This window comes from Haliotis cracherodii, unplaced genomic scaffold (genome assembly GCF_022045235.1).
Source record: "Haliotis cracherodii isolate W230 unplaced genomic scaffold, xgHalCrac1.p SCAF_23, whole genome shotgun sequence".
Taxonomy (NCBI): Eukaryota; Metazoa; Mollusca; class Gastropoda; order Lepetellida; family Haliotidae; genus Haliotis; species Haliotis cracherodii.
The window spans coordinates 12390112-12534290 of record NW_027266279.1 but is presented as its reverse complement, the minus strand read 5'-3'; the positions used below and the strand labels follow the sequence as shown (position 1 = coordinate 12534290).

Genomic DNA, 144179 nt, shown 5'->3' with positions numbered 1-144179 from the left:
GGGGTGACTTTCTGTCTTCCAACATTGGGTGAACAGGTCTTTAAGCCTGTGGGGTGACTTTCTGTCTTCCAACATTGGGTGAACAGTCCTTTAAGCCTGTGAAGTGACCTTCTATCTTCCAACATTGGGTGAACAGTTCTTTAAGCCTGTGAAGTGACCTTCTATCTTCCAACATTGGGTGAACAGTTCTTTAAGCCTGTTGAGTGACCTTCTATCTTCCAACATTGGGTGAACAGTTCTCTAAGCCTGAGGTGTGACCTTCTATCTTCCAACATTGGGTGAACAGTTCTTTAAGCCTGTGAAGTGACTTTCTACCTTCCAACATTGGGTGAACAGTTCTTTAAGCCTGTGAAGTGACTTTCTATCTTCCAACATTGGGTGAACAGTTCTCTAAGCCTGAGGTGTGACCTTCTATCTTCCAACATTGGGTGAACAGTTCTTTAAGCCTGTGAAGTGACCTTCTATCTTCCAACATTGGGTGAACAGTTCTTTAAGCCTGTGAAGTGACCTTCTATCTTCCAACATTGGGTGAACAGTTCTCTAAGCCTGAGGTGTGACCTTCTATCTTCCAACATTGGGTGAACAGTTCTTTAAGCCTGTGAAGTGACCTTCTATCTTCCAACATTGGGTGAACAGTTCTTTAAGCCTGTTGAGTGACCTTCTATCTTCCAACATTGGGTGAACAGTTCTTTAAGCCCGTGAAGTGACTTTCTATCTTCCAACATTGGGTGAACAGGTCTTTAAGCCTGTGGAGTGACTTTCTACGTTCCAACATTGGGTGATCTCTAATCTACTGAACCCTGCACTGCACCTCGGGGGAATCGTCATCACCTGTCAAAAGAAGCCAAACTAGGATTGTACTTTATACAAGGCATGAGTGAGTTGGGTTTGACGTTGCAGGAACAGCACTTCAGTTATATGACGACGTGTCAGCTTCATGTGGTTGAGAAGCTCCAAATGATGCCCGTCCCACACTTTTCCTCCCGTGCGGATTTCTGGGTAGAAAAGGTCCCCAGTTGCCTAGCTTGTGATTAGAGGGGTCTTCATGAAACCAGGGGTGGGGTTCGATGCAATCTCATTAAAATCAGATCCTAGTTCTCGCTATCTCTAAACAAAGATCTGAGGACATCCCATTACGGGTCACGTCAGGACGACCTTTCATCCGACCAATCAGGGCGTCGCTTACCAGATCATGTGATACCACAATACTGTGATCTGATACCACAATACTGTGATATGATACCACAATACCATGATGTGATACCACAATACTGTGATGTGATACCACAATACTGTTATATGGTACCGAAATACTGTGATGTGATACCGCAATACCGTGATGTGATACCGCAATACTGTGATGTGATACCACAATACCGTGATGTGATACCGCAATACCGTGATGTGATACCACAATACTGTGATATGATACCGCAATACTGTGATATGATACCGCAATACTGTGATGTGATACCACAATACCGTGATGTGATACCACAATACTGTGATATGAAACCGCAATACTGTGATGTGATACAGCAATACTGTGATATGGTATGATACTGCAGTGCTCTTTGTTCCACATGCACTTCTTATATACCACAACACTGATATATGATGTCAGTTTGCTGTGGTATAATATGATACTGCAAAACTGTTCTATCATATGATATCAAAGTATTGTGATATGATACGATAATGCTATGCTTTGATATATCAAACCACAATACTGTGATATGTACCAAAATTATGAGATATTATACCACAATACTGTTATATGAAGCCCCAATACTGTGATAGCATATGGTACCAGAAAATGACTTCATACTAAAATACTGAGATATGATGCCAAAATATTTAACGCTATACTGTGACATGATATTATGCAACAATATAAAATGATGTCATGTACAATACTGTGATATCTGATACCGCAATACTGTGATATATGATACTACAATACTGTGATATGATACTACAATACTGTGATATGATACTACAATACTGTGATATGATACTACAATACTGTGATATATGATACAATACTGTGATATGATACTACAATACTGTGATATGATACTCCAATACTGTGATATATGATACCACAATACTGTGATATGATACTACAATACTGTGATATGATACTACAATACTGTGATATGATACTATAATACTGTCGTATCATACAGTTCCATCAAGAATACTTTGACCTAAAGCAGAAGAATCCTACAATTCCAAGACATTTGTATTCGTCTGAATATGTCTGACGCATAATTCCGAACACAATTCTTCAAAATTACAATCATAGCAAAACATCCAACGAACTAGGAAACAGAGTACACACGACAAGCATCGAATTGAAACGCTGGAGAAGAGATGAATACAAAATTAATAAATTTAGTGTTGTTCCCTGTGTTGGAGCACCCACCTTGTGCGACTCTCTCTGCACTCTGTACCGGTGTGTCACATACAGGACACTTCGTGCAGCTGTCAGCGCACGACTGGCACATGACTTTGTGTCCGCATGGGGCGAACTTGGCATCTGACGGCTGCCCAAAGCACCTGCTGCACGGCGTGGGGAAGTCGAACAGATTCAGCCCACCTAAGCCCTGTGGTAAGCTGCGAGTTGAGCTGGGGGCTTCAGTGTTCAATGATTCTTGACTGAAATCAATGGACGTAAGTATGATACACTACATAGGACACACAGTGGACAGATATAAGTGTACACACAGCTAACTTTCAGTCATATGATCGATTCTGGACCACGCAAATCGGGGTTGACAGTGTCAGCAAATATCCACGCACACAATCACCCGCATTGCAACTACACCATCTGGGATGAAGAGCATCAGCATCGATCTATGCAGTCAGGGTATGATGACACACAATCATCCAGGCCACACATCGTGATGTAACTCGCCGATCCTCACAAGTCGGATCTTGCAACGCGCAAGGCCTACTGAGGACCGTTCTGCCCTGGAACCCACACAGTGCTTTGGGAGATGTTCGGCACCTAGGGAAGGGTGTGTGATTTTTACGAAAATGATACATGTATTTTCACGGACAATAATATTGTAATCACATCCATGGCAAATCATTAATCAAATAAAAAAAGAAAAAGGCCTTGTCTGGCCATGTTAATTAACATTGGACCCGTGAAGATCCGGGGTAGATGCCGTAAAAGGCGACTTTTCTTGTCGTGAGAGGCCACTAACGGGATCGGGTGGTCAGGCTCGCTGACTTGGTTGATGCATGTCATCGATCCCAATTGCGTAGATCGAGGCTCATGCTGTCAATCACTGGATTGTCTGTCCAGACTCAATTATTTGCAGACTGTAGTTATGTAGCTGGAATAGTGCCGAGTGCGGCGTTAAACAACAAACTAACAAATAAACAATAATTAACATTTGATTGTGGTTTTGTGAAGACGAGAGTGGGCCGTGGAGATTGTGCGCTGGAATAGACTGTGCTTGTACCAGGAGACTAAATGGGTGATCAACTCGCTGATTTGTTTCATTGTCTGTCATCATACCCCCGATGACGTGAGACGTTGCTCATTATGCCAAGTGTCTCTTCTTCAGACTTAAAATAATTACAGGCAGTCGTCATATTTTTGGAATATAGATGGCTGCAGTGGTAAACAATTGCAACAAATATACCAAAGGATCATTTGTCGTGCTCAGGTCATCCTACTGCCAAACGTTTTTATCCGGACAAAGATTCTCCATAGGCCAAATGTAAATGTTCAAAAGCAATCCTCAGCCTTATCATCTATCATGGCGAACCATTGTCAGTTTTACGTATAGTCTTTCCAAGAAAGAAACTGAACATACTTCTGATCGATGTATTTCTGGATTGCTGTTTTGACACCAGTGTTATTACACAGGCTGAGGGCCGTCATGCCGAGTCTGTTTCTGGCCTTGTACGCTGCGCCATTCTGAAGAAGCAGCCGCCCAACTCTGAAGAACCTCTCTGCCTCACTTGACGACATGGTTCCCTAGAAAATAAGTTGTTCATTTGAAACACGAGGGCTAAAAGATTCGAATGCCCATAGCACAATGGTGTTTAATTTATTTAAATATTTAAAATGAATTGTAGACAGTAAATAAAAGCGACAAAATCCTTTCCTTTTTGATAAGACATTGACCATTGTACGATCCGGACAATATCATGAGCATGTGTTTATGAATCACTATCAAATACTGATGATACCAGGTGCAACCCTCAACTGAGCTAAGTCATACAACTTATATCTTTATCTACCTTCTGGGAGCAATGAACACACATCACGTGGAGCGGCCTGTCACCAATAGCATTTTCAAAATTGGGATCTGCACCTGATGCGAAACCGAATTAATAACATGAATGATGATGTTATTGATAAGTCTTTGAAAGGCATTAAGAAGTGATACACATAAGGAAGAGAATTTATGGATGTCAACTTCTTTATTATGAGGAACACAAAGTTTCGGAGTATATCCTTACTCATTCATCCGTAAGCATATACTCCGAAACGCTGTGTTCCTTATAATAGATGAGATGAGATGACATCGCTCTACCACTAGACCACGGAGGCGGTCGTTCCTTATAATAAAGAAGTTGACATCCATAAATTCTCTTCCTTATGTTATTGATTGACACACATTCATTCAAGTATATGGAAAAACAGAACAATGAATGAAAAGAAAACTTGAATTAATCCGGCTTGATATTTGGCTTTAAAAGTACATTAAAAATGTATACTCCAACCTTTCTGGAGAAGGAGTTCCGCTGCTCTGTAGTACGGGTGGCTGACGGCGATGTGAAGAGGACTCAGTCCTTGATGACCCTTCCGGTTAACATCGGCCTTGCCCTGATATGAGTGAGTGAGTAAGTGAGTTTGTTTTAACGCCGCTTTTTACAATATTCCAGTTATATCGCGGCGTGTGAGCTTATTGTGGGAGGAAAGCCCGAAGTGATGCAGGTCTCGGACTTTTACCACTTCGGTAAAACCCACGCGCCCTGATGAGAACCAATAAAAGATTTGGTTGCTTTTTTTGTTGTATAACGTCGCACCCAGCAATATTCAAGCTATATGACTGCGGTCTGTAAATAATCGAGTGATTAACAATCCAGTGATTGACATCATGAGCATCGATCTACGCAGTTGGGATACGATAACATACATCAACCAAAGCAGCGAACCTGAACACCCGACCCCGTTAGTCGCCTCTTACCACAAGAATTCCCAGCGCAAAATAATTCTGATGTTTCCCGCAGTGATATTGCTGGAATATTGATGGAAGGGGCTCCCACTCAGTTGATGGACACAGCCAGGCCTCAAAGTTTAAATGTTTACCAAGTAGCCATATGGCTACAAGTATTTTTTTCCAGGTAGCCAGGGATAAAATCAAGAAGTCAAGCCAATATTGTAGGTAGCCAAAAGCATTTGAAATTATATTTATCCAATAACTATTATAATATGTACAAGTTACAGCTCTAGTCTTGAAATTGTATCTAAATGGAAACTCTACTTTAATTTTGTTACTTGTGACTTGAACAATGATGCAATTTATGTTACTAGATTATATAGGTATATCCGCGCTTATCCAATGAGCATTCTCAACTAAAATAAAATACTAATTACATTTATTTTTATGTATTTTGGATCATTGTCGACTTTAGAAGGAATTATTTGCGAGTACAATTATTAGCAGACATGTTTTCCAATATCAGCTGTTATTTATTTTTGTGTCTACAGATGTGTAGCAATAGAATTTAGTCGCCACAAGATATTTTTTCTAGATAGTCATTTGGCTACCTCTGAATTTTAGACAGTAGACAAACTGAAATTTAGGTCGCATTGGCTACCAGTTTAGTCGCAAATTTGAGTTGATAAAGGAGTAGACGACAGTGGCGTTACCTTGTCAAGGAGCAGTCTGCCACATTCCACGTGGTCGTTGGCGGCTGCGATGTGGAGAGCGGCGTAGGTTTCGTCGGACATCAGCACATTTACAAATGACGTGTCTCTCTCAAGAATTTTTTCTACGGAACTGAAAGCGGAAAGTCATATTCGAGACAATACCGATAAATTTGCAACAATACATGACAGCTGTACTATTTAATTCCTAGGTCAAATAAGTGTATTCAAATGTTAACGTTCTGAATGAATAGGTCAATGTTCTCCTTGTTTATTCATTATAGGGCGGACGGGTAGCCCAGTGGTAAAAGCGTTCGCTCGTCACACCGAAGCCCGGGTTCGATTCCCGACATGGGTACAATGTGTGAAGCCCAGTTCTGGTGTCCCCCGCCGTGATATTGCTGGAATATTGCAAAAAGCGGCGTAACACCAAACTCACTCACTTATTGATTATAGATAATAAATTTACCATGCATCTTATGACCCGAAGAGATTAATATGTGATTTAGAGATACAGAGAGAATCACACCCGAGTGCCTTGTGATATAAACAAAAACGACACTAGTGGTGTTGATATATTTAATATCAAAAGGCACTCACACGAGATTCCGTTCTTCCAACCTTTTTATATTGTAAAGAGTCATAACCAGTGGGGCTTGAGTTAAAAAGTACACTTAACCAACTGTTGTCGCAGGGAGACTATTGATGTCATTTCATTGTGACGTCATGGTAACGATGTATCTCATGGGAACTATCGCTTGATTTCACCCAAACGAAATATCCCGTGGAAGCATGTTTTAGATGATAAATGTACATTTTCAACTCAAAACTGGTCTTTGCGTTGGTAAAGGAATTAGTACCTGTATTGAAACGCCGCAATAAAAGAATAAGAAGCTAGAATCATACGTCAACTGTCTTCTATGCCATGATACAGGCTTATTTCTTACCATCTTCCCGAGGCAAGGTAGTCTACAGACTACAAAAGTCCAGTTTCCACGCTTGCCGAACTAGGCTGGAATTATCTGTGCATAGTCCAATCAAAATCGCACAACGAAATCGACATCCGATTCGTCAACTGCCGTGCAGATTTCGGTCGATTGCAGGATTTCCAAAGCATGTGTACCGACAACTTAGCGTCAACAGATATTTTCCAAATCTGTTCATGTTTTGATGATTTGATGCACTTCGTGAAGTAAGACCCGTTTTATTACCAAAAAGATCTTGATTTTATTTACAGCAAATGCAAGTGGTATGACCCGTGGAATCTGTTTGGTCAACAGGAGGGACAGAGAAGGCACATAACTCGTGATAGCCACTGGTGGCGCTACGATCGCGCCCAAACATTCCAGCCTAGTTCGGCAAGGGTGGAAACTGGACTTTAAAAGTCAGTTAACTCCCTTGCCTCGGGAACATGCTTTCTTACTTACGGCACATTGTCTTTAAGACATGCCCATTGCAGGGTGTTGAAGTTTCTATTGTTACAGTGTCGCAGATTGGTGCGTGGACATTCGATCAGTACCTCTGTACATTCTTGGTTCTTAATAAATATCGCGTCATGGAGTGGGGTATCGCCGGCGTTGTCCTGAAAAGATTTTTTTATTCACATATTATAATGTTGTCTTTGATTTTGATTTTAGTTGTTTAACGCCGCAATAGTCCAGCTATATGACGGCGGTCTGTAAATAATCGAGTTTTGACCAGACAATCCAGTGAATGGCCATGAGCCTCGATCCACGCCATTGGGATCGAAGACATGCATCTACCAAGTCAGCGAGCCTGATCACCCGATCCCTTTAGTCGCCTCTTACGACAAGCATAGTCGCCTTTCATGACAAGCATGGGTTGCTGAAGAACTATTTTACCCCGGATCTTCACGGGTCTGTTGTCTTTGAGCTTCAGTCTATTCCCCAATGAGGGGCGGTCGGGGAGTCTAGTGGTTAAAGCGTTCGCTCGTCACGCCGAAGACCCTGGTTCGATTGCCGACCCTATCTCACCCATTTTTGGACGCGATCGTTGGGCCTTTGCGTTTATCTGCGTTGCCCAGCTACATTAAACAGTCTACCCTCTCAAAGACAGCATCGTCCAATTTACGACGTCATCAATTTGCGAGCGTATGTTCGAATCTCCAGAAATGACGTCATGATAGAAAAATGTTTATACCTATACGTATTAAAGACACCAGATACACCCCTAACTCAAATGTTGTCATTAACTATTTGAGGGTAAATCAATTGTCAAAGATAAGTTTTATTAAATTAATATAAAACGTCAACGCCAGAGAATAACCAGTCCTGATTTTTCGCTGAAACAGATTCCATTGGGCGTAAAAAGGCAAAATAGCCTTGAAAGCTGTATGGATGGATCACTGGAAATGGGTAAGAATGTCCTGCCCTACCGGTAGCACCCGCAACTACACAATTTGCATAAAAACGTCAAGACAATCCATTGCTTGTATATTGATAAGGGACATGCCAACCCAGTGTTTTTCACATCGTCTGATTTCCTCAAACCTATAAGCCAGGGTGTTAGCTTGATAATTAAACTTTTTTTTGTTCATATAGCAATCCTATTGCCGAGTGAGTACAGATAAGTAATTCACAAAGTCTGAAATTAGTATGCCTTTTATGCTTGAATCAGAATGCAATCACTTTCTGAAAGACCCTAAAAGCTGAATTATTGGGTAGAAAGCCTGGTGGCTGATGAGAGCTGCTGGTGTTACGAAGTGAACGGCTTCTGCTTTTATGTCACACTGTTCGCTCATTCGTGACCAACTCGCGTTATTCCGGGACAAGCCGAACAGCGACTCGTGCCCCTCTCATGGCCATTTTTGCGACTGGGTTCCGTCTTAGCGCAAACGGGCATACCTAAAACAATTGTCAACTCGTTGCGTAATGGTTCACATATATTTCCCCATAACATATATGTATTTCAGATGCAATTTAAAGAACTTCGCGACGTGCGGAATTATAATGTTTGACTGAACACATTTAACTGTGTCTTGGGAAAATTTTTAGATGCAAGACATGTAAAATAAAAAATTATATCTGAGGGATTCTTTGACGAGGAACTTGAAATCATACGCGCATTCTGATTGGTTTGTCGTATTTTCTCACATCACACTAATCGATAGGGGGACGAGTCTTCTTGTAGGTTACGGAATGACGAATGACTGTTCACTGCTTTTATTCAAGGATAGCTACCGTAGCATTGACGTCCACGCCCTTCTTCACCAGCACTTTGAGGACGTGCGGGAGATTGTTGTGTACGGCAAGATGAAGAGTTGTCTGCCCGTTGTGGTGCCTGTGATGGATGTCGGCGCCCTTCTGTATTAGCATGGTCGTAATGACCTCCTTCTTGCTATGAAAGATAAAGGAGAATATTGTACAGGTACAAGAATGAACGTAGGGATCTGTCTGAACATTCGCGGTTACAATGCAAGAAACATTAGCCGTTCAAAACGGGAAGGGAGACACGTAAAGAAGTTGATGAGAGGCCATTGTATTGGGTGATTGAGTTGGGTTAAACGCCGCTTTTAACAGTATTCCAGTTATATCGGGGGCGGTCGGGTAGAGGTTAAAGCGTTCGGTCGTCACGCGGAAGACCCGGGTTCGATTCCCGACATGGGTACAATGTGTGAAGCCCATTTCTGGTGTCCCTCGCCGTGATATTGCTGGAATATTGCTAAAAGCGGCGTAAAACCATATTCACTCACTCACTCACTCCAGTTATATCACGGCGTGTCAGCTTAATGTGGGAGGAAAGCCCGAAGTGATGCAGGTCTTAGACGTTTACCACTTCGGTGAAACCCACGAGCACGGGTATGGTGCTGACAAACCTAGAAATATAATCGGGGCGAACCGGGATTCGAATCCACAATCATAAGTTTTCTGGGGTGCCCAAGGGACGCAACTCTGCACAGCAAATTGCGGCGCCTTAGACGACTGGGCCACCCGTGCCCCCAGGGAGTACCTGAAATGGTTGCTTATAGTTGGTGATGTATGAGATCAGTTGAAACCGGGCACTACCTGTTCACGTTTTCAATTTCCATTAATCATTTTTATGGTTTCATCTTATTTAAATTTAGTTTTTGAACGCCTCACCCGGCTATAGCTGCAGAAAGAGCTGTGATTCCCATTTGACCTTTAGCCTCAAGATCAGCTCCACTCTCCAACAGGAAGCGGGCTATCTGCATCTGACCCTCGTGGCATGCTATCATCAATGGCGTCAGCCTCTGGCTTCCAGATGGACCTGATAGCTGAACACAATTGACATGATTGGATTTGGATATGACTTAACATGAAGATAACGTAACTAGTGCAACTACCACTTAATCCACTTGCATGTTATATGGATGCATTCCAGTTATATCGCGGCGTGTCAGCTAAATCCGAGAGGGAAGCCCGAAGTGAGGCAGGTCTCTGACGTTTACCACTTCGGTGAAACCCACGAGCACGGGTATGGTGCTGACAAACCTAGAAACATAATCGGGGCGAACCAGGATCCAAACCCACAATCATTGGTTTCTGGCGTGCCCAAGGGACGCAACTCTGCACAGCGAATCACGACGCCTTAGACGACTTGGCCACCCGTGCCCCCACCTCCACCTCCAATGTGATACTCATTGGGATTTCAGATTAGAATATTGGTCCCCAGCAACCTATGCTTGTCGAAAGAGGCGAATAAATGGCTAGATGGCAAGGCTCGGTGACTTCACCGTGTCATCGTATCTCAATTGTATCGATGCTCATGATGTCAGTCACTGGATTGACTGCTCAAACTTCGGTTAATAAAAGAACGATTTCATATAGCCGAAATATTGCGTATGGCATTTTGAAAGAAACAAACAACAAACATTATTTAATGATATATTCGTGATATTTATTCCCCTAATCTTTTGTTGTTCACGTTTTTAACGAACGTATCTTTAGTTCTCGTTGCTTTATGGCTGATAGTGATGCGACGTTAAATTTCTTTTCTCTCGTACACCTTCTCAATAAGCAACACTTACCAGCTCCGGTGTGGACTGGACCATGGCTTTAACAGCATCGAGGTCCCCCTTCACAATGGCCCCAGTCATACCCCCCATCGCCATTACTGAAGCGTCCCCTCCTACAAGGCTCCTCAGATTTTCCAGCAATCCATCCAGCATCTGGCCCAGGACTGGGACTGCATCTATTCATCAGTACATATTGGGTGAAATGGTAATGCATAAACACTCTGCCTCTGTGGTCTAGTGGTAGAGCGTCCGCCCGGAGAGCGGAATGTCCGGGGTTCGATCCCCAGCCGCGTCATACCAAAATGCGTTAAAAGATGGTACTTGTTGTTACCCTGTCTGGCGCTCGGCATTAAGGGGCTAAAACAAGGACTGGTCGGCTCGGAGTCAGTATACTGTGTCTGAGTGGGGTATTCATGTTAAACTGCGGCATGGTATCTCAGTGAGCTAGCACTGTAAATCGGCATCAGTCCGGACTATTACAAGCAGCCACACACACATACACGTGCATGCACGTCGCTATATAAGTGCAATAATCTTGGACGCGACGTTTAACCCCATGTCACCTCACCTCACACTCATGTGTGATCTATTTTTCATATTCCGAAAAAAGAAATCTCGTTGTTCTTACCGACAATGTCATCCCCTGCACCACCGTCGTCGGCGTCCACCTTCTCCCCCGGGGCAGGTACACAGCAGGCAGGGTTGAAGATCCACTTCCTTAACCCAAACACAACCACCACATCTCCATCGCTGTCAACTCTCTTCACCCGACCTACTTTACCCAAGGACTGCAAATACAATAGTATCACGACATACAACATCAGTCGGAACCGTTGGATGAAAATAACGGCATCTTGTATCTCTGTAACTGCATGATATTTAAAAATAATGCAGTTTTCAGAGCTTTCTTAGAACAGCTGGAAGAGGAGGATTTATATCAAATGTTACATCATACCCCTTCCATTTTGGCGTTCCATTCTCCATGTCCTTCTTGAAGCATCCGTACCTTCTTCATGTCACTGAGGACACGGACCACGTCATTCAGGTGATGGTCATAGACCTACTCCCCAGAGAACAAGAGAGACATCGTATGAGAGAATATACATCTGGAAGCTGACAACCAAATATGATAACATTTTCATGACATCTCAAATAAAGTTTCTGGCGTCTGCATAAAATTGAAGCAAATGTCACGTTTCTATTTTTCCGAGACCTAAAAATGATGAAAAGCAAGCTAAGTGAGTGAGTGAGTGAGTATAGTTTTACGCCGCTTTTAGCAATATTCCAGCAATATCACGGCGGGGGACACCAGAAATGGGCTTCACACATTGTACCCATGTCGGGAATCGAACCCGGGTCTTTGGCGTGACGAGCGAACGCTTTAACCACTAGGCTACCCGACCGCCCCTGAAAAGCAATCTAAGAACAAATGAAGAGTGTGATTAATTGATCCAGAAGTAATATCGACTAAGTGTACACATGTATAAGTGTAACAAATAACCTCCTAGAATGAAAATAGTTGTTGACATTTAAGTAACAAAGATATATATTTTGATATTCATTGATATGCATCAATATGGATCACAATTGCGCAGATCGATGCTCATGATATTAATCACTGGATTGTCTGGTCCAGACTCGATTATTTACAGACCGCCGTCATATAGCTGGAATATTGCGGAGAGCAGCGTTAAATAACAAACAAACAAACAAAACAATATGGATCACTTTGAGCAACGGTTGCTTTGGCCGAAGAGCTGCCTACTTAATTCATATGTCCGTTCGTCTCGCCACAAGGGCCTATATGCTAACTTGTTCATACGACAATGGAAGAAGGGTGACGGATACTATGTGCACTGTCAAACGACCATCCTCTGTCCTTGGTGTAAAATACATAACGCATATTTCTTTTCACCCCTTGTTCGTGGTGATTTCGACCGCCTCCGTGGTGTAGTGGTAGAGCGTCCGCCCGGAGAGCGGAAGGTCCGGGGTTTGATCCCCGGCCGCGTCATACCAAAAGACGTTGAAAGATGGTACTTGTTGTTATCCTGTCTGGCGCTCGGCATTAAGGGGCTCAAACAAGGACTGGTCGGCTCGGAGTCAGTATACTGTGTCTGAGTGGGGCATTCATGTTAAACTGCGGCATGGTATCTCAGTGAGCTAGCACTATAAATCGGCATTAGTCCGGACTAGTACAAGCAGCCACACAAACACACACGCGTGCATGCACGTCGCTATTTAAGTGCAATAATCTTGGACGCGACGTTAAACCCCATTTCACCTCACCTCGTGGTGATTTCAACTCAAACATGGTACATACCTTTGTGATGGCTTCAGTTGCCAGTCTGTATCTACTGTTTTCAAACTCAACAGAAACAACACCATCACATGGTATTTCTCTGACTGTGCCGACTTTTCCAACACACTGCAAAACAACAACAACAAACTATACTGAGACAACTCAATTGAAACCTGACGAATTTTATTTTATGTTTTAAGCAAGAGGACAGACATAACAAATATGAAGTTAAGTGCAGTTACATCATGTCTCGTTGATATAAAATGTCGTTATACTTTATTCATTGTTTGATGTATCTAGTACCACCGGTGGTGCAGGATACGCTCACCTCTTCGCGAACACCTGGTGTCATCAGTATTTGATCCTGATTCAGAAACACATGCTCATGAGTAAGAGGGGCGGTCGGGTAGCCTAGTGGTTAAAGCGTTCGCTCGTCACGCCGAAGACCCGGGTTCGATTCCCGATATGGGTACAATGTGTGAAGCCCATTTCTGGTGTCCCCCGCCGTGATATTGCTGGAATATTGCTAAAAGCGGCGTAAAACCATCCTCACTCACTCATGAGTAGGAATCGTACAATCGACTCTGCTTTAAACAGATTTATCTTATGAATATGGAAAGGATTGTGTCGTTTTTATTTATTAATAGATCAGAAATTCCCCGATGTTGTCATAAATACTATTGTACCAATGACACTGCGGTTGGTATTATCGTAAGAACGTATTGTCCATCAGACTGAACGTATTGGTTGGAAGCGCCACTGAAACTGCTTGAAGTTTGTTTCCCTGTGTGTGAATTCAAATGCTGGCCTACCGCTGCCATGCTTGCTGTACAACCGCCTTTGTCAGCCTGCACTCGTTTCATCCCATCTTTGTCCAACTGTATGCACACTTTACACCCAACGTCGATCTCCGTGCTGACAGCAGGTTGTGGACTGTGCACGCTCGTTACATCTGGATTGTGTCATGAACGTTCTTAAATTTACAAGCACTGTACATCCATCAATATAATTGTCACCGCTATAATACCCTTTACGCTAAATAGAATTGTTTCTGCGGATAATCGAGACTGGTTTTTCTCTTCCGTTGACGTTGTATATTCACTATACCAGGAAGGTAGTCAAATGAATACTGGGATTCTTGATGGTAATGGTTAAAATAGTGTACGTTTAGGACCAAATATTACTCAGATGCTGCTATAACAATATTCCGAAAAACAAGAGGGCACATAAACAGCAATAAAAGTGTGAAACTACTGAAACAAATACATGTAGGTACCAGGGTCTATCTGATCCAACAATCCATATCCACTCTTGATGTTTTGTGGATCAGCAAATTTTTACTTTGAGCAAATACATTCAATTTTCACCACTTTTTTTGCCAGTTACGCCCTCTGGAATCTGTTCCGGCAGATAATCGTGACTGAAGAAATATAATGTTTTCAAGCATTTTCGAACGATATATTTTTTCGATAAAATCCAGTTTCACCCCACAACCCCGAAGGCCAAGGCCGATATTACGTTACATTACGATCTCACCTAAGACAGGCAAGTTATCCCTGTAGTAGAACATCCCCGGGGCCTCCTCCACGTACTTGAGGTCCACCTTGCCCTCGTGCCCCACCCGGTACAGATTGGAGGGACCCACATCCCACTTCACCCTCACTGTGTCTCGTGTTGTCCCTGCCTTGGGCTCGTGGAGTATCTCAGTGATCGTTCCCTTTCTTCCGCTGCCACCTGTAATTACAAGAGTGAATGAGTGAGTATGGTTTTACGCCGCTTTTAGCAACATTCCAGCAATATCAAGGCGGGGGACACCAGAAATGGGCTTCACACAATGTACCCATGTCGGAAATCGAACCCCAGGTCTTCGGCGTGACGAGCGAACGCTTTAACCACTAGGCTACCCGACCGTCCCAGGGGACATCAGCAATGGGCTTCACACATTGTACCCATGTCGGGAATCGAACCTGGGTCTTCGGCGTGACGAGCAAAGCTTTAACCACGAGGCTACCCGACTATCCCTGTAATTACAAGACTAGGATAGCCACAATACTGTGTTTATACATAATGTGTTTTCGATTCTGATGTGTTCCTTGACATCAATTGTGACCCACGAGGAGAAACGTGACCTTGTGGGTGCTGGGATACAATTGTGCTATGGCCTCATAAAGACGTTTGATGTCGACTTATTTCAGTGAAGATGTATGTGTGATGTCATGTATCTCTATAATAAATATGAATTGAAGCTTGTGAATTGTATTTTTGCGTTCCGAAGATGCTGTTATTTTAAAATTAAAAGTCCAAATGTGACTTTTTACCCATAAGGTCCCTTATTTCATGGTTGGTCACAATTAATACAACAGATTTCAGCCCTTGGGTCTAAATAACGATGACTGTCGTACAATGTTTAAAAGGATTAGTTGGTTGGTTGGTTTGTTGTTTAACGCCACACTCAGCAATATTCCAGCTATATGACGGCGGTCTGTAAATAATCGAGTCTGGACCAGACAATCCAGTGATTTATATCATGAGCATCGATCTACGCAATTGGGATCGATGACATGCATCAACCAAGTCAGCGAGCCTGACAACCCGATCCCGTTAGTCGCCTTTTACGACAAGCGTAGTCGCCTTATACGGCAAGCATGGGTTGCTGCAGACCTATTCTACTCCGGATCTTCGCGGGTTAAAAGGGTTAGCCTATATGGATGTATTAAATAAGTCGAGCAAGAGGGGGCCATCGTACATTAACCTCGACACATACCATCTTGAGTCCCCCATTTCCAGTCCTCTCCCCTCACGACCCGTGCCCCGGAGAAGAGCCCGAGGGAGCGTATCTTCAGACAGGTAGTCCTTTTCTTTACTTTTACACTATAATTATAATATATACAGTAAACTACGGTTATAACGAACACGCTTATAACGAACTGACGGATATAACGAGCTGACGTTTTTGGTCCCGACTATAAGCTGTAGTTATGCTGTATATATGCTTATAACGAACTACGGTTATAACGAACTAAAATTAGTTGTCCCTTTGAGTTCGTTATAACCGTACTTTACTGTACTGTATTAGGAAGAAGATTTGGCAAAATGCAATAAACATGAAGTTGTTATCCATAAAGTTGTATGATTTCATATTTACTCAGCAACTTCTAGAATGCCAATCAAACGGTTAATTTGAAAACTGCTTCATATGTTCAGCTCCTACATTTGTCGGGTAGATGGTTCCTGTTATTTAATGGTCAGTTTCAGAACATGTTTACGTGTATGATATAGTCATCCTTACTCCCTTAAACGAATTACAGAATCACAATACACAGTGGCAAAAGACACACACACATTGTCAGTCCATGCGATAAGTATTTTTCAACTATTTCAAAACATAAAATACAAATCTTATCCTTCAATGTTTAAGGTGCTAACGCTAAAGCCCATTGTACGATTCCAACTACATTGTCGGCCATAGGGTCCATGTAATTATGACTCACTATCAAATAGGGATGATATCGGGTGTTTGCGAAAAGGTGTGGTTTGGTAACGTCATCGATATATATTGTTACGCTTTAACAATATTTGACAGTGGGTATCTGGAAGTTTGTTAATAGAAATATCACCGTATATGCTTTCTAATGTTTTCGATCATGCAAAGCAAATTCAGGTAATTCAACTTACCCCGCATCCTCGGGCATATCGTGACGTAGGAACACGTGACTAGGGTCATGTTTATCCGCGGAGTAACACGGAAGACATAAAGTGTCACTCTTGCACTGACTACACGTCCATCTCGTCCCGAGAAAATCTTCGGTGTCACAGCCAACACACGTGAATCCCCTGTGACGTATTCCTGAAATATATATAACTTTTAGGGCCGGGCAAGACTAAAAGATGTGTACCGTTCCACAAAATAGTTAGTACATGCTCGGTGTCCTGCAATATGAATTGTCAATTCAAGATTAGATTATTTACGAAACAGATTCCTTTGGATGTGAAAGGGAAAACAGCTTTGAAAATTATATGAATGGACAACCGAAAATCATGCAGTGTTGACACCAGGTATTGCGAAAAATAATGTGTTGTGTACATTTATAAATGTTCAGCTCTCCTTGTCACAAAAAGAAATGCCCTAATCATTGTCTTAGCGATGATTGCTTTGTGAAACAGCTATCTGTGCCTATTTGAACATGGCGATCTCATTACCTTATTGTGTAACAGCAGTGCGCATGTGCGCACGATTAACACCATCATACGTCATTGGGTATTGCTACATCTTAGCACAGTAAAGCATCTTTTTTGTTCTTTATTGTTTGTTTGTTGTTTAATGTCGCACTCAGCAATATTCCACCTATATGACGGCGGTCTGTAAAGAATCGAGTCTGGACCACACAATCCAGTGATTGGCATCAGGAACATCTATCCACGCAATGGGATGCATTGACATGTATCAACCAAGTCAGCGAGCCTGACCACCCATTCCCGTTAGTCGCCTCTAACGACAAGCATAATCGCCTTTTACGGCAAGCATGGGTTTCTGAAGACCTATTCTACCCCGGATCTTCACGGGTCCATCTAACATGTAAACCATCTAAGCAGTTTTCGTGTTTTTCTATACATTATATGGAGAGTTTTTTAGTTAAAATAGTATGAAAACATGTTCACATGTGCATTTGTTAACAGTTATAATTATAAGAACATTGTGAATATTCTGACAAACAGTGTGTCTATAACATCATGGTGATTTGAGCTCGTTACACTCAGCTGATAATTCGTACATAATGTATCATGAGCTGAGCTGTTCGGATGATTAAAGTCAATGTGAACAAATGTTCCTGATATGGTTTCCCACCTATGGTGCCAGTGTCGAGGATTCTCAGGTCATGTTTGCCGTCTTTCCCTGCTTTACACGTCGTTCTCTGACCACCGTCCCAAATGACGTCAACACGACCTGCGCCCTCTAGTGCCACAACAGTACCCACGTGACCTTCACCTCCATCACTCTCTGCGCTGGACCAATCAGGACCTCGCACAACTCGAAGACCCTCGTACATTGTGCTGTCATTCGCCTTCCCTCCTGTTTGAAATACGAAAAATATCCCAGAAAATATAGGTAAGAGCCGCAAGAACATTTCCAACTGTCTACAAAAAGCAGAGTCTACTGTACTATTTCGCTTTTAGCGTCAGGTGTTTATGAATGCGTCAAAACGTCAAATGTTAACATTAACTAATGTTAATGTCAGGAGGTGAGGTGAGGTGAAATGGGTCGCGTCCAAGATTATTGCACTTATATAGCGACGTGCATGTACGTTTGTGTGTTTGTGTGGCTGCTTGTACTAGTCCGGACTGATGCCGATTTATAGTGCTAGCTCACTGAGATACCATGTCGCAGTTTAACATGAATACTCCACTCAGACACAGTATACTGACTCCGAGCCGACCAGTCCTTGTTTTAGCCCCTTAATGTCGAGCGCCAGACAGGGTAACAACAAGTGCCATCTTTTAACGTCTTTTGGTATGACGCGGTCGGGGATCGAACCCCGGACCTTCCGCTCTCCGGGCGGACGCTCTACCACTAAACCACGGAGGCTGTCTGTTAATGTCAGGAATATTCAATATGAACTGCCAACCACGGAGAATAGCTAATCTCGATTATCTGCCAAAACAGATTCCATTGGGGACACTGAAAATACCAGTGGAAATATTATCATGAGTGAGTGAGTTGGGTTTAACGCCGTTTTGAACAGTATTCCAGTTACATCGCGGCGTGCCAGCTTGATGTCGGAGGAAAGTGATTCAGTATTGAGAAGTTTACCACTTCAGTGAAACCCACGTGCATGGGTATGGGTCTAACAAACCTCGAAACATAATTTAGGCGAACTTGAATACGAATCATAGTTTCCCAAGGGACGCAACTCCCGAAAATTATATGAATGGAAAATCAACGACGTCACCAGGTGGTCGCAAAAAGGGGGTGCATGTCCTTCTCTACTGGAAGCACCCGCCACTCACACAATTTGCGTTTAAAAAGTAAGTGTCTGTTGCCTGACGCCGCACGTCTGTGCTCCTGCACAGCGGCGACGGAAAAGCATAACCAGCTTTACAAAAAAGACAGGCTTAATATGTATTGTGAATGGTTTTCAAGTAGGTTGTTACGTAGGTTATTCCATATACATTTAATGTATTCCAGACTGGTATGCAGTTGCATTCGTGGTTATATTAATTTCATTATCATTACGCGTTTGTTGAGATTGATCTGGACGTTTTAACCCTTTAAACCTTAACCCATTACGCCGGGATGACATGTCTTATTCTGAGTCTGAAAGAATATATCATATCCACAGCGCACTAAGGCAGGCATTAATGCGAAGGCTTTAAATATCTGCTTCATTCACTATACAATACGTTTCAGGTGACAAAAAATGAGATGGAGCATTTTGTACGGCCAACCAACGAGATTTGACTGTGTAACCTTTGAAGGTAATTCGATATTACATTACACACACGCGCACACACACGAGAGAGAGAGAGAGATAAACAATTGCTTTCCACACTCCTTCAAACCCCACCCCCCCCCCTCATAGGCGTCTTTGCAACACATCTCACACACCAACGTCTTGGCAACACATCTGACACCCCAACGTCCTGGCAAACTAGTCAAATGAGTCAGTTTTTATTGGACACACAATACACCATGCTTGATATTTACAGAGGTATTATTTGGTGGATATAATCAAATATTGCTATTAAATATGGTATCATGGAGACAGTAAAACGCGGATGTTATTTGTCTCTTCATCCGCTGCTACTATCATAATGTACCCACCTGCTCCGAATCCAGCTTCCTCCATCAAGTTGATTAAGAGAAAACTGACTACAAGTAAGGAGAAAAATGAACATTTCCTTCTTCGCGATTACAAGCAGGTGACGCCATTTTCGATCTTTTGAATGTAGTGACGTGCGTCTATTAATAGTTCACAAGGAAATATCTACTTTCAGTTTGAGTTATTTATAGATTTGAATGCCTGACGCGTGATAATGCAGTGTGCGAGCTAGGTCACCTGACATTGTGCATAATTCGCGGTTCAAAGCTTGCATATTGATCTGTGAACACAATCTTCCTTCGTGTTATGTCAGAGCTTACTCATATTAAATTTATAGCACTGCAGACAACTGCATATTCTCGGCTTTTCATGCTAGATTATTCTTCAGGCCATTAAAAGATACCAAATTTGTACAGTTGTCATCAAGCGAAACAATTGACTGTAAAACAGAATTGGACTAAGACAAAAGATTTTGAAAATATTTTCCTCTGTTTATTTGGCTGGATTACCTTTTCAATGTATTTCACGTCTGTATTTCGACTGTGCGGAACTATTAATTTAGTAGTGAGTGAGTGAGTGAGTGAGTGAGTATGGTTTTACGCCGCTTTTAGCAATATTCCAGCAATATCACGGCGGGGGACACCAGAAATGAGCTTCACACATGGTACCAATATCGGGAATCGAACCCGGGTATTCGGCGTGACGAGCGAACGCTTTAACCACTAGGCTACCCGACCGCCCCTATTAATTTAGTAAAGCGCAAATATCTTAAAGATGCACACAATTAAAAAACATACTGCGTTACATGCAAGACTCGTATACGCAATGTCGCTATAATACCAAAGCTTGTAGATGCATATCATACACTGAAGAGGGCTTGGATCACTGTTGTGTTATCTCTAGATCTGCAACGTAACACCGACACTGGTACAAACTCGCTCGATCGCCTCAAGCAAGGTCACCGTGAACCTTCAACGCCTAAATATAGTAAGATGATTATCCGTATGCTTCATCTAACTGGTCTCTCGTTGTTATCAAGCTTGAACGAACGAGTGGGTTAGTGAATGAGTTGGGTTTAACGCCGCTTTTAACAGTATTCCAGTTATGTCACAGCGTGTCAGCTTAATGTGGGAGGAAAGGCCGAAGTGATGCAGGTCTTAGACGTTTACCACTTTGGTGAAACCCACGGGCACGGATTTGGTGCTGACAAACCTAGAAACAACATCGGGGCGAACCGGGATTCGAACCCACGATCAATTGGTTTCTGGCGTGCCCAAGGGACGCAACTCTGCACAGCGAATCGCGGCGCCTCAGACGACTGGGCCACCGGTGCTTTTTATGTACCAATTGTAGACAACACGTGTTATTCGTGTATTCACGTCAACTTGCACAGGTGAACCAAGGGCGAACTACAATGCCTCACAATGTAGCACTGGACCCTTCCTCACTGCATATAGAACAGTTGTCTTCTGTAGAGAAGATACCGAGCCCCCATCCCCGGCGGGAATCGAACAGCACAGCCAACCTTTTAATCCGAAGCTCAAGGCACTAACCACTGCGCTATCCTACCCCCTTTGATAATGGAGTTTACCAAAGTGTTTACAGTTCATAACAGGTTTTGTTTGTTTGTTTGCTGTTTAACGCCGCACTCAGCAATATATTCAAGCAAAATGACAGCGGTCTTAAAATAATCGAGTCTGGACCAGACAATACAGTCATTAATATCATGAGGATCGATCCACGCAATTGGGATCGATGACATGCATCAACAAAGTCAGCTAGCCTGACCACCCGATCCCGTTAGTCGCCTCCTACAACAGGCATAGTCGTCTTTCGGGGCAAGCATGTGTTGCTGAAGACCTATTCTACCCCGGATTTTCAAGGGTCCAATAGGGGTAAGAGGCTACTAACGGGATAGGAAGGTTATGCTCGCTGACTTGGTATGATGCTTGTCATCGTATCCCAAATGCGTAGATCGACGCTCATGGTGTCAATCACTGGATTGTCTGGTCCAGACTCGATTATTTACAGACCGCCGTCATATAGCTGGAATATGCGGCGTAAACAACAAACAATAGGGGCATGATTCGAATGTGTTCCTGTTTGTGTATGAATAATATTCGTGTCTTCTGTAATTAAATGAACGTATTCATATTCTATAGCCTCATCGTCTCAACCAAAGACAAAGGAAGCCAAACTATCTATTTGAGAATAACGTTATTTTATACAAAATATAAAATAAAATACATAGAAAACAGCCCGGAAAGCTGGGGCAACAAACATCTGATTTTGATAGAAAACGTGTGAGTGGCTGATGGTCCAGATAAAGCAGGACAAGCTTACCCATTCCGCCAACACCTGGGCCAACTTGCACAAAGCGATCTTAGCGCTACAACTATTGTAAGCCAACGTTAAAGAATGGGAGTTACGACCATCTTAGCGCTAAGATCGCTTTGTGCATGGGGGCCCTGGTGTCATCACATTTTTTCAATGATTAATTCATATAATAATCATACGCGAAAAGGTGAGCGAATCCTGTCCCACCGTTGGCACCCGTCTCCTTAAAAAACATCGGAACATTTCGTAGTAAATATAGTTATAACATATCATGACATGATAACAAACATTTGAAAGTAGACAATAGCATAGTGTTAGATTCGAGCAAGATAGAAGCTTAAACAACATAAATATTCTATATTAAATACCACGAAAACAAGAGTTTGCCACTAACGTGGTTATATCCCCCGCCCCTGTTGCAGAATTTATGACATAATTAAATCTAAACAAACCCTAACGAACCTTTTTTAATCGAGGTGGAACTTGTCAAGGAAATTGTAAAAAAAGAAGAGTTTGGAACTTAGTCCATCTTGTTGCATGAAGGCGTAAAAAATAAAAATTTCTAAAACTTCTAAATAGCAAAAGGCACTAGTTCAGCATGTACTTGACAGACCTTAAAGTTTCATGAAAAAATATTGAACGGTTTATGAGTTATGCTCCGGAAACGAACCCTACCCTCACATAACATAAGTCCATCTTGTTGCCTTGGAGGCGTAAAACATAAAAATGTCTAAAATTTCAAAAAATCAAAAGGCACCAGTTCAGCATGTACCTGACAAACCTGCAAAGTTTCATGAAAAAATATTGAATGGTTTATGAGTTATGCTCCGGAAACGAACCATACCCTAACAGAACCTAAATCCATCTTGTTGCCATGGAAACGTAAAAAATAAAATTTTATAAAATTTCTAAATAGCAAAAGGCACCAGTTCAGCATGTACCTGACAATCCTGCAAAGTTTCATGAAAAAAATATTTAATGGATTTTGAGATACGCTCCGGAAACGAACAGCACCCTTATAGAACCTAAGTCCAACTTGTTGCCATGGAAACGTAAAAAAATATAAATTCATGAAATTCCTAAATAGCAAAAGGGACCAGTTCAGTATGTGCCTAGTAGACATGCAAAGTTTTGTAAGAAAGTATTTAATGGTTTTTGAGTTACGCTCCGGAAACGAACAGCACAGCACCCTTATAGAACTAAGTCCAACTTAGTACCCCCTTATAACGTCTTTCGGAGCCAACAAATGAGAACTTTATGGATAGCAACTTTTGGTTTAAGGCATACTTCTTCTCCAGTCGGTTGAGGTTGTTGATGGTATTGACTGCCACGTCTTGATGTAGACGTCTTACTAACTGTTTGCTTGGCATTCTGGAAGTTGGTTAGTAATATAAATAAGAGAACGTACAACTCTGCAATAAACTAGAAGCTGTTGTCCATAATGTTGTATATAATACTGTAATAGATCCCAAATATCTACATGTATTTGTTTGTAGATTCACAAAAGAATTCCAACATTCAAGCTGTAGGAACAGCAATTGTAACCAGAGAACAAAAGTGGAAACTCAACAAGAGAAGCCAACAGTTAATCAAAGTTCCACATTTGGTACCCTATTACTTTTGTTGTTCTTACATGTTCATATATATGTTATCTGCTTCATGGCATTCACTCACCTGATGAAGGAGTAAGCTTATACACTACTGCCTAGAAGTTCATTCCCCTTACACGCATGGGCAACGCGTTACGCAACCAGTGTGCATCGGGTTGGTCACGCGTGTGATACCCGTGTGCAACGCGTTGCACACGGGTGTGCACCCCGTCCGCCACTCGTGTGCAACGCGTGACACACTCATTAGAGGGGGAACAAACTTTTGACCAAAGGAGGACCCGTCTTAAGCTGAACCTGGAGGTGGTAACAAGGAGAGAAAATTTTGTTATCCTGACGAAAAATGATAATGCACATGTATTTCCTAATGTCTCCTTTCTTTATGTGATTTTGTGGGAATAACATGAATACTGTTGTGATCAAATAGATGTGTTTTGTTTTATACGACCATTGCTTCTAAATCCGATGGTGTTAAGAGAATACATGGTCCTGGAACATGTTATTGCAATTGAAATGCTTTTATTGTGATTTGACATTAACCGTCTGTAGTACGACTTTCAGTGATAATATGTATGAGGTTTGGCGGCGCATTGTTTTTATTGGACCCTAATTACTTTATGATGACTTGGACTCTTTATCACAGCTCCATAGCCGTGAGGCTGGAAAAGAGCAGCATGTAATTAATGAGGGTGGGTTATATCATTGAGGATACACTTGAGGTAGAGAATACTAATTACCGTACTACAGGAAGAGACCTGTAGACGTAAGCGCGGGGTTGTGTTTTAGCTGGCCGTTCGATAATGGCCGCCGGGAGAAGTGAGCTTTGACTGCGTCATCTAAAATAAATAATAAGATACAGCAGTGTTATTTTCACGGTCTGTTGAATAAACTCCCAGTGCAACGGTCAATGTATCTTCTACTTGATCCTTGATACATCATTTTGGCGTTCACAATATATAGTATTTCAACGTACAAAAGAGCACTGATCTAAAGCAATTCCGCGGGAGTAGTTGTTACCTGTGCATTACTGTATTTTCTCAGTGAGTACCCGGATGATATAGCAGAAATCTAGACTTGTTCGCGACCTGTGCTCGCCATTCGTAAGCGCATTTCTATTGAAAGTAGAAGGACATATGGTCACACTGATCAACAAAAATGAAATACAGTTTTTGAAATGTAGGTATATTTGTGGGGAGCATCGGTAATGGTGATGCAGTTTTGATAAGTCACTTGCTTGGTAATTGTGCGATCTTCGTGTACACTATTTTGACTTGCAACACAAAGTAAATATTTCATCTGCACATTGCTTATTTTACCGTGTGTATATGTTTACATTCAAAATGTAAACAGACTTCACTAAGGAAATGTATTAAACTCCTAAATATTCAGTTTATTTTACAAATTAACTGAAAAATATGTCCATCTTTATTAATATGATAACGAATTCCAAATATTTGTTTATGTTTAATATCATCACCAAGTACAGTTCTGTATTGTTTGGCTTCTTTTCTTAGCATAATTAATATATTGTGATGTGTTTAAGCTCTTTTGGTCGTCTTTATCATTTTTAGTCAGTCGGTTAAATAAATGAATGGATTATTCAGTCAATTTGTAAAATGACTGAAATATTTAGATATTTAATAAATTGCCTGAGTGAATCATATTTTACACATTGACTGTAACATATACACGCTTACAAAAGAAAATACTTGTGAAAACAACGTCTATCGCGCATCGAAAAACTTCCCAACCAAACGGAAAGGAACAAGAATGATTCTGTTCAAAGCTGCAGCGAATGAATGAAAACAAAATGCAAATATCATTATTACAACCTACCAAAGTTATAATGTATCCGGGAATATCAACATAAAGGAACAATATCCATTGCGTCTGCAGCTGTACAAAAATACTTATTCGATGTCAAATGTCTATGTGAGAATCAAATACTTTAATAATAATTATTTGGAAACAATATTTGGAATATATATGAAATATATCGTTTTTAAACGTTATTTAAATGTATCGAATATTATAACCCGTGTCTGTTTCTTAACTGATCACTTAGTTTGTTTCAATTGTTTCACATAGGTGCCAAGTTAGCTGAGAAAGCCCACGTGACAACTATTTTTATAATGTCCACGGTTCTTAAAAACATACATTGAGTTAGATAACAATGAACATCCAGTCAGTGTATTATCGGTTACCCTTTGAACAAAGTATGTTGTTTTTACATCTGTACTTCACGCCATGATATGAGTGTATTCCCTAGGTTTAGTAACCTTACCTTCACATGTAAACACTTACTTTTGACATATCCACTGTGCAAGATAACAGTAATTAATCAATCAACGTATTTCCTGTTGATCCTTTGATGTCTGGGAATGATCAGTTGATTTACAAAAAAAGTAAATCAACTGATCATACATCTCTTGCTGGGCTGCCACGTGCATAATTCACATTCCACCTCACTTCAAACCTGGATTTAGATTAAATAATTACCCCAGGTACAAGAAAGACCAAATTTGAACCTTTATCCGGTAATCTGAGTGGTGCTACAACTGAGTATACATAATATAAATTCATTAACTGAGCAGCATGTGAATTACGACAAATACAGAAGTGTAGGGTTATACCAGAAAATGTGGATGACAACAAGGGAGTAGTAATTGTATCATCCACGCAATCCGAAATCCGCAAATGCTTTCACTCAGGGATACTTTTTTTATTATCAAACTGTAACAATCAGGGGTATTTCCAAATAACGACATCCGATGAGCTTTCGCTGTTATTTGTCTGTTTGTTTAGGCTGAAGAAATTAATTACCATCCGCCCTTTGTTGAAATCTTCATAGATCACGGGTAACCAATCAGTTTTCAAAAATGCGTAAGTTTATTTAGCTGTCCTTGCAGACTGGTAGCCCAGTCTCTTGTCACGCTCGGTTGCGTTAACGAGCAAATTGACTCACGGCAGCTAGTAAGCCCAAGCGGAAATCCAAAGGTCGTATTACCTGAAGAATCAACCTTCATTTGCGAAATATCTACTGCTCTTAAAATCAATATTTCTCCCAATACTAAAATTCAGAACTTTCTAACCAAGGATTACCAGTTGAAACTGGTCGATGGCTGAACATTCCCAGGGAAGACAGCCAGTGTCCACTCTGTGATTCTATCGCTGTGGGAGATGAATTGCATTATTCATTCCGATGTGAAGCTTTACACCAACGGCGATATGAACTCTTAAATAAGCAATATCTTAAGTTTCCAAACATTTAAGAAAATTATGACCACTAACAGTGTAAGAAATCTAAAAGGCCTATCTAAATTCCTTAACAATGTGTACAATACAATTGGTAAATTGTATTAGTATCCACGTATCCTATTTTTATTATTTTTGTTAAATTGTACATAATAAAAATTGTAGATAGTTGTATGTCATGTTATTCTAAGAATAAATGAGTTTGAGTTTGAGTTCGACACCCGAGAAAGAAGCCAGAGATTAGTGCTCCTTTTTGAATAGTTTACAATCATGTGTTTTAGGGTTAGCTGTGTTGGCTTAAACGTATTTTTATTTCAAAAGAAATCTGGATCGGTAAACAAGCAAAACTTGCTTATGTAATACCTCTCCAGGTAACAACTTAACAACAGCTGGATATATATATATATAAGAGAGTGATGAACATAAACATACAAAATGCACAAATGAAATACACGAAGCCAGTACACTGGAGCAAGTGGTGTCTGTGAAATAAGGTAATGCAGTTTTCCTTTACTACATGCATAAAATTAAGCTACTCAAACCTTTTGCTTTTGACAATGATGTCATGAACTGATTTAAGAAGAGTCATGTTTGTAGAACTGCTTAACTACTGCCATGTAATATCATGTTTAGACCATACCCATGTGTGTAGAAATACACAGTGTTTCTGATATTATCGTATTTTTTAACAGTTATAGAAAAAGTGAATTGCATCTTCAAGGTGATATCCACAAGTGCAGTCTGGTATGTCTGATACATGTCGTCTAAACTTATCAGCGTTTAAGTCACTGCAGCCGAGCCTAAGGCGACAGTGGACAATTTGGCATGATCTATGAAAATATTTGAAGTCAAAATTATTAATAATTGCATCAGAACGATTAATTAAGGATTTGATTTCTGTTAATGAGCGAGCATTAGTTACTTCATCGGATAGAGGGTTCCGCAGGTTGATCATATCCAGAAGAAATGATAATAAGCATAGGTCTGTGTTCTACATTTGATTGTTTGTATGTTGAATCTTTTTCTAAGGTTATATTTGCTGTTATCAGAGAATTGAATATACACTTTTCAAATATTTTGGCTAAGCAACTTGTGAGTGCTACAGGTCTATAATTTGAACATTCATGTTCATCACTGACACTAACACCGCATCAGCCCGGCAGTGGACTTGACACAGTTATTTGCGCACTGATTATATAACTCCTACAGACAGGTGGGGTGGTTGTTCAAAGCGAAACGGATGACCCCGTCTGTTATCTAATAAATGCTGTGCGGCGCCTTTGATCTTGCCTCCAACCATACACCTTATAGTAGTAAACGACGATCAGGATGGCCTGGAAATAAACACAATTCTATCTGCCCAGTGTATCCACAATTAACTAGAATGCTTCATATCTACAAATATATATAGAGAAAATTGCATCAGTGTGGTTTATCATGTACAATGCTTTCTTACGCTTGGTGAGGCAGACTGAAATTGAACATTAGGATAACGTCAGCAGGGATAAAAGAGGTCATACCAAAGAACTTTATTTACTAGTGGAAAAATCAGACATTCCGATCAACCACTACAAGCCCCGGCCGGATCTCAAGGTTGACCAGATCAACACCCCAAAGGAATATCTCTACGCCAAACAAGGAGTCCCTTTCGTCATGGTGCACAAGAAGGGGGGACAGGACATCGAGTAAGACATCACAAACTACACAGACTTGTACCACTTCTTCCAGAGTAGTGGCGTACCGACCTCAAACCACTTCGTCGCCAATACCGCCGCCCTCCTTGCCAAGAGTCTCTACCAGAATCCCGACCCCCAGGATGAGAAGCTGACCAAGAGACTACTACAAGGACTAAACTTAATTTATTTATTTTTTTACTTATTTTTTTTTTTTTGGGGGGGGGGGGGTGGGTGGGGGTGTTTGCACTTCTTTATTTAATCATTACGCTTTTTTACCCTAATAGTATAAGTGCTTCCCCGTGTGCGAGATAGGCTAAAGTCGGAAAGCGCACGTTAAATCTCCGAGGTACCTATCTACCAGAACTTTATTTGCTGTTCTGGTCATACATAAATATATGTAAGTTACGTACATGGGGAGGCTAGATTAGTTACAGCTTACAGCAATATAGTGCAAATATTATGTTCAATAAAAGAAAACGTTGATAGATCTATAACACACTTTTTGTACTTTTAAACAAACTGTGGACTTTTAAGACATTTTCGCTTATTGTGATAACATCTAGCTAACCAATCGTGTCTATCTATGAAATCTACAAGTATAGTTGCTGTCAAACCTAAAAAACATATACAGGGAGGTAAGTTTTGACTTGCCAAGCACCTTAAGGTGAGTTTACCTTTAAACTGTCAAAAGCTATTGTCCCTTCAATACTAGTATAAGTCTGGAAGCTGTCTCTCGGACTGTTATGAGTTATGATGTATTTTATGATATAACTGGGGAATGTTCAAATTAGTTACTGTCATTTAATCCAACGTTCTAACTGTCAACTGTCTCAACAGGATCATAGGTTTGGTTATATATCTCCTCCCTGTCTCTATGTCTTAAGTTGTTAATCGGTAACTGCGGTCCAAATGTATCAACTTATTCATCTATTGTTGCAAACTTGACTGATTTAAACATATCTTATTGATCATGAACTACTCAGTCAGTCAAGCACCTGTATCAGAAATGTAAAACCAGCCATGTTTCATGTAGTCCCAATATCACTGAAAAATGCCGATGTAACTTGACATATAAATTTACTCACAGACAATATATTTTTCGTGAGAGTGAAGCACAATTTTATTAAAGTTTTATTAACAATTTCATAAACTATAATAATATTAATATTAAAATTCATCATCACTTGCCAAGTTTATGAAAATGTCCCCATTTGGGAGATGTCACATATAAACAAGGATTCGAACTAAATTTGATCGTCTTTGACACTGAGGTTTATCCCCACTTTGCCAGCAAACTGCAGAAGATTAACAGTGAGTGAGGGAGCATCGTTTCTATGTTTATACAAGAAAAGATGTCTTGCCAAAAACGTTCACAGTAGTTAGTGAGTAAACTCACGACCTGTCATGACCTGGTTGAGTGACTTCCTCCAATCAACATGAAAGGATTACCCACAGAGAAAGAAAGGATTAAAGTCACCCATAAATCTTCTCCTAACGTAGTACTCCAACTTCTAAATGCCTCTAAAAGAAGGATTAAAATTCTAAAGATATCCTATCTACGTGGTATAGGTACTCACAACCTCTAATAATAAACTGTTACGTTTGCTATCCCCAGCAATACTCACCATGGTCATTGGGCAAATGTAAAAATCACAAACCCTAACGAGATTCTGTCAACATGGTCACACCCAGTGATTGTGCAGATCTCAAATTCTATCAACTGTCAGACAGCATGGCTGTTCATATTCATTTACAACATCCTCTTATAATTAGTATAAAAGTGTCCCACACAAAACCTTCTTTTATTTATTCTTTCAAAATACAACACAGAAAGTGGGGTGTGGGGAAATGGGACATATTCCTACGTGAAATAATGAGACATTAGTAGTGGTGACGGCTATATCATAATTGTACTGTCTAAAGCATAAATTTGGCGAACGAAAAACGTTATATTTGCAATCAAATGGAATGACTCGTGTGGGCAAATGAATATGTTCGCAATCCACAAACAATCATTTTATTAATGGCGAACATTTACCAACCCGCGACAATCGTGTCAACACGGGGGTTCCCCTAGCAATAAACTCGCATCTAAATTCACTACTGTTCTAATGTCGGCTAGCCACAATGGCTAGACTGGACCCTAGTGGAATGGTTTATGCCATAAAAGTCTAGCAACCGAACACTAATTAAGATGGGCCGACCTTGTATTTACGGTCTGGTGAGCACAGCTCAATGGCCGCTCATTAACTCAAATTTCACATCTCACTGTTTTGTTTTATCTCACTATTCATTTGATAAATTTGTCAACTTCAACTGGAACCCGGTCCCGTGTTACACGCGTGGCACACGCGTGTGCAACGGGTTGCACACGCGACGCACACCCGTTGCACACCCGTGTCCAACGGGTGCTCACCCCGTGTGCAACTAGTTGAGCACCCGTGTCACATGCGTGTTACACGCGTTCTCAACGCGTGTTAGGGGAATGAACTTTTAGGCAGTAGTGTACATGTACAATAAACAAGCTCGTCTCAAACGTAACTCAGTGTCACTGGTTAATTGACTTCTCACGAATCAAAGATATTACCACCAGCGGAAGTGTACTGTCCGGATAAGTGAGACAATTTTGAGTGCATTTCAGTGTTTTGTGTATGAAAATGACCGTCCGGTTCCGGAAACTGAATTTCCGGATATACGGGTAAATTTATATAGTAATTATTTCGTTTTGAATGAAAATCGTCCGGGAACCGAGGTTTCCGGATATCTGAAATCCGTATAAGCGGGGCACGACTGTACTCCGAAACGTTGTGTTCCATAAATTCTCTTCCTCGTAGTGTTACAATCAACACAAAGCTTTTCATTAACGTGAATGACGAAAAACAAACATATATGATCTTCACATAGCATGTTATCAATGAGTTACAGTACCAGTATACTGCTTCTTTTGTTATGATTGAATTACAGTACACGTAGGAGGAGTTCCGGTACAATTATAGTGAGTGAGTGAGTTGGGTTCAACGCCGCTTTGAACAGTATTCCAGTTATATCATCGCGCGTCAGCTTGATTTGGGAGGAAAGCTGAAGTGATGCATGTCTCAGACGTTTAACACTTGGTGAAACCCATGAACACGGGTATGGGGATGACAAACCTAGAAACGTAACCGGGGCGAACCAGGATTCGAACCCAGAACCATAGGTTTCCGGCGTGCCCATTTCTGCACGGCGAATCGCGGGACTTAGACGACAGGTCAAACCTCTGATCCTAGTACAACTACACTACGCATTGTGTCATAAATAAAGTTGTGGTATTGCTGCACATCAGCTTGGCGTTATGAGCAACACTGCTGCTAAACAGGTATTCCAAAAACATAAACTATCACGTATAGTATCACATTATCTTCAGTCTTGTCTTGACTGTATTTCAAACGCAGGATGCAGATAGTTCATCTTCTACTGAGTTCTGCACTGGGCCATTGAGGAATCGTCGTCGTCGTCGTCATCAGCTTTAGAAAGAAAATGTAATCATCATTGCCAGGAACACTCTTTATGCTCTGGATATTACTATTATTATGTCTACTCTCTGCATTTCTTTCTGTGCTGTGTGTATTACTATGTATGTTGTGTGTATTACTGTATTTCTGTGCTTTGTGTATTACTCTTTGTACTCTGTGTATTATTCTTTTGCTGTGTGTATTACTCTGTATGCTGTGTATTACTCCTTGTGCTGTGTGTATTACTGTGTGTGCTGTGTGTATTACTCTGTGTGCTGTGTGTATTACTGTGTGCTGTGTGTATTACTGTGTGCTGTGTGTATTACCGTGTGTTGTGTGTATTACTCTGTTTGCTGTGTGTATTACTCTGTATGCTGTGTATTACGTCTTGTGCTGTGAGTTTTACTGTGTGTGCTGTGTGTATTACTGTGTGCGGTGTGTATTACTCTGTGTGCTGTGTGTATTTCTTTTTGTGTTGTGTGTATTACTCTGTGTGCTGTGTGTATTACTCTGTGTGCTGTGTGTATTACTCTGTGTGCTATGTGTATTACTCTGTGTGCTATGTGTATTACACTGTGTGCTGTGTGTATTACTGTGTGCTGTGTGTAATACTCTGTGCTGCGTGTATAAATGTGTACTGTGTGGATTTCTTTCTGTACTTTGTGTATTACTCTGTATGCTGTATGTATTACTGTATTTCTGTGCTTTGTGTATTACTCTTTGTGCTATGTGTATTATTCTTTTGCTGTGTGTATTACTCTGTATGCTGTGTATTACTCCTTGTGCTGTGTCTATTACTGTGTGTGCTGTGTGTATTACTGTATGCCATGTGTATTACTCTTTGTGCTGTGAGTATTACTGAGTGTTGTGAGTATTACTCTCTGTGCTGTGTGTATTAATGTGTGCTTTTTAGTATTACTTTGTTTGCTGTGAGTATTACTGTATTTCTGTGCTTTGTGTATTATTCTTTTGTTGTGTATTACTCCTTGTGCTGTGAGTTTTACTGTATGTGCTGTGTGTATTACTATGTATGTTGTGTGTATTACTGTATTTCTGTGCTTTGTGTATTACTCTGTGTGCTGTGTGTATTACTCTGTTTGCTGTGTGTATCACTGTGTACTGTGTGTATTTCTGTGTGCTGAGTGTATTTCTGTTTGCTGTGTGTATTTCTGTGTGCTGTGTGTATTACTCTGTTTGCTGTGTGTATTACTGAGTGCTGTGTGTATCACTGTGCACTGTGTGTATTACTGTGAGCTGTGTGTACCGTGTGTATTACTGTGGGCCGTGTGTATTTCTGTTTGCTGTGTGTATCACTGTGTGCTGTGTGTATTTCTGTGTGCTGTGTGTATTACTCTGTTTGCTGTGTGTATCACTGTGTGCTGTGTGTATTTCTGTGTGCTGTGTGTATTACTCTGTTTGCTGTGTGTATCACTGTGTACTGTGTGTATTACTGTGTGCTGCGTGTATTTCCGTTTGATGTGTGTATCACTGTATACTGTGTGTATTACTGTCTGCCGTGTGTATTACTGTGGGCCGTGTGTATTACTGTGTGCTGCGTGTATTTCCGTTTGATGTGTGTATCACTGTATACTGTGTGAATTACTGTGTGTGCTGTGTGTATTACTCTGTGTGCTGTGTGTATTACTCTTTTTAGCTGTGAGTATTACTGTGTGTTGTGTGTATTACTCTGTTTGCTGTGTTTATTACCGTGAGTATTACTCTTTGTGCTGTGAGTTTTACTTTGTGTGCTGTGTGTATTACTCTTTGTGCTGTGAGTATTACTCTGTGTGCTGTGTGCGTGACTGTGTGCTATGTATATTACTGTGTGCATTACTCTGTGTGCTGTGTGTATTGTTGTATGCATTACTGTGTGTCGTGTGTATTACTGTGTGCTGTGAGTATTACTGTGTGCTGTGAGTATTACTCTGTGTGCTGTGAGTATTACTCTGTGTGTTGTGTGTTTTAATGTGTGCTGTGTTTATTAATCTGTGTGCTGTGTGTATTACTGTGTGTCGTGTGTATTACTCTGTGCTGTGTGTATTACTCTGTGCTGTGAGAATTATTATGTGTGCTATGTGCATTACTCTGTGTATCAATGTGCGCTGTGTGCATTACCCTGTGTGCTGTATGGATTACTGTGTGCTGTTTGCATCAATCTGTGTGCATTACTCTGTGTGCTGTGGGCATTACTGTGTGGATTACTTTGTGTGTTGTGTGCATTACTCTGTGTATCAATGTGCTCTGTGTGCATTACTCTGTGTACTGTGTGCTGGTAGTATTACTCAGTGTGATGTGTGCATTGCTCTGTGTGCTGTGTGTATTACTGTTTGCTGTGTGGATTCCTTTTTGTGTTGTGTGTATTACTCAGTATGATGTGAGTATAACTGTGTGCTGTGTGTATTACTGTGTGCCGTGAATATAACTGTGTGCATTACTCTGTGCTGTGAGTATTACTCTGTGTGTTGTGTGTATTAATGTGTTTATTAATGTGTACTGTGTGCATTACTCTGTGTGCTGTGTGTATTACTGTGTGCTGTGAGTATAACTGTATGTTGTGTGCATTACTCTGTGCTGTGAGTATTACTCTGTGTGCTGTGTGTATTACTGTGTGCTGTGAGTATAACTGTGTACTGTGTGCATTACTCTGTGCTGTGAGTATTACTCTGTGTGCTATGTGTATTAATGTTTACTGTGTGCATTACTCTGTGTGCTGTATGTATTACTGTGTGCTGTGAGTATAACTGTCTGTTGTGCGCATTACTCTGTGCTGTGAGTATTACTCTGTGTGCTATGTGTATTAATGTGTACTGTGTGCATTACTCTGTGTGCTATGTGTATTACTGTGTGCTGTGAGTATAACTGTGTGTTGTGTGCATTTCTCTGTGCTGTGTGCATTACTCTGTGTGCTGTGAGTATTACTCTGTGTGCTATGTGTATTAATGTGTACTGTGTGGATTACTCTGTGTGCTGTGTGTATTACTGTGTGCTGTGAGTATAACTGTGTGTTGTGTGCATTACTCTGTGCTGTGAGTATTACTCTGTGTGCTGTGTGTATTACTGTGTGCTGTGAGTATAACTGTGTACTGTGTGCATTTCTCTGTGCTGTGTGCATTACTCTGTGTGCTGTGTGTATTACTCTGAGTGCTGTGTGTATTACTCTGTGCTGTGAGTATAACTGTGTATTGTGTGCATTACTCTGTGCTGTGAATATTACTATGTGTGCTGTGTGTCTTACTGTGTGATGTGAGTAAAACTGTGTACTGTGTGCATTACTCTGTGCTGTGTGTATTACTGTGTGCTGTGAGTATAACTGTGTGTTGTCAGCATTACTCTGTGCTGTGAGTATTACTGTGTGCTGTGAGTATAACTGTGTGTTGTCAGCATTACTCTGTGCTGTGAGTATTACTCTGTGTGCTGTGTGTATTACTGTGTGCTGTGAGTATAACTGTGTACTGTGTGCATTACTTTGAGGTGTGAGTATTACTCTGTGTGCTATGTGTATGACTGTTTGTGTTCTGCGTATTACTCTTTGTGCACGCGTATGACGTCTTTTCTGCAAATAATGTTTATCATTCTACCTAAATAGTCATATTGCTCACATTTTCTGTCTTCTTTTTCTCATGTCTATTTGTTTCCCGTTCCGAGTGTATCACTATTTCTTTCCTGTGTATCACTGTATATTCAGATGTGTTAACCATTCGGTCCCGTGCGTCACAGCGACAACCTACCGTTTGCGCCTCTCTGTGCATGCACTTGCGCGTCACATAACGGACACTTTTTGAAGCTGGGTGCGCACGCCCTGCACATAACTTTGTGTCCACATGGGATGAATGCTGCATCTGCTACCTTCTCAAAGCACTTATTGCACGGCGTGACGTATTTAGACCGGCTTCTTTTTTGTGGAGCTTGTGGTCTGGATTGATTTTCCGAGGGGACATCAGAATTCAGAGATCCTTGACTGAAATAAATGAACAATAAAGAACAATATGTAATATTCCTATTGATCATCCTTCTGTACGGTGGACACAAATAAATTCGAGCTTTCTGCTCAAGGTTTCCCTTAGTGTACATCTGAAGGACCGTTAACGGATGGGTGGACGGCTGTGGGGGCTTACAAAGGTGATTTCGACTCGTTACAGTGAGTGAGTGAGTTTGGTTTAACGCCGCTTTTAACAGTTTTCCAGTTATATTGCGACGTGTCAGCTTAATGTGGGAGGAAAGCCTGATGCAGGTCTCAGACGTTTACCGCTTCGGTGAAACCCACGAGCACGGGAATGGTGCTGACAAACCTAGAAACATAATCGGGGCGAACCGGGATTCGAACCCACAATCATAGATTCCTGGCGTGCCCAGGGGACGCAACTCTGCACAGCGAATTGCGGCGCCACATGAGACAAACACTCAGTTCACACATGACCCTCATCACAACATCTATTCTGGAAATGTGCTTTGACTCTGTAACTACTTGTGGTATGTTGAAAGTCACGTTTAAGTTAGACTCTACCACTACAAACAATATAAGGTATACATATTATATAAGGATCCTTACACTGCGCTAATATCCACCGGGAATTTAAATAACATTTAGTTGGTATGAAGACAATTGTAATTTGGTTTTATTTTCCTGGATCTTAATATGGCATCAACTGATCATGACTTTGATAACAACGAGGAGTCATAAGTCGTTGTGCCTCTTCTGAGTCTAAAACGGAAAAAGGTTTTTGTCTCAACTCTGGTCTTGTTCTGCCAAAAAGATATTTTCATGTCTCGGGTCAAAAATAACTATTATTGTTAGAGAGATTAAAACAAAAAATGCAGCAAAGAGGTTTAGGTGATCCTTGCACAGCCAGGATTGTTTGGCTCGTCATCAGCTCATGGCCCTGCTCCCAGCAAGCGCTGCCTAATCGAACCCAACAAGAAATTATTATTTATCATTTAACATTATTTTTTAATCTTCCTTTTATTTCTTTTGGGAGTACACAAACAACAACTTTATAGAATAACGTTCACATAAACCTTAGATACATACAAGTTAAAAGGCATATCTGTGGATAATAACAAATAAGTATTATAATTCTGGTATCTTGGTTTTTATCTCACAGGTGGCACCATCAGTAACACACTCTCACAAACACATGCAAAGGCAAGTGAATTATTCACCTATTAGAAGACCAGGGGAACATATGGTACGAGTCAAAATATTGAATTGCATCGGACATCATTTTGGTCACCGACGCGTCAAATTTGGAAATCACATGTCTACCATACAACTTTCTGAACGTTCTACCATAGCCACGAAGACTTGATCAAGCTTATTTGCGTGGCATTATAAGTCTCCGTATTCTGGCTGAAGAACGTATTCTCCGGTATTTAATGCTCCCTCCGAAACGATTAAAGTACAAACGAGACTGTGTCTTCATATTATCATCTAAATCATAAAATGCAACCACCATCACTACTATTTTAATGCCACATAAAAGCTGATAGGTTTTTCGGTCTCGGAATCCCAAATGGGATATAAATTATACTGTTTACATACTTCTGGTCGATATATTTCAGTATCGCCGACTTGAGAGCTTCATTAGAACACATGTCAAGAGCGGTATATCCGTGTTTGTTTCTTGCTTTGTAGGCAGTGCCCTTCTGTAGAAGTAGTCGTGCAACGTCGGCGGTCTTGCTTACATGACCAGACGACTTACGGCCCTTTTTAACAAACATAGGGGTACATTGACATGTACATATTTATATAATTCATACTGAATACTTACAATACTGATATATGGGCCTGGAGGTGAGGTGAGGTGAAATCGGGTTTAACGTCGCGTCCAAGATTATTGCACTTATGTAGCGACGTACATGTACGTGTGTGTGTTTGTGTGGCTGCTTGTACTAGTCCGGGCTGATGCCGATTTATAGTGCTAGCTCACTGAGATACCATGCCGCAGTTTAACATGAATACCCCACTCAGACACAGCATACTGACTCCGAGCCGACCAGTCCTTGTTTTAGCCCCTTAATGCCGAGCGCCAGACAGGGTAACAACAAGTACCATCTTGAGACGTCTTTGGGTATGACGCGGCCGGGGATCGAATCCCGGACCTTCCGCTCTGCGGGCGGACGCTCTACCACTAGACCACGGAGGCGGTCCATAGTGGCCTGGAATTCTTCCATTACTTCGATAAAAGTTAATTCATATTACACCATTTTATTGGCCTGAGTTATCTTTAGTTACTTTTTGATATCCATACATCTAATGCATGTGCGTGTAGCTGGCAGCAAATACACACATGGTTACACAGCCTTTTTTAACATGTTTTCACAATGGCCAAGTTGAGTTGGAATTGAAGCAATATGCAGAGAAAATATTACTTGAAGTAGATATGTGTACACAATTAAACATTCCATTGGGCTTATACAACTAACACACAAAATAGCAAAGAATATTTCGTAAGTATAAAAAACAAATACTACAAACAGTCATTAAATTATACACATTTTTATTACTTTCAAGCTTTTCCCAAATTATGTTCTAATTAATGTTTTCTCATGTTTGTTCGGTAATTGTATTAATGTGAATACATATTTTGAGCCCAGTATTTTCAAATTAGGGGTCCAGAAATTCTTTGGCATTACCAGGGGACAAAGATCACAAAGTGCTACAATAATTCAAAGACAAAATTCCAAATACCTTACACAAGCCGTGGAGCGGTCTGTTACCGTTGTCATTTTCGATGTTAGGATCAGCTCCTGGGATAGCAAATCAAACCAAAACTTGAATGAAGCTAACACGGGCATGTGTGGGCCCACAGTTGACCCTTCCACATTCAAAAGAAATCTGCACGTCTATATCGTGTGCATACATTTGGGATCACCACGAAAAAGTAATGATACCAGGTGTTCGCGAAAAGGTGAGCCCTGCCCCCGTCATTAACACATGCAAAGGAAAGTCAATTGTTCACCTGAAAATAACACGGGAACATGCGGTTCAATTAAAAAAAGTTTTTATCACTGATGCGTCAAATTTGGAAATGTCCTCCACATGTCTACCAGAACACGCTTTGAAAGCTTTGCTGAAGCTTTGAATGTTGTAACCTTGATCAAACAACTTCTGAGCAAGAGTCGTATGACGCTCTTTGAAATCTTGGTAGAAAGAGCAGGCTTGATTGTACCTCAAAAGTTGTGTAATGTAAACACCTTAGGCTGGAGCTGTTTGAATATTGCTCGATAAGAAGGGAAAGTTGAAGCCAGGTGTATACCACTTCTGAGCAAGAGTCGTTTGACGCTCTTTGAAATGTTGGTAGAAAGAGCATGCTCGATTGTACCTCAAAAGTTGTGAAATGTAGGCACCAAGGGCTGGAGCTCCAGGAATATCTGCAGCTAATCTTACCTTTCTGGAGAAGTAGTTCCACTGATCTACACCCAGGTTTACGGACAGCGACATATAGAGGAGTGACTCCACAATGGCCCTTCCGATCAACTTCGGCCTTCCCCTATTCAATGAATAATAAAATAGTTTTCACTCCATATACTATGAATGTCAACGCCAGAGAATTATCACGCTAGATTAAATGCCGAAACAAATTCTAAAATGAGTGAGTGAGTGATTTGGGTTTAACGCTGCTTTTGACACTCAGTATTCCAGTTATATCGCGGCGTGTCAGCTTAATGTGGGAGGAAAGCCCGAAGTGATGCAGGTCTCAGACGTTTACCACTTCGGTGAAACCCACGAGCACGGGTATGGTGCCTAGATACATAATCGGGGCGAACCAGGATTCGGACCCACAATCATATGTTTCTGGCGTGCCCAAGGGACGCAACTCTGCACAGCGAATCGCGGCACCTTAGACGACTGGGCCACCCGTGCCCCCCATTCTAAAATGAAAATTATGTGACTGGCCATGGTTCAATGAAAATTAGTGATGACATGAAACTGATCAGGTGTTTCAAGAAAAGCGTAACTGTGCCCTGCTCTCCCAGTAGCACCCGCCACTCCAACATTTTGGGCACGGGTGGCCCAGTCGTCTAAGGCGCCGCGATTCGCTGTGCAGAGTTGCGTCCCTTGGACACGCTAGAAACCTTGAAATGATTGTAGGTTCAAATCCCGATTCGCCCCGATTATGTTTCTAGGTTTGTCAGCATCATACCCGTGCTCGTGGGTTTCACCGAAGTGGTAAACGTCTGAGACCTGCATCACTTCGGGCTTTCCCCCCACATTAAGCTGACACGCCGCGATATAACTGATGTTACTGTAATACTGTTAAAAGCGGCGTTAAATCCAAATCACTTACTCATTAAAATAGTTAGTGCCAGTGGGAAAGGATCCTACGTAGATATAACAGTATGGAATATCAACGCGCATCATGACGACCTTCGATTTGGTCAACTTGGAAATGTTATACGATGATCCTAGTTGAAGTTATAGAAACTCGCCACTCAGGACATGTTGAAAGGAAGTGGTACCTTGTCAATGAGCAATCTGCAACATTCCACGTGGTCGTTGTTGGCGGCGACGTGGAGAGCAGCGAAGGTATTGTCCGACATTAAGTCGTTGACAAACGATGTGTCTCTCTCAAGTATTTTCTCTACGGCACTGCAGTGTGAACATTCATTTGAGACAAACAATGATATGGTTCTTTTGACAGACTTAATGAAAAGAAAACAAAACATCGAATTTTACAACGTAATTTACAACAATACTTTCTTCATATATATACTACTCAAAAGAAATTAAAGAGCCCTATTCTTTCATATTGCTATTGTTAATCTGTTAATCATAACATGACAGAGTAACTATAGTAATATGAAAGAATAGGCATGTCATGACAGAGTAACTATAGCAATATGAAAGACTCGGCATGTCATGGCAGAGTAACTATAGCAATATGAAAGAATCGGCATGTCATGACAGAGTAACCATAGCAATATGAAAGAATAGGCATGTCATGACAGAGTAACTATAGCAATATGAAAGAATCGGCATGTCATGACAGAGTAACTATAGCAATATGAAAGAATAGGCATGTCATGACAGAGTAACTATAGCAATATGAAAGAATCGGCATGTCATGACAGAGTATAGCAATATGAAAGAATAGGCATGTCATGACAGAGTAACTATAGCAATATGAAAGAATCGGCATGTCATGACAGAGTAACTATAGCAATATGAAAGAATCGGCATGTCCTGAGAGAGTAACTATAGCAATATGAAAGAATAGGCATGTCATGACAGAGTAACTATAGCAATATGAAAGAATCGGCATGTCATGACAGAGTAACTATAGCAATATGAAAGAATCGGCATGTCATGACAGAGTAACTATAGCAATATGAAAGAATCGGCATGTCATGACAGAGTAACTATAGTAATGTGAAAGAATCGGCATGTCATGACAGAGTAACTATAGCAATATGAAAGAATCGGCATGTCATGACAGAGTAACTATAGCAATATGAAAGAATCGTCATGTGATGACAGAGTAACTATAGTAATATGAAAGAATCGGCATGTCATTACAGAGTAACTATAGCAATATGAAAGAATCGGCATGTCATGACAGAGTAACTATAGCAATATGAAAGAATAGGCATGTCATGACAGAGTAACTATAGCAATATGAAGGAATCGGCATGTCATGACAGAGTAACTATAGCAATATGAAAGAATCGGCATGTCATGACAGAGTAACTATAGCAATATGAAAGAATCGGCATGTCATGACAGAGCAACTATAGCAATATGAAAGAATCGGCATGTCATGACAGAGTAACTATAGCAATATGAAAGAATCGGCATGTCATGACAGAGTAACTATAGCAATATGAAAGAATCGGCATGTCATGACAGAGTAACTATAGCAATATGAAGGAATCGGCATGTCATGACAGAGTAACTATAGCAATATGAAAGAATCGGCATGTCATGACAGAGTAACTATAGCAATATGAAAGAATCGGCATGTCATGACAGAGTAACCATAGCAATATGAAAGAATAGGCATGTCATGACAGAGTAACTATAGCAATATGAAAGAATCGGCATGTCATGACAGAGTAACTATAGCAATATGAAAGAATCGGCATGTCATGACAGAGTAACTATAGCAATATGAAAGAATCGGCATGTCATGACAGAGTAACCATAGCAATATGAAAGAATAGGCATGTCATGACAGAGTAACTATAGCAATATGAAAGAATCGGCATGTCATGACAGAGTAACCATAGCAATATGAAAGTAATACGAGAGGTGGACTCCGATTGGTCCATAGGAGAGGCATAGAACGGATTTAACTCGTAACAGCCACTGGTGGCGCTACGATCGAGCCCAGGAATTCAAGCCTAGTTCGGCAAGGGTTGAAACTTTTAAAGTCAGTTAACTCTCTTGCCTCGGGAAGATGGTCCTGTTTGGGCCCTTGAAATTAATAATTGGGGGGAGCATATCGTAAGCGACCAAATGGATGAGGGTGTCAGGGTGGATGACTTGGTTGATTACGTGTCATCGTGCCCCAACGACGTGGATCGTTGCTCCCATTATCGATCATTGGATTCGATTACTTTGAGGCCACCGTCACATAGATCAAGACATAAAGATAATGTGTCCTTCCATACTAACGTATCATGGTCCCTTAAGCAGGCGTAGTGCAGGGCGTTGAAGTCCTTGCGGTTACAGAGCTGCAGATTGGTGTTTGGGCTTTCAATAAGAATCTTCGCACATTCATCATTTTGTAAATGGATAGCGTCATGAAGAGGGGTGTCTCCGGAATGGTCCTGAAAAAGAGGTTGCATCCATATCTCACTCAGGCCAATCGTTCAGTGAGTGAGTGAGTGAGTGAGTGAGTGAGTGAGTGAGTGAGTGAGAGAGTGAGTGAGTGAGTTATTACTCCGCTTTTAGCAATATTCCAGCAATATCACGGCGGGAGACACCAGAAATGGGCTTCACACATTGTACCCATGTCAGGAATCGAACCTGGGTCTTTGGCGTGACGAGCGAACGCTTTAAACACTAGGCTACACGACCGCGCCTCCTTTTACACCCATTCCACGAGACCCCATTCAGTTTATTTGATGGACAAGTACTGAGCGAATGTATATGTTTGAAAATGTAAATGGTTTCTGTGTTTAAATGATGACATATATCGATGTGTGTTTGGTGGTTCAGTGAGATTTCTTGTATGCCGGGCGAAATGTGTTGATAATGATAATTTTTAGAACGTAAAACAATATAATATTTTCTCATGGCCCCGGTTAGCAAAATCCCATAAATAACTCCGCCGTGTAAATAATCGAATGTAAACCAGACAAATAAGTGGCTAAAACATGAACAACGGCCTATGCCACCGCGGCACAATCAACTCAAGCACAAGCAGTCAACACACACCAATACCTGATCACCCAATCCATACTAGTCGTCTTTTACTACAGACATGGGATCCGGGCGACCTAATTGTCCCTGGACACCATAGGGGTCCGACTCACATGAGTATCGAAGGCGTCTCAGTGCTTGACTTGGCTCATAATTTGTCATCGTACGCGAAGCACGACAGTACTATCAACCCCTGGTATCTCTCAGGCCCAAACTCGAATTTGTAAAAGACCACCGTGACGTAGCTCAAATATTGGTTGGTTGGTTGGTTGGTTGTTTTGTTGTTTAACGCCGCACTCAGCAATATTCCAGCTATATGACAGCGGTCTGTAAATAATCGAGTCTGGACCAGACAATTCAGTGATTAATATCATGAGCATCGATCCACGCAATTGGAATCGATGACATGCATCAACCAAGTCACCGAGCCTGACCACCCGATCCCATTAGTCGCCTTTTACGACAAGCATAGTCACCTTTTACGGCATGGGTTACTGAAGACCTATTCTACCCCGGAATCTTCACGGGTCTCAAATATTCGTAACAGCCCGGTAAATGTAAAACGTCTACGATTGGGCGTAAAATGCAAAATAGCAGTGACACAACATTCACTCACGTGACCATTCTTAAATAAAACGAATAATAAAAAAAACATAACTTTTTATCATCACATGATATGGCTGAAATACTGCCGACGTGACTATAAATCTGAACTCACTTACTCAATTATCATCACATAAAAAAATATTAGTGTGAAAGAAAGTGATCTATTTTAGCTGAATCTATTACCAGAACATAATTGAAATAACGAGAAAGAACTCGAAATTTTAAGAATATATTTGAAATAACGAGAAATTTCGACTGACATAGGATTTAGGAACACACATACATGTACACAATTCACTGATTCTATTCAACAATAGCTACCGTAGCATTGACGTCCACGCCCTTCTGCATGAGAACTTTGAGGATGTTGGGATGTCTGTTGTGAACAGCAAGATGAAGAGTTGTCTGCCCGTTGCGGTGCCTGTGATGGATGTCGGCGCCCTTCTGTATCAGCATGGTCGTAATGGCCTCCTTCTTGCTATAAAAGATGAAGAAGAATATTGTAGTGTTACAAGAATGAACGTAGGGATCTGTCTGAATATTCGCGGTTACAATGCATTAGCTGTTCAAAGGGGGAAGGGAGAGACGTAAAGAAGTTGCTGAGTGGCCATTGTATTGTTAGCGCCCTTTTCGATCAGTGTCGTTGCTATGACTTCATTCTCACTGGAATTAACATGACAGAAGAGTTGTAATAATGGTCACGACAGGACAAACATGGAGACACATACGTTGTGAGAATGTAGATAGACCAGAGCCAGTAGACCATGCATCTTACTTGCACACCTGAAAATTTGAATCACCACAGACGAAATTACCATGAGCTTGTTGTATGCAGCTCTAGGAGCAGGGGCGGTCGGGTAGCCAAGTGGTTCAAGCGTTCGCTCGTCACGCCGAAGACCCGGGTTCGATTCCCGACATGGGTACACTGTGTGAAGCCCATTTCTGGTGTCCCCCGCCGTGATATTGCTGGAATATTGCCAAAAGCGGCGTAAAACCATACTCACTCACTCACTCTAGGAGCATCCCTGCCTTTTTGCACAGTCGTTTGATTCATGTTATATAACTGGTCAAGATCTTTGACCACAGATACATGCCTGGTCTGACAATCTCACCCAATAATTGCTGCAGATAGGGCGGTGATTCCCTTATGACCTTGAGTCTCAAGGCTAGCGCCACTGTCCAGCAAGAAGCGTGCTATCTCCATATTGCCCACGTGACATGCTTTCATCAATGGTGTCAGATTCTGGAGTCCGGTTTGTTGTGATAACTGTATTATAATAGAAACTATTAGTTAGCTAGGTACGGCTTGCCCGATACATGCTATATAGATTATAAGCTTGGTGTGTTTCCGTATCGTAATTATATGTGATATCATCCGAAGTTAGTTGGAGCAAAGCAAGATTGGGTACATCGTAAATATCGCCATTTTCGTCATTTTACTAAATCCCCGTCACGCCGCTATTTCGTGTATGTTTCGATATCTAGATATGGGATATTTACCCGGAAAACACCATAATCAGATGCTTTCTTAAATATCAACTGCAAAACATACGTACGATGCATTTACAGACCGAGGAGCAGCTGTTAATTCACGGGGATAAAAAACATAGTGATTAGTTTCATCATGTTCATGTAATGGGACCGCATCCGTGGCCTAGTGGTAGAGCGTCCGACCGGAGAGCAGAAGGTAGCCCAGTCGCAATTCGCTGTGCAAAGTTGCATCCCTTGGGAATAAAATCCCTTTTTTTGTTTTTTTGTTGTTTAACGCACTCTGCATCATTCCAGCTGTATGACGGCGGTCTGTAAATAATCGAGTCTGGTACCAGACAATCCAGTGATTGACATCATGAGCATCGATCCACGCAATTTGGATCGATGACATGTATCAACCAGGTCAGCGAGCCTGACCACCCAGTACCGTTAGTCGCCCCTTTTATGGCAAGCATGGGTTGCTGAAAACCTATTCTACCCCGGATCTTCACTTGTCCAAATCCCGGTTCGCCCCAGATGTGTTTCCGGGTTTGTCAGCGCCATACCAATGCTCGAGGGTTTCACCAAAGAGCCAAAGGTCACTTAAGGCTTTCCTCCCACTTTAACCCGACACGCAGTGGAATACTGTTCAAAGCGGCGTTTAACCAAACTCACTCTCATTCGCCCAATCAGACAGTCACAGATCCTGTACATCCGATCCCCAATTTCAGTCTGCCCTGAAGACGAGCATGCGGTACTGGGCATCAATTCCGACCCGGAATTGCCACATGTACATGTAGACCTCTAAACACCAAGAGCTCACCAACTGGGGCTTGGACTGTATCATGGCTTTCACTAAGTCGAGGTCCCCCCTATCGATGGCCTCCGTCACGCCCCCTGTGTCCAGTGCAGATGATGACAGTCCTCCAGATGAGTCCACGAACCTCTTAAAATTTTCTAGTAAATCTCCCATCATACCTCCCATTGCTGGCAATTGGTCTGATAAAAAAAGTACATACTTGCAATTTTCATAAATAATTAAGTCTCAAACATAACATTATTCAGTTCCCATTGCGACCATATAATCTTGTTGTCATGTTTGCACAGCCTGTTAAAAAAACGATCTCAAAACGTTACTGGGCTAAAAACAGTAGCCGAGACACTGATAACTTAAGGTACAAACCACACCTCTGATATCCGATACAAATACATTCTCACCGAATAACCATTTCTTGCTTGTTTCAATCATGACCACCATCAAACATGGATGAATATTTTCTAAAGCTGTGCGGTTCAGTTGAGTTGGAAAACTTTTTATAAGATGGTGGTCTAACTTATTCAATCGTGTCTCTGCTGAGTTCATGTTCAAAACCTAAGATATATCAGATATTTAACACCACGACTGTAAAATGTGCGACACATGTTTGTCTGTCCCTGCAACCAAAGGCGGTGTGGAAACACCGGACTCGTGGATAGATTCGTTGATGTATATACCACCAGACTGATAACTTGCTTCGCAGTTAAAACATATTGTAATCTAATATACCCTTTCAACAGCACTACGTTATAGGAGTAGGTTATTGTGATCACTCCTGACATGTGCACACACTTAAGACAAAAGCAAATTAATGTGTCAGCAATACAGTAAACTGCGTTTATAACGAACACGCTTATAACGAACTGATCGACATAACGAACCAATTTTTTAGTCCCGGCCATTTGTTGTATATATGCTGTATATATGCTTTTAACGAACTACGGCTATTACGAACCGCGTGTGTGTGTGTGTGTGTGTGTGTGTGTGTGTGTGTGTGTGTGTGTGTGTGTGTGTGTTAGCTAGATTAACATAAATACCCCAGTCGTCATCATCACTATCTTCCAGGCTCTCCACAATCTGCCCCGGAGCAGGGACACAGCAGGCAGGGTTGAAATACCACTTCCTCGTCCCAAACACAACCACCACATCTCCATTGCTGTCCATTTTCTTCACACGACCAACTTTTCCCAGGAACTGAAAATACCACCGTCGTCCTCTTAAATAACCGCGTCTTCTATCATGGTTATATCATAGACAGCTTGTTCTATCAGTAGCATCAATATAATTCCAGAACCGTGTTTTGTAATTGAGTGAGTTGGGTTTAACGCCGCTTTTTAACAGTATTCCAGTTATATGAGGGCGTGCCGTTTACCACTTTGGTGAAACCCACGAAAACGGGCATGGTGCTGACAAACCTAGAAATATAATAGGGTCGAGCAGGAGCTCGAACCGCAATCATAGGTTTCTGACGCGCCCAAGGGACGCAACTCTGCACTCAGCACACTCTGCCTTAGCCGCCTGGGCCATCCGTTCCCCCATTTTATCTGAAGTATAAGGCAGTGGAGTATCTTTTTCATAATTATTTTAGTTATTATCAGCTAGGTGCGCCCCTTGCATTTGCCCTGCAAAAAATGATGATTATGGGTTCGAATCATAGCTTCAACCTCATCATGATCCTTTTCTATCAGCACCGTGCTGGTTACTGTAAACGCTAAGGTCATGCAGACCTCCATTTGCAAAACGTTGACAAAGAGCCATATAACTGAAATTCAGGGAAACAAAGTCACTTCAAGTTATTATTTTGCTTACCCTTTCCATTTTGGCGTTCCATCCTCCATGACATTCCTGAAGCATCCGAACCTTCTCCTTGTCATCCAGGATCCGGACCACGTCGCCTGGGCTGTGGTCATACACCTACTCCCCAGGGAACAACAGAGACGTACAAGATGAAACACAGAACCAGTATGCATTGCGAACCTAAGGAGACCAAATAATGTCATCCGTGGCTGCAAGCTTATCCCTTGTGACATCTGTATAGCTATTGGACAATGCATCTTTTAATGTTCGGAAGAAAGTATTGACAGCGTTTTCTTTAATTTCCGCCTGATGGATGATGCTAGACGTTGTTGGACTTTGACCAGGGATTTGATCTGTATTGCATCAACAAAGCTACTGGATTCAAAAGAAATCTTCCCCTCAACAGCATTTCCTTTGCCCTTTTCTTTTAATTAACTACTGAGCATTACAAATCACATCATCAGTCAGTGATTCTTAGCCTCGTGGAAAATAAACGAGATGAGAGGGTGCTTCAATAATAACTCAACATGTGCAGCTTTATATAATGACTGATCTATAATGAATACCTGTATCTCCTCAATCTCCCCCGGAGCAGGGACACAGCAGCCAGGGTTGAAATACCACTTCTTCGACCCAAACACAACCACCACATCTCCATCGCTGTCCACCTTCTTCACATGACCAACTTTACCCAGGAACTGAAAAATACCACCGTCGTCCTCTTAAATAACCGCGTCTTCTATCATGGTTATATCATAAACAGCTTGTACTATCAGTATCATCAGAATAATTCCAGAACCGTCTCTTGCTTTGGCTTTTAACTTAATTGAGTGAGTGAGTTGGGTTTAACGCCGCTTTTTAACAGTATTCCAGTTATATGAGGCGTATCGTTTACCACTTTGGTGAAACCCACGAGCACGGGTATGGTGCTGACAAACCCAGAAACATAATCTGGGCGTACAGGAACTCGTACCGCAATCATAGATTCTTGGTGTGCTCAAGGGACGCAGTTCTGGGCAGTGAATTGCGGAGCTGTAGGCGGCTAGGACACCCGTGCCCCCGTTTACCTAAAGTTTGAGTTCATTATTTTTATAAGTATAGATTAGAGCACGAGGACCTAGTGTCTAATCGTTAAAATGGTTAGAGTCCGAGGCGCGGAGATGGATGACATACTGTTTGAAAATCATTTACTCCATGAATGAATATTCCATTACGAATGATAAAAGAAAACGATTAAAGTTTATTGTCTGAGTGTTGTGTAAAACATACTAAATACCATTTACAGACAGAAACCTCTAGTGTTTCTGTAGACTGCAAACCGACCTTATATATTTGGTCAGATTGTATTAATTATTAATCACGTCTACTGTACTTTCTGGAGTATGTTCCTTCGTTATGTGCGCACTGAATTATTATTTATTAGGTATTGGAGGGAACATGTATCTTAATCATCTAAGTTTCGACCCTTGCATTGATGATCGTGGTTTCGAATTAGAGCTGTGATCTCATCATGATCCTTTTCTATCAGCACTGTGCTGGTTACTGTAAACGCTAAGGTCATGCAGAACGTTGCAAAACGTTGACAAGGAGCCATATAACTGAAATTCAGAGAAGCAAAGTCACTTCAAGTTATTGTTTGCTTACCCTTTCCATTTTGGCGTTCCATCCTCCATGACTTTCCTGAAGCATCCGAACCTTCTCCTTATCATCCAGGATCCGGACCACGTCGCCTGGGCTGTGGTCATACACCTACTCCCCAGGGAACAACAGAGACGTACAAGATGAAACACAAAACCAGTATGCATTGCGAACCTAAGGAGACCAAATAATGTCATCCGTGGCAGCAAGCTTATCCCTTGTGACATCTGTATAGCTATTGGACAATGCATCTTTTAATGTTCGGAAGAAAGTATTGACAGCGTTTTCTTTAATTTCCGCCTGATGGATGATGCTAGACGTTGTTGGACTTTGACCAGGGATTTGATCTGTATTGCATCAACAAAGCTTCTTGATTCAAAAGAAATCTTCCCCTCAACAGCATCTCTTTTGCCCTTTTCTTTTAATTAACTACTGAGCATTACAAATCACATCATCAGTCAGTGATTCTTAGCCTCATGGAAAATAAACGAGTGCATGCTTCAATAATAATTTAACATGTGCAGCTTTATATTATGACTGATCTATAACAAGTACCTTTAAAAGGGCTTCAGTGGCCAATCTGTATCTTCTATTTTCAAACAAGACAGTTGCTACACCATCGCAGGGAAAGTCTGCAACCGTTCCTATCTCTCCTTGACACTAAAATAATTACAACAATAAATAGTGTGTGAGTTGGTATAAGTATATCTGCGGGAGGAAAGCCCAAGTTATGTAGGTTTTGAACCTTTACCAAAATCTTTATTTGAAAACCTCGAGCTTCGAATAGAGACTCGTCCCTTAGGCTGGCAAGAATCCTTTGATTGGTTGTGTGAATCCATATTCGCCAATATCATTATTCTTCATTTGTCGGCTCCATCTCGTAGGTCTAATGATTTACCTTAATGGTGAACTTGGTAATCATTTACTATGCACATAGGACAAACAATGTATTTCATTAATTGACATGCCAGTTGTAGCTCCGTGAAATGTCCTGGTACTCTCACCTTTTGACAAGAATTATTTATAACACGTGCTTACACGTGTGCTTCCAGCTCAACATATAAACACAAGTCATACTACTGCTACTGCTTGTGTTACTACTACTACTGCTTGTGTTACTACTCCTACTGCTGCTGCTTGTGTTACTACTGCTACTGCTTGTGTTACTACTACTACTGCTACTGCTTGTGTTACTACTACTACTGCTACTGCTTGTGTTACTACTCCTACTGCTGCTGCTTGTGTTACTACTGCTACTGCTTGTGTTACTACTACTACTGCTACTGCTTGTGTTACTACTCCTACTGCTGCTGCTTGTGTTACTACTGCTACTGCTTGTGTTACTACTACTACTGCTACTGCTTGTGTTACTACTACTACTGCTACTGCTTGTGTTACTACTACTACTACTGCTTGTGTTACTACTCCTACTGCTGCTGCTTGTGTTACTACTGCTACTGCTTGTGTTACTACTACTACTGCTACTGCTTGTGTTACTACTACTACTGCTACTGCTTGTGTTACTACTACTACTGCTGCTGCTTGTGTTACTACTACTACTGCTACTGCTTGTGTTACTACTACTACTGCTGCTGCTTGTGTTACTACTACTACTACTGCTACTGCTTGTGTTACTACTACTACTGCTACTGCTTCTGTTACTACTGCTACTGCTGCTGCTGCTTGTGTTACTACTACTACTACTGCTGCTTGTGTTACTACTGCTACTGCTGCTGCTTGTGTTACTACTACTACTGCTACTGCTTGTGTTACTACTACTACTGCTGCTGCTTGTGTTACTACTACTACTACTGCTACTGCTTGTGTTACTACTACTACTGCTGCTGCTGCTTGTGTTACTACTACTACTGCTGCTGCTTGTGTTACTACTACTACTGCTACTGCTTGTGTTACTACTACTACTACTGCTACTGCTTGTGTTACTACTACTACTGCTGCTGCTTGTGTTACTACTACTACTACTGCTACTGCTTGTGTTACTACTACTACTGCTGCTGCTGCTTGTGTTACTACTACTACTGCTGCTGCTGCTTGTGTTACTACTACTACTGCTACTGCTTGTGTTACTACTGCTACTGCTTGTGTTACTACTACTACTACTGCTGCTGCTGCTTGTGTTACTACTACTGCTGCTGCTGCTTGTGTTACTACTACTACTGCTGCTGCTGCTTGTGTTACTACTACTACTGCTACTGCTTGTGTTACTACTGCTACTGCTTGTGTTACTACTACTACTACTGCTGCTGCTGCTTGTGTTACTACTACTACTGCTACTGCTTGTGTTACTACTGCTACTGCTTGTGTTACTACTACTACTACTGCTGCTTGTGTTACTACTACTACTGTTGCTGCTGCTTGTGTTACTACTACTACTGCTGCTGCTTGTGTTACTACTACTACTGCTTGTGTTACTACTACTACTGCTTGTGTTACTACTACTACTGTTGCTGCTGCTTGTGTTACTACTACTACTGCTACTGCTTGTGTTACTACTACTACTACTGCTGCTTGTGTTACTACTACTACTGCTTGTGTTACTACTACTACTGCTTGTGTTACTACTACTACTACTGCTTGTGTTACTACTACTACTACTGCTGCTTGTGTTACTACTACTACTACTGCTGCTTGTGTTACTACTACTACTGCTGCTGCTGCTTGTGTTACTACTACTACTGCTACTGCTTGTGTTACTACTGCTACTGCTTGTGTTACTACTACTACTACTGCTGCTGCTGCTTGTGTTACTACTACTACTGCTACTGCTTGTGTTACTACTGCTACTGCTTGTGTTACTACTACTACTACTGCTGCTTGTGTTACTACTACTACTGCTGCTGCTGCTTGTGTTACTACTACTACTGCTGCTGCTTGTGTTACTACTACTACTACTGCTGCTTGTGTTACTACTACTACTGCTGCTGCTTGTGTTACTACTACTACTACTGCTGCTTGTGTTACTACTACTACTGCTACTGCTTGTGTTACTACTCCTACTGCTACTGCTTGTGTTACTACTCCTACTGCTGCTGCTTGTGTTACTACTACTACTGCTTGTGTTACTACTACTACTGCTTGTGTTACTACTACTACTACTGCTTGTGTTACTACTGAAACTGCTTGTGTTACTACTACTACTGCTGCTGCTTGTGTTACTACTACTACTGCTTGTGTTACTACTACTACTGCTTGTGTTACTACTACTACTGCTGCTGCTTGTGTTACTACTACTACTACTGCTGCTGCTTGTGTTACTACTACTACTGCTGCTACTGCTTGTGTTACTACTACTACTACTGCTACTGCTTGTGTTACTACTACTACTGCTACTGCTTGTGTTACTACTACTACTGCTGCTGCTTGTGTTACTACTACTACTGCTACTGCTTGTGTTACTACTACTACTGCTGCTGCTTGTGTTACTACTACTACTGCTACTGCTTGTGTTACTACTACTACTGCTGCTGCTTGTGTTACTACTACTACTGCTTGTGTTACTACTACTACTGCTTGTGTTACTACTACTACTGCTTGTGTTACTACTACTACTACTGCTACTGCTTGTGTTACTACTACTACTGCTACTGCTGCTGCTTGTGTTACTACTACTACTACTGCTACTGCTTGTGTTACTACTACTTCTGCTACTGCTTGTGTTACTACTACTACTGCTGCTGCTTGTGTTACTACTACTACTGCTACTGCTTGTGTTACTACTACTACTGCTGCTGCTTGTGTTACTACTACTACTGCTGCTGCTTGTGTTACTACTACTACTGCTACTGCTTGTGTTACTACTACTACTGCTACTGCTTGTGTTACTACTACTACTGCTGCTGCTTGTGTTACTACTACTACTACTGCTACTGCTTGTGTTACTACTACTACTGCTACTGCTTGTGTTACTACTACTACTACTGCTACTGCTTGTGTTACTACTACTACTGCTGCTGCTGCTGCTGCTTGTGTTACTACTACTACTGCTACTGCTTGTGTTACTACTACTACTACTACTGCTTGTGTTACTACTACTACTGCTACTGCTTGTGTTACTACTACTACTGCTGCTGCTTGTGTTACTACTACTACTGCTACTGCTTGTGTTACTACTACTATTGCTACTGCTTGTGTTACTACTCCTACTACTACTACTAGTACTACTACTACTACTACTACTACTACTACTACTACTACTACAATGTGTAAAACCCATTTCTGGTGCCCCCCGCCGTGATATTGCTGGAATATTGCTGAAAGCGGCATAAAACCACACTCACTCACTCACTCACTCACAACTACTCCTCCTACTAAAATTACGACTAATTCTACTGCTAGTGTTACTCCTTCTTCTACTACTACTACTACTACTACTACTACTACTACTACTACTAAAATTACTACTAATTCTACTGTTTGTGTTACTTCTACTACTCATCCTACTACTACTCCAACTACTACTGCTACTACTGCTACTATTACTTCTACCACTTCTTTCCTCCTCAGTAGAGCACACGACGCTCTGAACATTGTCAACAAACCTCGGCCATGCTTGCTGTCCAACCGCCCTTGTCAGCCTGCACTCGTCTCATCCCATCTTTGTCCAACTGTATGCACACTTTACACCCAACGTCTATCTCCGTGCTGGCAGCAGCGTCTGTCCGCTTCACCACATCTATCTCCGTGCTGGCAGCAGCGTCTGTCCGCTTCACCACATCTATCTCCGTGCTGTCAGCAGCGTCTGTCCCCTTCACCACATCTATCTCCGTGCTGACAACAGCGTCTGTCCGCTTCACCACATCTATCTCCGTGCTGGCAGCAGCGTCTGTCCGCTTCACCACATCTATCTCCGTGCTGGCAGCAGCGTCTGTCCGCTTCACCACATCTATCTCCGTGCTGACAGCAGCGTCTGTCCGCTTCACCACATCTATCTCCGTGCTGACAACAGCGTCTGTCCGCTTCACCACATCTATATCATTAACATTTTTGATTGAATCAATTTATAGTATACGTGTACGTTTCGATATGATATAATCCACTAATTATGCTTCACTTATGCTGATGCTTCAAATATACGATATACTACCGACAAAACATAAGGGAACTAATGATTTGAGTTGAGCTACCGTTGAGGTGTACATTTACAATATTGTGGTGTTGCATTTGAACACAAGAACTAATTACAATGACATTTCACACAATGCATGAACAGCACGTGATGCGCGTGCACGCAGAAGCCAAATGCAGTTGAGCTGAGCACACGCGTTAAAGTGCAGTGTCTGAGTGAGTGAGTGAGTATGGTTTTAGCAATATTCCAGCAATATCACGGAAATGGGCTTCACACATTGTACCCATGTGGGGAATCGAACCCGGGTCTTCGGCGTGACGAGCGAACGCTTTAACCACTAGGCTACCCAACCGCCCCTGCAGTGTCTGATTGAACAGACAAAATGGCGAATTGTGGGTACGATAGGGGTGGGAGTAGGGGTGACAAATCAAAAAGTATAATTTCTCGACTGTGGAACTAGTACCGTTAAACTGGTGGGGTTACAATGAGAACTGGGCGTGGCAGGCCTACAAACGCGACACCAAGACAAGCACGTCTCATTGCATTAATTGCACGAAGCAATGGATTCAAATCTGCCTCTGTTATCAACAGACCCGTGAAGATCCGGGGTAGAATAGGTCTTCAGCAACCCATGCTTATTGTAAAAGGCGACTGGGCTTGTCGTAAGAGGCGACTAACGGGATGGGGGGTCAGGCTCGCTCACTTGGTTGATGCATGTCATCCATCCAATTGCGTGGATCGATGCTCATGATATTAATCGCTGGATTCTCTGATCCAGACTCGATTATTTACAGACCGCCGTCAACAGAATTCCGTACAATAACCGGCAGGCGATTTTCAACATCTTCCGTCAAAATTCGGTTCTGAGCAATCCCCCGGAGATCTTTCCAGTAGTGCATCTGTTGGCTGTTATTGGGCGGAAAATACTGAAAACGCTGAGATACTGCCGATGTGTTTTTAAATTTTAACTCACTCACCCCTCAGATCTTCTTTTAGAGAGGTATCGTATCAGAGTGAAAGGTCTTTTGATAATGAGATTGTATGGCATTGGCAACCGCGATCCCATATGCAAGAGTATTAGGGAAAATACGAAATATTGCTATACGTCAGACAGATCTCTGTACACCATGTATACAAAGGTAAAATTGGGTTTGTGCACGTGTTACTGTATGAGAGAGAGAGAGAGAGAGAGAGAGAGAGAGAGAGAGAGAGAGAGAGAGAGAGAGAGAGAGAGAGAGAGGTCTGCTATTTAGGTTGGTGTATTCCGATGATAACATTGTCTCCAAAATTAACCATTTTGCTATCAGGGAGCGTTGCCTTAGCCACGTCGCAGTTGCGGGACATCCTGTATGCATCCTGTATGCATTGTGATGTGTTCAGGATTTCCTTCTCAAATCTGACAGAACGGATACATATCTACCTGGGCAAGGAATACGGGCATCAAAGAATGTTAAAGTGACAACCCAGTGATTGACATCATGAGCATCGATCCACGCAATTGGGATCGATGACATGCATCAACCAAGTCAGCGAGCCTGACCACCCGATCCCGTTAGTCGTCTTTTACGACAAGCATAGTCGCCTTTTACGGCAAGCATGGGTTGCTGAAGACCTATTCTACCCCGGAATCTTCACGGGTCGCGATGTTTGTGACGTGTTTTCTGTATCTGTTGTTCGTGTTTCGAAAGTACAAATGGAAAATACTCGGCAAAGTAGTCAGAAGTGATAGGGGGTGGGACGAGTCCAAATTTACTTCCCGGGTACCCACCCCCTCTTACCCGACCCTACACGGGTACCCACCCCTCTTACCCGACCCTACCCGGGTACCCACCCCTCTTACCCGACCCTACTCTGCAGGTCTCAAGAGATGTCTCAAAGTGTCCGATTTTCAGCATAGCCCTGGCAAAACGTGTTTTGATACAAGTACTAAACACTCTGGTTATACATACACTGAAGTTGACTTAAATTATATCTTTATTCAACCATATGAAAAGTCAGAAGGAATGGGTGCCAAGTCAGAAAGAAAAGCGAACATTAGTGACTTGTAAGTGTAACCGAAGTGTTCTAGATATTTTTTGTCATTAAACAATATATCACGTGTCTAACCATGGGTCCGAGTTACCCGTCCCAGTCCTACAATAGTCTCTTACTGTCGAATCATTTTCTTCAACATGGCGACATTTGGCCGCCATCTTACCTGTCGTAAGCTCAAAGCTGTTGTCGTAAACCTAAGATAACTTAGCTCTAAGACAGCTTAGAGAACAGACTTGGCTGATATTTATTTCTCGATAACACCTTTACGACTTTTCTATCATGAGTAAGACCCAGTGCTAAACCAGTGCATAGAAATACAGTAAACTACGGTTATAACGAACTCAAAGCGACCACTAATTTTAGTTCGTTATAGCCGAAGTTCGTTATATGCATATATACAGCATAACTACAGCAAATAGTCGCTGGCAAAAAAGTAAGTTCGTTATATCCGGCAGTTCGTTATAAGCGTGTTCGTTATAAACGTAGTTTACTGTATAGGATATATAGGTTTGTGAATAGACCGTCTGTTGTCCAATGAGTGGTGCAGTTAGTGGTAAGTTACGCCCACGTCGCAAGTGCTGCATCCAGCATATTATTAATATTATGCTTCGTACACTGTGTGGGGCGGTCGGGTAGCCTAGTGGTTAAAGCGTTAGCTCGTCACGCCGAAGACCCGGGTTCGATTCCCGATAGGGGTACAATGTGTGAAGCCCATTTCTGGTGTCCCCAGCCGTGATATTGCTGGAATATTGCTAAAAGCGGCGTAAAACCATACTCACTCACTCACTCGTACACTGTGTCATCAATATTTCCAGTAGAACAGAAACAGTGGCCTTTTGCACAAGCATGTATAAGTAACTGATGACAAATCATGGATATGTATTCCCTCTCTGTTGCTTCACTACCTGAATACAAAGTAACATCGACCCGAAGTGTCAAATGGGGTAAATCAGTGAATGAGTGAGTGAGTATGGTTTTACGCCGCTTTTGGCAATATTCCAGCAATATCACGGCGGGGGACACCAGAAATGGGCTTCACACATTGTACCCATGTCGGGAATCGAACCCGGGTCTTCGGCGTGACGAGCAAACGCTTTAACCACTTGGCTACCCGACCGCCCAAATCAGTGAATGAAACGATAGCAACGACAACGTGATTAATGTGATGCTTTGTCAAAGTCCTCACGCAGATCGAACATATAAATTGTACCAATGACACTTGCACTCACACGACCAACACATTTTAACGTAATGGTTATGAGTGAGTGAGTTTGGTTTAGCGCTGCATTTAAGGGTATTCCAGTTATATCACGGCGTGTTAGCTTAATGTGGGAGGAAAGCCCGAAGTGATGCAGGTCTCAGACGTTTACCACTTCGGTGAAACCCACGAGCACGGATATGGTGAGGTGAGGTGAGGTCAGGTGAGGTGAAATTGGGTTTAACGTCGCGTCCAAGATTATTGCACTTATATAGCGACGTGCATGCACGTGTGTGTGTTTGGCTGCTTGTACTAGTCCCACTGAGATACCATGCCGCAGTTTAACATGAATCCCCAACTCAGACACAGTATACTGACTCCGAGCCGACCAGTCCATGTTTTAGCCCCTTAATACCGAGCGCCAGACAGGGTAACAACACGTACCATCTTTTAACGTCTTTTGGATCGAACCCCGGAACTTCCGCTCTCCGGGCGGACGCTCTACCACTAGACCACGGAGGCGGTCGTATTTGATATGAACAAATATATGAAACTGTATCTCACCCAGGACAGGCAGGTTGTCCCTGAAGTAGTACATCCATGGAGCCTCCTCCACGTACTTGATGTCCACCTTGCCCTCATAACCCAACCGATACAGATTGGAGGGACCCACATCCCACTTCACCCTCACTGTGGTGCCTGTCCTTCCGGCCTTGGGCTCGTCATGCATCTCAGTGATCGTACCTTTTTTTCCGCTGCCGCCTGTTAGGGCAACGTACATTGGTGTTAATATTTCAAACAATACATGTTCCATCTTGGCAATAAAAAATAGCAAATAAAGAGTAGCATTGGTCCATCGAGCAATAAGTACTTATTTGATAGTTTTTGCAAAAATAATTACAAAACTATGTCGCGTACATAGCGTTGGGATAACATTCTCCACACTTTGTTACAGACCCGTTTAGATCCGGGGTGGAAAAGGTCTTCAGCAACCCATGCTTGCCGTAATAGGCGACTATGCCTGTCGTAAGAGGCGATTAACAGGATTGGGTGGTCAGACTTGGTTGATGCATGTCATCGATCCCTATTGCGTGGATCGATGCTCATGATATTAATCACTAGGTTGTCTGGTCCAGTCTCGATTATTTACAGACCGCCATCATTTAGCTGGAATATTGCTGAGTGCGGCGTTAAACAACAAATCAACCAATCAACCATTTTCTTACTGAATTTCAATTTTGAATTTCAACAGGTTTGTTTTGTTGACCGATTGGTTGGAGACATGGTTGGTTGTATCACTGACGTACCGTCTTGATTCCCCCAGTTCCAGTCCTCTCCCCTCACAACCCTGGCCCCGGGGTAGAGCCCGAGGGAGCGTAACATCAGACAAGTCGTTCTTTTCTTTACCTCAACTCTGAAACGATGCATTCCAATAGTAGCCTAGTGGTTAAAGTGTTCGCTCGTCACGCAGAAGACCCGGGTTTGATCCCGACATGGGTACAATGTGTGAAGCCCATTTCTGGTGTCCCTCGCCGTGATATTGCTGGAATATTCCTAAAAGCGGCGTAAAACCATACTCACTCACTCACTCACTCAAATAGGAGATACATACAGCATCAGTGTATGCAGTAATAACTGAAAATTTTACTGAGTGAGTGAGTGAGTTGGGTTTAACGCCGCTTTTAACAGAGTTATGTCACGGCGTGTCAGCTTAATGTTGGAGGAAAGTCCAAACTGATGCAGGTCTCAGACGTTTACCACTTCGGTGAAACCCATGCCACGAGCACGGGAATGGTGCTGACAAACCTAGAAACATAATCGGGGCGAACCGGGATTGGAACCCACAATCATAGGTTTCTGGCGTGCCCAAGGGACGCAACTCTGCACAGCGAAACGCGGCGCCTTAGACGACTGGGCCACCCGTGCCCCCCTGCCGAAACAGATCCACAGAGTATAATAGGCAAGATAGTGATGAACATTATATGAGTGAGTGAGTATGGTTTTACGCCGCTTTTAGCAATATTCCAGCAACATTACGGCGGGGGACACCAGAAATGGGCTTCACACAGTGTACTCATGTCGGGAATTGAACCCGGGTCTTCAGCGTGACGAGCGAACGCTTTAACCACTAGGCTACCCGACCGCCCCGAACATTATATGAACACATAACGAATTCTTATATATACATGTATATAAACTGCAAAGAAAAAGTATACACCCATGTTTGAAGATGGCTACATATGAAAGAAGAAAAACATGGTTATTCGATGGTTTTGATACTGGTATCATACATGTACGAGTTGCTTTCTGCCTGGTAACATTTTAAAAGCGTTGTGATTGTAGAAAAAAACCCGATATGTCTACGATTTTCAGACTATGAATGCCGAGGTCGGCCAGATTGGATGCTAGGGCAACGTTCCTCATCATTCAAATTATGGATTGTTCTTTACAGTAAAACCAAACCACATTGCAAAATTGTGTTAATCTGCCATCGTTTTCAGTTTGGCATCAACCAAGGACATTCCCCATACCCGGTATCCCCAGGGGTGTCGTGACGAAGGAACACGTGACTTGTGTTGTGCCTTTCTGTTGAGTAACACATTGAACACAGATTTGTCGTGCTGCATTGTTTACACGCCCATCTCGTGCCGTAGAAGTCTGTTGTGTCACAGCCCTCACACGTGACACCCTCGTGACGTATTCCTGAAATTAGATATTTTACATGCTAGAACTTTTCAATGAAAGTGAGAAAAACATGTTCATGAGAAGTATTTGCTGAGAGCAGAGTTCCTTGTACGATTATTTCATTAGCAGTGAGTGAGTGAGTGAGTGAGTGAGTGAGTGAGTGAGTGAGCGAGTTGGGTTTAACGCCGCTTTTAACAGTATTCCAGTTATATCACGGCGTGTCAGCTTCATGTGGGATGAAAGCCCGAAGTGATGCAGGCCTCAGACGTTTACCAGTTCGGTGAAACTCATGAGCACGGGTATGGTGCTGACAAACCTAGAAACATAATCGGGGCGAACCGGGATTCGAACCCACAATCATAGGTTTCTGGCGTGCCCAAGGGACGCAACTCTGCACAGCGAATCGCGGCGCCTAAGACGATTGGGCCACCCGTGCCCCCTCCTATGCTTGTACAAGGCGACTAAATTGATGGGGTTACAAGGTAGGTTGACTTGGTTAATTGCGTGTCATCTTGCCCCGATGTTGTGGAAAGTTGCTCGTACTATCAATCACGGAGTTAAATGCAGGCCGCCTTCATATGGCCGGAACAATGCGATGTCAAACAAACAAATTAGATCCCCACCTATGGTCCCAGAGTCGAGGATTCTCAGGTCATGTTTGCCGTCTTTCCCTGCTCTACACGTCGTTCTTTGACCACCGTCCCAAATGACGTCAACACGACCTGCGCCTTCTAGTGCCACAACAGTACCCACGTGACCTTCACCTCCATCACTCTGTGCGCTGGACCAATCAGGACCTCGCACAACTCGGAGACCCTCGTACATAATGCTGTCATGTGCCTTCCTTCCTGTTTAAATTCGAAATAATATCAAAGAAGATACTAAATATAAGCGACAAAAGCGATGTCCATTATCATGAGAAGATTCTATTGTACGATTTGGATTTTAGTAGCAGGGGTTTATGAATGAGAAATAGTGTTTCCGTATTCGACGTAATTAGCGTCCAGGGCACTCTCAAAATTAGAAATAGGGGGCTCTTATTAGAATATTATTTTGGTGAAAAAAAACAGTTGAAAGATCAATTTCGTGGTTAATGCTGACAGCCTGAAATATTTATATACGGGAGATACATTTTTCCAGAATTTAATTGCCCATAATTAAGGGTGCATATAACCATGGACACTTAATACGATAGGGTCCATGATATAACACACGAGTGCGTATTATACGCGAGTAAATAAGTGTTGATCAATCGGAAGGGGCGCTAATTATAATTGGTATTTCTCACTAGCCAATATATATGCATATATCGTCGTGGGCGCCTATTAGAGCGGGGCGCTTATTTCGTCGAATACGGTAATTGTTAACACTAACTGCTACATCAATTGTTTCTGTTGAGATTGAGGAATAGTGGTCAGCAAGTGAATTGTATGTTATTGTGAATAATCAATTTATTTATAACAAATGTTCTATTTGGGATAAACACTTAGTAAAGTACAGACTCTCGTACTTTCGGGGGGTTGAGTCCCGTTCGGGATTCGAACCCACACCGCCAGAGAAAGCCGGACAACTGGTAGTCTAGATCACGTACTTTATGTATACCTCTGAAAAGTGTAAATTGGCCTGGGTCCCATGGCCGAAAGTTATGGACACACAATGCCTTTCAGAAAGTGGTCAAATGTAACAAAAGTACACACAGTAGGTGTCGGACTTTCATATTTGTGGAAGCCTCGGTGGCTGAGTGAGTTAGATGGCTGACTTTGTATGCCTCACTCTGTGGGTGTGGGTTCGAATCCCGAACGGGTCTGAACCCCAAAAAGTACGAGAATCTGTTCTTTACTAAGAAAGTGTTATTACAGTTGACCACTTTCTAAATGGCATTGTGTGTTCACAATCATATTATTGTAATTTGAATGTGAGAATAAAAAAACGTGTTCGCTTATATGCTTTTCAGTCGTTATTTACAAGTGAAACTTCCACCATGGATTGCAATATTCGCTATTTTATTTACATGAGTCGGCATATTAAACAAGATTAATAAGTAATAAGGCTAACCACTGTGTACACAATAAAAACCAAAGCCTCCAATGAACTATCATTCGTCCAAATATATATCTCAGTGTGAGAAACCCAAAACACAATTGAACATATTTCGTATGTGAATTTTGTTGCACACGTCTCGAGTGAGTGAGTGTGGTTTTACGCCGCTTTTAGCAATATTCCAGCAATATCACAGCGGGGGACACCAGAAATGGGCTTCACAGTTTGTACCCATGTCGGGAATCGAACCCGGATCTTCGGCGTGACGAGCGAACGCGTTAACCACTAGGCTACCCGATCGCCCCTCACGTCTCGAGATGCATGTCGAGTGTTTCTGAGATCCTGATATGTATCATTAAACGGAAAGAGAGACCAGGGTACATGCACTTTTCCCCTTCATGCACACCATTTAAATGCTGTTAAGCATGCATTCTAATAGTGAGTGAGTGAGGTTTTACGCCGCTTTTAGCAATATTCCAGCAATATCACGGCGGGGGACACCAGAAATGGGCTTCACACAATGTACCCATGTCGGGAATCGAACCCAGGTCTTCGGCGTGACGAGCTTACGCTTTAACCACTAGGCTGCCCGACCGCCCTGCATTCTAATAAGACAAATGATTGCGATTTACCAACATGCATAGAAACCAAACTGACCTGATATGCATGGAACATCGGACACTAAATCACAGGATATGTATCACCACAAAGAGAGCAAAGATCACTGGCGTTAACATAACCTACACCATCATCACCATCATCATTAACATCATTTAAGGGTTTTACGTCCACTTCTGAGAAGTCCAAAATGTGGAATCTGATCACTGAGGAGCAAACGGGTTGCTAACATTAAGATTTAGATATTGCCGGTCATACGAAACAATGCACCCTTACGACTGGGTAACATCCAGGAAACTTAAACCATACACTGGTGAGCAAACAAGTTATGGTACACCCTATGTTATACAGGATGTTATGCATACAGTCGGAAGCAGAGGCGAGACAGCTGTGCACGATATATAAGCATTCATAAACATATTGAAGTTTCGTGTGGTTATTCGCCATATTCCTAATCAAATAACGTACCTGAACAAGATAATAACAACTGTCCCAATGTTATTCGCTGATGACGTGCGGCTATAAATAGCTGCACTGGGAAAAACATAGATTCGCTTTGAGCGCTATTTATAGAAGCAGAGCAGTCCGTATTCCTTATCGTTTCAGTTGAGTCATGTTGAGCTTGTCGTGTTACAACGCGGTGCATCGAAAGCGAAAATAGCCATGGGCCGTACAGTGAACACGGAAGAGACCACTTAGAACTCGTGGGGATAACTCTAGTTCTAATCAAAACTTGCACTAGTCACTTGTTTTCGGAATATTTTAAGTCGGTGGGCAAATATGATCAAAATAATAAAGAAACATGAATTGAGGTCACTCCCCTTAAATGATCGGTGAGTGAAATAAAAGAAATAATATTTTGATTAAAATGAAAAACCTACCCTTGCTATATGAACATAAGGAAGTAGAAATAATGTTTAAAATTCTAATTCTGATTTATACTGGGTCGGTGGATGTCTAACAGAGTAGTTACTGAAAAAATGAAACAACCTATTTTATTATTAACATAATGAATATAGGGTCCCAATTTAGCAACATTTTTAAGTGGTAAAAAAATAGGATATTAGTATGCCTTTGTGTTCTCTGCGCATCTCTCTCGCGGTACAGCCGAGAATGAAAGACTCTGAGTCAAAGATACGGCATTACACTTCAAACAAATAGTGAATTAATTCCCATTTTACAACAGGTCGCGTATTTTTAGGCACAAGGGAATAGGAGTAGAGCCCAAACGTCCTGCTATGACCTCACTACATAGTAACATCGCTGCGTGACGCCATCAATGGAATGTCGCTGCACGTTAGTAATTGAAGGGTTACACATAAATGTGAACGCATTTAACATTTACTCAGAAAACTTTACATAGATCAAATAAATTATTTTGTTTTGCTTTATTTTATCTATATGTGTTGAAACTGTTTAAAAAATAAATATTTCAATCATATTTTCTTTAAAAAAAACTGTCGACACAGTGAGTGATTTTCCTGTGCCTCTACAGTTGAGTGTGAATTTGGCGCTGAAGATAATAAGCGCGTCTTGCACACCAGAATGCACACTAACCGATTCTTTTGTAAATTGGAAAGATAGATATTATTTAAATACCTCACTTTAATGAAGTTAAATCCTCTGAATGCAGATCGGCAGATATCCTGATCAAGATTTTTTCAAGATCCTGTAACATGATTTGTAACTCGCAGTGAAACGTTTTGTTTTTATGAATCCGTAACTCGCAGTGAAACGTTTTGTTTTTATGAATCCGTGAGTTTCATCCTGTCTTTGTCATGTATTTCCTCTCATTGTTATGTTGTAAGTACGTAGGCGTAACTTTAGCCCAACATTGTTGATATAACCTACACTGGGCTTCACATATTGGGTGACATTGTACGTCCTTAACATGGTCGCTTTTACACTCACATCACTGGTATCTGTATAGATAAATGTGGTGGTGGTGGTGAAATGTGGTTTAACGTCGCGTCCAAGACTATTGCACTTATATAGCGACGTGCATGTACGTGTGTGTGTTTGTGTGGCTGCTTGTACTAGTCCGGACTGATGCTGATTTATAGTGCTAGCTCACTGAGATACCATGCCGCAGTTTTACATGAATACCCCACTCAGACACAGTATACTGACTCCAAGCCGACCAGTCCTTGTTTTAACCCCTTAATACCGAGCGCCAGACAGGGTAACAACAAGTACCATCTTTTAACGTCTTTTGGTATGACGCAGCCGGGGATCGAACCCCGGACCTTCCGCTCTCCGGGCGGACGCTCTACCACTAGATCACGAGGGCGGTCGTATAGTTGTCCCCTGTGTATTGTGAGCGAGTGTCAATCACCGCTTCGTTCATACTTATCTTCTATTGAATACATGTGAAGGACTTTTCCAAACTAGATGCATTAGCAGTGAATAAAACTCAGTCGGATAACCGGACTGGCAACATTGCAAGATTACCAAACCAGATAAAATGTTGCCAGTCCAGAATTTTCTAGACTGGAGAACAAAATTCACAAAAGGGAAAGCATAGGAACATTACTGTTTAATGATAGTTCTCAGAAAATAACAATAAACTGGTGGATTGTCAACATAGTAACTTTATCAAACTCCCAACCGTCGGACGTGCAACTTTTCAAAAATGGCCGCCCGTCAGCAAAATAGACCGTCTCAGACTGTCGGACAGGTGGGTATTTTAAACACTGGCATTAGTGATAAAATTTGTCAGAGGCAATTCCCTATTTTGACTTGTACCATATGCTCCGGTGCCTTTTAGTTTAACAGTTGCCTTGCCTTTGCATGTGTTTGTGACGGGTGCCAATGGTGGTACAGGAGATGTTCATTTGAAAGTGATTCATAAACACATGCTCATGATACAGTCAGAATCGTACAATGAACTCTGCTGTTGGCAGAAATTTCTTATGGCCTGTTTTACTTCTACAGAAGTGTGATTTGCACATGAACGACCACTGCGTTAACCCACTGATGATTGTAGCGTTGGTCTACCAGCGTATATGTGGCAGGCAAAAAACTGCGAGAGCTACATCAGTTTCTTTTTTCATTCCTGAACAATGACGTCACGATGACGAGTCACCTTGGGCGAGTGAATTTGGTCCATATATGCCTCTGCTCACCCATCAGCGAATGGGTATCCGATAGGATGAGTTGGTTGGTTGGTTTGTTGTTTTACGCCGCACTCAGCAATATTCCAGCTATATGACAGCGGTCTTTAAATAATCGAGTTTGGACCAGACAATACAGTGATTGATATCATGAGCATCGATCCACGCAATTGGGATCGATGACATGTATCAACCAAGTCAGCGGGCCTGACCACCCAATCCCGTTAGTCGCCTTTTACGACAAGCATAGTCACCTTTTACGGCAAGCATGGGTTGCTGAAGACCTATTCTACCCCGGAATCTTCACGGGTCAAAACGTAAAGAAACGTTGAGTAGATTACATGTGTCTTGCAAGATATGACAAGCGTAGGTAAACTTGATTCCCAATAATGTGCTGGAAAGCTAGCATGTATACAAATGTACATTACTGACATTATGGTAGTGATTTGAACGTTCTCAAACTGAAAGAATATGTTAACCCAGAATCATAAGAAATATCCATTGTTCGATTCCCACAACATCCTAAGTATCTGTTTATGAATCACTATCAAATAGTGATGACACCAGGTGTTCGCGAAAAGGTGAGCGTATCCTGCCCCACCAGTAGCATCCGTCACAAACACATGCAAAGGCAAGTCGAGTACATTATGTCAAAATAGGGAACTGCATCGGACATCACTTTTGTCGCTATTGCTTCGAATTTGAATTCTACCATAAAAGATTTTGAAGCTTATACCAAGGCCTTGAAGGTTGTAATCCAGATCGAACAAAGCCTGAGCAAGCGTCATATGTAAAAAGCCCTTTAAAAAGCTACGACTTTCTTGTGAATGCAAAAGACGAAACACATCGTCCCACTGTCGTAAAAGGCGGCTAACGGGATCGGGTGGCCAGGCTCGCTGACGTGGTTGATGCATGTCATCGATCCCAATTGCGTGGATCGATGCTCATGATATTAATCACTGGATTGTCTGGTCCAGACTCGATTATTTACCGACCGCCGTCATATAGATGGAATATTGCTGAGTGCGGTGTTAAACAATAAAGCAACCAACCAACCAATCAGATATGCAGAAGGCAGAGGGATAATTGTCGCTTGAACCCAAGGCCCCATATGTGAATCCATTGTTTGTGTACACGTGCCTTGATATTCATGGAATATTACTGCTTCAGAGAAGGCAATCTATTTTTTCAAGGAAAGTAGAAACCGTACACACAAGTTTTACAACATTTGTTTTATGAGCACAGAGATCCAACGATCAGGGGTGTAGCTTGGGAAAGTTAAAATGTAAGCAATCATGTTGATTACAATTGTTTTAAACACTTATCCCGCTTCCCTTAAGAACTGTAGCAAACACAACAACATCGAACCACTCATCAACGACATTTTTCACTCTGGTATCATGGTCAACATGTTCATTCTTGTAACTATAATAAACAACTGAAAGTAGAAAAACTATAACAAACAACTGAAAGTAGAACAACGATAACAAACAACTGAAAGTAGAACACACTGCAGCACATTCTTTTAAAACTTGGACTATATCATTTTGTAACGATTTCACAGTGTAAACAATTGCTTTTTGTACCAGATAGAAGCTACGACACTGACGTATAATTCTTTGTGTTAGTTAAACCCTGAGCATAAAATATAATATTTAAAAAAATCCATGCCCCTTCTTTAGGGCAATACGCAAGTAGTTGAACACAATAAGAGGAAGAAAAGGTCTAGTTTCTAGGGATGGGGGGAGTGTTTCGGAAATTGATAGTTTGCCCAGCCCCTCCGGACCTCGATCTATCTTTAGTCGCTCCTTTAATTATATCCTGTACAGCAAAGAAATGCAAATAAAGGGTGCAGGTAATTTGCATGTCACATTCGCCATATTACGATCAGTACTGGTATTGTACGACTGTTCTTCACATTGCATATTACCATATTAATCAAATTGGTCATTTATTGATAATAAATTAGTACAGTGAAGAATCAAATCCAATGCGGCTTTAAGTTTTAGAATATCATCAAGCAAAATGAATTGCGCAATCCGTATCGAGCAATGTTTCCCTTGTCACTCGATGATTTCAAAGGGAGATAACTCTGTTGATCATAGCGAATTGATCATGTCAAAGCATTGCACTTCACAAAGCTGAGTGAAGCGTTAAACAACCAAATAACCAACCAAAACAGTCACGCACGCACGCACGCGTGCACATTTGCTGACACTATGGCCGTGTCCTGTTTCTGAGGATCGCATCCGATATACACGTGGAGGTGTGATTTATATTGTGAAGAAACTGTTCATCCCCAGGTAGAACATGCTCGGCACCTTCGGGATAGAATGGCTTCGTGTCGAACTTATAAACGGACCAGAAAACGTACATGGCTACCCCAATGGAGAGTATGCTCAGAAGGCCTATGGTCAATATTATTTTCTCCACCCTGGTCTGTTTGAGCACAGCAAGGACAAACATGTGATCCCGTGACGACTCGTCATTTTCAATGTTTTCCTGGAGTTTGCCTATTCCCAACACATAGTTGAACACTCTCCTGGCAATACTCTGAGGAGCTGTGGAAAAAGTATAAACAATTCGCATAGTCAATTAATGTAATTTCTGATTGATTATTCTGCTTAATACAAATCTACACTCTTCAAAAAAAGAAACGCACAGGTAGATTTTTGGTAAATTTATTGTACCTAATAAAGTCGAAATATTTGATTTAATATCATAGATATAAAATATGAAATTTTGAAGCGTGATAGTCACATGTTGTCTTGGTACAAAGGCATTTAAAACTGTTCATTGTCATGTCACATAAGGCCACAAGGTTGCGCTGAACTCAGTATCTCGTGTGGCCGCCCTAGACAGCAATCACGGCTATGCATCTCCTCGGCACTGACTGGGTTAGGTACGAAGTCTGCTGAAATTGTCTCTTAAGAATGCTATTGTAAAACTGTTGCCAATGATATTGTTAAGCACGTGTTCATGTTTTGTTCAATCAATATGAATGACCGAAATTTACTTTTTAACACCATATGTGATATGTGAATAATAATAAGTGAACGAATTTTGTCCTGCGGAATTCTGCTTGAAAGGCGTTGACCAGTTTAGTCTAGTTGTAGGAGAGTCTGCGGTGTGTTCTGACGATGACGTGCTCGTCGATCGACTTCTTCCCAGAGGTGTTCGATTGGGTTGAGATCTGGATTGACGGCCAGGGCAAGCCTTTGATGTTGGCATTATGAAGTTAGTCTACCGTGACACGAGCTGTGTGCGTTAGAGCGTTGTCCTGTTGAAACAGCTCAATCTTGCGGTCAATGATTGGAAGAAGGTGAGAGGTTGAAGAATTTGATTCATGTAGCGATATGCTGTCAAATTTCTCTGAACCACAATCAAGTCAGATCTCGTGCTGTAGGATATGCCCCAACGCCATAACCCTACCGCCACCGAAATTGTCGAATTCACGTACACAATGTGGGGCAAACGCTAACTTTGACGACGATAAACACGTTGTCTTCCATATCGCGGATAAAGAAGAAATCGTGATTCATCACTAAACCAAACTCATCTCCAGTTTCTCAAATTCCACGGCTGTTTTGGCACCAGCGCAAACGTCGCTGTCGATGATTCTGTTTGAAAACGGCGACGATAACTGGTCTTCTGGGTCGGATCCAGCCACCCGAAGATGGTTCCTGACAGTCTGGTCCGATATCCTCCTCAAACCAAGGATGCGTCCTGCAGTCTCCGTCGCTGTGGCACTGCGATGACGTAGGTGGAACAGTCGAATGTGGCCATCCTGTGCAGGGGTGGTAACTCTTGGTCGGCCGGTTCTCGGACGGTCTGTAGTGAAATTGAACTGTGTGTATCGGTAACAAAGCCGGCAAATGCTGATTTGGTGAACGATGAAGTGGCGAGCAACAGACGACTGCGATTCCCCTCCTCGGATACATCCTATGGCGATGTTCTGATCGGCAACGCTGAGTCTCGGCATTTTCGAACTTGAAAAATGTTGACAATTAAATGACAAATCATTGGCGTATACTTGCCTTTTTATAGCCACTACCACGAGTTATGAATGCCATTCCTTGCACGTGCATTTGGCTTTACTGTTTTCCTTCATGACATTTTGTAACACATCTGAAAGCCGTTTAAGACATTGAAAATTGACAATGGCTGCGTTTTGACGCACCATTTGTCGAAAATCAGGCTTCCAACATTTCCCAATTACATATATCCAATTTATATACCGGATTCTTTGTGTAGTAAGGTTCAATTAACTACATACTACCTGTGCGTTTCTTTTTTTGAAGAGTGTATTCTATCCGAGTCCTGTCGGGGACATTAGTGGTTACTTGTAGAACTGAGAGTCATAACGCATGTATCTACTTTGGCAAAGCTTTGAAAAGCTGCATGAAGAGACGAAATCATCAAAATGCAATGGTTATTAGGACACTACATCCACACGGAAGATGCTCAGTCCCCATGCAAAATGTATTCGATATTCCAGAAACAATATGACCGCCTCCGTGGTCTAGTGCTAGGGCGTCTGCCCGGAGAGCGGAAGGTCCGGGGTTCGATCCCCGGCCGCGTCATACCAAAAGACGTTAAAAGATGGTACTTGTTGTTACCCTGTCTGGCGCTCGGCATTAAAGGGCTAAAACAAGGACTAGTCGGCTCGGAGTCAGTATACTGTGTCTGAGTGGGGTATTCATGTTAAACTGCGGCATGGTATCTCAGTGAGCTAGCACTATAAATCAGCATCAGTCCGGACTAGTACAAGCAGCCACATACACACACACACACACACACACACACACACACACACACACACACACGTGCATGCACGTCGCTATATAAGTGCAATAATCTTGGACGCGACGTTAAACCCCATTTCACCTCACCTCACCAGAGACAATATGGGTATATGGTCTCTGGATATTCTCACAGATATTGCTTTTTTAATGTTCTTTTAACACACTGAGTCAGTGAGATAACATTCACGTTGTATAATCATACACACAAACTATGTTGTGGTAGTAGTATATTGTGTTAAATCGTAATCACCTGTTGTTTCTACGGGAAGCAGGTCATTCTCGGCAGTCGCCAGGCGAGCAGCATTGCCACGTGGCGTTATGGAATTAGCTTCGTGGCAGCCAGCGGCGTTGATCATCTCCAGGTCAACATTAATGCCCTGACTACCGTCGGCGTATGCTTTGCATTTGTTGAGGTAGCTCCACAGGGTTGTGTTCCGCAACTGGGGAAAAAGCGAATGTCCTGTACTCAACTTGGATCATGGTAGAGTTAGCCATTTCGTGTGTGTGTGTGTGTGTTCTTGTGTTCGTGTGTGTGTGTGTGTTCGTGCGTGTGCGTGCGTGCGTGCGTGCGTGCGTGCGTGCGTGTGTGTGTGTGTGTGTGTGTTGTGTGTGTGTGTGTGTGTGGACAGCGGAAGAAAGACTTAATTTGGTGATTGAAATGTATCAATTTGTATTTGTTCCGGAAATATGTACACCATGAAATTCCATGGAATTAAAGGATAAATGAACATGTTAATGTTTCTTTGAAAGTCCATGTTTCTGCAAACAACATATCAGACGTACAATCAAGATCTTATGCAAAAGGCACTTTTAACAGGGACACATTTTTACTTTTTGTTCGCGAGTGCATGAAACTTAAATTGCGACGTCCCGTGTGTGTGTGTGCGTGCGTGCGTGCGTGCGTGCGTGCTTGCGTGCGTGCGTGCGTGCGTGCGTGCATGTGTGTGTGTGTTAGCTAGTTCGGACTTACGCCGCTTTTATAGTGCCAGCCAACTGAACAACTGAAATAATATGCCACAGTTAACATGGATACCCCACTCTGACACAGTGTACTGTGTTCTAGCCACTAAAAGACAGGAAAATAACAAGTACCATCTTTCAACGCCTTTTGGTATTACGGAGCCGGGGATCGAACCACCAGCCTTCCGTTCTGACAGGCATTCTGTCCACTTGACCACGGGGGCAGTTTAATGTATGATAATAAGTCGTTAAAATTTGCTACTAATCTGTTCTAAACTCACGCAATTCTCTGGTGGAGGCGGTGTCATATAACTGATGACAAGGGCTATCAGACCAGTGGACAGGAAGAGAAACAGTGCGAAGTACATGTAGTGCATGTTCCTCACAAGTGCCGGCATTATCGCGGTAGATGGCGCCCCACAGTAACCTTCTCCCTGGTAGGACAGGACCAGGAACAGACGCACCATGCCGACCAGGAAGGCATACATCAGAGACCAGAACACACCCTGCAAGCAGTGCCTCTTATGGTCACCACAGTTTCAAGAACAAAGAGTCATATCTCCTGTAGCTCCCCTCGATCCTACTGAATTCGAGGAGGAAGGATGTTTTGGGTGAGATTTGGGTGACAGTGATTGAGTGATTTGGGTTTAACGCCGCTTTTAACAGTATTCCAGTCAGCTTAATGTGGGAGGATAGCCCGAAGTGATGCAGGTTTATTACTTCGGTGAAACCCACGAGCACGGGTATGGTGCTGACAAACCTAGAAACATAATCTGGGCGAACCGGGATTCGAACCCACAATCATAGGTTTCTGGCGTTCCCAAGGGACGCAACTCTGCACAGCGAATCGCGGCGGCTTAGATGACTCGGCAACCCGTGTCCCCTTTGAGTGACAGTAATATGCTATAATCAAACGTTGCAAGTATGCGACAGGGGAATATGAAATCAACTACATTTGATATTTTCAAGCCATCTGAAAAGTTATTATTATTGACGTATGTTTTATAAGAATTGACTTCAATGAGTTTTTAAATTATGAACGGTTTTTACATTTGTTTCTCCATACACGCAAACAAATCAACAGGAAACGGGTAAACAGGGAAATGGTATTAAGTCAACAGGATAATGGCATTAAGTAAACAGGAAAACGGTATTTAGTAAACAGGAAAATGGCACGAAGTCAACATGGAAAATGATATTAAGTCAACAGGAAAATGGCATTAAGTCAACAGCAAAATTGTATTGTGAGTGAGATGGGTTTAACGCCGCTTTTAACAGTATTCCAGTTATATCACGGCGTGTCGGCTTAATGTGGGAGGAAGGCCCGAAGTGAATAATGGTATTAATTTGACAGGAAAATGTCATTAAGTCAACAGGAAAATGGTATGAAGTCAACAGGAAAATGGTATTTAGTCAACAGGAAAATGGTATTAAGTCAACAGGAAAATGTCATTAAGTCAACAGGAAAATGTCATTTAGTCAACAGGAAAATGGTATCAAGTCAACAGGAAAATGTCATTAAGTCAACAGGAAAATGTCATTTAGTCAACAGGAAAATGGTATCAAGTCAACAGGAAAATGTCATTAAGTCAACAGGAAAATGTCATTAAGTCAACAGGAAAATGTCATTAAGTCAACAGGAAAATGTCATTAAGACAACAGGAAAATGGTATTAAGTCAACAGGAAAATGTCACTAAGTCAACAGGAAAATGGTATTTAGTCAACAGGAAAATGGTATTAAGAAAATGGCTCAAGGTAAACATGATGACATATGTACAAAGAGCACACCTTTTCATTGACTCTGGGAACCAGCACAGCCAGAAGAAACACTGCAGCGAAGGGTGGGGTGAAGTAGTTGGTTATCTCCTTGAGGTAGATGAACAGCTGACCCCTCTGGGTTTCCTTAATCACGGGTACCCATGTTATAGATGCCGCAACCATTATCACAATAAACACCCTGCAGTGACAACACATCAGAGCTTGGATAAAACTACCAACGAAATCGAGGAACGAGAAACAGCATGATACTCTATCTGACTGAAGACGTTCTTTAAAGGTCGCTGCTTGTCCATATTATTCGTTGTTCTTTAAAGTAGTTTATGTAATTCATTGAGGGCAACGTGAGTGTTCGAAAGTATGCTGCTTTCAGCGATCATATAATAGTTAGACCACAGCAGTCAGTAAGTAACAGATTCTGACAGATCAGTGATAGCAATTGTCAGCCTCCTCATGGGGTACGAATATGACAAATATTATGGGAACCTGTCACCTATTTGTTCTCTACATATCTGGTATAGGGTGTACAATCACCTGCCAACTAGCATCTGTTCCGTAACTGATGCCGCCTTTCTGATCCGCTTCCATATGTCAATGGTGAACAGCGTACTAGCGCTGTTGAAGATAGAATCAAGGTCACTCATGAGGGCTGCTATAATCACAGCCATCATCAGTCCTCGGGCACCTGTGTGTAGACAAGAGGAGAGACATCATCAGACACAGACCAACAACACAGCCATCATCAGCCCTCGGGCACCTGTGTGTAAACAAAAGGAACTCATTCTCAGATAGACGATCACATGCCCCTAAAAGGTACCTGCTTCGACAGGAGGAAACACTTCGTCACACAGACAGACCACATTGTCATCAAAGGCACCCGTGAAAACAAGACTAGAGACATCGTCATGCACAGATACACTCTTCAAAAATAAAAGAAACACACAGGTAGATTTTTGGTAAATTTATTGTACCTTATAAAGTCGATATATTTAATTTAATATCATAGATACAAATATGAAATTTTGGAGCTCGACCGTCACATGTTGTCTTGGTACAAAGGCATTGAACACTGTTCATGGCGTGCACGTCGAACGACTTCTTCCCAGAGGTGTTCGATTGGGTTGAGATCTGGAGATCTCGACGGCCAGGGCAAAACTGATCATTACGGAGGAAATTAAAGTGTCAAATGTTCTTAAAGTGAAACACAACACTGGTTTCTGAGAAAATGGCATCACAAGTCAGTATCTCGTGTGTCCGCCATGTGCATTGATGACTGCTGTGCAACGTCGATACATGGAATGGATGAGGCGGTTGATGAAGGCCAAAGGCACTTGAGCCCTCACTCTGAGGAACGCCTGATGTAGTTCAGCTGCAGTTGTCGGCCTTGGTCGGACGTCATTCAACCGTCTTTGAATCTCGTCCCACAGGTCAATCGTCGATCGTCGACGCAGGGTGCCCGCACTAATGTGTCGCTGGTGTGTCCCCATGGTCTGTCGAGCAGTTTCCGCAGCAGTAACAAAGCGATCTTGAAGATGCTGACGATCCTGACGTCAGGTGGTGACCCTTGGTCTTCTACTTCGTGGTCGGTAATCTGTAGTGTTGGTGGTCTGGTACCGTTGCTGGAGCCTGTATATGGTCCTTACGTGGACTTGAAACGCATCAACCACTTGCCGTGCGGTTTGTCCAGCTTACAATCGTCCAAGGGCTTGGTGTCGCTGATTTCTTGTCAGTCTTGGCATGTGGTAGCAATTCAATAACGAATGAATGTTATCCGATCTGGCTGGATTTTTATAGGGCAAGAAATGGGGTAACGCATGTGCATTTCAATTTGCACGGAACTCACGTGCATCGGGTTACCATGGCCGTTGCCGTGATGCGTTTCGGCGATCGGTTTTATCGTCATCTGCTTTGTTTTTTTTATCATCAAATTTCATTTTTCCGGACAAGATAATGTTAACTTTAGAAATTTTGACAAAAATTACCCAGATGTTTCAATGACAACTTTTCAAGCAACGTTACTTGGGGTGACGTTTCTTTTGCGGTTCAGAATATATATGTGTACAAAAGATAATTTGAATGTTATGGGGGGCACGGGTGGCCCAGTCGTCTAAGGCGCCGCGATTCGCTGTGCAGAGTTGCGTCCCTTGGGCACGCCAGAAACCTATGATTGTGGGTTCGAATCCCGGTTCGCCCCGATTATGTTTCTAGGTTTGTCAGCACCATACCCGTGCTCGTGGGTTTCACCGAAGTGGTAAACGTCTGAGACCTGCATCACTTCGGGCTTTCCTCCCACATTAAGCTGACACGCCGCGATATGACTGGAATACTGTTAAAAGCGGCGTTAAACCCAACTCACTCACTCACTCACTTGAATGTTATGGAGCATGTTGTCAGAGGTCGTTTATTGTACATTTACTTTGTGCAATGCACATGAAGATTAATTCAACCGATTTGAGTGACAAATGAGAGAACAATTGCAAACGACTTACCATTAGGCATAAGCCCCAAGACCAGTCTAGGGTAAGCGATGTTAGAACAGCCTGCTTTGCTCTGACACACAGACATACAATAGTCAGGGTTGGTGCAAGCGATATCATCTACAAACCAACAATAGAATTTCATGTAAATACATACTTTGCCATTATAATGCGTTTGTTTGTTTCTGTAATGTTATGATACTTTATTCCTAGCCCGTGAGGTAACCGAAAGGAAATAAATGGGTTTTGTCTTGTGTTAGTTCAAACCTTTTAGTAATATCCCAGCAATATGACGGCGGGGACACCAGAAATGGGTTTCACACATTGTACCCATGTCGGGAATCGAACCCGGGTCTTCGGCGTGACGAGCGAACGCTTTAACCAATAGGCTACCCGACCGCCCTCCTACCACTGAAGTATCCAAATCAAGAGTGACCCTCTTCCGATTCACGTGCAAAGTGTCAGGTGTGTAGGGGCGTTAGGTTTGGACTCTGTATCCTTTCTTCTGAAGGCCGATCATAACATTTATATTCAATTCCCAACGTTTTGGGGTATATGAACCCAATAACATCACACTTCCCAGATGAACCGAGGAATCGTGCATTAAGTAAGCTCACCTGGATACAAGATTCTACTGATCATCCCCGGAAACACCATTAAGAACAGAGGGAGTATCTTGATGAAGCCAGCCATCAGTGTTGCCCCTTGAGCATGCGATAAACTCTTCGCCGCCAGGGCGCGCTGAACGAGCACCTAGGCAACACATTGTTGTCTGTCAATGATATGTTAATATATTTATTCAGGACGTCACGCCTGGGACAAGGAACTGTTCAGGCACGGGTGTGGGTGAGTTCACACTCACACATTGTACCCATGTGGGGAATCGAACCCGGCCTTAGGGTTGATTTGCTTTCACTAGGCTTTTAACCACTAGGCTACCCGACCGCCTCCGTGGTCTAGTGGTAGGTTCGGGGGTTCAATCCCCGGCTGCGTCATACCAAAAGACGTTAAAAATGGTACTTGTTGTTACCCTGTCTGGCACTCGGCATTAAGGGGCTAAAACAAGGACTGGTCGGCTCGGAGTCAGTATACTGTGTCTGAGTGGGGTATTCATGTTAAACTTGGTATGGTATCTCAGTGTGCTAGCACTATAAATCGACATCAGTCCGGACTAGTACAAGCAGCCACACACACACGTGCATGCACGTCGCCATATAAGTGCAATAATCTTGGACGCGACGTCAAACCCCATTTCACCTCACCTCACCTCACCTCACCTCACCTCACCTCACTAGGCTACCCACAATTGTCAACAGTGAAGTAGTTAGGTTAATGTTTAGGTTAAGCTTCATTGATGGAAGTGGGGAAACACGTAAGGAATGATAATATCATGATTGAAACCGAAAGGAAATTATCCTTTTGGAAGTGAGTGAGTGAGTGAGTGAGTTGGGTTGAACGCCGCTTTTAAAACGTATTCCAGTTATATCTCAGCGTGTCAATTTAATGTGAGAGGAAAGCCCCAAGTGATGCAGGCCTCGGACGTTTACCACTTCGGTGAAACCCGCGAGCACGGGCATGGGGCTGACAAACCTAGAAACATAATCGGGGCGAATCGGGATTCGAACCCACACTTTTGGAAGTGGGAGCTCGGGTAAGACGTAAAACAGTGACACCTATTGCGATTCATGAGGTGGTTACAAAAATTGTTCAATCTCACAGTGTCAACATATAATGAATCTCGGGCCATACGGGCATTTGGGTCATCGAATATCCAGACACATATGGGTATTCCGTTCGGCAGGGATCGATCTGCTAAAGGTAGAATGTTTGAAACCTGTATTTGTTCGTGGTGTTTCTGTCACTCTCTCACCGCTCTGGTCGGTACACCAGTACAATGTTTGAAACCTGTATTTGTTCGGTGTCGCTCTCCCTCTTCCATCCAGGTCCGTGAAGATTCCGGGGTAGAATAGGTCTTCAGCAACCCATACTTGCCGTAAAAGGCGACTATGCTTGTCGTAAAAGGCGACTAACGGGGTCGGGTGGTCAGGCTCGCTGACTTGGTTGATGCCTGTCATCGATGCTCGTGATATTAATCACTGGATTGTCTGGTCCAGACTCGATTATTTACAGACCGCTGTCATATAGCTGGAACATTGCTGAGTGCGGCGTTAAACAACAAACCAACCAACCAACCACACTTCCGCCCCTGTTACCTGGTCGGTACACCAGTACCAGATGGATCCTGGCGTTTGTCCGAGGAGGAAGCCGAGCCATGGCATGTAGTCATCCCCTGCCCCACGTAACATACGGAACGCCTGCTTGTCGGGGTGGTGACAGGCGGTACCGGGCACAATGGCACTGACGTTGGTTGGAACTGCCTGGGGATACTTCTCAAGAAGCCCCGAGAACCCACCGATTTCATAGAACCCTGACGATTAAATATCAAATGTCAACGCTAGAGAATAACCAGTCTCGATTATCCAACGAAACAGATTCCATTGGGTGTAGAAGGCAACATATGGGCGAAAAGTACATGAAGAGATCTCACTGATAACACCAGGTATTCGCGAAAACGGTAAATATGTCCTGCTCTACCGGTATCACTCAAAACATTGTTGAGAATTTGGAAGCGTGCCACAGGTAACGCTTCTTCAATTCAATGAGTAGTTTGCATATGTAAAATATGTAAAATACTGTCATCACTTTAAAATGGACCGCATCCGTGGTCTAGTGGTAGAGCGTCCGCCCGGAGAGCGGAAGGTCCGGGGTTCGACGTTAAAAGATGGAACTTGTTGTTACCCTGGCTGGCGCTCGGCATTAAGGGGCTAAAACAAGGACTGGTCGGCTCGGAGTCAGTATACTGTGTCTGAGTGGGGTATTCATGTTAAACTGCGGCATGGTATCTCAGTGAGCAGGCACTATAAATCAGCATCAGTCCGGACTAGTACTAGCAGCCACACAAACACACATACGTACATGTACGTCGCTATATAAGTGCAATAATTTTGGACGCGACGTTAAACCCCATTTCACCTCACATCACCTCATTTTAAAATGTGAGGTAACAAATATGACGCCACAATATATAACAAAAACACATCCAAATTTTAAGGTCTGTGGGTTCCAGCAAAGGACGTGTGACATGGGCAATTCTGGCCCTTTGTTAATGTTTGAATCTGCTAACCTGGCGTGATTGGAAAAAGTTTTTTTTTCAAACAGTTCCCACTTGGTCCACCTCACACCCATGTCCTCATTGGAAGGCACCCACAGTGAATCTAGATTCACTACATATACATTTCGATTCAAGACAGACTGTTTGTTTTAAATTATGAGTAGGTTGTATACAAAGGTGCAGAAAAACATTCAATCTGTTGTACCATCCTCCCCCCCCCCCCCCCCCCCCCCCCCACCCAACACCCACACCCAACGAGGTAGAACCCGTCCCACAATCAATGTACATGTACATGCAGCTTGCACAATGTCAGTGCAGATGGCTGCAGTCAGACATACCTGCTCCAATGAGACAGTCAGACATACCTGTTCCTATGATACAGTAAGACATACCTGCTCCAATGAGAGAGTCAGACATACCTGCGCATATGTGACAGTCAGACATACCTGCTCCCATGAGACAGTCAGACAAACCTGCTCCCATGAGACAGTCAGACATACCTGCTCCTATGAGACAGTCAGACATACCTGCTCCCATGAGAGAGTCAGACATACCTGCGCATATGTGACAGTCAGACATACCTGCTCCCATGAGACAGTCAGACAAACCTGCTCCCATGAGACAGTCAGACACCTGCTCCCATGAGACAGTCAGACATACCTGCTCCCATGAGACAGTCAGACATACCTGTTCCCATGAGACAGTCAGACACCTGCTCCTATGAGACAGTCAGACATACCTGCTCCTATGAGACAGTCAGACATACCTGCTCCTATGAGACAGTCAGACATACCTGCTCCTATGAGACAGTCAGACACCTGTTTCCATGAGACAGTCAGACATACCTGCTCCTATGAGACAGTCAGACAAACCTGCTCCTAAGAGACAGTCAGACATACCTGCTCCTATGAGACAGTCAGACATACCTGCTCCCATGAGACAGTCAGACATACCTGCTCCTAAGAGGCAGTCAGACACCTGCTCCTATGAGACAGTCAGACACCTGCTCACATAAGACAGTCAGACATACCTGCTCCCATGAGTCAGTCAGACATACCTGCTCCCATGAGACAGTCAGACACCTGCTCCCATAAGACAGTGAGACATACCTGCTCCTATGAGACAGTCAGACATTCCTGCATCTATGAGACAGTCAGACATACCTGCTCATATGAGACTGAAAGACACCTGCTCCCATGAGACAGTCAGACATACCTGCTCCCATAAGACAGTCAGACATACATGCTCCTATGAGACAGTCAGACATACCTGCTCCTATGAGACAGTCAGAAATACCTGCTCCCCTGAGACAGTCAGACATACCTTCTCCCATGAGACAGTCAGACATACCTGCTCCTATGAGACAGTCAGACACCTGCTCCCATGAGACAGTCACACATACCTGCTCCTATGAGACAGTCAGACATACCTGCTCCCATGAGACAGTCAGACATACCTGCTCCTATGAGACAGTCAGAAATACCTGCTCCTATGAGACAGTCAGACACCTGTTCCTATGAGACAGTCAGACATACCTGCTCCCATGAGACAGTCAGACATACCTGCTCCCATGAGACAGTCAGACATACCTGCTCCCATGAGACAGTCAGACATACATGCTCCCATGAGACAGTCAGACATACCTGCTCCCATGAGACAGTCAGACATACCTGCTCGTATGAGACAGTCAGACATACCTGCTCCTATGAGACAGTCAGACACCTGTTCCCATGAGACAGTCAGACATACATGCTCCTATGAGACAGTAAGACACCTGCTCCCATGAGACAGTCAGACATACCTGCTCATATGAGACAGTCAGAGATACCTGCTCCCATGAGACAGTCAGACACCTGTTCCCATGAGACAGTCAGACAAACCTGCTCCTATGAGACAGTCAGACATACCTGCTCCCATGAGACAGTCAGACATACCTGCTCCTAAGAGACGGTAAGACACCTGCTCCTATGAGACAGTCAGACACCTGCTCACATAAGACAGTCAGACATACCTGCTCCCATGAGTCAGTCAACCATACCTGCTCCTATGAGACAGTCAGACACCTGCTCCCATGAGACAGTCAGACATACCTGCTCCTATGAGACAGTCAGATATACCTGCTCCTATGAGACAGTCAGACATACCTGCTCCTATGAGACAGTCAGACATTCCTGCATCTATGAGACAGTCAGACATACATGCTCATATGACACAGTCAGACACCTGCTCCCATGAGACAGTCAGACATACCTGCTCCCATGAGACAGTCAGACATACCTGCTCCTATGAGACAGTCAGACATACCTGCTCCCATGAGACAGTCAGGCATACCTGCTCCTATGAGACAGTTATACATACCTGCTCCTATGAGACAGTCAGACATACCTGCTCCAATGAGACAGTCAGACACCTGCTCCTATGAGACAGTCAGACATACCTGCTCCCATGAGACAGTCAGACATACCAGCTCCTATGAGACAGTCAGACACCTGCTCCCATGAGACAGTCAAACATACCTGCTCCTATGAGACAGTCAGACATACCTGCTCCTATGAGACAGTCAGACACCTGAGACAGTCAGACATACATGCTCCCATGAGACAGTCAGACATACCAGCTCCTATGAGACAGTCAGACATAACTGCTCCCATGAGACAGTCAGACATACCTGCTCCCATGAGACAGTCAGACATACCTGCTCCCATGAGGTAAAGGGCCCCTCCAATCATCACTGCAGCCTGCAGTGTGTCTGTGTAGATGACCGCTTTCAGACCACCTGATTCCATAGCAACACCATGAGTTATACCAAAGTCTCGACCATTACACATAACACAGATGAGTCTATTTCACAAAGCGAACATAGCAGAAGGACTTTCGACTCGGGAGCCTGTGTTAAAGGAATCAGAGCTGCAAAAGTCGTAGTGGTAGGATAAGGGAGCTGGACTATTACCAACCTGGAAATAGGGTTTGCATCATTGTCAGATTTTGAGTTAAGTTTAAAAAATCTGGTAATAAGAGTGCATTCACTGGATAATGTGATAAATAGCCAAGTCCCTCTTGTATCCAAGTCAGAACAATATATTTAAAATCCAAACATCATATTTCAAACAGAGTACCAAGAATATATGGAAATGCATAAACACAATAATTTCTGCCTTAATTGTTTCCCCTTACATAATACTAGTATTTACCATCTGACTATAGGCGACACTATCTTGGATATCGTATATATAGTAGTTATACTTCACAACACTAGTCCACGCGATTTGTGTATACGATGAATATCAAGAAAATAGTTCAAAGAAATCAACAGCATGTTCAAGGTACAGTACAGAAAGGTGCACTGCAAAGAGGAAATTCACCTGTAAATGTAAGGACGGCAGTGATGACGATGAGGAGCACAATGCTGACGTACAGGTCCCAGTTGAGAGCTTGCTGGATGAACAACGCACCAGTGTAAAGATTTCCCTAAACACAGGGCAGAAATACCAATTTATTATGAGTGTGCGAGTTGGGTTTAACGCCGCTTTTAACAGTATTTCAGTTCCATCACGTGTCCTGATGTCTTTGTGACAATGCTGCCTCCGTGGTCTTGTGGTAGAGCATCCGCCCGGAGAGCGGAAGGTCCGGGGTTCGATCCCCGGCCGCGTCATACCAAAAGACGTTAAAAGATGGTACTTGTTGTTACCCTGTCTGGCGCTCGGCAATAAGGGGCTAAAATAAGGACTGGTCGGCTCGGAGTCAGTATACTGTGTCTGAGTGGGGTATTCATGTTAAACTGCGGCATGGTATCTCAGTGAGCTAGCACTATAAATCGACATCAGTCCGGCTAGTTCAAGCAGCCACACACACACGTGCAAGCACGTCGCTATATAAGTGCAATAATCTTGGAAGCGACGTTTAACCCAATTTCACCTCATCTCACCTTTGTGAGAAGGCTAGTGTACCACCTCCCTAATCCTCCCAACAGTTTTTTCTTCGCCTTAAAGAATGATTTTGTGTATTAGATTTAGTCTCACAGAAACAACGACTCACCGAACACCTTGTCAACACGTAGAGAATAAGACTCAACACTGCGTAATAGATCCGCAGTCGATTTCCACCAAATCTCATGGCGAGGTACTGCGGCATTGTGTAGGTCTTTGAAAGTGAGAATAACTTTTGTTAATCACATTTGTTAATGTATTATTTCAGACAGTGAGTGAGTATGATTTTAGGCCGCTTTTAGCATTGGGCTTCACACATGGTTAGGGTTCAGAATAGGTTTTAATTGTAATGATCAAATGGGGTTGAGTGAGCGAGTGAGTGAGGAAGTGTGGTTTTACACCGCTTTTAGCAATATTCCAGCAATATTATGTCGGGGGACACCAGAAAAAGGCTCCACATATTGTACCCATGTCGGGAATCGAACCCGGGTATGTGGCGTGACAAGCGAAAGCTTTAACCACTAGACTACCCGACCGCCCCCCAATTGGGGTTGAGTGAGGCAGGTTCTGTTATTAATCTGAATGCACGTGGATTGTTGCTCAGGTTTTTAGACATTCGTTAAACAGATCTGGAATCGATTATTTACAGACACACGTGTTACAGAATGAATATTGCTGTCTTCTAGCGGGTGATAGAGGAAGTAATGCAACTCTGCACGGCGATCGGCGGTGCCTTGGACAACGGTATCACCCATGCCCTCGTTAGTTATAGACGTTCAGGGCCAGCGAAACCAGCGAAACTTTAATAGAAATCAAGATTAACACTAACATGTATAAGGATGCAGCTCACAGCCAATCTTACAAAACAAATTATGACAAAGTTATTCTAAATTGCATTTATGCTTTCCTGTTAGTGTTACCGTCAACCCTCGTTTAAATAGTAACGTATAAATGGGAGATCATAGACATTGAATCTAGACCTGGCTGAGCGTTGTATCATACAAAAGATCTAATAAACAGCTACATGTACTCACCCCGCAGGATAAGTAAACGGGGATGAAGATCCACCCAGTCATCTGCAGGATCAGCAGAGCCTGTAAACAAGGATTGGTCGGTTGGTTGGTTGGTTGTTTAACGCCGCATTTTACTCACTTATTACTTACGTATGGCGATTCCCCCACCGCCAGTCGGGTAGTAGCTGATCACATCACATAACACCATAAACACGAATCGATAAAAGATTAAAACGCCGAGGCTTGACAATGGGTTGTAAACTTTTATCGATTAGTGTTGATATATAGAGAATCTCACCCGAGTGTCTTTTGATATCAAATATATCAACACGAGTTGATAAAAGTGGAAAAATTCCGAGGCTTGCCGAGGATTATTGCCACTTTTATCAACGAGTGTTGGTATATTTGATATCAAAAGACACGAGGGTGAGATTTTATTTATCATTCAACATCATTCTTCCAACTTTTTCAGTTTGTAGACAGTGATTAGCAGTGTCTTCAGTGTAAAAAGTACTGCTAACAGCTTCAGTAGCAGAGCCATTAGTGATGTCATTTGATTGTGGCGTCATGGTACCAGTGACGTCACAATGTTCTGCAAAGCATTGTGATGTAATTTCATTGCAGCGATATCTACAGTGTACTTTTCAATTTCTAAACAGTACCAACCAGTGTCTTGAGTGTACAAAGTACAGCTGACCTGCTTTAGTAGCAGAGGGAATAGCGATGTCATTTGACAGTGAGTGAGTGAGTATGGTTTTACGCCGCTTTTAGCAATATTCCAGCAATATCACGGCGGGGGACACCAGAAATGGGCTTCACACATTGTACCCATGTCGGGAATCGAACCCGGGTCTTCGGCGTGACGAGCGAACGCTTTAACCACTAGGCTACCCGACCGCCCCCATTTGACAGTGACTTTGATGATAACCAATGAAGTCTCCTTGAAGATATCGCTTGATCTCAACCAAGTTATAAATATCATGTGGACGCCACTTTTTGAACGATAAAAGGATTTCACAGATCTTGGTTTTGTATGCAATCAGGCAGCCTTGGTTACCTATCGTAGTTGTTCTGTTCTCATTCGGCAGTTGGTGATGTACCACCATGATGACGTTGTAGCCGAATAGCATGTACGAAGTGTACCGGTATGTTATGAATGAAGTGAGGTGAAATGGGGTTTAACGTCGCGTCCAAGATTATTGCACTTATATGGCGACGTGCATGTACGTGTGTGTGTGTGGCTGCTTGTACTAGTCCGGACTGATGCCGACTTATAGTGCTAGCTCACTGAGATACCATGCCGCAGTTTAACATGAATACCCTACTCAGACACAGTATACCGACTCCGAGACGACCAGTCCTTGTTTTAGCCCCTTAATGCCGAGCACCAGACAGGGTAACAACACGTACCATCTTTTAACGTCTTTTGGTATGACGCAGTCGGGGATCGAACCCCGGACCTTCCGCTCTCCGGGCGGACGCTCTACCACTAGACACGGAGGCGGTTGTTATGAAAGAATGAATGAATGAATGAATGAATGAAGTGTCAGTTTAGTGTAAGAGGAAATCTAAACTAACGCAGGCAACTACTTTTATACGGGTGTATGATCCTGACAGACAAATAATCATAATCAGCAATTGGAACCAAAGATCGACGGATTCTGGTGTAGTACAATGACTTCTGCGAATGAAGACTAGACCATACCCGATGGTGCGCATAGCTGCTTTCGCTTTCAGTGATATAGCTTTGGTCACATATATTGGTCATGGTAACTCGTGATTCAGTCACTCACATTGAGTTCCCATGCTCCAACACTAATGCCGCTTGCAGCACCCGAGCCAGCGAGCCCGATGAAATGTTCCGTTCCTATATTGCTCACGAACAGAGACGCGCCGATCTGCAAGGAAACATATATAATCATCCAACTAGATTATAGCTAAAATGGATAGACTTATCATTAAACCGCCCGCATGTTATCAGAAATGAGCGGGTCATTGTAACTTGATAATGCCCTCATATTGTTTGACGACGGGCGATTATCACGCCCGTTGTTAGGTGACGTCATAGGGATAGTATAAGGGTAACGCTATTTTTCAGGGCATTATCATTTGCAGAAGCCCGAGGTTTTCTATTAACTGCCCGACGAAGGAGGGCAGTTGAAAAGACCGAATTTGTTATCAAGTAAAAAGAAACAACAACATCGGTTTTGAAACATTTACTGCAATCAACACGAATGTCACTGACCACATTTTGCAAATACGGAAACGTCATAGAACAAATCAGATGACGTCACTATGATACGTGACGTCATTTTCTCTACCCTATGACGTCACCTAACAACGGGCTTGATAATGGCCCGTCGTCCCGCAATATGAGGGCATTATCAAGTTACAGTGGCCCGCTCATTTCTGATGCGGGCGGTTTAATGATAATTCTATCCATTTCAGCTATAAGGAAAGGTAACGTCACGTTCACTGGTGACGTCATCTGGTTTGTTCTATGCCGTTTCCATATTTGTAAAAGTGGGTCAGTGACATTCGAGTTGATTGCACTAAATGTTTCAAAACCGATATTGTTGTTTATTTTTATTTGAGAACAAATTCTATCCATTTTAGCTATAATAACGGTAACGCTTTTTTTCAGGGCATTATCATTTGCAGAAGCCGTCGGGCAGTTCAAGGAAGACCTCGTGCTTCTGCAAATGATAATGCCCTGAAAAATAGCGTTACCCTTATACTAGGTAATTCAAGGCAATTGACAAGAAGTTATTTAATGGGAACGCAATTTGATCATTTCTTTGAAAACAGGTAATTATAAAGTCATCATAGAATCTCCTTCATCGGGAAAACTTCATAACTCTAAATTACTATTACTTCAGTTTTTAACTTGATCATTTTGTGGCTAAGATTTATTGTTAATATTTACAAATAAATTAGTTTGTTTGAATGAGAAACTTATACATTCTATATATTACGGCCGTTGATCACGCGAAGTTCGATTGACTACACCACGATGGCGCTTACACTGGCATGACAAAACAAAAATGAAAACATCGGGTGTTTTTTCATTTTTATTCGATAGACAAAATATCGACGGAAAATTATTACAACCACTCTTCATGGAGGCTTTTGCTTCGTCCAAACATAAATTTATGCAACTATCGCGACCGTTATTTATCTCACGATTTCATGCAACATGTATTTGTTCATGATGAGGGAGTAATAAGGACACAGACACACATATACATTAAACATGAAGATAGCGCGGCTCTCCAGCTGTTGGAACAGGTGTACTGATGCATAACTGTATCATGCAGTCAAACGTTGGAGGAACATCATGGTTATATAGTGTCGTCAGGTCGAAAAACCAGTCACGTCACGGTCTTGTGTCATTCGTGACTAACTCGTGTAATTCCGGGACAAGCCGAATAGAGACTCGTGCCCCTCTCATGGCCATTTTTGCGACTGGGTTCCGTCTTAGCGCAAACGGGCATGCCTAAAACAATTGTCAACTCGTTGCGTAATGGTTCACATATATTTCCCCATATATTGTATATATTTTAGATGCAATTTAAAGCACATCGGGACGTGCAGAATAATACAGTATGTTTGAACACATTTAACTGTGTCTTGGGTATATGTTTAGGTGCAAGACATATGTAACATCAAAAAATATTTCTGAGGGATTATTTGACAAGGAACTCGAAATCATACACGCATTCTGATTGGTTTGTCATATTTTCGCAAATAACATTCACCGATAGGGGGACGAGTCTTCTTGCAGGTTACGGAAAGGGGCGAGTGGTGACGAATGAGGGGGACGGGTCTTCTTGCAGGTTACTGAAAGGGGCGAGTGGTGACGAATGGGTCTTGTGTGCGCACCGCTCCCCTCTCCTTTAATTGTCTGGCTTACGTCACCATTCGTCAATGTCCGGCAGTCGTCGTTGTCCAGTGCCTTTGCATTCGTTGTTAGAGAATAAGTGTATTTTATTCTCCAGCGATTTAATGGCACATTGCTATCCTGTATTGATTGTATATATGTTATTTCCTATATGTTTGCTACCTTTTTCATGTGTTGGCAATGTTTCTGTGACTTACATTCAAACATTATATTTCTCATGTATTTGTTGTCATTTTTGCCACCTTAATAATTGTACATCTCTGGTTCTCCAGTCTACTGTGCATTTCTAGATAATGAAAAAGCCTTCGACAGGGTATGGCTAGATGGACTTTTTCTAAAACTTTATGACCTTGGTATCACGGGTAAAACATGGCGAATACTACGTAGCTCTTTTATGTCTATGTACTCCTATGTCAGCTTTGCAGGCTATAGATCAGACTTGTTTCATGTACGCCAAGGAGTTGGTCAAGGCAGAGTTATATCTGCTTGGCTCTTTACATTATATGTCAATGATCTGTTATGTGAGCTGGAACGCTCTAAGCAAGGGCTAAATCTGCCGTGGGCACATACTCCAGCCCAGCTCTTAGCAGATGATACAACACTGTTTAGTAGCTCACCAACAGGCCTTCAAGATCTTCTCAATGTTGTAAATCAGTATGCATATAAATGGCAGTTTTGTTGTCATTTTTGCCACCTCAATAATTGTACATATGTGGTTGTGAATCTTTAACCTTTGGATAGTTTATGTTCAGCGCTTTATTTTCACTAATCTCTCTATGATGGTTTATTCCTATGGCTAACCAGGAAGGTTGTGATAGCTACTCTCATTCTATTACTGTTGTACAGTTGCTTAGCCAATCTGCTTGTGTATTTGTTCTGATTTAATTAATCAGTACTCATTGTCAGTGTAAATTGGGTTTTTCATCCTTAACATTGTCGTCTATTGATACAATTAGCTTCTAGTTATGAACCTGTGAACCTATTACCACGTTTTCATTATTGCTTTATTCTTGTCTAATGGCACCCTGGTCTTTGGAGCACAGCTCCGTGCCACAGAGTAATAGAATTGATACAATCAGTTTAGGGGCGGTCGGGTATCCCAGTGGTTAAAGCGTTTGCTCGTCACGCCGAAGACCCGGGTTCGATTCCCGACATGGGTACAATGTGTGAAGACCATTTCTGGTGTCCCCCGCCGTGATATTGCTGATATACTGCTAAAAGCGGCGTAAAATCATACTCACTCACTCACACTCAGGATATTGGCTTTAAGAAGTAAATAGGGAACTGTTTGGACTTTAGGTTGTGCCTGTGCTGACGAAGTGAATTCCGTTTAACGATACTTTGAATACTCTAAGTGTCTTCAGCAACTCATGGTCGTCCTAAAATCGACTAACGGGGTCGGGTGGTCAGGCTCGCTGACTTGGTTGATGCATGTCATCGTGTCCCAGTTGCCTAGATCGATGTTCAAAATATTAATTACTGGATTGTCTGGTACAGATTCGATTATTTACAGACTGCCGTCATGTAGCTGAATGTTGCTGAGTGCGGCGTTAAACAAGAAAACAAAACAAAAATAAAAAAACAAATTTAAAAATAATACTATTTGTACTCCAGTTAAGCTCCATTTGGAAGAGACCTCCAAGTGATGAAGGTGCTAGACGTTAACCACTTTGGTAAAAGACTTGACAACGGGCATGTTATGACGGACCAAGAATCATAATCCACACGAAATAGGGATTCGAAAATACAATCATAGTATTTTGTCCGACAAAGGCGCAACTGCCCAAAGCAAATATCGTCTCCGCATAAGAAGACATCGCCATTTGTACCCTAATCTGTACTTGGAGGTTGTGGCACTTATAATATACTTTAAAAGCAAACCACAAACCAGCCTTGATTGTTGTGGTTACAGCGAAGCCCAACAGTATCAGACCAACGCTACCTTGTAGGCAACGTGAACTCAACGTGGACATTGTAAAAACTCCGTCAATCCGGAAGGTACCTTTTTCATTAAAAGCGTCCGCATTGATAAATTTCAGGATTAACGTTGGTTGGATGGTTTGTTGTTTAACGCCACACTCAGCAATATTCCAGCTATATGACGGCGGTCTGTAAATAATTATAATCGAGTCTGGACCAGACAATCCAGTGATTAATATCATGAGCATCGATCCACGCAATTGGGATCGATGACATGCATCAACCAAGTCAGCGAGTCTGACCACCCGATCCCGTTAGTCGCCTTTTACGACAAGCATGGGTTGCTGAAGACCTATTCTACCCCGGAATATTCACGGGTCTCAGGATTAACGAAACAAGTGCACGGAGATGTGTCCCTAGTTACGTTTATAATTGTAATCGAACGGGAGTATGGTTTCCAGACTGACGAAGGTTTGCTGAATATGATATACATACCGGGAGAAACCACATTGACCTCTCAGCAAGGAAGTAGCCGATGACAGTGTTTCTTTTCGCTCTGTACATAGCCTACAAAAGTGAAACAAACAATAATACTTAAATACATGTATCCTTTGACATTGAATTGTAGCCTTTTTGTATAAATATCCTACATGATCATGCATTCACGACACGTGAAGAACATGTACTTATAATAATAATGCATTGTATTAATTGAGCGATCTATTATAGTTTCACGCCGATTTTAGAAATATTCAGCAATATCACGGCGGGGGAAAAAGAAATAGGCTTCACACATTGTACCAATGTCACGAGCGAACGCTTTAACAACTAGGCTACCCCATCGCCCCATGCATTGTATTAATTAGCTCATTTACATGTCAGGAAGAGAGTGTGGTCAATAGATTATCCAAGATATTCAGGCAGAGAACGAGTTTTAAAGAGTTGTCATGATCAGGAGACGGGTAAATAGTCCTGTTCGACTGTTGCATCGGGCGTTTGCTCTGTCGTACTATCGATCAAGTACAAGCAGCCAAACCCACACACAGACACACCCACACCCACATACAACCCCCCATCAACACACACACCCACACACAGACACAGACACACACGTACGCACGTACGCACGCATGCAAGCATGCACGCACGCACGGACACACACACATAAACACACCCACACACACACCCACACTCACCCCCACCCCCACCCCCCCCACCCCCACCCCCATATATATATATATTCAATATTGCTAAACCCTGCTTCACTTTGGGTTTTCATTTTACATTCCACAGGCACGTAATTGAAGGCACTTCTTATGCACAATATACACTTTACTTACAAACAACCCAATACCGATGACAAGGACGAAATAACCGACGAGAACGCCAATGTCAGCTCCGGTAACGCGGGACTCGGTGAAAGCCGTCATTGACCCAGGTTGTGTCGATACGAAAACCAGGTTCAGCCCTTATTGTTGTTGCTCCGGTGCAGTATTGCTTTGTACTGAAAATATAGCCCGAAAGGTACCACCACATGTGTCATCTCTGGTGGTGTTATTATTCAGTTCTAAAGCTTTTTGAAAAGCTTGAGTTGAAATCCAAACAGATTCTAACGGTGACGATGGAATAAAATCACTTAAACGTCGTGATATAACTACGCTGGTCTTCAAAACCAAACCTCGCTCAATCACTCATAATGTTTTCTTGGTTATGTGAGCGCCACCGTGGTCTAGTGGTAGAGCACCCGCCCGGAGAGTACCTTAAACGATGGTACTTGTTAATACCCTGCCTGACGCTGTGCAGTTATTGTTGTCCATGCTGGCTGAGTTAGTCAGGGTCAACTTCCAGGTTGTGATCTCGTCTTTCAAACCAAGGACAACAGGGACTACCACACAGAAATGAACGGCAGGGTATTTCTGGTGTGGGTGAAAACTAAATTGGTCCCTGCTTTGGCTGCTAAGTCATCTTGGACAATACACCACATCACAGTATGCAGGATCCAGACAGCAAGGCACCGACGTCTAATAGCCTTAAATGAGATGTGGTGAAGTCGCTGCAACGGATGAATATGACCTTTCCTTCAAGGGCTACAAACCTACAACTCTATTAAATCATCAAATCTGACAAACCTGAGCCCGAAAGGCTTTTCCATAATGTCATTGGCTATTTTCTTCTTTGGCAGTATCATCACGTTTATATGCAGAAAAAATCTGAACTGAATGAAGTAGCGAACAGCATGAGTACATGAGTGCAAACTTAATGAGTGAGTGAGTTGGGTTTAACGCCGCTTTTAACATTTTTCCAGTTATATCACGGCCTGTCAGCTTAATGTGGGAGGAAAGCCCGAAGTGATGCAGGTCTCAGACGTTTACCACTTCGGTGAAACCCACGAGCACGGGTATGGTGCTGACAAACCTAAAAACATAATCGGGGCGAACCGGGATTCGAACCCACAACCATAGGTTTCTGGCGTGCCCAAGGGCCGCAACTGCACAGCGAATCGCGGCGCCTTAGACGACTGGGCCACCCGTGCCCCCTCAAACTTAATGACTTGTAACATTCACGTTTATATTAATATGTAAATATGAACGTTAAAAACATAATAACTTTCGTTCTTTACATGAAACAATTTATTTTCCATACAAAAATACTAGCATTATTGGTTGCATATGCAATGGAAGCATTATTTCAAAGTCATGAGAATTTAAACACATATATATGTATACCACCGTTATTATTATGGCATAAGGCCACAGATTATAGCTGGACACTCCTGTGGACGGAGGACGGACACAGATTTCGGCCATTTTGACGTATGAGTCATGTGGCCTTGTTGCCCAGGCAAAGCCAAAACATCAATCACTTTGACCATAGAGGCAAGGACAAGGGAGCACAGGTCCATCAAAGAGGACTCTTTTTCGTGACGGATAATTAAAAAGGATATCACTCCGCTCACCGTCGTGACCTTTCACCCCGGAAGAGTGATGAGTTTCCGCGACACATTCTTGGCTTCTTGGGCTCAAAACAGTCGGATTTAGGTATTTATATAGCGCTCCATGCCGATATCTTTACATCTGAAGCTTTTTGCTAATATACTTCAAGATTCTGGTTGTTGGTTGGTTTGTTGTTTAACGCCGCACTCAGCAATATTCCAGCTATATGGCGGCGGTCTGTAAATAACCAAATCTGGACCAGACGATCCAGTGATTGATATCATGAGCATCGACCCACGCAACTTGGATCGATGACATGTATCAACCAAGACAGCGAGCCTGACCACCCGATCCCGTTAGTCGCCTTTTACGACAAGCATAGTCACCTTTTACGGCAAGCATGGGTTGCTGAAGACCTATTCTACCCCGGATTCAAGATTCTGGAAATCAAGGCGTTACGTTCAAGGCGTTACAAAACGTTGCATGGAACCCTTCAACAGTAATATGTACCTGCTGGATCGCATACAGAAAAATGGTCACAATGATAGACATTTGATTGGAATACTTACTATTTTGTCTAAATGAATGCAGATAATACTACTGTCTACTTACATCCAGAGACTGCAGTGTTGGGCGGGTTTCTATCAGCATGAAATGCTCGAGGGCATGATAGTCACGTGCACCCTTAACGTTGTCGAACTTCATGAATAATTCAGGAGGCATGAAACAGCCTGCTGCTTGCACAATTGTACTGCTATCTCGTATCGTATTGTTTAAACACAGCTCATGCGAGCAAAGCCCAAATGAATAGAGTTTAAAACATTTAACAGTACATCAAAGCAATAAAAATCCATTTTCATTATGATGAATATAAATATATAAATATAAATTGTATATGTAAGAGAATAACAAGTCTAGAGTATCCATCGAAACAGAGTCCACTTGGCGTGAAGGGCAAAATTGCTGTGAAATGTAGCTGCATATGGACCACTGAAAATCAGTTAGTTTACTGAATTTGTTGAAACTAATAGAAACAATTTTGAATTACGTCTGTTGTGTACAAGTGCAGAGATTCTGCTGCTTATAAGCAATGAAAAACGTTTAAGAAATATATTTTTTTGCAACACAGTGTGTGTGTGTGTGTGTGTGTGTGTGTGTGTGTGTGTTATTATTGTTTGTACTAGAAATCTGTGACTGTATCACGAGCATGTGTTTATGAATCACTATCAAATCAGCTATTACGAAAAGGTGAGCGTATCCTTCCCCTCCAGTGGCACCCGTCACAAACACATGCAAAGGCAAGGCAATCGTTTTCCTGATAAAACACGGGAACATATGGTGCAGTTCAAAATAGGGCATTACATCGGACAAAATTATTATCACCAATCTATCAAAACTGGAAATCCTCCGGTCATTCGGTCTCCACAACAGAACGGATGTTATACCGGAGATGACTTACTGTCTTCTTGGTGTGGCTGTTGTTTGCCGCCACAGTCAGCAATGGCCAAAGTATATATATGACGGCCGGGACAAGACAAACAAATGAGATTTTAAGCGACGTCATCCTCTTACGGGTGCGATGACCCTAAATCATACGAATAACCGAACCTGACAACCCGATCAACAAGTCGCCTTCACGACAAGCACGGGAACCTACTCTTATCAGGAATCGGAGTGAGTTGCTTCATGGCTTCTTCATCCAGAACTAACTTTTCAAACCCACGTAACCCGTGGAGACCTGATTTCGAATAGGTTCACATCGTAAGGCTTTTGGCAGAATGCATCTGAATGTGCAGCTGATAGATGCTATTTAAGGCTTCACTGATAAGGTTGGAATATCACTCACTCACTCACTCACTCACTCACTCACTCACTCACTCATGTGTTTCTTACAACTACACAAAAACATGATTACACGAAATGCGTAACGTCGCCGAATATTTTGACATATCCTGTGTGCACAGAGGAGCTACTAAGTTACCGAGATATAAAAAAGTATGTTCAGTCAAATTATATAATATTCTCTCAATACGTTTTCTGCTGCTGGGACCAAGCACGTATCTTGCGATTCCAATGTTCGCGAACATGATCGAAAGAATGAATCTAAAGCTACTCATTCGGCTTCACCTCTGTGATTAAGAAGTAAAATTCTAAATCGACAAACCAGCCTTGATGTGAGAATGCACACAATCCAGTAAAACAATACCGGTATATTATTGTATAACCTTCACATGGTAACTATCACTCCCGTGGTAGAGCAAATACTTAAAGATTAAATTTTTCGGAAATGGAGAAGTGACGTGAATTCTAGTTCTAAAGGATTACATTATAAACATTTAAAGGACACTCTGGTTCTCGATAAATATCTTCTATTGCCAAAACGAATATCAATTCCAATACTGCGATTTCGAACCTGTAATCATAATTTACCTAATGAGACCGGCCGATGGAAAAATATTCCAAAGGAAAATAGAATCTGTATATTATGAAATTCTCCATCTATTGCTGATGAATTTCACTACTTATTCAGATGTAATTATTTTAAAAGAGAGAGGCAAACATTTCTCTCATCATATTATACTGAATGGCCAAATATTATATAATTTGTAAAACTCTTATCAACAGGAAACACATAGGATCTAAAGAATTTATCTGGAGTATTGCCCAGAGCGGCATAAAGTCATACCCTTGCGCTCACTTGTTGCTGAAAGGAACATGAATATTATATTATGTACTTTACTGATTTTGATTAAGTACCGGTTTGCCAACAAACCTATCAATTAGTTTTTAGACATACACTCATCGTCATTATTTAGTGTTCACGAAGATAATAAAAAAGGAAATATTTAAAAAAAAACACATCGCATTTTCAACTTACAAGAGTGCAGGTCAGTTGCACCTGGAATGATACACTGTATACCCAACACTGACTGTTACTGGTCATGTATTGCACCTGGAATGATACACTGTATACCCAACACTGACTGTTACTGGTCATGTATTGCGCCTGGAATGAACCACTGTATACCCAACACTGACTGTTACTGGTCATGTATTGCACCTGCATTGAAACACTATATACCCAACACTGACTGTTACTGGTCATGTATTGCACCTGGAATGAACCACTGTATACCCAACACTGACTGTTACTGGTCATGTATTGCACCTGGAATTTACCACTGTATACCCAACACTGACTGTTACTGGTCATGTATTGCACCTGGAATGTACCACTGTATAATCAACACTGACTGTTACTGGTCATGTATTGCACCTGGAATGAACCACTGTATACCCAACACTGACTGTTACTGGTCATGTATTGCACCTGGAATGATACACTGTATACCCAACACTGACTGTTACTGGTCATGTATTGCACCTGGAATGATACACTGTATACCCAACACTGACTGTTACTGGTCATGTATTGCACCTGGAATGTACCACTGTATACCCAACACTGACTGTTACTGGTCATGTATTGCACCTGGAATGTACCACTGTATAATCAACACTGACTATTACTGGTCATGTATTGCACCTGGAATGATACACTGTATACCCAACACTGACTGTTACTGGTCATGTATTGCACCTGGAATGAACCACTGTATACCCAACACTGACTGTTACTGGTCATGTATTGCACCTGGAATGATACACTGTATACCCAACACTGACTGTTACTGGTCATGTATTGCACCTGGAATGTACCACTGTATACCCAACACTGACTGTTACTGGTCATGTATTGCACCTGGAATGAACCACTGTATACCGAACACTGACTGTTACTGGTCATGTATTGCACCTGGAATGTACCACTGTATACCCAACACTGACTGTTACTGGTCATGTATTGCACCTGGAATGATACACTGTATACCCAACACTGACGGTTACTGGTCATGTATTGCACCTGGAATGTACCACTGTATAATCAACACTGACTGTTACTGGTCATGTATTGCACCTGGAATGATACACTATATACCCAACCCTGACTGTTACTGGTCATGTATTGAACCTGGAATGAACCACTATATACCCAACACTGACTGTTACTGGTCATGTATTGCACGTGGAATGAACCACTACATACCCAACACTGACTGTTACTGGTCATGTATTTGTCGCCGGATATATTTAGGGTTAGTTGCCAAGAGTTATCTCTGTTTCATTTTACGGACGCTTCATCTCTCAATCTTACTCCTGGTTGTCTTACCAGCAGTATCTCGTGCTAATACCTGGGATGTGACGTGGACACTTTCAATTGCCACTTTATGTCACGCCATTGTCGAGGGAAGACATTCTCTCTTCCTCGACTCATCAATTCATGTTGATGTGATTTATATATTTTTACAGGTATGTACCCTTGTCTATCTACTTTCTTTATGGAAATCTAGTCAATAGAATAGGTAACGCGATTGTAGAAACTAAATCATTAATGTTGTAAATTGTGAATATCATACTCGGTCAAAAGGCATCGCGTTGCACGAGATTACTAATTCAAACACTAAGTTTAAAGCACCATCCTGTAAGTAAGATTGTGAGTGAAAGATCGTGTAAGTTCCATTCGTTTATCATGTATATATATATTTTATTATTACATAAAAGATCATAAAAATGTTACTTTGTTTATAATGTGGTGACGTCACATCTAACGTGTGCCGCCGAAAACATTTATTGCTTCAATTGTAGTATATAAAGTAACAGCGTTTGAATATTATATTATGTCATGCTATTCAACGTAATTATATTAGACTTTATGTCACGCCATTGTCGAGGGAAGACATTCTCTCTTCCTCGACTCATCAATTCATGTTGATGTGATTTATATATTTTTACAGGTAATAAATCCTTTTATACCTCATCCGCACCGCCTCAGTTCCCTCAATTACATCGTTGGCAGAACCCGCGACAAAATGGCGCCCGAACAGGGACTGAGGTAGAGCCACAACATCATTAACAACGTCATCACAACATCAACATCATCATTGAAGTCGTAATCGTCCACGTGATCATCGTTTTCAACCATATGATCCTTATCACCTGAATCACTTTCACAGACTTTTTAAGTATATACTTTGACATTTTAATGATTTTATGATCATAAATCTTTATTGTCAAGCTGTGATAATTTATATTCAGACAGTGATATTCAAGGACGACTGTGATATTCAAGGACGACTGTGATAGACATTATATGCAGGCAAGGGTGCTTTAGAATATCTCCACCTGTACTTGTGTTGTACGCTTCTCATGGCGATGGACTCCGAACACTTCAAGAAATGTTGACATTATTTTTTTACAATCTGCAAAGATGAACTTTAACGTCTACTGATTGACTATTACACTTCTGATTTCACGCTGGAAATGTGTATGCCGTGGAAATTGGTGATATCTATACTGCATGTTTATGCTTTACTACCAGCTTTATCTATTTATTAGTATTTGTGCGCACTAGGTCCTGTTGCATGTATAAGTATAGATATATATTCTTATAAATCCATATAGTAGATACTTCAAAGCAAGTGTTTATTATGTGATGATAAGAATATTGACTAACACTGCAGTTATTTATTATTAGTTAGTTAATACTTTGTCTGGGATAAACATTAGTGTTTAGCTTTAGTTTTTAATATTAGTGTTATATATTGGGAGACAATTAGACAATCTGTATAAACGATGTCTACTTAGATAATTGTCTCATCTTGGACTTTGTTATTCAATTTCTTAGATTATTTCTTAGTTTATTTCATTCTTCAATATCTTAATTTAGCATTAGGTTTAGTATTTACTTCATGGGGTGAATGAGAATGATCGCGACCCACATCACCGGCATTAGCACTTACTAATGTAAACAAGCACTTGTTTTCGCGTCACTTTTCGCGTTCCGTGCCTTCACTTCGCGTGTTTACATCCGGTTACGTAACTTGTTCTTGACTACGCGTGTTGACATCGGTACTTCGCTTCCGCGTTATAGAAAATCTTATTTAATAAAATCATGTAGGGTTCATACTGAGTTTTCTTTTAATTACTGGTGACACTATTCCTGACTTTGTCATTGGTAATTACCTCCCTTTGCTCTTCACTGTTATATGCTTTACATTTTATTGCTATGAACTGACGTTTGGGTTACAAGGTATCCTTAGCGATATTGGTTGGCTGTCACATCCGTGGTTTGTGTTTGGTTGGTTTGCTGTTCCTGAGTTGGCAGTTGGTCTTGTGTATACACAAGCTGGTATTATTTTTGTTCTTTATATTGGCTTCAGTTGGTGAGGCACTTGTTGTGTTCCTGTTAATCCTTGTTTACCACTGAGGATAATCGGAACTTTGGTGATTGTGCATCTGTTGTTCTGGCAATAGATAGTCCTGTATCCGTACTTCATTGTTCAACATGGCTTCTGGAGGTGAGAACTGGAATGATGACAAGCCCATAACACAGGAAGACGAACAGAAGATGTTAGCATATCTCACTACCACTGGCCGGTATAACATTCATCCTGTACCCCCTTCCTTCTTGCTTCACCAAAGCAACGTATCTACGGCAGTACATAAAAGGGAGCCCATCACGCCAAGACATCTAGGATTTCAACCTGGACACACCACTGATCAACATGTCCCTACAAATAGATCACCATACGAACACAGAGTTCAGTTGCCTAGGATTTCTCACTTTTCCGGAGAAACTCCTGTACCGAAAACGGAGTCATCTTTTGAAACTTGGAAATGGGAAGTAAGATGCCTTATTCGAGATGATGCTTACCCACCTGCTATTCTGTCTCAGGCTGTGAGGAAGTCCCTCAAAGGTGATGCATCCAGTGTTCTTCTTTCACTAGGTGAGAGGGCAACAGTTGACACTATCGTGAGGAAACTGGAAGGCCTATATGGCACGGTGGATAATCCGGAATCCCTGATGCCAGCTTTCTACACGACTCGTCAACAGGAATCTGAATCAGTTGCATCATGGGGAATTAGATTGGAAACCCTACTACAGAGAGCCACAGACAGAGGAAGCTACATGGATGCTACATCGAGAGACAGTGTTCTGAGGAATAAATTCTGGAGTGGATTATTTCGGAAAACATTAAAGAATGCTACCCGACCTTCATTTTACTCAGGACAGGATTTTGAGGATCTTCTGCAGACCACAAAAGAAATTGAACGTGAGATGCAAGGAGAGCCACATCCAAGGATGAGATCCAAGGTCCAACAGCAACCACACGTCATGGATAGGAACCCCACACCAGATACAGATTATTCTGCCAAGATATCTCAGCAGCTATCAGAAGTTATAAAGAGACTGGACAAGCTGGAACCAGCGCAGCCAAAGCAACAGCCCCAGACGGACAACAAACTTTTGAAGCAGATCTTGGATAGACTTTCAGTATTAGAAGCCCAGAAGGATTCTTCTACAGTTACAGGTATCCCAGTTAGAGGCAGAGGTCGTGGAAGACTTGAACGTGGGAGACGTGGTGGATCTTTAAACTAGAATGGCCTACTGCTGAAGGGCTAGTAGAGGCCAATGGAAGTGATAGCCCTAAACCAACATATCTACATGACAGAATGATCGGAGAGGCTAATGAAACTCAAGTAGTCATCGCTGGAGTTAAATGTTCTGCACTTTTAGATACCGGATCCCAGATTACAACTGTCAGTCAAGCCTTTTACAACTCTACATTATCAGAGATTGAATGTCGGCCCCTAACTGAGTTTGAACTTCAAATAACTGGAGCTGGAGACACTAACATACCTTACTCTGGATACATTGATGTATCAATCTACATTCCTTGCTATGATGTCGAATTGCAGATTCCTATACTAATAACCAAGGATACAAAATACAACAAGGACATCCCTGCAGTGATTGGCATCAATGTTCTTAAGAGATTAAAATCCAGAAACCAGGAAACAGGAAAGGGATTACCAAAGGAATGGACTACTGCACTGGATTCAATTAGTTACAATGGCATTCTAGGAACAGTATACCCAACACTGACTGTTACTGGTCATGCATTGCACCTGGAATGAACCACTGTATACCCAACACTGACTGTTACTGGTCATGTATTGCACCTGGAATGAACCACTGTATACCCAACACTGACTGTTACTGGTCATGTATTGCACCTGGAATGAACCACTGTATACCCAACACTGACTGTTACTGGTCATGTATTGCACCTGCATGGGTCACACCACTGGTTGCCTTTGGGCGTGGGTTTTGGATAGCTTTTGCCATCACCTTCAATCTTGCACATCTAATTGTTGTTAATAGTCGTTGTTCATTTCCCCGTTTCATAAAAATATCCAATCAGTGTGACATAGTCACATAGCTTGTTGGCACATGTTCATGTGCGATATCCTACTTAAAACTCTGCACTTCTACACAACAGACGTAATTCAAAATTAGTTTCAACATCCGTGATGGTACTCTCGTGTCGTGTCTTGTTCATCGATCACTCGATTGTCTTGTTTGATTATTTGTTTCGGCAGAAAATCTAGGCTGGTTATGCTCTTGCTTTGACAATTTTATTTAACAAAACGTACCTAGGCGAGGCTTCAATGCTGACCCTGAATATAGTTCAACCACTTTCATATGAATGCTGATGGGCACGTGTAAGATCACGTGACGTGAATAGCCTAAATTAGCCGATGCATTAACATACTGCATGTCAAGGTTACAAATAAGTTGTGGTTCTACAGCTGTTTTGCATATCTATGAAACGTTAATTGTGATGTTTCTTTGGTAATATATTTAGACAGAAAATCGTATGTAGTCCTTGATCAGAACATGTATATAATTCAAAATCTCTTTATTCACAAAGTCTGCCGTTGTTTTGACCCCTTACTCATTCCGTCACTTCCGCTGTAAAACGGCGCATGCTGGCCCATCATGTTGGACCTACGTTGCGCCGATAAGCAAAGGTGCACTGGCCCAACGTTGTCAGACATCGATTATGGAAACATTTCAATCGTGTGCCGCAACATTTCCATCAACGTTGTTGATATAATCCATATAATCTGCAGGTAAGTGTTTTACGTCGTTACATTACCATAGGCAACAGTCATAGGTTTATGGTTACTTTTCTGCAGCATGTGGTTACTATGACATCCTTTATTTTTACTACTTCATAGGTGATGGTTACTTTTCCGCAGCATGTGGTTACTATGACATCCTTTATTATTACTACTCCATAGGTGATGGTTACTTTTCTGCAGCATGTGGTTACTATGACATCCTTTATTTTTACTACTTCATAGGTGATGGTTACTTTTCCTCAGCATGTGGTTACTATGACATCCTTTATTATTACTACTCCATAGGTGATGGTTACTTTTCCGCAGCATGTGGTTACTATGACATCCTTTATTATTACTACTCCATAGGTGATGGTTACTTTTCTGCAGCATGTGGTTACTATGACATCCTTTATTATTACTACTCCATAGGTGATGGTTACTTTTCTTCAGCATGTGGTTACTATGACATCCTTTATTACTACTACTCCAAAGGTGATGGTTACTTTTGTGCAGCATTTGGTTACTATGGCATCCTTTATCATTCCTTATTAACAGGTGATGGTTACTATGACATCCTTTATTATTACTACTCCATAGGTGATGGTTACTTTTGTGCAGCATTTGGTTACTATGACATCCTTTATTATTACTACTCCATAGGTGATGGTTACCTTTTTTCAGGTTATGGTTACTATGGAATCCTTTATTATTACTACTTTACATGTGATGGTTATTTTTCCACAGCATGTGGTTACTATGACATCCTTTATTATTACTACTCCATAGGGTGATGGTTACTTTTCTGCAGCATGTGCTTACTATGACATCCTTTATTATCACTACTCCATAGGTGATGGTTACTTTTCTGCAGCATGTGGTTACTATGACATCCTTTATTATTACTACTCCATAGGTGATGGTTACTTTTCCACAACATGTGGTTACTATGACATCCTTTATTATTACTACTTTACAGGTGATGGTTACTTTTCTCCAGCATGTGGTTACTATGACATCCTTTATTATTACTACTCCATAGGTGATGGTTACTTTTCCACAGCATGTGGTTACTATGACATCCTTTATTATGACTACTCCATAGGTGATGGTTGCTTTTCTGCAGCATGTGGTTACTATGACATCCTTTATTATTACTACTCCATAGGTGATGGTTACTTTTGTGCAGCATGTGGTTACTATGACATCCTTTATTATTACTACTCCAAAGGTGATGGTTACCTTTCTACAGCATGTGGTTACTATGGCATCCTTTATTATTACTACTCCATAGGTGATGGTTACATTTCCACAGCATGTGGTTACTATGACACCCTTTATTATTACTACTCCATAGGTGATGGTTACCTTTCCACAGCATGTGGTTACTATGGCATCCTTTATCATTCCTACTTAACAGGTGATGGTTACTTTTCCACAGCATGTGGTTACTATGACATCCTTTATTATTACTACTTTACAGGTGATGGTTACTTTTCTACAGCATGTGGTTACTATGACATCCTTTATTACTACTACTCCATAGGTGATGGTTACTTTTGTGCAGCATTTGGTTACTATGGCATCCTTTATCATTCCTTATTAACAGGTGATGGTTACTATGACATCCTTTATTATTACTACTCCATAGGTGATGGTTACTTTTCCACAGGTTATGTTAATATTTTCATAATTTGGGGTAACATTTTCATCGACCTCACATAACCTCTCAATGTAGGTAATATGGATTAAGTTGGTTCAAACAGACAAATCCACTGGTATGGATTGCATACAAGAGCTATACCAAAATGCTAATTCAATCGCGTCTTGTGTAGAAATATTGTTTAAGGTTGTATTCGACAGTGGCATCTTTCCGACAGCTGGAACGTCGGCATGACAATCCCACTGCATTAGAGTGAGTGAGTGAGTTGGGTTTAATAGTATTCCAGTTATATCACAACGTATCAGCTTAATGTGGGAGGAAAGCCCATGGTTATGCAGCTCTCACCACGAGGAAACCCACGAGCACGGGTATGGTGCTGACAAACCTAAAAACATAATCGGGGCGAACCGGGATTCGAACCATCAATCATAGGTTTTGGGCGTGCCAAAGGGACGCAACTCTGCACAACGAATTGCGGCGCCTTAGACGACTGGGCCACCCGTGCCCCCTCATAAATAAGAAAGATGAAGAAATGACAGATAATTTGTTGACTGATAAATGTTTTAGTTAAAGATGGGCTAGATAACATCATGTTGATCTTCTCCGCAGACGATGTTATAAACGTTAATGCTACTGCAATGTTTAAAATGATACTGTGACAAATGGAAGTTAACGTAAAGAAGTCAATCATCGTTGTATTTAGAAATGGTTGAAACTTTGGAAGTACAGAGCATTGGACACATGAAGATCGCCTCCGTGGTCAAGTGGTAGAGCGTCCGCCCGGAGAAAGGAAGATCCGGGGTTCGATCCCCGGCTGTGTCATACCATAAGATATTAAAGATGGTACTTGGTGTTACCCTGTCTGGCGCTCGGCTAAAACAAGGACTGGTTGGCTCGGAATCAGTAAACTGTGTCTGTTTTACATCCTTGTTTTCCTTTTGTGAAAGAAACCCTAGTAAGAATCTGTTTAATATTATGACTCTGCCTTGTACTTTTAATACGTTTATTTAGTAACTTTAGTTGTTTGAGTTCTTTTCACTTATTTGAAGAAAACAGTGTATCCCGAACATTTCTAAATACTTCCGTGTTATGGGGATTCAAGATTGTAACAAAAAAGAGAACCGTCTCGATAGGTATGTATGGTTTTAGAAGATCACAACGGTTTTGTGATTTAGTCTTGTTTATTACGTCTTCTTATATTTTCCTCGGGTAATTTCTTTCTAAAAGTAGACAGACAGATTGTTTATTACCGTATCACCTCATTTACATATTAAAATGAATGACAGTAAAATATACATCACAGAGCCACCCGTATGTAGATCATGAGAGACTATTAAGATACAACTGCGAATTGCATAAAACAATTTGGTAAAAGGCGCATAAAACATTAAATAAATTAAACCCACACACATTCTAAAAAAGGCAACAACAATTAACACACCGTGATATGACAAAGATTTGCGTTGTTGTAAAAAAAGTTTGCTGGTCTTGGCAGCTAAGAACAGTAAATATGGGTTGGACAGTACAAAACATCAGAATAATCATTGAAAATATCACAGACTTGAGCACATCTTCTTTATAATGGCGCTCTAATTTGATTTAAAAGGGGGCAGTGTAACAAGAAATGACAGTCATGATCCACACACTCTTTAAGATTAAAACACATCCTTTCTTCCACTCATTTCTGGTGTCCCCCGCCGGGATATTGCTGGAATATTGCTAAAAGCGGCGTAAAACCATACTCACTCACTCACTCACTCACTCTCTTCCACTGGCAAGTTTTCGTATCTTTCTAGACCAGGGGAGGGAACTCTGTACGTACCATTCAGCTCCATAGGTGAATTTAAAATGTTGATAGATCCTCAGTTTATTTCTACCGTTGCCACGTTGACTTCACTTTTCCAATACTGCACGTAGATTTGCATCATTTTGACAGCTACTTCGGACACAATAAACTTGATATTAAAACAATGGAATGAAGTGTTCTAATGAGAGGTTATACCATGTATGTTCAACTGGGTGTCACGGATCAAATGCGATTCTGCTATACCCTCAATGTCAAGTTCTAAAAAGTAAATAAACAATTCACAAACAATGAAGTTGTCTGAAAAAACAACCACATGACACCTATTCCTTGCTGTGACCTGGCCCATGACCTTTGCCCCGATGAACTGTCTGAAAGTTTTCTAATATCTAATTAGAGCGCCGCCATTATCAGCTTCATAACGAAAGTTGAATCGTATTTGCATTATCTGTTAGGAGCCGTTTGTTCATGTTTGAGGGTTTACAGTAAAGTGCCAATCTTTGAGGTGGTTAATAACTTTGGCTAACACTTTGTTATGGGAGTGAAGATGCTTTCGTTTCTGACAAAGGAGTATCTTCATTACTGACATCTTTATCAAAATGATTTAGTAATCCTGTTTCATGTCAATTACTTGCTGAGCCCCCTCCCCCCCCCCCCCCCCACACACACACACACACACACACACACACTCACACCCTTACCATATTCAAAAGAAATCGCTGCCAAAAAGCAGAGTCGATTGAACGATTCCGAATATATCATGAGCATGTGTTTATGAAACACTACCAAATAGTGATGGTACCAGGTGATTGTGAAAAGGTGAGCGTATCCTGCCCCACCGCTGGCATCCGTCACAAACACATGCAAAGGCAATGGAGCTGCAGGAATATTGCTCGACATGAAGGAAAAGTTACTGTTGGAAAGTTGAAGTCATCCTTCTTGTCACACAGTCTTGTGGAGAGTATTTTATCACTCTGAATCTGAATGCATTGATCTAAATATGAAACAGATGAAGCGGTCTCACTGGTCTCCTTTATTTCTCGTTCAGGTGGGTAATTCAGTGAGAAGGGAATTTACTATTTGGTGGTTATTGAACGATATCAGTTCATCGATATACCTGAAGTATAAACGTCTTGGCCAAATTACCTTGTTTTGACTTTGCCAATCCGAGCAGAAATTCCGATTCATGTGCATGAAGAAACAGATCCACAAGAAGGGGAGCGCAATTGGTGCCCATGGGGATGCCTACTTCTTGCCGAAATGTCTTACCACCAAAGTTTACATAGATGTTAAAGCCCCATGGATCAAGGGATGAAGTTTTCCCTTAAGTTTGTCATGTGGGATACTGGTGTACAAAGTGGAAAAATAAAATGTTTGGACAGAATTGGGCCTGGTTCTTTTCTTAGATTGTAAAAAATCCTTTGAGTTTTTCAAAATTCACATGATATCAATTCCGCTGATCTCAAATACTTTTTTTAATGAATATAAAGAAAGTCCTTCCTTGCTTGTATTACGGCTAACGGGTTAATCGTTGAGACAGGGATGTGGTGGTGCAGTTGCTGTATCCAGCAATATATCTCTTTTTGTACGGATTTTTATGGAGCTTCCGAAACCAGCACAAAAGCGGCATGGACATGTCTTCAGGTCAAGTCAACAGTCAAGGCAAATGTTAATAGAACTGATGAATGGTTTTTGAAGTTTTCTTCCTCTGTTAACACTCGGTAATTTATCGTTGAACAATGTTGCAATTGTGCTACGTTGTTTCTGGTGAGATTCAGAAGAAGCTCATAGCATTATGTCTTGACAATGGTTAGTTTTTAGGAATGAAGTGGTGTCTTTTGTAAGCAGTGGTGTGGAAGTTACTACATTCAGCTGCTTTTGGAGTTTGGTAATCTGGAATCAGCTGGACCAATCCAGCATGACATTGAACATATAAGGGGCAAGAGCGTCTCTCTCTCATCTTAAGACCAGCTGTGTGAAGATCACTTTTCACCCTTGCTATCCAGCCTGGGCTTATTTTTGAAGCTTAGCCCCTCTAGCTGCGACGCGAATATTATTATTATTACTTTTTTGTATTTTAATTTTGTATCGCCACTCTATTATGGACTGCCATTGTAATTGCTTTGCAGTAATTTGTATTGATTTGTAAACCTGGTTTATTTTGTAATACAATTGTTTATTGCAATGCATTTCTTTATTATTTGTTGGTTGCACACTGAATTCATTTACGAAAAGATTTCTGGGTCAGGTTAATGTTTCAATTTCGAAGTCGACATGTGGCACATTCTTTTCGAAGCACTATTTGATATGTCACTTATTCTAAGTGCTTTGATCAAACAATCATATTGTTATGCTTACATACAATGGTTAGTGTAGTTGATTCCGACAGGATGGTAACCATTTGTTTATGAATCCCTGTCAAATAGTGGTGATAAATCCTAACAATTTCAACCCATCTGGCTGTTGTTTGCAAATAAAAAAGCAAAAATAGCAATTACCGTGATTCATATTGTAATAACACATTGTGTAGAAACACGTTAGAGCTCGTTTTGAATATATATCTTTAACTATAAGTTTAGATTATTATTTCCCAAGATGATACACATGATTAAAGATTTCGTCGATCAAAACGTAGATTAAAAACAACAATCAACTGACATTTAATTATGATAATTTCGAAACAAAAAGAGAAGAGACATGTTTTTACAGGTGAGCATATGTGGCTTTGAGTTTAATCAAGCCAAAGTCACACGTGCTAATGCAATATATGCCCTTTATCATTCTTTTGGAGTTTTGATTGAAACGAACAAAACATTTCAGAATCATGTCAGCGAGAGATCCAACTTCCTCGCTCTTGCCTCAATCATTTCTTATATTTCCAATTATGATGGGAAGGCGTGTCTTGATTAGCGAGGAGGCTCTTCTTTGCAGAATTTTACTGTGCACTTTTGCATACGTTATTTTATGTTTTGTCTGATCCTCTTGTGAAGCATGTCAAGGCTCATAATGAAAACAAGGTATTCCATGGTTTTGTTAAAGGAGCCAAAGATGTGACGTGAAATGGGGTTTAACGTCGCGTCCAAGATTATTACACTTATATAGCGACGTGCATGGACGTGTGTGTGTGTGTGTTGCTGCTTGTACTAGTCCGGACTGATGCCGAATTATAGTGCTAGCTCACTGAGATACCATGCCGCAGATTAACATGAATACCCCACTCAGACACAGTATACTGACTCCGAGCCGACCAGTCCTTGTTTTAGCCCCTTAATGCCGAGCGCCAGACAGGGTAACAACAAGTACCATCTTTTAACGTCTTTTGGTATGACGCGGTCGGGGATCGAACCCCGGACCTTCCGCTCTCCGGGCGGAAAGGAGCCAAAGATGAAGAACATAATGTCAATGTTGGTTTTGTTGATTGTTTTGTATTGCTGGTCGGTACAGAAATGAATGTCAACTAAGCAAGAAGGTCAGCAACCCTGCATAGTCCTTCGCTTGGATGAAGTCGGCTGGTCTGAAAAGTGACATAAAAGTCTTTCTGTTTTCTGCTCGGGACCAGCCACTTCCCACTGGAAATAGTCAATGTGTGATTTTGCATCAACGTGTAAATATGAAAAAGTAGATTTTTCAATGAATTTAATGAGACTGTCCAACATATTGTCAGTGGATGCCCACCTTTGGCTCAAACACTGAATCAAAAGCGACAAGATGGAGTGGTTCGATCAGTTTATTACCGTCTTTGCCATGTTTGTGAAAGTCTATCCCTATGACCCAGAATATGTAGAGGGCGTCATGGAAAATGACAAATACTAAATTCATTGGAATAGATCCGTTCCAGGCCAACAAACCTGATCTTGTCCTTTTTAATAGAGCCAATGAAATCATTTTTATTATTGAATGTTCTGTCCCTTTTGACACAAATTTGATTGAAAAGAAACATGGCAAATATGCGGACCTCGCCTTCGAAATGTCCCGCTTGCATCCCAAGTACCACGTTGTCCGACTCCTCAGTGTTGGGTGGGGAGTCTTCACGCTCTCCGAAAAGCTCTGGGTGGGTTCGACGAGGCAGCGCTTCCCTTGAGAAATCCCATTGGCTGTCTGGGGTGCGTGAAGCGGTAGAAAGAGGGCCCTGAGCAGATAATGCCCCAACCAGCCTGACTGTGCCATGGTCACCCAAACCCCACTTTGCTGCATTTAAAAAAAATCTGTACACAATGCTACTACTACTAATAATAATGCACTTAAAAATATATATATGTATGATTTCAGAACAAATTATAATGAATCCCTGTAAAGCTTTGAATACTAATGTCCAAAACTGATTAAACTCGGCGACCATACGATTTTGTGAATTATCAGTTGTAATAACTACAGATAAAATTGTTCAGATATCACAAAAATACGATTCAGAGAAAGATTTTACATAATGATCCGCCTTAATTAAAAAAATACCTTCAAATATTCAAACAATTATATTCACCTGGAAAAAACATCGACTTAACCGGTTGACAATTATAATCTAAGATTTAAAGTAATCGCACATGTCAAGCCACAGGGTATTAATATAGTATTCAAGTGCTTAAATCAGCAGATATCATATCTAATTCTGGCTTATCGCAATAGGTCCTGTACGAACAAGCATAAATACAGTGCAGGCAACAGCATGCATTTTCAGCAGGATATTTGAATATGAAATTAGGCACAGTGTTGTGTGAAGCTGTTGCCACGCCTTTCCAACTCAGTATATAAACGCTAGGTTCGCCAACAACACGCCATTGACGCAGAATTGTCCAGTCTTAGTCTTCAGCAGTTTGATCATGAACAAGTTGATCCTCCTGTCGTTTCTGCTTGCAAGTGAGTAGAACTTTGCGTCGGTACATTGAAATGCATAAATGTAAACTTTGTTAACAATGCTCGTAATAATGCTTCTTTTAGTGAATTACATATCGAGTCTTGCCACCGGGTGCCATGCTGGTGCCATGCCGTTTTGCACCGCACGAAGTAACAGCTAAATAAGCTCTCTGACTCATAAAAGGGATACGAAGCACAACAGTAAACCTTATATCAAACTCATTCAAATGAACCGAGCGCGTATTTGAGTTCAGAAAAATATGTTGTATATGTGCATGTGTTTGTTTGTTGTTTAACGCCGCACTCAGCAATACTCCAGCTATCTATATGACGGCGGTCTGTAAATAATTGAGTCTGGACCAGACAATCCAGTTATTGACACCATGAGCATCGATCTATGCAATTGGGATACGATGACATGCTTCAACTAAGTCAGCGAGCCTGATCACCCTTTCCCGTTATTTGCATCTAACAACAAGCATGGGTTGCCGAAGATCAATTCTAACTTGGAATCTTCACGGGACTGTGCACATGTTAGCTTTAAGAACTGATTATAATATAGCATGTTCGATAGCTTTAACTAGCATGCATGACTTTCGCATGGGGTGTGCGAACAGTACCATAAATAGAACGAAGATGTATACAGCTTAGGAAGAGAATTTGTGGATGTCAACTTCTTTATTATGAGGAACACAACGTTTCGGAGTATATGCTTACGAAACGCACTGCATTGTTAACTTTAGAATGGCTTAAAGGGTCGTACAATAAGGAAAAACACACTGCATTGTTAACTTTAGAATGGCTTAAAGGGTCGTACAATAAGGAAAAACGCACTGCATTGTTAACTTTAGAATGGCTTAAAGGGTCGTACAATAAGGAAAAACACACTGCATTATTAACTTTAAAATGGCTTAAAGGGTCGTACAATAAGGCAAAACTCACTGCATTGTTAACTTTAGAATGGCTTAAAGGGTCGTACAATTAGGCAAAACGCACTGCATTGTTAACTTTAGAATTGCTTAAAGGGTCGTACAATAAGGCAAAACGCACTGCATTGTTAACTTTAGAATGGCTTAAAGGGTCGTTCAATAAGGCAAAACGAACTGCATTGTTAACTTTAGAATGGCTTAAAGGGTCGTACAATAAGGCAAAACGCACTGCATTGTAAACTTTAGAATGGCTTAAAGGGTCGTACAATAAGGCAAAACGCACTGCATTGTTAACTTTAGAATTGCTTAAAGGGTCGTACAATAAGGCAAAACGCACTGCATTGTTAACTTTAGAATGGCTTAAAGGGTCGTTCAATAAGGCAAAACGCACTGCATTGTTAACTTTAGAATGGCTTAAAGGGTCGTACAATAAGGCAAAACGCACTGCATTGTAAACTTTAGAATGGCTTAAAGGGTCGTACAATTAGGCAAAACGCACTGCATTGTTAACTTTAGAATGGCTTAAAGGGTCGTACAATAAGGCAAAACGCACTGCATTGTTAACTTTAGAATTGCTTAAAGGGTCGTACAATAAGGCAAAACGCACTGCATTGTTAACTTTAGAATGGCTTAAAGGGTCGTTCAATAAGGCAAAACGCACTGCATTGTTAACTTTAGAATGGCTTAAAGGGTCGTTCAATAAGGCAAAACGCACTGCATTGTAAACTTTAGAATGGCTTAAAGGGTCGTACAATAAGGCAAAACGCACTGCATTGTTAACTTTAGAATTGCTTAAAGGGTCGTACAATAAGGCAAAACGCACTGCATTGTTAACTTTAGAATGGCTTAAAGGGTCGTTCAATAAGGCAAAACGCACTGCATTGTTAACTTTAGAATGGCTTAAAGGGTCGTACAATAAGGCAAAACGCACTGCATTGTAAACTTTAGAATGGCTTAAAGGGTCGTACAATAAGGCAAAACGCGTGAGTGACATCTTCCCCACATGTGCTTGTGTTTGGGGATTATGACAGTTGCGTGTTGAACAAATATTATTGTATTTGTATGCATGATTGTAAGAAAACGATACGTATACATGTACATTTATCTTGTATGCCTTGAAGCGCTGGCTGAAAAATATATTCTGCCTCAAACAAAAGTTCTAGATCCAGCAAGACCGTGAATGCAAATTGTATCATACAAGTTGAGCCTTATGATTATACAAACTAATAATTAGTCTTATATGATCCATGTCTTTATATTAGTCGTTGGTACTTCCTACCCCCAATGAATACGTCAATTAAGCTGTAAAACGTGTTTAAAACTTGTTCCATAGTTCAAACACGTCTTGATTCCTAAACATGTCACCTTGTATCTTAAACTTGTTTAGAAATGTTAGAATTCAAACGTTTGAGATAATAAACATGTTCAAAATCTGAACATGTTAAGAACCACATTTATATCAAAACTGATCATGATAAACAACTCTAAGGCTTTAAGGTTAACGAACATCCGTTTAAATATGTCCACAATACATGACTCTTGTTTGCTGATGTATTGAAATGATACAATATTCAGATAATCTAGTATTTAATTTTTGCATGCGTTTTTATTGGACCATATTACTACAATAAGAATATGTGAATGAGTGAGTTGGTTTGACGCCGCTTTTAACAGTATTCCAGTTGTATCATGGCGTGTCAGCTTAATGTGGGAGGAAAGCCCGAAGTGATGCAGGTCTCAGACGTTTATCACTTCGGTGAAACCCACGAGCACAGGTATGGTGCTGACAGACCTAGAAACATAATCGAAACGAACCGGGATTCGAACCCACAATCACAGGTTTCTGACGTGCCCAAGGGACGTAACTCTGCACAGCTAATCGCAGCGCCTCTGATGACTGGGCCACCCGTGTCCCCATAAGAAAATGTGATACAAGAATTAAATAGTATCACACAACGATTGACATTTCTCTACCGAGTAAAGCTTGTGCTTCCTTTGTTGTAGTTTAGTGAAAACGCGCAAAGAATGTGTTAATGTGGTGACTTAAACATAATCCTAAACATGTTTATATAGTATATGCCTGATTGGAGGATGACAGGAATCAGATTACACGTAATATGATATCTAATGCTATTATTTACAAGTGACAGATGCTCTCCATATATGTACATGCATAACGTACTGGTTATGCAAGAGTACTGGTATCAGGAACATGTACAATGTCTTTTTTCTGCATATTGTCAACATACATAATCATATATGTGCTTACCGGCATGTTCGTCTTGTACCTCATGGCTGTTTCAATGTCCTTGTATACAAGAACAATCTCTCTGAGAATCAGCAGTCAGCAAAAACCAATATAGATAGACAGTCAAAGAACATTCCAAAACTAAAGGACGTTTTATGTCATAAAGCTATTTCCATGTTGAAAGAGGATAGCAAATGTTAAACTATGAAATATGTCGCACCTTTATTGTTTCATATCTGACAGTTGTGTAAAATATTTTAGCAAAACTAAAGCTGCTCTACGCATACAGCATAAAGGAAAGAAAGATCGTCCTAATGCTGAGATTATGACATCATGATCATCCATCCACGTAATTGGGATCGATGACATGCATCAACCAAGTCAGCGAGCCTGACCACCCGATCCCATTAGTCGCCCCTGACGACAAGCATATTCGCCTTCTACGGCAAGCATGGGAAGCTGAAGACCTATTCTACCCCAGATATTCACGGGTCATATACGACAATGAAGCTTTATGGCCCACCATGACTTCGAGGGGAATGTCCGAACTAATCTCTACTATTTTGTGGTTGTTTTTGCTGCCTCTTTACGATGCACGTTTGATATGATCATTCATACTTCATGTTTAATGCGTGTAACACACGTTTTGAACGCTACAGGTACATTGAGTCCTTTAAAGTTATAACCCTGATCTAAAAACTTTTGAGCAAGGGTCGTATGACGGTCTTTAAGATCACTGTATGCATTGCACCTGCTGGAAAATTGCTTGACACAATGTAAAGTTGATAATTGGAAAGTTGAAATCATCCCTCTTGTCATACAGTTATGCTGACTACAGCATACGGTCTTAAACGTCTCCTATTTCTTTCTGTGATGAATATTAGGTACTCTGAGAAAAACATAACATGTAATATGTGTTTATATGTTGCAAATTTAAACATGGCTATTCCACAGGAGTATGGTTCGCAATTATCTCAGGAAAACCAGCGTCCCTTCAGTAAAGAAAGTGTGTCTTTATCGGGGAGGTTGTTCTATTTATTGTGTCTTTATCGGGGAGATTGTTCTATTCATTGTGTCTTTTTCGGGGAGATTGTTCTATTCATTGTGTCTTTATCAGGGAGATTGTTCTATTTATTGTGTCTTTATCGGGGAGATTGTTCTATTCATTGTGTCTTTATCGGGGAAATTGTTCTATTCATTGTGTCTTTATCGGGGAGATTGTTCTATTTATTGTGTCTTTATCGGGGAGATTGTTCTATTCATTGTGTCTTTATCGGGGAGATTGTTCTATTCATTGTGTCTTTATCGGGGAGATTGTTCTATTCATTGTGTCTTTATCGGGGAGGCTGTTCTATTTATTGTGTATTTATCGGGGAGGCTGTTCTATTCATTGTGTCTTTATCGGGGAGATTGTTCTATTCATTGTGTCTTTATCGGGGAGATTGTTCTATTTATTGTGTCTTTATCGGGGAGATTGTTCTATTCATTGTGTCTTTATCGGGGAGATTGTTCTATTCATTGTGTCTTTATCGGGGAGATTGTTCTATTCATTGTGTCTTTATCGGGGAGATTGTTCTATTCATTGTGTCTTTATCGGGGAGATTGTTCTATTTATTGTGTCTTTATCGGGGAGGCTGTTCTATTTATTGTGTCTTTATCGGGGAGGCTGTTCTAGTTATTGTGTCTTTATCGGGGAGATTGTTCTATTTATTGTGTCTTTATCGGGGTGATTGTTCTATTTATTGTAGAAATGTTCTGTTACATGCCAAAATCCGTGCCTACTTTTCTAAGCATTGTTACATGTGTTAAATGGTTGCTCTCTAAATTGATTAACATGTTTGCATGATGTTATGATTGAGCTGAAGCTAGATTTCAACTAGTATGACAAGGCAACACAATACTTTATTATACTGTCTGAACTTGTGTACTGAACATATGTGTGTATGTATAGTACTTTACTATAACGTGTGTCTGAACACATGCAAGTGTATTAGTATGTCTGATTTGCTGTGGTGTTTTTTTTCAATAACCCACGGGCAGGGGAAGGAAGGGGAGATCTGTTCAAGATGTTACTGTATTTCGTGTGATCTCGAGGATCTTTCACTCTCCCACGGACTTTTGTTTGAAGCACTAATGTCTTTCAACCCGCTGAAGGAAAGTGATTACACTGGTGGTTGGTTTGTTGGTTGGTTGGTTTGTTGTTTAACGCCGCACTCAGCAATATTCCAGCTATATGACGGCGGTCTGTAAATAATCGAGTCTGGACCAGACAATCCGGTGATTAATATCATGAGCATCGATCCACGCAATTGGGATCAATGACATGCATCAACCAAGTCAGCGAGCCTGACCACCCGATCCCGTTAGTCGCCTTTTACGACAAGCATAGTCGCCTTTTACGGCAAGCATGGGTTGCTGAGGACCTATTCTACCCCGGAATCTTCACGGGTCGATTACACTGGTGACGAATGTGAACGTATCAACTTGCATTATGTATTTGTGTTTTGTTCAGTCGGACCCGAATCGCTACGAGGTTAATGATGTTTTGTGTGAGCATTAAAGGCAAAATAATATATCAGCAAATATGAAAACAGAGCAACGTAAAAACTATATTACACATGGGGAAAGATATATGATTATCTTGTTTAGTACACATGCATATGATATATTCGGAATCGAACAACGATTATGATTATGGAAATTGTTTTATAGCTTTTACGGTATTTACTGTAGTTCCTTTATAATTTGATCTGTATTTGAACAGTCAAACACCGTTGTGTCAAAGTTGAAGGGGCCTTCGTTAATACTTCGAGTTATCCGAGGTTCAGCTCAACATAAAATGATAAATGACCAAGCCTATAATTCGAGAACAGTAAGTTCGACCCAACGGTGTTTGACTGTATATGTTTATATCCTTCGCGTACGCCATTAAGTAAGTGGTTCCTGTGTCAGCACCAGTGGGAACAGCTCAAGCTATTGTCATATATGATCAGGTCGACAACAGATTGGTAAATGTGTTAGTTGGAACACGAAGAACAAAGGCTTATTTTAGGACGGTATATTTCCTTCTTTGGGCTATGAAATATTCCCGTGGTATAACTTAAAGCATTTCACATTATAAACAGAATTTTTAATGTTAAGAGGGGGCACAGATGGCCCAATAGTCTGTGGATCATTATTATTATTATTATTATTATTATTATTATGCGTGCCAGAAACATTTGCTCGTGGGTTTTTGGTTTTCTCAAGATAAGCCCCTATGGTCATGGTTTTCACCAAAGTATATGTGAGTGATATAGCGTTGAACAAAATTGACGTCATATCACTGCATGTAAACAAGGTTTGAGGAGAAACAAATTGATGCACGTTGGAGATTTTAACCATGATACTGAACCACCACGTATCATAACTGGCGCATGGGATTCGAACCCATCGACATCGACTGAGATATGTAATAATACACAACGAAGACCACCAGACCACCCGAAACCCCGTTTCTGGAAAAGTGAGTGAGTGAGTTTGGTTTTACGCCGCCTTTAGCAATATTCCAGCAATATCACGGCGGGGGACACCAGAAATGGGCTTCACACATTGTACCCATGTCGGGATTCGAACCCGGGTCTTCGGCGTGACGAGCGAACGCTTTAACCAATAGGCTACCCGACCGCCCCTTCTGGAAAAGAAGCGATACATGTAGATGCTAGTATAGATGTGCTATGTATTGTTTGCTTCTTGCTTAATCCCATATCAATCCTATTCCTATTGTTTATATGACGAAGTAAGATGTAATATGTTCTTGTGATGGTAAACATAATGCAAGTTAACCCAAACACAAATTATTTCCCTGCACCATTTACATTATGTCATAGTACATCATATTTTTTTGTTTTGTTTCGGCAGTATGCATTGCAATTACATATGCAAGCGAACACCATCGTCGAAGACGTCACCGCCGTGAAAGCAGTAGCGTTGTCCACCATCGGCACGGCCACCGTAACCATCGCAGTGACCATGGACGTCGTCGCTACAGTCGCAGCGAACATCGGCGGCTTAGTTCAGGTGGTCACCGTCATCGCCGCGAAGGTTATAGGTCTAAGAGGAGGTCTCGGGAAATCTACCATCATTACCGTTCTGGATCCAAAGGAATTTCGGATGATACTTCCACCAGCAGCTCTGAAGACATTCATCATCATTACTACGAGGAGAGCGATGACGTCCCCAAGATCCCCATCATCAAGACCACTGAAAGCAGCGACAGCAGCTTCAGCAGCAGCGAAGAGACCATTATCCACCACCATCACCACTCCTCGCCAAAATCTTACTCCGAGTCTTCATCAGGTTCTAGCTGTTCTGGTTGTTCTGGATGTGGCGGATCGTCAGAATCTTCTGATTCGTCATCAGAGGATTTCCCCGTCCCCATTCCTATCCCCCTTCTCCAAGGCGGCGGCAGCAGCGGCAGTCACACCAACTACCTTCCTATCGTCCTGACAACAGCTGGCTAGGTTCGACCGTGACCTACTTGCATTTAAGACTACATACGTCTTCCGTTATATACGCATTTAGTCCGGCTATGCCATTTATACGTTTTGTTGCAATTGTGTGACATTGGCATAACATTTTGAAATCAAATTAATCCTACCTGGCGACCATTATGTTTTATTTGATGCTCCCATTTCAATTAACATTAATAAATGTACCCAACTATTGTCTGAAACACGATTGTATCGAGAAACGTTAGAAGTTGTTGAGATTGCATATATTTACATCCTAGAAGTTACCTTCAATACATGTACAGTAAACTACGGTTATAACGAACTCAAAGGGAATACTAATTTCAGTTCGTTATAACCGTAGTTCATTACAAGCATATTTTAGCATAACTACGACAAAAAAAGTCTGGAAAAAATTAAGTTCGTTATATCTGTCAGTTGGTTTTAAGCGTGTTCATTATAACCGTAGTTTACTGTATACCTTTATTATCCCGAGAAGCGCAGAGGACACAGATGTCTACGTCACGAATTTCCATTCCAGAGTTACAACCTTCAGTTCCTCGGAACCACCTTGAGCATGAGCTGTATATTTGACAGATGCTTGTAACTGCATGTCTGTCTCCCTGGTAGACGTTTTGTAACATAAGTTAATGCGGACTACCGTTCTATTTCGGCATATAATCGAGACTGATTATTCCCTGGCCTTTGCGTTTTATATTCGGCAATAGCTGTGATGCTGTGATATTACTTATTTTGATATACAGTAAACTACGGTTATAACGAACTCAAAGGCACTACTAATTTTAGTTCGTTACAACCGCAATTCGTTATAAGCATATATACAGCATAACTACAACATATAGTCAGGACATAAAAGTTAGTTCGTTATATCCGTTAGTTCGTTATAAGCGTGTTCGTTATAACCGTAGTTTACTGTACATACCCAATCAATATCTTGACATGGTGCCACTGCATGCTTCTGTCACCCCTTCCCCATCACACGTGCACATGAGCAAAATATTATCAAAGAGGGCATGACCTCACAGTGCCCTGTTAGTATATTTTGAGGAGTTTTAGCCCTTGGTCTGAATCATGAAAACAATACCATGAATTAATTTGATGCTGTTAAATTGAGTATTAATTATTTTAAACAGACCATCACGTTGTGACTGCTATAAAACTATGTTGGTAATTGTGGATCAATTATTGTATTTTGGATTGCAAAATTATGTTTATAATTATTTGTTTATTGATTGCTATTAAATTGAGTATTAATGATTTTAGAGAGACCATCAAATTGGATTGCTATAAACTATTTTAGTGATTGTTTATGTCGTATTGTGACCAACAAAATTATTTTTCTTGTTATTAATTATGTGTTTGTATGCTGCCACCAGCACATTTCGTACTAACTTTAATTTTATAGTTTACAACATAACTTTTCTTTCCTTGTACTCATGTGATATTCAGTGTCTTTTGTTTTACGTTGACCTTGTTTTATATATTAATCTGTTCATTTGAATGAAGACGTATGTAATAAATATTCTAAAACTTAAAATATTTTTTCTTTTAACTTTGAGGGATTGAATGTTGATTATACGCTTCAGATACCAATGTGCACGGTGGCTTGGAAAATGTCTGATCTGGGGCCAGGCAATCCAGTGACTGCCTCCATGATAACTGCCCCCGCCATTGGTGCAAGGGAACAAACAATCTGCCAGCTTATACATTGTGACCACCTGATTCTCATTTGTTGGCTCCGAAAGACGTTATAAGGGGTACTTGTTGTTACCCTGTCTGGCGCTCGGCATTAAGGGGCTAAAACAAGGACTGGTCGGTTCGGAGTTAGCATGCTGTGTCTGAGTGGGGTATTCATGTAATATACTACGACAAGCCCCCGCCACAAACACTGACCAACCCCCCCCCCCCCCCCCCCCCCCCCAACACACACACACACACCTATGCTCGTCGCTGTATAAGTGCAATAATCTTTGACGCGACGTTAAACCCCATTTTACCTCACCTCACCTCACCTCATTCGTCGGCTCTTAAAAGTGGGTGATTGACTGAGTTGGGTTTAACTCCGCTTTTTAAGAGTATTCCAGTCATATCGCGGCGTGTCAGCTAAATGTGGGAGGAAAGTCCGAAGCGATGCAGGTCTCAGACGTTTACCACTTCGGTGAAACCCACGAGCACGGGAAAGGTGCTAACAAACCTAGAAACATAATCGGGGTGAACCGGGATTCGAACCCACAATCATAGGTTTCTGGTGTGCCATAGGTCAGTCGGGTAGCCTAGCGGTTAAAGTGTTCGCTCGTTACGCCGAAAACCCGGGTTCGACTCCCGACATAGGCACAATGTGTGAAGCCAAGCTGTGGTGTCCCCTGCCGTGATATTGCTGGAATATTGCTAAAGCGGCGTAAAACCTCACTCACTCACTCACTTCCATACCGGGCCGTCGTGATGATCTGTTCTACACATTGTACCTATTGTGATCAATTCCGCCATGTGTCTTCATGGAGTTTGATTTTAAAATTACCATAGTAATATAATATTGATTTCTGACAAGATCAGTTCGATTTGGAATATATCTTTTAAACTGATGATACGGAGGATGGCGTTATTTGTCATTATCTTTATTATTGTCTGGAATATTGTTGAGGGCGTCATTCAGTAGCAATATATAATAGCAAAACGTGGTTTGAGTGACATCTATTTTAATACAATAGGTATACAATGTAACGCAAGGGAGGTCATGAATTCATTGCTTGAACTTTATGCTGACGCGTTTTGAACCACCAAAGTTGATAGCCTCTGCAAAGGAAGAATATTATTAATATTATATAAATACGGCAACGTTTTATTCAATAAGACGGTGTTTAGTAAGTCGTTTATCCTGAAATGTGAATAGAGCTTTCTGTTAGATTAGGGTCATGTAGTGTTACATGTACGATCTTTTCTATAATACTTTTACAGACAATGTGTCACAATAATGTAGGAAGTTTTGTCATATTGGATTATAATTCAGCAGTACCAATTTCAGTTCAGATATGTTATTAACATAATATTTTACCTCGTACTTCCATCTTCGGCGAGGGAGGTGCGATTTCAATCTCTCTCCATAGAGCAAGCGACTGGCTCAACAGAACTGCTTGGCCGTTTCAGAAAAGAGCGAAAGAGATTAGTATTCTGTACAATAAAGATGACATATTTGTTTCAATGATGATCCTCTATATGATAGGGAGAGGAATTAAAAACAACGCCAGAGAATGACCACACACACACACACACACACACGCACACACACACACACACAAACGCACGCACGCACACACACACACACACACAAACAGACACACCACACCACACACACATACCACACACACACATACCACACACACACATGACACACACACCACACACACATACCACACACACACACACACACACACACACACACACACACACACACACACACACACACACACTGACTGTTGCTTAATTCTATGAATATTAACATCCTCAGTGACATTTTCAGAAAGACAACCTGACACATTTCACAGTAACATGGGGTAAAGGTGTATACGTAAACACGACACAGCAGAAGAGTTTTCTTCGTAATATGGGTTGAAAACCTCAGCTTCAACACAGTAATGTTTAAATGAATAAATGGTTAACGGCACTCCTGTCCTCTGTTGGATCAGATGGTCACGTGATGTGGCCGGATACGTGTCATCGTACTCCATTGCTATGGAGCCTTGCACATGGTTGCTTGATATATTATTTACAGGCCATCGTCATATTGCTGACTGCGGCGTTAAAAACATTCAATCACTTACTCTTAAACTAGAGACGATGAGTGAGTGAGTGATTATGGTTTTACGTCGCAGCAATATTCCAGCAATATCACGGCGGAAATTGGCTTCACACATTGTACCCATGTCTGGAATCGAACCCGGGTCTTCGGCAAGACGAGCGAACACTTTAACCACGAGGCTACCCGACAGCCCCTAAAGACGATGAAAGATCATAGTGACCTTTCAAAAATAACGTTAAATAAGTGCGACAAACTCTTTCCATATTCATAAAGGATATCTTTGCTGAAAGAAGAGTCGATTGTGCGATTCCGAATATAACCGACTGAAAGTGTGAGTATACTGTCCCATTCAGGCACCTGCCACAAACACATGCAGAGGCACATCAACTGTTCGCCTGAAAATACATACAGTACAAGTCAAAACAGGGAATTGCATCGTCACTGCTGCGTCACCTTTGGAACTGTCCTCCACATGTCTACCATATAACTTTATGAAAGCCTTACTCGGGCATTGAACATAGTAACCTTACCGCATCAATAAAACTAAGTACAGTTAAACAATAAGGTGAAGTGAGTAGAAATTGGGTTCAACGTCGCTTTCAAGATTATTGCACTTATAACCTTGATCCAACACCGAGTCGTATGACGTTCTTTTAGCATGCTTGAATGTACCTTAAACGTTGTGAAATATAGACACAAAAAGCTTGAGCTGAGGACACCTGGACTATTGAATTGAAAAGTTGAAGTCATCCCACTTGTCATTACGTCTTCTCGAGAGTAAGTATTACACGAAAGTGTCAGCTGACACAACTTATTCCTTGCACTGCATAACACAACACAACAAAACATTGCATCTAGTTACAAAAAATATATTAAATATAAACGAACATACCAAAAATGAAAAGTGAGAAAAATATCCACTGCATGTTTCTTTATGTCGAGTCGAGGACAGCATAAAAAACTTTAATGATATTAAAGTCAAGTAGATCTATATATAAGGACGTCCTCGTCCCCAACACAGCTGAACAACTTGAGAAGAATGTCATCCGACAGTCTTTTTCCTTCTGAATGTTGATAATCTGTCCGTGTCCCACTGGGTTCACTGATTGGTTGCTGGGAAAGTCGTAGGAACATTCACAAAGCCACAGGTGGCTTGTCATAGAATGCGGTACTGCAAATCAATGTGTTTATTTGACACTGTATATGAAACACAAAAGAAAACTTGAGAGTACCAGCCGTGTTTGTTTCTGTATAATAAATAATGAACACACAATGCCATTTAGAAAGTGGTCGGATGTAACAAATGTGATATTTGGGATAACACGTTCTTGTTAAAGGAAAGATTATTGTTCTTTTAGGGGTTGAGTCCCGTACGGGATTCGAACCCACACTGTCAGAGTGAGGCACCTTCTACCCAGCACACGAAGTCAGCGATCTAACCCACTCAGCCACCGAGGATTCACAAAAATAAAAGTTCGACAACTGTTAGTCTAGATCAAGTACTTTGTGTACCCCTCTGACAAGTGTCAACCCCCAAAAAGTGCGAGAATCTGTTATCCCAAATATAACATGTGTCACATAAATACAATAGATATATTAAATAAATGTCTTTATTATAGACATAAGTTTGAAATATATAGATATATAGTGAAAATATAAATGGTATTGTGAAATAAATTTGAAAAATGATATTTCACTTCAGTGAAAATATAAGTTTATATTTTCACCGGTGAAAATATAAGTTTTGAACCGAAACTACTTTCATCTCGAGTTACTTCCCCTTGATACAAAGGGACATAATTTCATGATTACCTCCCTTGGATCGTCTGCTAGCCAAAATGAGCGACAACATAGAGAGAGATGATGTGGATAGTTTATTATCTGCAATAAATTACAGCATACTTGGTGATAAAAAGTATCAATCTATCAGTGATGATGATGTTTCAAGGTTTCTTCCAGATCTGGAAAATGAAAACACAAGAAAGAAGACAGATGGAGACATTAGAATTATCAGTGAGTACCTAGTGATGGTTGAGGGGGAAACTAGAAAAACTGAAGAAATCGATGCAGTATCAGAATATGAACCAGTCAGTCTAAAAAAACTACCAATCTTCCCTACAAAGATACTTGAAACAAATGGGTTCTACATTTAACATCATTTCCGATATCACATTTGCAAGATCTAGAGAAACACTCAAACAAAAAGAACTTAAATCAATGGGTAAAGGCAACAAACCCAAGGCTGCTGAAGAGCTGTCAGATATGGATATTGATGCCATGTACGATGCCAAGACCCTCGGAAGTGATAACCCACACAGCCTCCTTCACACCATGTGGATGATTTGTTGTCTGAACTTCGGCATGAGAACCGGAAAGGAAACCAGAAATTTACAATGGGGAGACATTGACATTAGAAATGATGATGATGGATCCGAGTATCTTATCTTTATAAGTGAGCGACAAACAAAAACAAGACCTGGGGATAATCCTAAAAATATACGGCAAATAAAACCAAGAGCCTATGCAACACCAGAAGACCTGGAAAGATGCCCTGTCAATGCATATAAATTGTACAGACAAAGACGACCACCCAAAAATGCCTCACTAGGTGTCAACAAGCTATATGGAATTATGAAGGCTATGACAGAAGGTGCTGACATAGCTGATGACAAAAGATTGACACCATACAGGTAAATATTCAATATCTATATTAGCTTTGGATAAACACTTCAGTATAATATTGGGAAATACAATGCCAATCAGCCATAAAGTAAGTCAAAATAAATTAGGTATTAAATATCAAATAAATGGCATGATACCTGAATATTGAATTGAATATACCTGAATCATTTGGTGTTTTTTTTCAGTATGAGGAAACACCTGGTCCAGAAGTTAACAGACAGCGGCGTTTCTCCCAATGACATCATTCAGATATCTGCTGAGATGACAGCTGTTAACAAAAAAAATGAATTTATGAAATATTTATACTACATTTATTAAAACAATAAAATTATATGGAAAAAACATATTTAGAAATAAATTTTGAAGGTTGGTATTCCACTGAAGTGAAAATATACATTAATTTTACATTTATTTAATAAGTCTGGGGACAATAACAAATTTAGTTTCCTTTTTTAATATCAATGGTTAAAATTTGTTTGTATAAGTTAGTTAAATTCATTTTGTTGGTATTTTGAATATTATGAGAGCATAAATCGGTAAAAAAAATAAACATTTGAAAATTCTATTGGCCACATCCTATAAACTTGTTGTTTTAAGACATTAAAGTAATGAAATACCGAATAAATAATAAAATACTCTTAAGAGAAATACAAATATCATTCATTCATCTTTCAAAATATGGATAAAACGTTATTTTGAATTATCTTGCTTTCCAAATTTCAGGCCACAAAAACGTGAATTCGATAAATAATTACTCAAGTATGAATACTAACAAGCAGAAGGGAATATCTCGCATTCTGTCAAACAGTAACATCGCCAGCAGCACAGTCACAACAGCTGATCGAAATCCGGACTCGGCACCAATGAAGGGTGGATTTGCGATGCAATCTGTGTCCAACCGACTTCAGAATCAACATTTTCTGACAAGCTTGTTGTCTGGAAATACAATCAACGGAAATGTTAACATATGTCTATCACCTGACATGTTCAATGTATCAATTTCCTCCGAAAAACACACTGCAAATGCGACAACATCAAACACATGAAGACGTGTTACCATCGAAAAGACCATGCTTGCAATAGAATGACAAGATCATCTTGAAAATATGGCATAAATAATGTTCGTCATGAAATATTGACAACAAAATATGTTTGGACTTACCTTTTCACGTTCATATTCAGTGTTTGTTATATCCTTTTACGCTGTTGACTTTGTTGACAAAAGTTCAAACTTTCGAAGCGAAGCGAGTGTGCGACGTTGTTTTTCTCTGAACACTATCAGCTGACTATGGATTATTATGTATTCCTACGCATTGACGTTTGGACAATGAGTTGTATACAATAATAAATTAAGAAATTGATAAAATGCCAATTTGAATAAATGTTTTTGATTCACATTTGTATTTTGTTTTCTTTGACAATTTGAAATGAGTATAAATTGAGTGAACTATTTACCTCATCGTAGTAAAAGCGACAGGTCGTATGTGAGCAGGTCACGACGCGAGAAATATCATCGTCGTTCTCGTAGTTGAAAGATCTGACTAAATTTCAATTTAAAACAAGTAAAAATTGGAGATGTATATAATAAATAGACTACTTCATGCTTTTTTGTCGAATACGATTTATATTTCGTTTCGTGAAGCCTCGTGAGGCGTCACTCGACGAAATATAAATCGTATTCGACAAAAAGCATGAAGTAGCCTCTATATATTAGGAATCGAAATTTTATTGTGCGACTCCTTATCGATATATAAACCCTGATTCTGATCTTCCATTTATTGGACCGTGCAAAATCGAAGATCAATAACTATCTGTGAATTTAAATCAAGAAGAAGGTTGTGCTATTCTTCTTTCTGTAGATGACTGAGACAACAGGGTCAGATTGATACCGGTAACAAGTTACTTAAATCAACAGCTTCTTCTCGCGACCCAATCCTGACTGAGTCTTTTCACTTATCTCCCCAAAAACTTTAATTTTTCAGTCATTCGGATACAAGCAAATTTCATAAAAAGAGCGATGTGCATGAATGCTCAAACTATAGACCTGAAGTACTCACACGTTGCTGAGCCAAGTGTGAAACGTGTATATTCAAACATGTGTTTAAACGAATTGCTGTCATTTTAGGCAAAGCAAAATTACTGAAAATGACCTCTGATATTTTGGACACATTACTAAATCACCCTTGCGGTGTTATTCAGTGTATGTTTTGAAATCAATATATCGGATATTTATCCGGGGCCTTGCATTTCAAATATAGCATATTATATATAGCATAATAGTGATCAGCGTACAGCGTATGCATGACATGTTGAGATAAGCAGCAGATTAACATTGACGACAGGTAAGATAACAACCGAAGTAGCAATCAGTTACTTGGAAAAAGCCAAACGTACAGTAAGAATAAGGAATAGCACATAGGTAATAAGGCAGACGGTGAGGTGAGGTGAAATTGGGTTCAACGTCGCATCCAAGATAATTGCACTTATATAGCGACGTGCATGTACGTGTGTGTGTTGCTGCTTGTACTAGTCCGGACTGATGCCGATTTATAGTGCTAGCACACTGAGATACCATGTCGCAGTTTAACATGAATACCCCACTCAGACAAAGTATACTGACTCCGAGCCGACCAGTCCTTGTTTTAGCCCCTTAATGCCAGACAGGGTAACAACAAGTACCATCTTTTAGTATGATCGGGGATCGAACCCCGGACCTTCCTCTCTCCGGGCGGACGCTCTACCATCAGACCACGGAGGCGGTCTTGAAGCAAACGGATAAAGAGGGCAGATATACATTAAGGATAAGGATTAAAAGGATTAAAGAGTTGTGACAAGCTGATTGGATCCTAATTGAAATAGTCTATTGCTTGATTAGATTTTCACAGGCAGGCGGATGTAATATCAATTATCTCTGTTGATCAAATATTTGTGATGTCGGATTTCTACAGCTTGTGAGAGTTTTCTGTTGGTGAAGTCCTGATGTTTGATTGAGAGGATGTGGACTTTGTCAGACTGAATTTGATGGCTTGGGACTTTTTGCTGGTGTTGATTTGAGGGGGTTGATTTGCTGTGTGCTTTGGCTGTTGAAGGCTTATATATGTTCTTTGATGTAGGTATCTACATGATGGGAGGTTTCACTAATGTACGATTAATTGTGACTGTGGTCACTCGGTACTTAAAACCTTGATATACCAATATGTCCTCAGGGTAAATAATATATTCACTGTATTGCTGTAAATTGTTGTAAATTGTAAACAACCTACCCTGCTGTTATGTAACTTAAATATACTTATGTATGATCTTAATATGCCACTGGGGCAGCCAAGTGGTTAAAGCGTTGGCTCGTCACGCCGAAGACCCAGGTTCGATTCCCGACATGGGTACAATGCGTGAAGCCCATTTTCCGGCGTCCCCCGCCGCGATATTGCTGGAATATTGCTTAAAGCGGCGTAAAAGGATACTCTCTGACTCATATGCCAATGACTGCAGCTAGAAAAGCACATCTATAATAACGCCTGCTGACGCTATCATAATGTTTCCATTCAATCTGCCACACCAAGCGAATAATTGTGTCTGGTCTGCCCCGAGGTTTGATTCGGTGTCAGTGACGAATGATTTTGTGACTTTTGTGTAAAAATTCGTTAACAGACTGATGTATACCGTATATCATTACATCATCTAACTGGAAGATCCACTGGCTGCATGGAGGCAAAACGGTCCTGTTTGTGGTAATATGTACGAGACATATGTAAAGCCAGCTTTGAAATGAATAACACTTCGGTTCGGGAAGTTCATTCTCATAAACATCTCGGACTGACTCTCCAAGAAGATTAATATTTTCTGTGGAACTATCACATTGATAGCCTAGTTAAGAAAGTCAGTCCAATGGGGTTCGCTGTCTCAGGGGTTTTAAGTGTCGTTTAAATGGAAAAAAACACACTGAAAAGTATTATAAATCTGTCATTTTACCGCTATTTGATTACTGTTGCCACATATGGGACAACAACTGCACACAAGGACACGAGTTACTACTTGAAAAAAAATGAATCTAAATGCACTCAGAAGTGTTTGTGGCGCTGTTCGTGGCATAAGTCACGGCAAATTACTACAACAATTACTAAAATACAACAATTACTAAAATAATAATCAGAAGATAATTTGAATACACTTTAATCATAAAACTTGACAAATCTTGAAATTAAGTCGTCTCATATTTTTAGAAATGATATTTTTTAAATACTGCACCGTGTTATGCAAATGAACTACAGTAGGCACATGACTGACGAAAAAACTGAACTCAGTCAGAGCATTTTAAAATTTTCAAACCTCACCATGCACCATACTCCGTATGTGGTGTTCTCATTGAACTCATTCATGAGGAAATGCTTTTAATTGGAATTGTTTTTTCTTTGTTTACAAAATACATCTTCATTGTGGCTTTTTCGTGCTCAATGGCCTATTCAGCCGTATCATTAAAACAATTAAAAGCAATTCCTCATTAATGAGGTGCAGTATTTAAAAAATATCATTTCTAAAAATACGAGACGACTTAATTTCAAGATTTGTCATGTTTTATGATTATAGTGTATTCAAATTATCTTCTGATTATTATTTAAGTACTTGTATTCTGCAGTTCACAATAAATCAGCGACAGGGTGTGACATGCATAATAATCAAAAAACTTTATGAGTGTGCAATTTTATTTATTAACCCATATAAATGACTTTTTTACAAAACAACTATGGCAACGCGAGTAAACTGTCTGCAACCGCTCCTTAATCACAGCTTATGATTTGACTGGTTTCTGAAAAAGAAAATGATTGAAAACATAAGTGAAATAGATAATTGTACATGTGTAAGTGGGTATTTCTTATTGCATTCAGTGTTGATTGTCGTTAAAAGCACAGCTGGAAGCACTTCTTCACTAAGGAATCAATAATTGGGTCACATACAAGTAAATTGAGACACCACGCATGAAATGATTATGTCCTCCACGTGTATTCCGTGCAAACCATGTATTTATTTACTCATTACATTGCATTTTCTATATTAAAGTTTATTCCCCCTAAACTGTGTTTCGTTTGTGATGCCATCCGCCGTGATATAATATATTTTTCGACATAAATATATATACTATATGTTAAAAAATATAAATAATATGTGTTTCATTTCTTTTTACAACATATTAACATTAACTCACCGAGGACACTCCGAACTACCCTTATTGGAGGTAAAATATCATTCTGAATACTTCATATCTCTGGCAGAATGTCCTCATGAGTAATAAACATATCACATATAAATAATTCATGTCTCATCAACGTACAATCAGGTACTCTCCTCGTTGCTTAGCAACCCGATGATGGTTGGTGATATGCCTGTGGGGGTTCATCATAGCGGACTTCATACGTCTGTGGCCTTGACCCGTCACCATACTCATTCCAAGATGCCAGACACACGGCCACCAGGGCGGCTGTAATCAGACGATGTATTGTGAACACCTTACATACGCTGTGGTTATTTGTTCACTAACAAACTAAACTATTCATCGTAGACTATATTGCGTTTATTATATGCGATATATTTACCATATTCGAGATATGATTGCCTTATGTTGTCGCTCCCATGGCACATGCACTATAAAACAATTTAAACTTTTATGAAATCTTTAAAAAAAATAAATCTTTGGATATCACAGTGACAAAAGTGTCACATACACTCTTCAAAAAAAGAAACGAAGCATTCAAAGGTGATGTGTACTACTAGATACTACGGTAAATGCATAGATTACCGCAGATTGTCACTGTCACGAATCGAGTCGATACTACAATAGTTTGGAAGTGCATTTGGTCGTAGCGAGGAAATTCGTGAACGAACATGTGGTTAAACTCTCTGACTTTTCTAAATGTATGCTATAACGCTGAGTTCATTATTAAAGGATCTAAATGATCAGAAACAACGATTCTGTGTGTATTCGAGCTGGGATTTCCCTAGCAATGTGGAATTAATCGGTCAGTGTTTACGTCATTTCAAGAATACAGTTTCGTATGAACGTCAAATATTGTCGTTCATACGCTTATACACATCAGTTTCCATGTGACCACCTTCTCGTCAAATCGAAAATATAATATATCGTGTAAACGTCACATTAAAAAAATTTTCAACGTTGACGCATCTGAAAACGTTAAACAGAATAGGTTTATCTCTTGATTACGTTCTTCTGAATGTAAGTGAGTGAGAAGTGTTTTACGCCGCTTTTAGCAATATTCCAGCAATATCACGACGGGGGACACCAGGAATGGGCTTCACACATTGTACCCATGTGTGGATTCGAAGCCGGGTCTTTGGCGTGAAGAGCGAACGCATTAATCACTAGGCTACCCCCATCCTACCCCCACCCCCCTGTATTTAAGATTTCAAATGAATACTCAAATCATAAGTAGCATATGTCTAGAAATATGATGTTTCAACTTACCAATGAGCAAAACTTGTAGATAAAGCTTGTTCATATTGGACGAGTTGTATGAATATTTGATGTAGAAGGCGAATGGAAAGGTTTATATAACGACCGACTGGGAAAGTTATGCCAGTCACAGGGAAGTAGTGTCTGGTTATACACATCATCGCTTCCTTTGTCAGCTGTGAATGTCGTGTTTGTCGGTGGGCTACCTTATCAGAACTACGGTGTCATCAGGTCAAACTTCCGCGGAAGATGCCTTTCCTCAATTGTTTTCATACCATATGTGTGTTGTGAACGTAAAATTTAATGATGTCTGTTGCGCAAGTATGACTGTGTGGAGCGTGTTAAGCAGAACAGAGAAGGGTAACATTACGTACAAACCAAAATATCACAATAAATATATGTATGCATTGCTAGTATTTTGTGGCCAAGCACTTAAACGTGTAAAGAAACGAAAAAGGTAAGCACAGTCATTATGCTTTCACTTGTTCTGGAGTGAGTGAGTGAGTGAGCAACATTCCAGCAATATCGCGGCGGGGGACACCAGAAATGAACTTCACACATTGTACCCATGTCGGGAATCGAATCAGCACTGTCATCATGCCTTCTTATCTATACTCTTCAAATTATTCATATTTCCGTTTTGTATACATGACTCAGTCTAAAACACTCTATGTATATTGATTTAAACGCCGCGATATAACTGGAATACTGTTAAAACGAGGTTAAACCAAAATCACTCACTCACCCAATTTGTAAAATCTTGCCCCGGAAATCCTATCTGAATTAATATTGGTGGGCGAAAAATAATATACACGTCATATGACTGAACGTCATTTATCAAGAAGACTTAATGACGTTAAAATGACAAAATTGAATTGAACCCCGTGCAATATCAAAGCATATAGACGATTTTATAATGATTTCAATTGTTTCTTGGGAAACAAATGATTATTTCTAGATCTGCTTAATGTTTTTACAATGTTTACATTTTAACATTTTAAAAATTTGAACTTAACATGCATAAATACGGTAATGAAATTGATGAGCGGTACTCCTTTGGTCTCGTTTTGTTTGCCGGGAACACCAAATCTCGTGTCAGTGAACCGTATCTGATCCCTTACTAGTCCCGGGAACGCCAAGAGTTGTTTTCCCCTAAATATCAATTTTGGTGCTACCGTGCCAACAATTTAGTTATAGTGCCCTTTAATTAAAATAGCAAATTTCTAAAGCTTATAAAAAATGTTCAGATAAGAATTTGAAATTATACGAAAAGGAAACGTGTAGACAATTTCGTGTGAACATGGAAACATTCACTAAGAGAATATCGGAATTTATTAAATAGAGATCCACACTTTGAAAACTTTTTGAATAATATTTTCTACTTTTATAAAGAAATAAATTAAGTAAAATATAATGATGAACTTAATTATAATCTAGTAGAGGATAGATCGTTCGATACCGAAATTTTAAATAAAGATATCAACTGTGAGGAAATTCTCGTAGCTTTTAAAAATTAGGATAGAAATATAGCTTCTGGATTAGACTTGGTTGAAAACGAGTAGCTAATTGTTGCTGCAGAATACTTTGTCCCAGTACTGGTTGTATTTTGTAAATTTAATACTGCATTCTGGATTTGTACCTGAATGCTGTCTGAGAGGTATGACGAAACCGATATTACAAGAAGAAAGGCGATAGACCGTAAATCGTATGAACCAATTACCATTTTGACCGGCTTTGGTAAACTATTTACCTGGCGGCCTGTTCACGAAGCTGTCTTACCTAAAACAAGTCTGGGCGACCTACGACTGCAATTCCTTTTACTCTATACGCTAACGACGGGAAATACTCCAGCCAGTGTAAAGAATATAACGTCTGTTTGCAATCCACAAATACTACTAATGTATGGCTACTGTATGGCTACTGTATGACTTCTAACTGAAGTTAAGTATGTTTAGACAACACTGAGAGGTTAAACGTGATTGTTTTTCTTGTATCATTCGAATGAAAAATAAAATAAATTCATGCATTCATATTTTCTCAGACCGCATACTATCCAGTTATTCATAATCGTCAAGATGCCCACTCAGAGACGCTACATTTCATACAGTATTATGATCTTTTATTGTACTCCTAGTCAAAGAAGACCGCCTCCGTGGTCTAGTGGTAGAGCGTCCGCCCGGAGAGCGGAAGGTCCGGGGTTGGATCCCCGGCCGCGTCATACCAAAATACCAAAAGATGGTACTTGTGGTTACCCTATCTGGCGCTCGACATTGAGGGGCTAAAACAAGGACTGTTCAGCTCGGAGTCAGTATACTTTGTCTGAGTGGGGTATTGATGTTAAACTGCGGCATGGTATCTCAGTGTGCTGGCACAATAAATCGGTATCAGTCCGGACTAGAACAAGCAGCCACACACACACATGTGCAATAATCTTGGACGCGACGTTAAACCGCATTTAACCTCACTTCCTAGTCAAAGGGAAACCACTATCACTCAAAGTATAAATTAACTGCCTTGACAAGAAAAGGTCCCGGTCATAGTTATACAATACAAACGCGCTTCTTTCTTCAGTTGAAATAAAAGAAAAAGGTAATACTATGATGATTCGAATGATTGTTATGCCACCATCTGTTATGGACTCGCTGTTAAACATATGTCATAATCGGTATGTGCAATGTTTGTAGCGTGTTTCTAGGATCTGTTGTTCGTGTTTTGAACGTGCAAGCGGAAACCACTCGGTTGTGTAGCAAGAAAGAATACAGTAGACCCACATTGTCGAATTGTTTTCTTCAACATGCCGTCTTATGGTCGCCATTTACCTGTCGTAAGTCCGAACCTATCTTTATTTTTTTCGTAAACTTGAAATAACTTAGCGCTGAGACAACTTCGTCAATAGACGTGGCTAAGATGGTTTTCGCTACGACACGTTTACGTCAATTTTACCGCTACGATAGCTTCGTGAATACGCCTCCTGTGTACTAAGACTCACATAATTCATAGAAACAACATCTTTACTCCTGCTCAAACAAGTTTCAGCAAATGATTCTCGGTAATATTTTTGTTATACACACAATTACAAGCAAGTAAATTGTACAGTAAACTACGGTTATAACGAACTCAAAGGGACTACTATTTTTAGTTCGTTATAAGTTCATAGTTCGTAGTTCGTTATTAGCATATATACAGCATAACTACAGCAAATAGTCGGGACTAAAAAGTAAGTTCGTTATATCCGCCAGTTCGTTATAAGCGTTCGTTATAACCGTAGTTAACTGTATATGAAAACTAGCAAAACAAAACAATGCGTACTTATAGATTTTACAAAAGCGTTCGACACTGGCAAGCTGGGCTGTGGCATAAAATGCTTAACTGTGGAATAAAAGAGAAAGTTCTGGACTCTTATTAAAAAAACCTTATCTAAATATCTGCAGCAATGGTGGATAATCAAATATCTGCATACTTCCCTTGCAACACTGGTGTAAAAAAAAGCGACAAATAAAAATAAATAAAAACACAAGAAATCCCTGCCAAAACCACAGTCGATTGTCCGATTCCGACTGTATCATGGGTATGAGTTCATGGGTCACTATCAAATAGTGATGATACCAGGTGTTCATGAACGTGAACGTACCCTGCCCCAGACAGAATAGTGAAGGGGAAAGATTTTCACCTTATCTGTCTTTATTTATGATATTTAATATTTTCTGAAATAAGGTTGTAAAGATGTAAAGGATGATAAGAATATCATGCTAATTATGACTACAAGTCATTGTCTTACTTTTTGCTGATGATGCTGTTTTATATAAAGATGATCCAAGTCGCGAAATGTGTTTCATGAATATTTTTCAAAATGGAAACTAATAGTGAATCATTCCAAGACTGAAATTGTTGTCTTCGGAAACGACCCAGCCATCAATATCATACACGTGACGAAAAGCAATGTTTTTATGAATGGAGAAAGCACAGGATATCAGTTTATCCTTTATTGCATTTTATCAGAATTTGATTCAATGGCTGTCCCAGGTACATTTAACATTTCTCAAAACTCCAAATTTCATGTTTTATGGCGAATTTGGGAGAGAACCTTTAATCTTAGAATTTACAAAAGAGTTTCAACAATTTTAACAAATAATGAAAACCCAAAATTATCAAACTTACGAAGTACAAATATTACTTCAAATGGTTCATTTTTTTTCTGAAAAGTTGCGATGGATATTATTTGTCAAAAAATACTCAACGAGAGGTCTTAATGAAGTATTTAGTCATCCGCATCAATGTACTGCTTGGCTGGTTCCAATGCAATTATGCCCAAATCTATTTATCATCTTACTTTCAAATTTGGAACTAATAACCACAACCCTTTGATTGAAACCTATCGCTGGAGTAACACTCCACGTGACAGAGATTTATGTTACTCGCCTGCAGTTTGGGATGATGTTTACATGTGAAGCTGACCCGTGAAGAACTGGGATAGAATAGGTCTTCAGCAACCCATGCTTGCCGTAAAAGGCGACTATGCTTGTCGTAAGAGGAGACTAACGGGATCGGGCGGTCAGGCTTGCTGACTTGGTTTAAGCATATCATCGATCCCAAGTGCGTGGATCGATGCTCATGATATCAATCACTGGATTGTCTGGTCCAGACTCGATTATTTAGGGACCGCCGTCATAAATGTGGAATATTGCTGAGTGCGGCGTAAAACAACAAACCAACCAACATGTGAAGCTCTTCACCAACAGCGGATATTGTATTTTCCAGAATTAGTGTCACATTGGCCTATTCTGTATCAATTGACAGTATTATTCTCTGCATGTAAAGCAATAAATATTAAATGTCATTTGTAAATTTGTGGTCTCTGTCCTGTAACACTGCCTGCCGACTCGGGTATACCGTACCGCCTTTGTATTGAACTATTGCACACACTCATGTACCACCGCTTGTGTATTTTGAGTAATAAACCTGGTTTATTGACATGCATAATGTACAAACAACTCAATGGGTGTAAACTTATTTATTAAATGCATATCGATGATCACATTATGATTTGATGTTCCACATGCTTGGTTTCTGAAAAAGAAAATCAGAAAATAGTATGACGTCATAAAAAGCATAAGTGAAATAGACGATTGTGCGGAACCTTTTTCTACCACTATTGGCATCAGAGATGGCATAATTATTACTTCATGTGTTATTAAAGCATAAGTGAAATAGACGATTGTGCCGAACCTTTTTCTGCCACTAATGGCATCAGAGATGGCATAATTATTACTTCATGTGTTATTAAAGCATAAGTGAAATAGACGATTGTGCCGAACCTTTTTCTGCCACTACTGGCATCAAAGATGGCACAATTAATACTTCATGTGTTATCAACGTAATATCACGATCTCTCTCAGTACCCCTTTTGTATCATTATTAGAATCAAAGATAGCATAATAATTTCTTTAGGTGTAGTTAACGTACATGTACAATCATGTACTCTCCTCGTTGCTTAGCAACCCGATGATGGTTGGTGATATGCCTGTGGGGGTTCATCATAGCGGACTTCATACGTCTGTGGCCTTGAGCCGTCACCATACTCATTCCAAGATGCCAGACACACGGCCACCAGGACGGCTGTAATCAGACGATGTATTCATCATAGAATATATTGCAGCAGGGATTCGAGATATGAAAGCTTTTTAAAAAAATGTATGTCTTCATTTTTTGCATATAACATCTTCTATGGTATCTGGCGGTCGGGTAGCCTGGTGGTTAAAGCGTTCCCTCGTCACGCCGAAGACCCGGGTTCGATTCCCGACATGGGTACAATGTGTGAAGCCCATTTCTGGTGTCCCCCGCCGTTATAGTGCTGAAATATTGCTAAAAGCGGCGTAAAACCATATTCACTTACTCACTCTTCTATGGTATCTAGCTATCATTTAGTGAGTTCATCTAGCGTTACAGGACAGCCCAACGTGATGCACGTCCTTGACGCTTACCCCTCACGAGCACGGGGATGGTCCTGACATACCAGGGGTCATAATCAGGGTGAAGCAGGGATTCAAATGTCACGCAGATCGTAGGTGTTTATGGTTACCAGGGCCACAAATCACAAGGCGATCGTCGCGCTACGGCTCTTCTAAGTCTTGCTGAAGGGGAAGAGTTACGACAGTCGTAGAGTTAAAGACTGCTCAGTGAAACGGGACAATGAATATTAGCTATTAAAAGTCAGCTGGTTAACATACGATTCCTGTAACAAACGTGTTTGTTGTCGCTCTCATGTTTTAACTACAATACGTATGATATCCCGAACTAGATTTCGTACTTAATAAACATTTTAACATTGAAATAATGGGATCACAGAGTGTAATATATGACTTGTATATTTAGCTGCACGGTTAAAATCAGCGTCGTTGTGTTATAGCTATAAATGCTAGCGTGACATAATTTTATGTGCGAAAAGAACGGAGGCAATTATGCCTATCGATCCGAGTGATCGACTTTCATTTCATGAAAGAAGCCATAACAAACATGCACCAAGATATGATTGGATATGCCTCAAACACGAAATAAAACTTGACTTGGTTAATAGTGAACACTCCCAAAGAAGCAGATGTCAACATCTCGTTATTATGCATAGTTATATAGAAAATAGAATTTTGATCATCAAGAAAATAATAGTTGAAGAATAATTTCATCCTCTTGATTTTAAGATTTCAGAAAACACTTCAGTATATGTAGAAAAGAGATATTACAACTTACCAAGGAGCAAAACTTGTAGGAGTAGCTTGTACATATTGGACGAGGTTGATGAATACTTGATGCAGAAGACGAATGAAAAGGTTTTTATAATGACCGACTGGTATAACAATGTCGGGAATAGGGAAGTAGTTGCTTCCTTGCGAGCTGTGAATTGCTTTGCGGTTTGGTTTTAGTGGTCATAACAACTGTGCCAACCATTCAAATTTCCGTTGAAGATTCCTTTCCTCAATTGTTTTCATACCACAAGTATGTTATAAATGTCTGGTCGATTTCTGATGTGAATGTTTGTCTGACTGTGTGGAGCATGTTAAGCAAAATTGTGTTATGTGTCATCACGTACAGGGACAAAATATCACGATAAATATATGTGTGCAATATTTTGTAATCAAGCGCGTATTGTAAGCAAAAGAAGAGGCAGATTATGTAATTATATTTTTTCTTGGAAACTTCAGCACTGTCATCAAGTCTTCCTATTCATGTTCTTCAAAATATTAAGTACCATTTTATATAATACATATAACATATGAATCGATCTAAAACCCTTTATGTATTATTGTTTTTCCACCAAATTTGAAAAATGGTAAATGGTATTAACCTATTAACCTATCTGAATGAAGTATTGGTGGGAGACAAATAATATACACGTTACATGACTCTTGTCATTCCTCACTAAAACCTAGTGTTATAGTGGCAGAAAATGAATAATGTAATGTAATAACTATGAACATTCCATGTCACACCAGAGCATTAAAAGAGCTTTTAAAGATTTCAATTATTTGGGGACGTAGGACTTACTATCTCCTACGTACGACTTCCTATCTCCTACGTAGGAGATAGTAAGTTCTACGTAGGAGATATATTCTAGTCCATACTACGTCCTACGTAGGAGATAGTAAGTCTTACGTAGGAGATACTAAGTCCTACGTAGGTCATAGTAAGTCCTACGTAGGAGATACTAAGTCCTACGTTTAGATACTAAGTCGTACGTAGGAGATTGTAAGTCCTACGTAGAAGATAATAATAAGTCCTACGTGGGAGATACTTCGACAAAAAAAATACACAGTGGCCCTACTTCGCTTCCGTAGATTAATGATTATTTCCAGACCTGCTTAACGTTTTCCCTTGTGTATACAACAGTAGGTGGATCCAACCTAAACATGCAAGTGATGTCGCAAATATACTGAACAACAGAAGTTCATGTGCCATTGAATAAGACTTAATGCAAAGTTATGTTTTTTACCAAATCTGAAACAATTTCGGTTTGCAACAGATAAAAACAACTCCTGTAAGTGTTCAAATGGTTTAATTTGCTATACTGACTTCAGAAAATCCATGCTCGTGACATCAATCACTGGATTGTCTGGTCCTGACTCGATTATTTACAGACCGCCGTCATATAGCTGGAATATTGCTGAATATATCATGAGCATCGATCTACGCAGTTGGGATACGATGACATGCACCAGCCTAGTCAGTGAGCCTGACCACCCAATCCAAAGCATAGTGGCCTTTTATGGCAAGCATGGGTTGCTGAAGACCTATTCTATCCAGGATCTTCACGGGTCAGTAGTTTCAGAGAAGAATTTGGAAGACATGTACTCTAAAGAGGAAACTTTAAATACAATATGGCTGCCAAACAAAGAAGGAAAAGTGACCAACATCTGATGCTGCTGATATGTGCCCGGTTGGAGTTATTGGATGAGCTGTTGGGGAGCAAAAGGATAAGCAATATCGTATTAATTGAATTCATTTGGTCCCGAGACCGATGAGTCCTCATAAGACTCCATGAAGGAAAGTGTTTTGGTCAGAATCGGACAACTGCAACTGGATCTTCAGTGACAACTTGATCTTCAGTGACAACTTGATCTTCAGTGACAACTGGATCTTCAGTGACAACTGGATCTTCAGTAAATAGAATGTCACACAATGGTTGCTTAGTGACTGACAACAACCCAGTATTTGCATTTCATTTATTTACTCCACCAGTCACATGAATATCTTAGCTACCATGACATGACTCGCGACAGTGGCGACCTCTGACCTCTTGTTGCTGAGTAGCTGAGCTGACTATTAACTCCTACTTGACTGTTACGGTGGAGAACGGCTTCGCCGTCATCCTTACCATCCCATGGAAGGAAGTTCAATCTAGCACTCGAGAATTGGATGACTGTATTATATATATATAACTCTACATATGGGACCCTATGCCTACCTAAACACAATTACTTCTTCCATCACCTTAATTTGTTCCTTACATACAAAATAACATACATATTGTACAACCTTGAATCTACCACATTACATTATATATCAACTAGTCATGCACTAAGCATTATCAGGGAGTTGTATGATATAATATGAACAAAACTCACGTCTCAAAACGACCCATGACTCCAAAGTGGTTAATCTGATCGAGCACGTGTGTCTCAACCAATTCTCGTGCTGGTGGTTGCGTTTCTGAGATATATATCAGTGGCTGCGCGTTTTTGAGATCTGACCCCAAAATATTTGAAAACATGAGCCTCCATACAGGTAATTGCTTTGGATAGAATCGGACAACTGCATTTACTGTATAGAGAATAAGATCATGCTCCTGTCAGGCTTAGTGCCTTGGTTGATTTCATGTCATCGATCCCCATATAGATTCACATATTTAGAATGTGAGTGAGTGAGTGAGTTGGGTTTAACGTATCCCGAGGGAACTCAACTTTGCACATGGAATCGCGGCGCCTTAGACGACTGGGCCACCCGTGCAGACAGGGCGTGATGCAGACTGTTCAGTTACTTATATGGTTGTTGAGATGACCCTGCAGTAACCAACACGACACACGTCGTCATCTTTACATTTATTTTTATTTATTTTTTACATTTACATGACGATACATAATATATCATAGTTTTTTTACAAACTGATAAAATATTACAGAAAATATATATCAGAGTAATGTAACATCCAATGGGAAACACAGAACCTGAAATGCATGAAGCACAAGCATATTATTTTGCAAAATAACACAATGACAACAATAAGCGTTTAATGTTCCGCCACAAAAGACGAGATGCGATGAAGGGATTTTTTTTACCCTCCAGATCTGCATATTTGCAGGAAATAGTAATCGTTACAAAAGTTGTGTTTATACTAATAAGATTTAAACAATAGCGACAAAACGAATTCCGTAATTATTTGCACCCTTTTCCTACTTTTCCTTCGGTTATCTTGGGGATCTTCACATCGTGATTCTCAGAGAGCTTTAAAGCATACGTTGAATAATGAAACGATGTATACGTAGATCTAAATAGTTGTTCTCATACAAAGGTTTAACCAGCTGATGCTCTCGACCACTGGTGTCTCTAATACAAGAACACAACTGCAGGCCAAAGATGAACTTACGGGAAAAATTAACCAGCTGTTGTTAGGACGATGGGAAGGAAGTTTGAGTGACTGCTGCCGCCACTGCTGCCGTGTGAAACGGGAATGGGGATAGGGATAGGGTAGTCCTCTGATGACGACTCGGAAGATTCAGAAGACCCTCCGCACCCACAAGACGACCCAGATGAAGAACCGGAAGAAGAGGAGGAAGAGGGTGGAGATCGGTGATGATGATGGATAATTATCTCCTCGCTGCTGCTGGTACTCTCGCTTTCACTCTCGCTTTCACTCTCGCTACTGCTGCTGCCACTGCTGCCCTTACTCCCGCTACTGCTGCTGTGATAGTGATGATGATGGTGATGATGATGACGTTTGTGGTCGTGGCGATGATGACGATGTCTCTGGTGACGATGACGGCGGTGATGATGGTGTGCAAGCACAACGGATGTTATTACTGAAAAATACAAACGCACTTAATTTTACTTATTTTCGTGTTAAGAAAGACAAAGTTCTGAATATTACCAGATATACTTTCGAAGTAGTTGGCGTAGTACGAATGTTAGAAAATTAGGCAAATCTAATATTAAACAGCCAAGATCAGAACCTCAAGGAATTATTTATTCATTTTAGAGGAATTACCAGATCAAAACCGACGGCCCTTATTGTGAAATTCTTGGTAGCATGGACCTTCTATCGAACTAACTGCCTCCTTGGTGTAGTACATAGAGCGCCTGCCAGGATATCGGAAGGTCAGTGGTTAAATCCGCTGGTTGCGTCGTACCAAAGAGACGATAAAAGATGATGCTTTGTAAACCTGCCCGTCGGTCGGCATTTCGGACTGGCCGACCTGGCCTGGGTGAGGTATACATGTGAGGTGAGGTGAAATTGGGTTTAACGTCACGTCCAAGATTTTTGCACTTATATAGCGACGTGCATGTACGTGTGTGTGTTTGTGTGGCTGCTTGTACTAGTCCGGACTGATGCCGATTTATAGTGCTAGCTCACTGAGATACCATGCCGCAGTTTAACATGAATACCCCACTCAGACACAGTATACTGACTCCGAGCCGACCAGTCCTTGTTTAAGCCCCTTAATGCCGAGCGCCAGACAGGGTAACAACAAGTACCATCTTTTAACGTCTTTTGGTATGACGCGGTCGGGGATTGAACCCCGGACCTTCCGCTCTCCGGGCGGACGCTCTACCACTAGACCACGGAGGCGGTCGGGTAGCCTAGTGGTTAAACGCCTAGTGTTAAGTCCTAGGTATACAGGTAAAGCTGCGGCAAGGAATTTCAGTGGGCAAGCACCATATTTTACCGGCATAAGCAACACACGTACATGCACGTCGCTTTGTGAGTGAAATAATCGTGAACGCGACGTTGAATCTCATTTTCATTCAACATTATAGATTATTCCAGTACTTTCAAATATACCCAGCGTCATTATTGTGGGGTCACCTTGGCGCCTCTTAAAAAAAGACGCTTTGTATATTAATTTTACCTACTGCAAACAAGTATTACTTACCGATAAGCAGAATAAGAGTCAATGTCAATTTTCCCATTTTGAAGAAAGGAGGTGATTTATGTAATCAAAGGCAAATGACGACCAACTGATGACTATACTTTTGGTTCAAGTCCTTTATATACTCTTCGAAAGAAATGACAACTATTTAGTTATTCAACAAATTTATGTAATACATAACGACACTGGTATTACGTAAGCCAATTCTCAGCAGGTCCCTTCTGACCAAATTGATCGTGAGCTCATTATTTACCAGGTGGGCGGACATTGAAGTTGTAAATCTATGATGGATTACTGAAGCGGCAGTGTTATGCATGCCGTCATGCAAGCAAATGCAATACAATACAATTTCGTTTTTTTGTTATTTTTAAAAATTACATTCTTTGTGTTGTGTGTTTGCTGCAAAGAATGCTTGAAGAGCGGTAAGAGTTTTTAATTGAGTAAGGTTTTACGCCCCAGTTGGCAATATTCTAGCAACATCAAGCTGCGGGGTACCAGCCATCGGCTTCACTCAAAGTACCCATGTGGCGAGTCGAAACCGGACCATCGGCGTAACGGTCGCGAACGAACGCCTTAACCACTAGGCTACTCCACCGCTCCGTAAGGCGTTTAGATAGTTGCTTTCAACGCATATCGTACACAAGAATGTTCGAATCCAAACATATCTACATTTAGAGGTTTTTTTCAGTTATATCATCGATGCATTTGCAGTTGAGGTTTGGCAAACTTGAACACCGCAATAAAGCTTGATTTATGCATTTAGTATCTACATTTCCCAGAAATATGAGGTATCGCGTACGTGTCGATTGTACAAAGCGTTAACACAAGGTGAAAGTG

General features: G+C 41.2%; 5 protein-coding genes across 6 annotated transcripts in view; 2 read left to right on the top strand and 3 right to left on the bottom strand.

The window, feature by feature from the left end:
* The window catches only part of LOC139471595 (E3 ubiquitin-protein ligase MIB2-like), a 20386-nt gene extending 265 nt beyond the window's left edge, over positions 1 to 20121 (bottom strand). Inside the window, exons 1-19 of the mRNA XM_071253974.1 lie at positions 20015 to 20121; positions 18041 to 18265; positions 16870 to 17041; positions 15959 to 16065; positions 14731 to 14928; positions 14007 to 14146; positions 13216 to 13320; positions 11851 to 11955; positions 11524 to 11683; positions 10908 to 11071; positions 10000 to 10154; positions 9100 to 9256; positions 7327 to 7481; positions 5903 to 6032; positions 4750 to 4852; positions 4264 to 4337; positions 3834 to 3997; positions 2429 to 2661; positions 1 to 831 (exon numbers count right to left, since the gene is read on the bottom strand). The exon at positions 1 to 831 is cut by the window's left edge and continues 265 nt beyond it. Coding sequence (XP_071110075.1) covers positions 791 to 831; positions 2429 to 2661; positions 3834 to 3997; positions 4264 to 4337; positions 4750 to 4852; positions 5903 to 6032; positions 7327 to 7481; positions 9100 to 9256; positions 10000 to 10154; positions 10908 to 11071; positions 11524 to 11683; positions 11851 to 11955; positions 13216 to 13320; positions 14007 to 14146; positions 14731 to 14928; positions 15959 to 16065; positions 16870 to 17041; positions 18041 to 18265; positions 20015 to 20039 — 2613 coding nt within the window. The 5' untranslated portion in view covers positions 20040 to 20121 and the 3' untranslated portion in view covers positions 1 to 790. The remainder of the gene's footprint in view (positions 832 to 2428; positions 2662 to 3833; positions 3998 to 4263; positions 4338 to 4749; positions 4853 to 5902; positions 6033 to 7326; positions 7482 to 9099; positions 9257 to 9999; positions 10155 to 10907; positions 11072 to 11523; positions 11684 to 11850; positions 11956 to 13215; positions 13321 to 14006; positions 14147 to 14730; positions 14929 to 15958; positions 16066 to 16869; positions 17042 to 18040; positions 18266 to 20014) is intronic.
* An 11567-nt stretch (positions 20122 to 31688) lies between these two features.
* On the bottom strand, positions 31689 to 64297 carry LOC139471594 (E3 ubiquitin-protein ligase MIB2-like). Of its 2 annotated transcripts, none has more exons than XM_071253972.1 (21): positions 64201 to 64297; positions 61698 to 61922; positions 60921 to 61092; positions 59697 to 59803; positions 58954 to 59151; positions 54631 to 55058; positions 50627 to 50731; positions 50078 to 50182; positions 49000 to 49131; positions 48446 to 48550; positions 47674 to 47830; positions 46643 to 46818; positions 45462 to 45616; positions 44671 to 44827; positions 42994 to 43148; positions 40839 to 40968; positions 39766 to 39868; positions 39067 to 39125; positions 37918 to 38081; positions 36107 to 36336; positions 31689 to 32390 (listed from the first exon to the last, which is right to left on the bottom strand). In XM_071253972.1, the coding sequence occupies exons 1-21, from the start codon at positions 64277 to 64279 to the stop codon at positions 32338 to 32340; spliced, it is 3195 nt and encodes a 1064-aa protein (XP_071110073.1). In that variant the 5' UTR covers positions 64280 to 64297; the 3' UTR covers positions 31689 to 32337. The 2 variants fall into 2 exon arrangements, with proteins under 2 accessions (XP_071110073.1, XP_071110074.1); XM_071253973.1 differs by having other exon boundaries at positions 54631 to 54974.
* A 4765-nt stretch (positions 64298 to 69062) lies between these two features.
* Positions 69063 to 92226, bottom strand: LOC139471995 (sodium/myo-inositol cotransporter-like). Its single transcript, XM_071254502.1, has 16 exons — positions 92137 to 92226; positions 91292 to 91363; positions 86769 to 86873; positions 84997 to 85056; positions 84072 to 84176; positions 83399 to 83504; positions 82732 to 82812; positions 79078 to 79292; positions 77482 to 77617; positions 76877 to 76984; positions 74922 to 75072; positions 74400 to 74568; positions 72892 to 73116; positions 71901 to 72090; positions 70401 to 70676; positions 69063 to 69406 (listed from the first exon to the last, which is right to left on the bottom strand). Exons 1-16 carry the CDS (start codon positions 92224 to 92226, stop codon positions 69063 to 69065), a joined length of 2433 nt encoding a protein of 810 aa, XP_071110603.1.
* Positions 92227 to 111013: 18787 nt separating this feature from the next.
* On the top strand, positions 111014 to 119448 carry LOC139471819 (transcription initiation factor TFIID subunit 1-like). Its single transcript, XM_071254321.1, has 2 exons — positions 111014 to 111080; positions 118155 to 119448. Exons 1-2 carry the CDS (start codon positions 111044 to 111046, stop codon positions 118754 to 118756), a joined length of 639 nt encoding a protein of 212 aa, XP_071110422.1. The 5' UTR covers positions 111014 to 111043; the 3' UTR covers positions 118757 to 119448.
* A 5249-nt stretch (positions 119449 to 124697) lies between these two features.
* On the top strand, positions 124698 to 126289 carry LOC139471882 (uncharacterized). The gene is made up of 3 exons (XM_071254394.1): positions 124698 to 125251; positions 125429 to 125487; positions 125955 to 126289. Exons 1-3 carry the CDS (start codon positions 124698 to 124700, stop codon positions 126287 to 126289), a joined length of 948 nt encoding a protein of 315 aa, XP_071110495.1.
* Positions 126290 to 144179: the final 17890 nt, after the last annotated feature.

Bases quoted from the DNA above. Each gene is read 5' to 3' on its own strand.
- LOC139471995 (XM_071254502.1), bottom strand. From the start codon at position 92,226: ATGACGGCTTTCACCGAGTCCCGCGTTACCGGAGCTGACATTGGCGTT. The intron at 86,874-91,291 runs GTATGTATATCA...GTTTCCTTGCAG, and splicing joins GGTCAATGTGGTTTCTCCCG to ATCGGCGCGTCTCTGTTCGT. The intron at 75,073-76,876 runs GTAAGTCGTTTG...GTCTACACACAG, and splicing joins CTTGGGGCTTATGCCTAATG to GTGCCCGAGGACTGATGATG.
- LOC139471819 (XM_071254321.1), top strand. From the start codon at position 111,044: ATGAACAAGTTGATCCTCCTGTCGTTTCTGCTTGCAA. The intron at 111,081-118,154 runs GTGAGTAGAACT...TTGTTTCGGCAG, and splicing joins CCTGTCGTTTCTGCTTGCAA to TATGCATTGCAATTACATAT.
- LOC139471594 (XM_071253972.1), bottom strand. From the start codon at position 64,279: ATGTTTTTCCCAGTGCAGCTATTTATAGCCGCACGTCATCAGCGAATA. The intron at 50,183-50,626 runs GTACTTGTTATA...CCTGGGGAGTAG, and splicing joins CCACTGAAGCCCTTTTAAAG to GTGTATGACCACAGCCCAGG. The intron at 44,828-45,461 runs GTGAGATTGTCA...CATCTTTTATAG, and splicing joins CTATCTGCAGCAATTATTGG to CAAGAAGGAGGCCATTACGA.
- LOC139471882 (XM_071254394.1), top strand. From the start codon at position 124,698: ATGGGTTCTACATTTAACATCATTTCCGATATCACATTTGCAAGATCT. The intron at 125,252-125,428 runs GTAAATATTCAA...GTTTTTTTTCAG, and splicing joins AAAAGATTGACACCATACAG to TATGAGGAAACACCTGGTCC. The intron at 125,488-125,954 runs TTCAGATATCTG...ATTATCTTGCTT, and splicing joins CGTTTCTCCCAATGACATCA to TCCAAATTTCAGGCCACAAA.